The sequence below is a fragment of the Mustela putorius genome, unplaced genomic scaffold (genome assembly GCF_011764305.1).
Source record: "Mustela putorius furo isolate JIRA1106 unplaced genomic scaffold, ASM1176430v1.1 tig00000695_pilon_pilon_pilon, whole genome shotgun sequence".
Taxonomy (NCBI): domain Eukaryota; kingdom Metazoa; phylum Chordata; class Mammalia; order Carnivora; family Mustelidae; genus Mustela; species Mustela putorius.
Genome location: NW_025421447.1, coordinates 6,752,979 through 6,875,126, shown reverse-complemented (window position 1 = coordinate 6,875,126; position 122,148 = coordinate 6,752,979). Strand labels below are relative to the sequence as shown.

At 61.0% G+C, this 122,148-nt stretch overlaps 16 protein-coding genes and 2 long non-coding RNA genes across 43 annotated transcripts; 5 read left to right on the top strand and 13 right to left on the bottom strand.

The window, feature by feature from the left end:
- Positions 1-767: 767 nt before the first annotated feature.
- On the bottom strand, positions 768-2,258 carry SPEM3 (SPEM family member 3). Its single transcript, XM_004760305.3, has 3 exons — positions 2,033-2,258; positions 1,833-1,890; positions 768-1,735 (listed from the first exon to the last, which is right to left on the bottom strand). Exons 1-3 carry the CDS (start codon positions 2,168-2,170, stop codon positions 852-854), a joined length of 1,080 nt encoding a protein of 359 aa, XP_004760362.2. The 5' UTR covers positions 2,171-2,258; the 3' UTR covers positions 768-851.
- Positions 2,259-2,795: 537 nt separating this feature from the next.
- Positions 2,796-4,838, bottom strand: SPEM2 (SPEM family member 2). The gene is made up of 3 exons (XM_004760306.3): positions 4,594-4,838; positions 4,379-4,436; positions 2,796-4,227 (listed from the first exon to the last, which is right to left on the bottom strand). The coding sequence occupies exons 1-3, from the start codon at positions 4,729-4,731 to the stop codon at positions 2,879-2,881; spliced, it is 1,545 nt and encodes a 514-aa protein (XP_004760363.1). The 5' UTR covers positions 4,732-4,838; the 3' UTR covers positions 2,796-2,878.
- A 1,807-nt stretch (positions 4,839-6,645) lies between these two features.
- On the bottom strand, positions 6,646-8,000 carry SPEM1 (spermatid maturation 1). 2 transcript variants are annotated; one of them, XM_004760308.3, is made up of 3 exons: positions 7,775-8,000; positions 7,608-7,665; positions 6,646-7,413 (listed from the first exon to the last, which is right to left on the bottom strand). In XM_004760308.3, exons 1-3 carry the CDS (start codon positions 7,907-7,909, stop codon positions 6,674-6,676), a joined length of 933 nt encoding a protein of 310 aa, XP_004760365.1. In that variant the 5' UTR covers positions 7,910-8,000; the 3' UTR covers positions 6,646-6,673. The 2 variants fall into 2 exon arrangements, with proteins under 2 accessions (XP_004760365.1, XP_004760364.1); XM_004760307.3 differs by having other exon boundaries at positions 7,766-7,999.
- Positions 8,001-8,434: 434 nt separating this feature from the next.
- On the bottom strand, positions 8,435-23,570 carry NLGN2 (neuroligin 2). 2 transcript variants are annotated; one of them, XM_045083274.1, is made up of 8 exons: positions 22,604-23,569; positions 19,507-20,208; positions 15,992-16,042; positions 13,749-13,898; positions 13,391-13,576; positions 13,072-13,264; positions 12,141-12,737; positions 8,435-11,423 (listed from the first exon to the last, which is right to left on the bottom strand). In XM_045083274.1, exons 2-8 carry the CDS (start codon positions 19,961-19,963, stop codon positions 10,550-10,552), a joined length of 2,508 nt encoding a protein of 835 aa, XP_044939209.1. In that variant the 5' UTR covers positions 19,964-20,208; positions 22,604-23,569; the 3' UTR covers positions 8,435-10,549. The 2 variants fall into 2 exon arrangements, with proteins under 2 accessions (XP_044939209.1, XP_044939210.1); XM_045083275.1 differs by lacking the exon at positions 15,992-16,042 and having other exon boundaries at positions 22,604-23,570.
- A 496-nt stretch (positions 23,571-24,066) lies between these two features.
- On the top strand, positions 24,067-25,195 carry TMEM256 (transmembrane protein 256). The gene is made up of 4 exons (XM_004760309.3): positions 24,067-24,222; positions 24,519-24,550; positions 24,796-24,876; positions 24,975-25,195. The coding sequence occupies exons 1-4, from the start codon at positions 24,138-24,140 to the stop codon at positions 25,116-25,118; spliced, it is 342 nt and encodes a 113-aa protein (XP_004760366.1). The 5' UTR covers positions 24,067-24,137; the 3' UTR covers positions 25,119-25,195.
- A 3,120-nt stretch (positions 25,196-28,315) lies between these two features.
- Positions 28,316-31,055, bottom strand: LOC123392930. Its single transcript, XR_006607648.1, has 2 exons — positions 30,822-31,055; positions 28,316-28,867 (listed from the first exon to the last, which is right to left on the bottom strand). It is a non-coding gene; the product is annotated as an uncharacterized LOC123392930 (long non-coding RNA).
- A 367-nt stretch (positions 31,056-31,422) lies between these two features.
- Positions 31,423-35,837, top strand: PLSCR3 (phospholipid scramblase 3). Of its 3 annotated transcripts, none has more exons than XM_013060363.2 (8): positions 31,423-31,543; positions 31,750-31,926; positions 32,189-32,424; positions 32,520-32,562; positions 32,675-32,895; positions 33,160-33,321; positions 34,884-35,045; positions 35,129-35,837. In XM_013060363.2, the coding sequence occupies exons 2-8, from the start codon at positions 31,920-31,922 to the stop codon at positions 35,183-35,185; spliced, it is 888 nt and encodes a 295-aa protein (XP_012915817.1). In that variant the 5' UTR covers positions 31,423-31,543; positions 31,750-31,919; the 3' UTR covers positions 35,186-35,837. The 3 variants fall into 3 exon arrangements, with proteins under 3 accessions (XP_012915817.1, XP_012915818.1, XP_012915819.1); XM_013060364.2 differs by having other exon boundaries at positions 31,437-31,543; positions 31,746-31,926; XM_013060365.2 differs by having other exon boundaries at positions 31,488-31,926; positions 35,129-35,198; positions 35,487-35,837.
- On the bottom strand, positions 35,792-42,805 carry TNK1 (tyrosine kinase non receptor 1). Of its 3 annotated transcripts, XM_004760310.3 has the most exons (13): positions 42,732-42,805; positions 41,297-41,497; positions 41,088-41,158; positions 40,769-40,960; positions 40,426-40,581; positions 40,017-40,300; positions 39,557-39,830; positions 38,310-38,404; positions 37,842-38,006; positions 37,491-37,576; positions 36,871-37,169; positions 36,693-36,788; positions 36,312-36,556 (listed from the first exon to the last, which is right to left on the bottom strand). In XM_004760310.3, the coding sequence occupies exons 2-13, from the start codon at positions 41,472-41,474 to the stop codon at positions 36,443-36,445; spliced, it is 2,010 nt and encodes a 669-aa protein (XP_004760367.1). In that variant the 5' UTR covers positions 41,475-41,497; positions 42,732-42,805; the 3' UTR covers positions 36,312-36,442. The 3 variants fall into 3 exon arrangements, with proteins under 3 accessions (XP_012915815.1, XP_004760367.1, XP_012915816.1); XM_013060361.2 differs by lacking the exon at positions 36,871-37,169 and having other exon boundaries at positions 35,792-36,556; XM_013060362.2 differs by lacking the exon at positions 40,769-40,960.
- Positions 42,806-51,503: 8,698 nt separating this feature from the next.
- TMEM95 (transmembrane protein 95) lies at positions 51,504-53,598 on the bottom strand. 5 transcript variants are annotated; one of them, XM_013060428.2, is made up of 7 exons: positions 53,281-53,598; positions 53,061-53,117; positions 52,789-52,869; positions 52,667-52,687; positions 52,429-52,509; positions 52,206-52,293; positions 51,752-52,071 (listed from the first exon to the last, which is right to left on the bottom strand). In XM_013060428.2, exons 1-7 carry the CDS (start codon positions 53,447-53,449, stop codon positions 51,897-51,899), a joined length of 672 nt encoding a protein of 223 aa, XP_012915882.1. In that variant the 5' UTR covers positions 53,450-53,598; the 3' UTR covers positions 51,752-51,896. The 5 variants fall into 5 exon arrangements, 4 of the variants coding, with proteins under 4 accessions (XP_012915881.1, XP_012915882.1, XP_012915884.1 ...); XR_001180802.2 differs by having other exon boundaries at positions 51,933-52,071; positions 52,395-52,509; XM_013060431.2 differs by having other exon boundaries at positions 51,939-52,071; positions 52,190-52,293.
- Positions 53,599-53,729: 131 nt separating this feature from the next.
- KCTD11 (potassium channel tetramerization domain containing 11) lies at positions 53,730-55,739 on the bottom strand. The gene has a single exon (XM_045083271.1). It carries the CDS (start codon positions 55,696-55,698, stop codon positions 55,000-55,002), a length of 699 nt encoding a protein of 232 aa, XP_044939206.1. The 5' UTR covers positions 55,699-55,739; the 3' UTR covers positions 53,730-54,999.
- Positions 55,740-57,149: 1,410 nt separating this feature from the next.
- On the bottom strand, positions 57,150-68,845 carry ACAP1 (ArfGAP with coiled-coil, ankyrin repeat and PH domains 1). Of its 3 annotated transcripts, XM_045083265.1 has the most exons (23): positions 68,214-68,252; positions 67,600-67,657; positions 64,861-65,073; positions 63,866-63,985; positions 63,629-63,682; positions 63,476-63,534; positions 63,054-63,237; positions 62,870-62,914; positions 62,653-62,748; positions 62,430-62,504; positions 62,239-62,348; positions 61,233-61,284; positions 61,037-61,137; positions 60,625-60,748; positions 60,310-60,521; positions 59,784-59,853; positions 59,565-59,659; positions 59,296-59,465; positions 58,597-58,769; positions 58,086-58,195; positions 57,889-57,999; positions 57,525-57,574; positions 57,150-57,333 (listed from the first exon to the last, which is right to left on the bottom strand). In XM_045083265.1, exons 4-23 carry the CDS (start codon positions 63,872-63,874, stop codon positions 57,233-57,235), a joined length of 2,001 nt encoding a protein of 666 aa, XP_044939200.1. In that variant the 5' UTR covers positions 63,875-63,985; positions 64,861-65,073; positions 67,600-67,657; positions 68,214-68,252; the 3' UTR covers positions 57,150-57,232. The 3 variants fall into 3 exon arrangements, 2 of the variants coding, with proteins under 2 accessions (XP_044939200.1, XP_004760382.1); XR_001180770.2 differs by lacking the exon at positions 64,861-65,073 and having other exon boundaries at positions 57,663-57,999; positions 68,214-68,845; XM_004760325.3 differs by lacking the exon at positions 64,861-65,073 and having other exon boundaries at positions 68,214-68,845.
- Positions 68,846-68,957: 112 nt separating this feature from the next.
- On the bottom strand, positions 68,958-73,091 carry LOC101691438. 8 transcript variants are annotated; one of them, XM_045083267.1, is made up of 10 exons: positions 72,947-73,091; positions 71,870-72,050; positions 71,400-71,507; positions 71,192-71,263; positions 70,878-70,966; positions 70,542-70,781; positions 69,856-70,101; positions 69,636-69,764; positions 69,244-69,387; positions 68,958-69,094 (listed from the first exon to the last, which is right to left on the bottom strand). In XM_045083267.1, the coding sequence occupies exons 2-10, from the start codon at positions 71,893-71,895 to the stop codon at positions 69,045-69,047; spliced, it is 1,104 nt and encodes a 367-aa protein (XP_044939202.1). In that variant the 5' UTR covers positions 71,896-72,050; positions 72,947-73,091; the 3' UTR covers positions 68,958-69,044. The 8 variants fall into 8 exon arrangements, with proteins under 8 accessions (XP_044939202.1, XP_012915781.1, XP_044939203.1 ...); XM_013060327.2 differs by lacking the exon at positions 72,947-73,091 and adding an exon at positions 72,574-72,776 and having other exon boundaries at positions 71,870-72,046; XM_045083268.1 differs by lacking the exon at positions 72,947-73,091 and adding an exon at positions 72,574-72,643.
- Positions 73,092-73,301: 210 nt separating this feature from the next.
- NEURL4 (neuralized E3 ubiquitin protein ligase 4) lies at positions 73,302-84,468 on the top strand. 6 transcript variants are annotated; one of them, XM_045083261.1, is made up of 29 exons: positions 73,302-73,790; positions 74,544-74,988; positions 75,225-75,290; positions 75,443-75,741; positions 75,906-76,017; positions 76,101-76,189; positions 76,697-76,769; positions 76,883-77,147; positions 77,416-77,597; positions 77,913-77,998; positions 78,121-78,283; positions 78,373-78,571; positions 78,665-78,741; positions 78,832-78,910; positions 79,204-79,373; positions 79,467-79,598; positions 79,968-80,113; positions 80,202-80,426; positions 80,518-80,616; positions 80,704-80,865; positions 81,040-81,204; positions 81,696-81,854; positions 82,168-82,347; positions 82,426-82,513; positions 82,596-82,703; positions 82,856-83,000; positions 83,132-83,244; positions 83,321-83,486; positions 83,823-84,468. In XM_045083261.1, exons 1-29 carry the CDS (start codon positions 73,509-73,511, stop codon positions 84,025-84,027), a joined length of 4,680 nt encoding a protein of 1,559 aa, XP_044939196.1. In that variant the 5' UTR covers positions 73,302-73,508; the 3' UTR covers positions 84,028-84,468. The 6 variants fall into 6 exon arrangements, with proteins under 6 accessions (XP_044939196.1, XP_044939195.1, XP_044939194.1 ...); XM_045083260.1 differs by having other exon boundaries at positions 79,204-79,379; XM_045083259.1 differs by having other exon boundaries at positions 78,105-78,279.
- A 111-nt stretch (positions 84,469-84,579) lies between these two features.
- On the top strand, positions 84,580-87,318 carry GPS2 (G protein pathway suppressor 2). The gene is made up of 11 exons (XM_045083269.1): positions 84,580-84,723; positions 84,920-85,082; positions 85,428-85,537; positions 85,617-85,729; positions 85,864-85,943; positions 86,034-86,116; positions 86,317-86,470; positions 86,552-86,641; positions 86,739-86,818; positions 86,907-87,002; positions 87,145-87,318. The coding sequence occupies exons 2-11, from the start codon at positions 84,989-84,991 to the stop codon at positions 87,226-87,228; spliced, it is 984 nt and encodes a 327-aa protein (XP_044939204.1). The 5' UTR covers positions 84,580-84,723; positions 84,920-84,988; the 3' UTR covers positions 87,229-87,318.
- A 196-nt stretch (positions 87,319-87,514) lies between these two features.
- On the bottom strand, positions 87,515-92,333 carry EIF5A (eukaryotic translation initiation factor 5A). Of its 2 annotated transcripts, none has more exons than XM_013060359.2 (6): positions 92,134-92,333; positions 90,068-90,253; positions 88,827-88,931; positions 88,495-88,626; positions 88,336-88,409; positions 87,515-88,176 (listed from the first exon to the last, which is right to left on the bottom strand). In XM_013060359.2, the coding sequence occupies exons 2-5, from the start codon at positions 90,230-90,232 to the stop codon at positions 88,347-88,349; spliced, it is 465 nt and encodes a 154-aa protein (XP_012915813.1). In that variant the 5' UTR covers positions 90,233-90,253; positions 92,134-92,333; the 3' UTR covers positions 87,515-88,176; positions 88,336-88,346. The 2 variants fall into 2 exon arrangements, with proteins under 2 accessions (XP_012915813.1, XP_044939208.1); XM_045083273.1 differs by lacking the exon at positions 92,134-92,333 and adding an exon at positions 91,767-91,888.
- A 3,606-nt stretch (positions 92,334-95,939) lies between these two features.
- LOC106006610 lies at positions 95,940-106,777 on the bottom strand. The gene is made up of 3 exons (XR_006607647.1): positions 106,438-106,777; positions 104,291-104,593; positions 95,940-96,194 (listed from the first exon to the last, which is right to left on the bottom strand). It is a non-coding gene; the product is annotated as an uncharacterized LOC106006610 (long non-coding RNA).
- A 1,181-nt stretch (positions 106,778-107,958) lies between these two features.
- Positions 107,959-113,629, top strand: YBX2 (Y-box binding protein 2). The gene is made up of 9 exons (XM_045083257.1): positions 107,959-108,298; positions 108,890-108,953; positions 110,394-110,427; positions 111,265-111,354; positions 111,809-112,093; positions 112,242-112,342; positions 112,599-112,776; positions 113,071-113,155; positions 113,253-113,629. The coding sequence occupies exons 1-8, from the start codon at positions 108,022-108,024 to the stop codon at positions 113,119-113,121; spliced, it is 1,080 nt and encodes a 359-aa protein (XP_044939192.1). The 5' UTR covers positions 107,959-108,021; the 3' UTR covers positions 113,122-113,155; positions 113,253-113,629.
- A 545-nt stretch (positions 113,630-114,174) lies between these two features.
- Positions 114,175-119,880, bottom strand: SLC2A4 (solute carrier family 2 member 4). The gene is made up of 11 exons (XM_004760345.3): positions 119,587-119,880; positions 118,144-118,260; positions 117,848-118,020; positions 117,634-117,758; positions 117,406-117,521; positions 117,141-117,303; positions 116,853-117,040; positions 116,569-116,673; positions 116,327-116,428; positions 115,649-115,852; positions 114,175-115,174 (listed from the first exon to the last, which is right to left on the bottom strand). Exons 1-11 carry the CDS (start codon positions 119,617-119,619, stop codon positions 114,971-114,973), a joined length of 1,530 nt encoding a protein of 509 aa, XP_004760402.1. The 5' UTR covers positions 119,620-119,880; the 3' UTR covers positions 114,175-114,970.
- Between the last annotated feature and the right edge of the window lie 2,268 nt (positions 119,881-122,148).

Sequence of the window (122,148 nt, the reverse complement as noted above, 5' to 3'; positions counted from 1 at the left end):
CAGTGGAGAGGTCTTGGCCAAAGGCAGTCAGGGTAGACGGAATAGGAGTTAGGATGGGGGTACGGGTGGTGACAGAGACTGGAGTGGGAACAGGAGTGGTCGTCAGGGTCATGACCAGAGTTGGGCCAGGCGCTGGGAGAGGGGCTGCGACAAGGGTCGTTGGGGGAGGGGCTGAGGCAGAGGCGGGAGAGGGCACCAGGGGGTGAGGTGCATGGGTGTGGGTTAGATGAGCATGGGCTGGAGTGCAGGCTGGGCTGTGGGCTATTACATGCTCAGGGGTGTGACCCAGGGGATGGGCTGAGGGGTGCTCAGGGTTCTGGGCCTGGGCAGGAGTGGGCTGAGTGTGCTCAGGGGTAAAGCCTGGGGAGTAGGTATGGGCCTGGACTGCGGTGTGCTCGGGGCCATGGACTGGGGCTGGGGTGTGTTCAGCGGCATGGGCTTGGGGGGTGATGTGCTCAGGGGTGAGGGCTACGGAGTAGGTATGGGCCTGAAGGGAGTGGTATTCAGGGGCTTGGGCCGGGGAATGGATCTGGGCCTGCGGCAGGTTATACTCAAGGGTGTGAGCTGGGTCGGCCTGGGGGGTGGTGTGCTCAGGGGTGTGAGTTGGGAAGGAGGTCTGTGCCTGGGGGGTGTGGTCAGGGGCGTGGACTAGGGAGGAGGAGTGGGCCCCAGGGGTGGTGTGCTCAGGGGTGTGGGCTGGGAAGGAGGTCTGGGCCTGGGGGATGTTGTGTTCAGAGGCATGGGCTAAGGAGGGGGTGTGGGCCTGGACTGGGAAGTAAGTGTGGGCCTGGGGGGTGGTGTGCTCAGGGGTGTGGGCTGGGAAGGAGGTCTGGGCCCTGGGGGTGGTGTGCTCAGGTCCATGGGCTTGGAGGGTCTGGGCCTGGGGGGGTGGTGTGCTCGGGGGCACGGGCTAAGGAGGAGGCACGGGCCTTGGGGGTGGTGTGCTCCAGGGTGTGGGCTGGGAAGGAGGCCTGGGCCCTGGGGGTGGTGTGCTCAGGTCTATGGGCTGGGAAGGTCTGGGCCTGGGGGGTGGTGTGCTCAGGTCCATGGGCTGGGAAGGTCTGGGCCCTGGGGGTGGTGTGCTCAGGTCTATGGGCTGGGAAGGTCTGGGCCTGGGGGGTGGTGTGCTCAGGTCCATGGGCTTGGAGGGTCTGGGCCTGGGGGGTGGTGTGCTCGGGGGCACGGGCTAAGGAGGAGGCACGGGCCCTGGGGGTGGTGTGCTCAGGTCCATGGGCGGGGGAGGAGGTCTGGGTCTGGGCTGTGGTGTGCTCAGGGGTATGGGGTGGGGAGTGGGTGTGGGTCTGGGCGGGGACACGGGGTGGGTCATAGTCTGGCGTGTTGGTCTTGCTCTCATGGGGCAAGAGGAGGGGAACCACGTCCACCGTGCTCATCCTGGGGAACTGGGAAGGTGTCTGGTGCCTGGAGATAAAGGGGGCCTGGGCCTTTAAGGCTGTGACCTGGGAGGCTTCCCCAGCTCCCATCACCCCCTCCTTCCACGGTCCCCAGGGAGCGTCCACAGGAGCCCCGGTGTGTCCACATGGAGGCGGCACCCAGCAGCACCCAGAAGCTTTCTCGTCGTTCATGTCTGGAATCCAGGAGTTGAGATGGTTAGGGTGCCTGGCCAGGAAGCCGGGGCGACGGTGGAAGCGGGAGGAGACTCTCGAGCACAGGTTCTTGGGGTCCATGGAGCAGCGGGTACACATGGGATGGCCACCTGCACAGCTGGGATGCTTGTCTGTGGGCACAGTGGGGAGGGGGCAAGGCCAGGGCTCCTGAGGGGCTGAGAGAGGGGACGGGCCCACATCCTTGAGGCCCTGCTGAGGTCCACTCACCTTTGGGGAAAAAATGATGGAAAAGGATCCGCAGAGAGCTCTTCAGATGCCTCCAGAGCTGAGGGGAGCAGGGGAGGGGGGAGCCCGGACGTGCGGTGAGCCCTGCCGCCCAGCCCGTGCTCAGCCCCATCCCGGCAGCCCACCCACCTCGGCCCCTTCCCACCACGGGGCTCCCCCAACCCTGTTGCCCCCGCCCTGACCAGAGTCACCACGTTGATCCCCACGTTGAGCAAAATGACACTGCCCAGAATCAGAAGAATAGAGTCTCCAAGGTCCTGGCACTTCCTGGGGTTGGTGCCAGAGCACACTTGAGCTCCGTGGTGGGCTCGCTCACCCATGGCCGGGGGTCCCAGGACTACCTGGGCCCCCCCGTGGCCCCCACATACTCACTAGGAGCCAGACTCCTGTCTTGGGGGAGGGGGTGAGGGACTGGGTCACAATGGGGCAGGTGTTGGGTCACAATGAGGGAGGGGAGGAAATGGAGGGCCTAGGACGGCCTGCTCTGGTACCAGGTTCTCCTCACCTGAGTCCCCAAAGTCCAGCGGGACTGAAAGCCAGCGCCCTGCCCTGGGGCCCTCATTCCTCCTCTGTTCCCTCACTGCCCTACCTTGCTCCCTCGAACACTCATGCAGTCTGTCCCCTTTGCCACTCCCGAGGCTGGGAAGACCTTGGCCTCAGAGCCTTGGCCTTCTCCCTGCCCTCCATGGGGCAGTGGCCCTGGATCTAAGCGGACGTAGGACGCACGGGCCTGGAATCTGACCTTCACCATGTCGTGTGGGGCTGAGCCGCAGAGCCCACTTACGGACCAGGGAGAGCAGCCGCCCAGAGCTGGTGGAGGTCTCCCAGTCTCCTGGCTGCAAGGGCCCCATAGGGCAGCACGGAGTGGAACCAGGGTCCTGCCAGGGGGGACGGAGGCCACAGCCACGGGGACGCAGGCTGACAGGAGGAGGGACCCTTCCCAGCCGCAGAACACACCACAGTGCTTTCCGAACTCTGTTGCTCTTTATTCCTGCCTCTCTGTGTGGCACCCCCCCTGTTGCCGCGGGTCAGTGAAGCTTCCCGGTCCGGCTCCGGTGCAGCGATGGCCTTGAGGCCGAGGCGGAGGGCGGGGGCAGCGAGTTGGCCCGCACTCGGCTCTCCTGCACCTGCCGCTTTAGCTCCAGGCTGTCGTAGACCTGGCAGCTGGCAGTGCCCCCCGGGTTCCTGCTGAGCGGCAGGAAGGTGGGCTGGGGCTGGGGGGGCTCGGGGACCTGGGCTTCAGGCAGGGGCTGGGAGGAATGGGGGAGGAGGGCCGAGCAGGGGGCTGGGGCCCGTTGGTAGGTGGTCTCGCCCAGCATGGTGAGGGAGGTGGAAGTCGTCAGAGGGTGCCGAGCCGGCAGTGCCTCAGCCCACTCGGCCGCCCGGCGCCGGACCTCGTGGGGCTCGCGGGCATTGTAGCTCAGGTGGCCCGTGGACGGGTGCGGGCTGCGGCTGGGCTGGCTGTAAGTGTGGCCGGGGACGCTCCGCCGGTGCACCTGGGGGGAGCAGTGCTCGCGGGCCTCGGGCCGGGAGCCCCGGGGCACCAGGGTGGGCGGGGGCTCAGAGCCCTCCAGACCCCGCCGCCGCTGGTCCCAGGAGTCATAGAGGAGCTGGCCGCTCGAGGGGTAAGGGCTGAACCCCGCGGGGACCCAGGAGGGATTGGGGGGCAGCCGGCGGAGGGGCGGTGGAGGTGAGGCCCACTGCTCTACCTCCATGCTGCCCCAGACTCGGGACTGGGAGCAGTGGGGCCCGCAGGACTGCAGCCGCAGCTCCGACTTGGCCTCCACACGCTTAGGCATGCGGCGCAGCTCGGGCGAGAGGTAGAGGGAGGGTGGGGGCAGACTGGCCAGGATCCCGCCCCGGCGGCCCCACAGCCCCACGTTGGAGGGCAGGCCCCTCTGCGGGTAAAGCCCTCCCCAGCCGCCCCGTGGGTACTTGGGGTGTGGGAAGGCCAGGTCCTCCTCCTCCAGGTAGGAGTCCAGGTCGCCCCCGAAGGAGGGCACCACCCGCAGCTGGGACATCTTGCGGCCTTGATGGTGGCTGCGGAAGGCTGAGCGGTTGTGGCATAAATGCTTCTGGTTCTTCAGCCCCCACTGGTGGCTGCAAGAGTCGTGGTGGTGGTGGTGGTGGTGGTGGTGGCGGTGACCGTGGCCGTGGCGTTGGCGAGGGCCACGGCTTCGGGGACGGTGGCGGTGGCGGCGGGGGCGGCGGTGGCGGCAGGAGCGGGAGCTGCGGAGATGGTGGTAAGAGGAGGACGGGTAGCACACGGGCCGGGCCAGCTTCACTTCCATGGGCTCCAGGGTGCAGTGGACATGGACGTCTTGGGGCTTGGCAGGGGGATCCTTGGTGGGACTTTCACAAGGCTGGGAGGTTTCATCTGGGGGTGACAAGAGTCCGTGAGGTCGGGACGACTGTCAAAAGAGCTCGGGGTTGGGAACAGGACGGCATAGGTTTCTCGGGTTGTGCTGGTGACGATGGGGTGGGAGGAAGGGGGCCATGTCCCCGACCTCTCTTACTGCCATACTTACTTTTCTGATTAGTCCAAGAGATCATCTTGTCTAAGACGTTCTGGAGTCCATGCCACATCTGGGGGTGGGGAGAGGGTGGGAGTGAGGACCGAGCGTCTCTCTACCCGCACCCCGCCCCGCCACACTCCTACCTGGCTCCCAGCCAAGAGCACACTCCTGCAGGTGCAGGTGCCCCCCCCCCTTGCCTGTGGGGGCGGCCTGCCGCCAGCACTGACCATGGTCACCACGTTGATCGCAATGTTCACCAGGATGACGAGGCCCACCAGCAGAAGCAGCACATCTTCGGGATCTTGCGGATGTTCTTGATACTGATTACAGCACCCCACGTTGTCATACCAGAGCTGGTTTTCCATGGTGGGGGGGCCCTAGGGCCACCTGGGCCACCGCCCCCCCCCAGGCCCCAACCACACTGTACTCATGCTGGGACCTGGGGACAGCTACCAGCTGGTGAGGGGTCTGGGTCATAATGAGGCACATTGTGGGGAGTCACAATGCAGAGGTGGCCACTTTTATCCACGCGGCTCGCCCTTAGATGGCCATGGCCGCCCTTGGTTGCCACTTGATGGGGTCCCCGTCCCCGGATATCCCAGAGCTCAGTCTGTCTCTGTCTCCCACAGGGGCCTGCTTAAGTCGCCACCGGATTCGTGAGTTGAAAATAGGGTCGCTATAGTTGTAAGACGGTTTTCACAGGGCTCGAACGGTCCATAAAGAATTTCCTCCAAGTCGTTGTCCTCATGAGACATCATGGCAGCTTGTGGAGTTTGTCCCCTCGACCCATGCTTACTTGGCGCTAGCAGCTAGGGTGACAGCAAGGGTCCCCCCGGGGTCACCCCACTGTGCTGTTCCCTCCCCGTCCTTCCTGTTTCACTGCGATGATTCTAGCACCTACCCTCCCCCACCTCTTCTGGCCAAGGATTGCAGCCAACACAGTGTGGTCACCAAGCCCACTGGTCCCCTCGCTTCGGAGCAAGACTGACTTCCCACACGCCCCGGTTGCTTTCATCTGCCAGGGACCACCCCCCGACCATGCTCTTTTTGCTTCCTAACCAATTGCCCTCCCACTGACCTAGACCTCCCAGCGGGAGAACTGTTAGATGCCCCCTTAAGAAAACCTCCCAAAATTCACAAAGCACAAAGAGATGTCATTGTTGACAAAGGAGACTTGTTCAGAAGCAGGTTCATGACTGGGGCCCCTGGAAGTGGCGCCCTCGGGTCCTTGAGTCATTTGTCTGCACGATGGGTGAATAACTCGACCGGAATAAGGCAACATCCAGTGGGCGTTCCCCTTCGAGCCCCTAAACACGTAGTGGGTGCTCGATACTCACTGAACGGGATCAAAGTGATCAATGATGTCGGCTGAAAGCGAACAGAGCAACAGGCCCGTTGCTCTGTTGCTCTGTTGCTCAGAAGGCCTGTCTGTCCACATTCCGCGCACACATCTGCTACGGAAGGTGGGGTCCGCGGCCTTTGGCAGGGGAGCACTCACATGGCTTCGGTTCCCAGGCGCACCGGCGGCCATGTGCGTGTCCGCATGTCTGTGCATGCGTGTGCATGTGTGTGTGCAACGCGGGCCATCTAGGAGCAGGGCAGGGCCTGCGTTTCCCTGCTGCGTGTGGTTGGGATGCTCTGACGAGTTCCTGTGGTCGACTGAGGCAGGTGGGAGCCTGAGGGGCCAGGCTGACTCTGTGTGACCGTGAATAAGTCACTTTTCCTCCCTGAGGCTCGGTCTCCTCTTTGGTGACAGGCAGGTGCTAACCGCAGTAGTGAGGTCTCAGAGGGCAGCCCTCAAGAATGTCCCCTGTGTGTGGTCCTCGGCTCCAAGCCTGCTCGCGGCTACAGGAGCTTCCGGTCCTGACTGGGGCGTGGGGAGGCCTGGATGCCCTCCTTCCCAGCAGCCCCGCTCAAAGAAACTAGGGCTTGGGGTGGGGGCACACATCACACCTGGGGGCTACAGCCCAGCCCTGGCTCCGGCCGAAACCAGGCCGCTGAGGGGCTAGGGCCACAGGGATGGGGGTCTCTCCTCTAGTGCAGGTCAGTTTAAGGATCTGGGCCGGGACCTGGGGGGCTGCTCTGGGCATGAAAGAAAACAGGGGAGTGGCAGGTGGGAACCTGCCTCATCAGGGGCTAGGAGAGAGCTGCGGGCAGGGCCCAGGGAAGCTAGGAGGTTGACGAGGGTCCTTGGGGCTTGTGAGGCCCCTGTGGCCAGGGAGACCCTTCTCTGAGTCACCACAGGGGCCCTGGCTTCCCCAACACCACCGCGGACCACCTCCTCTTTTCCTTTTATTTTTGTCCCAGTCACCCCTCTGTCACAGAACGGTATACCCAGCCCTTGTTTGTCCCCTCCACGGCGTTGCTGGACGGGGAGCCCAGGGGGTAGCAGTGGGACAGGGCCTCCACCTCACGGGTCAGCTCCCGGAGCCGCCGCCGCACGTCTCGGGCGTCATATACTACGCGGCCCGAGGAGCGGCACCGGGGGATGTCGGGGACGTGGGCAGGGCCCAGGACTGGCGGTGGGGCCGCAGGGGCAGGGGCACAGGGCTCCGGCTCAGCCTGGGCCCCTGGCCCCACCCCGCTGTTCCTGTGGCTCAGGGCCTGTGGGCTGGGGGGCGGGGGGTTCACCGGGTACACGTACGCCTCAAGGCCTAGCTCTGAGCGCATCTCCGCTTTGAGCGGCCCGCCTTCCACGGCCTGCTGGAAGCGAATGGTCTGGGGAGGGGGCTCCGCGGCATCCTGGGGCCAGGGAGCCCAGAACCCCTGCGTGGACTGAAAGCCCTGCCAGTCTGCGGGCTGATCCCAGTGGTGGGAGCAGACTGCTGGGTGCTGGTGTGGGGGCTTCTCCTCGTCGTCCGTGTCGGGGACCCAGGCTGCCGGGCGGTGGGTACGGCGGCCTGAAGAGCGGCGGTGGCGGTGGCGGCGACTGGGCGGGGGGGTCACGGTCATTTTCACAGGGTCCATGGTACATCGGAGGTGGATTGCAGGGGCGCTCTGCTTCGGAGGCTGGGGCGGCTTCCCTGGGGAGGATGGCTTAGAAGCTTCTGTAGATCAAGGAGAGGCGGGAGGCTGGTGGAGAGGCTGGCGGGTATGCTGGAGCAGGGGGGAGGCTCCACCGCTGAGAGGGGAGAGTGGGAGGGGAAGGGGCCGGCTCTAGCTCAGGGCTGGCTCACCAGGTTCCTGCCTCTCCTGTGCCCCCCACCCCTCCCCCGTCCCCAACCCCCGGCCCCCCGCTTACCTTTCTCATAAACAATATGGAACACTTGGTGTAAGAAGCCACGGAGTCTTCGCCAGAGCTGGGTGAGGGAGGACACAATGACCCCGGGCGGGCCCTGGCCACCAGGCCTCCCGCCGCTGCCCTCCTGCCAGTGCCCACCCGCCTGGCCCCACCCTGACCAGCGTCACCATGTTGATGCTAATGTTAATGCAGATGACGAGACCCAGTAGCAACAGGATGGAGTTGCCCAGGTCCTGACAGTTGTTGCTGTTGGAGCTGTGATACGACGCCCACCCGGGCCGTGGCCGCTCAGCCATGGCCATGGGGGTCCCTAGGGCCACCGGGGCCCCTAGGCCCCCAGCCCACTGTGCCCACAGTAGCCACCAGCCTGCATGCCTGCCCCAGGGGCTCCTGGGGGCAAGCGGGTCACAATGATGCCGGGGCACTCCCTCACAATGTGCCAAGAGGCAGTCTTGGGCTCGTGGGTGGCCCTCCAGCCTGGGCCCAGGCCTTGGCAGTAGCCGAACCCTTCACCTGGCATGCCTGTCGCCTGGACCAGCCCGTGTGCCCCCTGGCCTGTCTGGGTCTGCCCCCACGACCCCAGACCCTTTCTTCTCTATACCTGCCTCAGGCCTCTGCACACACCTGGGCCTGGATCGGAACTCCCCGCACAACCCCACTACCATGGCAACCGTACCCCAGCACCCACTCCCCCCTTTCTGCGCTCTGAGCTGCTCCCGGAAATGGGCTGTGGGCTCAGACCACCTCCTTCTCCCTCACCGGCAAGTGGAAGCCCTGAGGCTTAGCTCCTCGAAGTACACCCCCGCCCCACCACAGCAGGCACAACCAACAGTTAAATTTTTATATTTACAATATTCTCTTCATCTTTTGCCAGGTTTAAAAATGTGTACAGAGCCGCAAAGGGTTGGGGCAGGGATGTGGGATTGTCTGGGGGTTGTTCTGGGGAGAGGGGCTGGGCATTGGAGTCCGTGGCTGAATCATGGGGTCCCCCAGCCCCCCTCCCATGCCCCAGTCTGGGGGGGGCATCTGTCTACAAGGTTCAGGGCCCAGGTCCCTAGCATTTAGAGGGCATGGCCATTTGGAGAGGAGCTAGACCAGGCAAGGGGAGGGGTCAGAAAAGAACTAAGTTTCCATGGCGGGAGGTGGGAGAAGGGACAGTCAGGAGGCAGAGTTCTGGGGAGCCAAGACCAGGGATTCCGGATTTGAGTGTCAGTGGAAGACAGCCCCCCACCTCTTATTCAAGTTTGGCACTAACGACCCCGCCCCCAGCAGACAAGGACTTTCCTCCACTGGTGTCCCTTAAAACCCTACTTGACACCATTCTTCTCTCCCAGAGGCCCAAACCCTTTCTCCCCAGGCAGTTCCTCTCCGGGGCGGCCACTGCACACGACCTTTCAGATTCGCCCTGCTGCTATCTGCCCAAGCCCTGTCCCCCATGGCCCCCTCCATCTGTTCTCAGCACTGCTGACCTCATTCTCTCCCCAGCCTGTCCCATGAAGCCTTTCCCCCTGCGCCCTCTTCCCGCGGCTCCTTTCCTTCAGCCCCGGCTGAGGGAAGGGGGCCTCGTCAAAGAAGGGGGTGGGCGGCTGAGGGGAGAAGGTGTTCTGACACTGACACTGGGTGGCTTCAAGGAGGGAGACAGAGAAGGGAGGAGGGACACTGAGGCAGAGAGGGAGGGATGACACAGGAAAGGAGGAGAGACACAGGCAAGACCCCTTTCGCTGCCACTTCCGTCCCCCATATCCCATTTGTCCCCAAATTTACCTGCCCTGGCCCAGGCCTGGGGAATCCTTGGAACATTTTGGGGGTCTCCCCCCCACAAACCCACCTAATCCAGTTTGGCACGGATGAGCAGTGGTCTGAGAACTGAGGGAAAGGCTGTTCTCAGACCCCAGTGAGGGCTTTGGTCAAACATGCATGGCCTCCGTGGGTGGCATGCCACCCCCCCACCCCGACTTGGCAGCTCTTGGGTGGGGGAGACAGGCCGTGGTCTGCCCCCAGGATTTGTACGGCCTCCACACTCCACTTCCGTCAGTCTGAAGTCTGTTCCCACCTACTGGGGGGGGGGGAGCTAAGTGCTAGGCCTCAGGTCTGGGGGGCCGCGGGGGGGAAAGCTGGCGGGAAAGGGGCTGTCTGCATGGGAAAACACACATCCACATGCAAGAACATGTTTCCACTCAGAGAGATGCGTCCTGGACCCGTGGGAAAAGTTCCCAGGCAGCCCAGGGACAACGGATCTCCTCCCTTCCCCCCGCAGGGAATCCCACCAGAGCACGGTCTTCATCTGACATCGGCCACGGGGGATAAACATGCTTCGCTGGGGTGGGTGGGGGGGGCACACAGTGGGAGTTGGGGGGGGAACGACTTGATTTCCTCGGTTCCTTCCCAAGGGTCACTGTCCGGGAACACACCACTTCCAGGGTCTCCATTGGGTAGGGAGGTGGGGTGGGGGGGAGAAGGCAGGAGGGAATGGGATTCTGGGGTACAAATCCCCGCAGAAATTCTTTTGAGGGGGCCAACATGTGTCCAGGGCGGCAAAAAAAAACACCTCACCCTGCACATGGGAAAACACACCCCCTCGTGAGAAAGCACGCCTCCACGTGGGAAAACATGTCCACGTTTCCACACAACCAAGACTGGTGTCCCAATGGAGGGGCCGGAACTCCCCGGCTGTTCCGAGGCCCTGGTCCAGAGAAGAGGACGGGCCTCTCGGCATGGGAAAGACACGCACCCCGGTGCGGAAACCCATGTCCACCTGGCGCTCCCGCCGCGGGGCATCTCCGGCGCGCGAGAAGCCTGTGGCCAGTCCTCTTCCCTGCCTTCTGGCCGCATTGCCCCCCTGACGGCGGCGGCCATGGCCACGGCCACGGCGGCGCTGGCGGCGCTGGCAGCAGCGGCGGCGGGGAGGGCTAGGGAGGGGGGCCTCCCCCGCCAGCCTCCCCCTATACCCGAGTGGTGGAGTGGGGGTGTGGTAGCGTGTTGTTGTGGCTGGTAGCGGTGGGGGGCGGCGGGGGGAAGGGCCCGAAGGGGTGCAGGGACGGGGGCGGCGGGGGCGGCGGGGGCCCCAGGCCGCTGGGCAGCAGGGTCAGGGCCCCGGGGGCCAGCAGAGGTACGTCGTCCGGGGCCCGTCGCAGGGCTAGGGTGTAGTCGGGCGGGCAGGCGGGGCGCAGGGCCTCGGCGGGGTCCGCCCCGACGCCCCCGGCCCGCTTCAGCTGCAGGGACACCAGCTCCTCCTCGGGCGGCAGCTCACGGCCGGCGGCGGGGAGCAGGGGGCCCCCGCCCGGTACCCCAGAGCCCGAGCCGCCGGGGGGGCTGAGCCGCCGGCACCGCAGCTCCTGCCGCCGGTCCCGCTTGTAGTAGAGCGCGGCGAAGGCCAGGATGTTGAGGAAGAGGAGCGAGGCGCCCACGGCCACCGTGACGCTGAGCTCGGTGGAGTAGTCTCGGGAGTCCCCAGGGAAGCGGTCGTAGGCGCGGGGGCCCGGCTCAGGCTCAGGCTCGGGCGGCAGCGTGGCGGGCGGCGGCGGGCGGCGCGTGCCCGGGGCGCCGGGGGGCGGGCGCGGCGGCCAGCGCGTGGCGTAGGGGGGCAGGCGCGTGGTGGTGGTGAAGAGCTCCGTGTGCAGGTTGTGCAGGTGCGGCACGAGCTCCAGCCAGAAGGCCACCTTGTTGGCGCGGTAGTTGTCGCGCACGCGCGGCTTCAGGCCGATGTGCAGGTACTGCTTCTCCTTGCTGTTGAACTTGCTCCACACCACCTCCTCGAAGCGGTTGGGCTTGGTGTGGATGAACTTGGTGTCCTGCGGCACAGGCTGGTTGGGGTCGCTGCGGGCACAGGAGGGCAGGGCGAAGGAGGAGTGAGGGGGAGGCCCGGGCGCACCTATGGGGGAGGGGTGGGCAGGGAGACCCACAGAGACGAGGGGGGGGCAAGAGGGCCCTGAGACAGAAGGAAAGGCTAAGAAGCAAGAAGCCAGAGGCAGAAGAGAGAGAAACTGCCAGAGACAGGCAGAGGTGAGGTGGGAGGGGCAGACCGGCAGAGGTGAGGTGAGAGGGGCAGAGACAGGCAGAGATGAGGTTGGAGGGGCAGAGACAGAGATGAGGTTGGAGGGGCAGAGGCGGGCAGAGATGAGAACGGAGGGCCAGAGACGGGCAGGGAGTTAGCTGGCGAGAGAGGCAGAATCTGAGACTGAGGGAGAGAGACACAGTTAGGAATGGGGATACAGAGGCAGGGGACAGCCCGCCAGGATGAGAGCAGCAAGCAAAAAGCTTGAGTCAGTGGATTCAAAGAGAGAGAGAGGTAGATAGTGTCAGACACAAACTCTCACACAGAGACACAAGCCCGGGCATCAGAAGGAGAGCAGAATGCCCGGAGAGGGAGGAAGAGGCCCAGAGAGACAAACCCGGAGCCGAAGCCAGCAAGGAAGCCCAGGCAATGATGGAGGAATGACCGTGTATGGAGTTGGGGGGCGGGACGCTAAGGATGGCAGGGGTGTGTGTGAGCCTTGGCCTGCAGGGGGGCCCCCCAGCCCCACTGGCCCTCACCCAGTCTTGGCGAAGTTGGTCCAGTAGGTCATGACCACAGCGCTGAGCATGACGTCATTCTTGGAGAAGTTGCAGGGGAAGAGGTCGGTGGCACCCACCATGGGCACGCCAAAGACGTAGGGCAGCTCATCCCCATGCGCTGCATCTGCCCACTCGGGCCGGCCCTCGGCCTGGCAGTGGTGGTAGAACGTATAAAAGTAGACAGGGGACTGGTAGTCAGCATGTAGCTTGGCGGTGGCCACTGCCGGTGCCACCCACTGGTGGTCTGTAAAGAGCGCCAGCAGGGTCTTTCTCCGCATCTCGCCATTGTCCCGGTCGGCCCAGTCCGTGTACATGAACTTGATGGTCTCCCGAAGCACGTCCTTGCCCTCCGGGTAGCCGTACAGGTTGTCCACAAAGTTGGAGACGGTGAAGTCAAAGGCGCTGGCAGACACGCCGTCCTCACTCTCTGCGGAGTCCTCTACGAACTTGAGACCCTCTCCTTGGTTGACGCCAATGAGCATGTCGTAGTTGAGGAACTCCCCCTGCTGCATGAGGATCTCAGGGTCATCGGGGACGACGTCACCGTCCACCACGGGCCCAAAGGCGATGTGGTAGCTGGGGAGAAGCGGTCAGGGTCTCATCACCTGCTCCCTGGCCTCCTCTCAGCTCCTAGCCTGCCGAGCCTTTCTTTCTGCCTCGGGTGAAATCTCCTGAGTCCTTCGGGGCACGTGGCCTCTCGGGGAGTCTTCCCTGATGCGCCTCATGGCCCCTCATGCACCCTCTCTCTGTTTGGGCGCCTGCATTCAGGGCGGGCTCCTGAGGGAAGTAGGCTGGGCTGGCAGAGGGGCCTGAAGCCGATCCGAACGCCCGCGGGCACCTCTCACCCACAAGGTCCTGGGAACCAGCAAGGAAAACGGAGGCCCAGCCCTGCCCGCTCCCACCCCCATACCGGGCGGGCTGCACGTCCTGGTCCACCAGCTCCCTTGAGGGCTTCCGGCGCAGGCACTCCACAGCCTCCGCGCTGTCCTCCCGGTCGCAGCCCACTTTGGCCGCCAGCAGCCGCGTGTACTTGAGCGGCTGGTAGTTGACCGACCAGCTGGAGATGGCCGTGCCGCTCTGGGCGATGGCCTTCTGGAACAACCCTGGCAGGACAGGGCGGGCTTCAGGCTGGGCTGCCTCTGCCGAGGGTGGGAAGGGGGAACCTGGTGGGGTGGGTGTGTGGGAATGGGGATGGGAGGGGCAGGCCACAGTAGTGGGGGGCTGCGTACCTTCTGAATGGTGAGACAGGATCAGAAGGTTGACACAGGAGGCCCCTGCCCCTGATCCGAAGATGGTGATGCGCTCAGGGTCACCCCCAAAGTGGGCGATGTTCTCACTGAGCCAGCGTAGGGCCTGGATCTGGTCCAGGAGTCCGTAGTTGCCTTTGGCCGCCTGGTCCCCGGTGCTGAGAAAGCCTGGAAGCACAGGAGGAAAGGGGCTTCCTGGGGGTGTCAGAGCACCCTTGCCCCCTTTCTAGGCAGCTCGGTCCAGCCCAGAAGCCATTCTGCTTCCACCAGGTCTAGAGGAACACCGCCCACCCCCGCCCCACCCAGACTCCAGGCCCTCGAGTGGGCTGCCCGCCCTCACCGAGCACCCCAAGCCGGTAGTTGAGTGTGGCTACAATGACGTTGCCGTAGGCGGCCAGGACGGAGCCGTCGAACATGTTCCCGGTCCCCTCCATGTAGGAGCCACCATGCAGAAACAGCATCACCGGCTTCTTCCCGGAGTCCCGGATATCTGCGTGGGGAGGGGGCGGGCAGTGGTGGGCCAGGGTTGGGGGACAAGAATACAGTCAGACCGGCCCCAGCACTACCCAGCTCCTGGGCCTGCAGAGGACCAGCCCGGAGCTCAGGGGACATGTCTCTCCAGTCCCTGCGGGGGGGCGGGGGGCAAGACCGGATTCCCCTCCCTCCCTCCCCAGGAGCCCTGGCCTAAGGTCCCACCCCACCTCCTGCCCGCCTGCCCCATGGCACTTCTCCGAATGCCAGACAGACCTTCCAAGAAGCCTAAGAGGTGGTGGGGGGGATCCTCCCCAGGGCATCTGCTGGATGCAGGGGACCCCCTCCCCACACACACACAGCAAATCTCCTTCCTGCTCTGAGGAAGAACAAAAACTCCCGAGACTGACTCTAGCGCTAGAGATGCTGGGAGGGTCCCGGCGGTTCCTCTGACTCAGGCCTTGGGTCTCAGGTCCACGTGGCAGCCCGGTCTGTGGGTGAGGGGTGCCAGCCTAGGGTCCCTGGGGGCCTGGTCTCCTCCCTGCCCTAATTCCTTTCTAGGTCACCTCCCCAGTTACCATGGCAACCCCCAGCCTAATTACTGTGGCAGGAGGAGGCAGGGTGGGAAAAAGCCTGCTTGATAAAGCCAGGGTACAGCTCTTTAGTCCCCCCCCCAACACTGCCTGACCCTGGCTTCTGCACTGGACGCCCCTCTTGCCCTGTCCCTAAAGGATCCCATGAATCACTGGGCTGAGGCATGACGGATTCCAGAAGAGGGGGAGTCTGGGAGGGCTTGCCACGGCCCCCAAGGCAACACCAAGTACCCTTCTTAGCGGCCCCCCATGATTCCACCACAGCACCCATGGCCCACAGACCCTCCTCCCTCGTGACACTCTCAATCCCTGACTAGCCCGGGCCTCCAAGTCCCCAGCAGCTCTGCTCGCCTCCGTCCTCCTGTTAGAAACTTTCTCCTGCCAGAAGGTGAGCCCACAGGACACTGAGAGGTTCCCCCCACCCCTGCAGACAGCTGGTGGCCTCCAGTCTCTTAAGACCTTCTCTGCCACCTCCCTCTACCTGGTGGGCTCTGCCCTCTCCGTGTCCTCCCCAAACCCTGCTCTTGCCCTCCTTCTGGAACCTTCAGTGACTTTCCAGCCAGACTCAGGCGGGAGCCTCCTCCCTGAAAGGCCCTTTCTCTTCAAGTTCCCCCCCTCCTCCCCACCCTGCACCTCCACTCCCAGTGTGGGGGGAGGAGGGGGTCGGAAAGGGAAGGAGCAGGGAGGGGGGCCGGGGCAACAAGAAATTCAAAACCAACAACAAAAAAACAGGATCAAGAAAGAAGAAAGAAAAAAACAACAACAACCAAAAAGCGAGAAGCTCTCGGGGGGGCAGATTCAACAAGAAAAGAAAAAAAAACCAAAACCAAAAAACCAAAACCAAAAAACCAAAAAGATCCACTTTTTTTTTTTTTTTGGAAAAAAAGAAAAAAAGAAAAAAGTTCTTTGCATTTTTTTTTTCAAAATTTTGTGGTGAAACTTCAAGATATTGGGCCCTGTTTTCAAAAATTTCCAGATTCTTTAATGCGCTTCAAATGTTTGCGTTTTCTGCATCTGACAGGCTTTTGAAAATTTTAGGTTTGTTTCTTACGTTTCAGTTGTGCCATCAATTTGCCAACTTAATTTTTTTTTCAAATGTAGTTTTACTCCAAATTAAAGTTGGTTTTGTTTTGTTTTTTCTAATGTTACATGTCGCAAATTTCCAAACAGTCCGAATTGCTGCCGAAATCTAAACGTTTTATCCAATTCTTTGGTGGGTTTTTTTTTTCCCCCTCTGACATTCCAATTTCTTTTTTCACTTAAATTTTGGCCGTGTTTGGCTTTGCTTGCAGGTTCACTAGTGGGTCCAACATTGTTCAAATTTCGTTTGAAGTTTTCGTAATTCTTTTTTCCAATTATTACAAATTTTTCTTTTCTTTTCTTTTTCGTTTTTAGTTGGGAGAAACGACTTGGGGGGGCCTTGAGGGCCGCGGGGGTGGGAGGGGCATTTAGTTAGGGGCGGGGCCTTGAGCGTCCTCTAATCAGCAACCACATGCAGCAGCGGGGTTTTTAAATCTACCTGTGTCTGGCGGATTGAGCGTCGCCTCGTCACGTTTTTTTGTGAGCGGACCTAAGACCGGGAACACAAAACAGAGAAAAAAGGACAATTTTGTGGGGAAAGATGGGGGTCGGGGGGAGGTGGTGGATGGGGAGGGGAGGACAGAAAGCAGAAAAGGGGAGGGTGGAGGGCAGAAAAAATAAGCCAAAAAAAGCAAAATTCGTTTGCAAGAAAAAGAAACCAAGAAAAGAGAAAAACGTTTTCTACAACCCAAATTTGTTTCCCCTCCCCGGAAAAAGTCATGCCCCAAAGAAAAGGCTGGGTTTGGGGGGTGGGGTGGGCTGCCTGAGTGGGCTGAGGCCTGTTTTAAGACATAGCGACTTGGCTTGGAGACGTGTTTGCTAATTGCTGGAAACGAAACGGTGTTAGAGGTGGGGGTGGGGTGGGGAGGGGAGGCCCGCCCCAAGCCCCAAGCCCCAAGCCCCAAGCGGGGGAGGCCATGGCCAGCTTTGCCACCAGCGCCTCCACTCATGCCGCTGGGCCCTCTCCAGGGCCAGCCCAGCACCTGCCTGCTCCCCCAGGCTGCGAGGGAGGGGCGGCAGCAGAAAGGGCCCATCTGGAAGATCTGGAAGGCAGAGCCTAGGGTGGGACTGGGGGCCGCCTGCCCCTGCAGCTCACAGCCCTTCAAGCCCTCAGCTTCCCACTGGAGTGCTGGGGCCAGGTCAGCAAGGGCTGCCTGTCTGCCTGCGCAGCCTCTCACCTGGCCAGCATTCCTCTCCCATCCGCACTCGGGGATCTGGCTTCTCACCCCACCTCCCCGATGTGTGGCAAAGCAGGGAAAGGGGTCATCAGGTCTTGCCCTCCTCTCCACCTCTACCCTCTGCACCCCACAACCGCACCCCTCACCCAGGCCTATTCTCCCCCCACCGAGAACAGTCAACTCCCCACCGGGGACAGGAGCACCTCCTGCCCCCCCCCGGCCCACCCAGCCCCCGGCCCATCACTGCTCTAATGCCAGAAAGCCCCCCTCCCCAATTCGGGGTTCAGTCCACAAATAGGGGACAGGAAACACAGCACCCTGAGCCACCCTGACACATAGGGGCCAGGAGGTGCTGGGAGGTATGAAGTATGCCCCTGGTCACGGAAAGACCCTAGGCGGGGCTCAGAGTTTGGTTCCAGGCTCCTTGCAGGAGGGGGAATTGGTTGGGGCAAAAAGCTGGGAGCCAGAAAGCAGAGGGGGTTCCCCTCGCTGATTGGCTTCTCCTCATTGGCATGGGGAGGGATGGGTCAGTGAGGTCCAGGCCAGCCTCTGGAAGGCTTCTCTCAACTGGTGATGAGGGCCCCATAGGGACCCATTAGGGTTGGGGTCTGTTCTCTACAACAGGATGGGGATGGGGATGAAGTCAGCAGGGCATGTGTGAGCATGAGATTAATGTGTGAGAGTGTGTGTGTGTGTGTGTGTGTACGCGCGCGCGCGCGCACTCATGCCTGAGTCAACCTCTTCCTTGCAGAGCTGGTGTGAAGATTCAGTGAGATCACCTGCATGTGTCAGGACCCAGGCAGGTCTGTGATAAGCGATGGTTAAAAATACAGAAGGTGTGGGCATAGGTGGTGTGGGGGCAGAGTGGACATTTTGTCTGGAGGTGCTGGGCTGGACAGCCCATTGGTGGGAAGTCTGGGCTGGATGGTCCGTGTGAGGGGCGAGGGGATAGCCCACGGAGGGGGACACAGGCATGGACAGCCTATGAGGAGGCAGGAGCGGGGTGGGGAGAGCCCTCGAGTGGAGAGCACGGAGATGGACAGGCTGTGCGGAGGTCCTGGGGCAAATGATTCAGAGGCCATTGTGGAGGGCAGGCTGCTGGGGCAGGGGGCCCACGAGAGGGCAGGGGGATGTGGAGTGGATGGCTCTCCCGTGGAGGGCATGATGGTGTTGGAGAGGGCGTCTGGAGTGTATTGGGATGAAGAGTGGATCAGGGTGCCTGGAATGGGGACGGGGTTGGAGCAGGGGGTTCCTTGTGTGTATTGCAGGCCTGGGTTGTGGAGGCATGGTTACCACGGGAGGGGTGGAATTGGGTTAGGGTGCACGGTTGATAGGGGGAACAGGGGGTGGATAGCGATACCCCAGGAGCTGGGAGTGAGGTGTTTGAGTGCTCGATCTGCGGGAAGGGTGTAAGCTTGCTGGGCATGCTATCCCAGCCCGAGCTGGGACACAGGGGGTCTCTAGGCAGAGCTGGGGTAAACGATGCTTAGGAAGTGTTGAGGGCTTTGGGGGCTGTGGTTTGAGTGGCCACATGGAAGGTTACTAGGGCCAAGGTCTCTGTAGGGGTGTTACAAGGACACATGACCTGTATCGGGGGATACTGGTGAGCACGGGTCTAAACGGGCAATAGGGTCCACAGCTTCCGAGAGGCGCTGGGGTGTGTGCTGCGTGCGGGCACTGCGCATCTGGCTACGTGGGCGTTGGAGCATGTGGTAAGTGTGCAGGCTGGTGGGGTTCCTGATCCCATGTGCTGACGAGTTGCGGTTCCCAGGGTATTGTGGTATGTGCGCACCTGACATGCGGATAGTGGGGGCCTATGGTGTCCGTACAGGGGTTCCTGGGTAATCAGGCCTGTGTGTACATATAGTTGGCAGAAAATGGCCTGCGGGGGATGCTGTAGGAATGGGGGGTCCCTGTGGCGGTGCTGGGGTGTTCTGGAGTAGTGATACAGAGAGTCGGAAGGATAACATGGGACTGTTCATGAGGCTCGGCTTGGGGCCGGCTGAAGTCGGGCTGAGCACCTTGGCAGGAGACAGGCAGGTACTGTGAGATACAGTCCCGGGGCTGAAGGTTGGCTGGTGGACGACCTTCAAGGATGTTGTGCTGGGGGCTGGGAGCACTGAGGGGGCAGGGGGTGAATGGGACAGCTCCTTTCCCAGGAGAGGTGGTCGGTTGGAGTGGGGGGCGCCCGGAGGGAAAGATGCTCTCATGAGGATGGGTGGGCTGTGCTGTGAATGAGGGGGGTGCGTAGGGATCAGGGGACAGAGCTTTGGAAGGAAAGGGGACTAAGCTCCCTGTGGCGCTGGGCGTGCAATGGTGCAACATACGGAAGGGTGCCTGTGCACCTGGGGAGGAAAAAGGAGACTCTCTGAGCTGTAGAAGGAACCAAAGGGGGTACTGCTCAGGGACAAGCCCAGACCTGGGGTGGGAGGTGGGGCAGTGGCCAAAGTGGGCGACTAGGCAGGGTGAGATGCTTCCAATGCCCGCTTCCGTGGAGAGACAGTGTGTGTGTGCCTTGGTGGGGATGGGGTCTTTAAGCCCAGCTTGGTACCTGCGGATCGCCCTGCAGGCACCAGGACCTTCCAGGGTGGCTGTCTGCGGGAGAGTTCCTGCGACTGCCCGGCAGGCCCCCATCCCACCCTGGGAGGGCCCGCGCAGCCTGCAGGGACCTGAGGCCTCTCGCACGGACTCGGCCAGTGGCACGAGGCTGGGGGGTCTGCGTGTATGCGTGTGGGCTGCGTCCGCGGGGTGCCCAGCCTGGTTCCTGCGCCCTTACCGTCCTCGGTGGGCACGTAGAGGTTGAGGTACAGGCAGTCTTCGCTCTGGTTCTGCACGTAGGTGGCGGCCGCCTCCAAGTTGTCGGTGAACCACACGGGCAGCATGATGGCGGGCAGCGCCCCGTGCAGGTTCTGCGGGCAGGCGGGCGGCAGGGTGGTGGCGTTGCGCACGCCGGGCCACGAGGCGGGGGCCTCGGGCGGCTGGAAGCGGCGGGCACCCAGGGGTGGTGTGGCGTAGGGCACGCCCAAAAACTGCACGACGGGGCCCAGGATCTCGTTGTTGAGCTCGCGCCGCACACCGCGCACTCGCCCATAGGCTGTGTTCACCACTGGGAAGCGCTCCTCCCCGAGGCTGCTGAGGCCCAGGCCTGGGCTGCCTGGGGAGCCGCTGCTGGGACCCCCTCCCCCCCGTTGAGCCCCTGCCAGCCCCACCAGACACAGCGCCAGGAGCCACATGCTGATCGGGGGACCCCCCCTCCCTCCCCGGGACCCCCCCCCTCGGAGAGAGAGAGAAGGGGGGGGAGAGGGAGGGAGGCCCCCCCTCGCCCCAGTAGGGAGGAGGGGGCGGGGGAAAGGAGGGAGGAGGGGGGTGGGGAGGGACCTGGGTTAGACTGGACAGAGAAAGGGTCTGTTCCTCTCCATGGAGGGGGCAAGGGGTGGGGAAGGGGAAGGAAGTGGGAGAAGGTGAAGGCAGGCCCCGACTGCAGGGCGGAGGGACGGGGTGTGCAAGAGACAGACAGACAGACAGACAGAAAAATACAGAGAAGTGGAAGAAGGGAAGGGAAATCGGACAGGGCAGACAGAAGGGAACAGGGAGACAAGAGACAAGTGGTTAGTGACTTGGAATTCAGACCAAGTTGCCCCCCTTCTGCCACCCTCAGGTCCCCTGCCACACCCACCAACCCCAGCAACCCCCATCCCCAAAGCAGGGACCCAGATAGAAAAGTCTAAGGCTGGGGATGGGGTCAGGATGTGATAGATGCCCAGGACAGAACCAGAGGAGGAGGAGGGCCAGCTCCCTGGACCCCGCACGCCCTCCCCCCCTTTTCCAGCTGCTTTATCCCTCCCAGGCAGGCTCTCCTCGGGGACTCAGGAGTCCCAGTTCCCACCTCCCTGGGAGGGATTAGATAGACAAGGAAGAGAAAATAAAAATACCAAGTCATTAATTAGCAGGAAGTAGCGGGTTTGTTTATATGTGTTAATTACTCCTGAGCTGTAATTTCAGGGCACTGAACTCCCACTCCAGGCCATTCTTGGGGCCACACAGTCCCAGAACCTTCTCCTCCCTTCAACAGCCCCGTTCCCTAAGGATCTGTGCACCAGAGGAGGGGACGGATCCCTTTCCCCCCAGGTCTTCCTCATTTCTTCCATCAGAAGTTAAGGTGCCTGGAGGCAGGGGCTGGAGCAGGGAGGGGATGCTGCTGGAGGGGCAAATCCAGGGACAGATGCGTGATCCTGCAGCCGGTTGCTGGGCGACGGGATGCTGCCCCGCAATGTTACCTCGGCAACCGGCTGCAGCTTTAACCCTGGAGGGGGGTCTGGAGGAAGAGGGGAAGGGGCTGGCTTGGTTATGGGGTCCGTTCAGGGCAGGAGGGCAGAGGCGTGAGTAAGAATGCTAGAGTTTTCCCCAACCTTAGCAGAGAGAAAGAAGTGTATATGTTCAGGGGAGCGGGAGATTGGGGCATAGAGAACGCTAAAGACCCGCCTCTTGCCCCTTGTCGGCCAATCAGAGCCTAGCCCTAGTGACCAGGCCTCTGGCTGGGGAGAAGGGGTGCTGAGGTGGGTTTGGAGGGCATCAGATGCAGCCACCGACCCCCCTCCCCCCCCCCGGCCACAGTCTCGAACAGCTCTGGAGCCCAGATGCCTCTTCCACGCATGGCATTCTGACCCACGTCCTGGGGGCAAACCTCGGCTTTCTTCTCGTCCCATCCCAGCTCTTTACCTCCCCTTCCCCTTGCCGGCCCCCCCACAGTTGCTGTTCTGATGCCTGGATGCTCAGGACAGCAGGGGCAGGAAGAGAGACAAGATCCCACCGAAGGGGCAGACTCCCAGGTCATTTCAGCAAGCCCCCCCCCCCCCCCCCCCCCCGCAGCCGCCAGAGCTGTTTGCTGACGCGGGCTTTTCGGAGCCAGGCTCTCTGCAGGTGTCAATTTATTCCAGGGATGAGGACACAGGGATCCTTACCACACACACCCAGTCATGCCCTCCCCCTCTCCAGGTCCTCTTAAGCTCCTGTCTCCCATCAGCAGGAGGGGGCTTGGGGCTGGCTCCCTCAGGATCTCGTCTGACCGTGCAGGGCTGGGTTCTGCTTCCATAGCCCTACCCTCCCACCCCCTCCTACTAACACGGTCTGACTCTGTGTCCCCCCCCACCACTTCAGGTACTTTGGGCCCCGGGCCTCTTGGCTTCCAGCTTCTTTCCCTTCTTCCCTCCCACTGGAGCCCTCCCCCCATCGCTCTCCCCTCCATAGCGCTCCCTGAGAGCATCTTTCCCGGCCTCTTCCAGCTTGCTCTGGCTTCTCCCTTCAGTCTTTTTCCATCTCTCTCCTCTACATCTCCCTCCTCGCCCGTTTCTCATCTCTCTCCTTCAAACCTCTTCCCCACGTTTCTCCCTGAAGCCCCTTCTCTCTCTCCCTCTCCCCTCTTTCCTACCTCTGTCTCCCCCATTTTCTCTCCCCATCTCTGTCTGCCACATCTTACTCCCCCTCCTTCTCCCTATCCCTCTCTGCCTCGCTCTCTCCATTCCTGCCCGGGCCTGACTCCCCCAGCCAGGCAGAATTGAGGGAGGGGGGGCTCAGGCCGCAGCCCCCCCCCTCCTGCAGTGGGGAAAATGGCTTGGCCGGGAAGGGGAGAAGGAGGGGGAGGGGGAGATGGGAACACACGGGGTCTGTGGGCCCATTCAAAGGATCATTCATGGGCTGGAGAGAGGCAGAGACAAAGAGACCGAGACGCAGAGACACGGCGAGAGCATCCCTAGGCGGAGACACGCAGACAGAGCAGGCTGGGGGGAAACCAGGCGCAGGGAGAGAGATGGGGAAAAGGAGACCCCAGTGGACCGCCACGCATCCCCCTCCTCCCGGCCCGGCTTAGCTCCTACCTGGCTCAGCCCTGGGGCCGTGGTGCCTCCATCCAGGGCTCCGAGTAGGGGGCGGACGGGCTTCAGGAGGGGGGCGGCGGCCTCTGAGCCCCCGCGGCCCCGCAGGCCCAGCCCCCGCCCGCAGCGCCTCACCGGGCGGGGGAGGGGGATCGCCCCAGCCCCGGGGGGCGGGGCCGGGATCCAGTCGATCCCCGGGGAAAGGAGAGGTAGGGGATGGGGTCAGGAGGAACCTGAGAACAGGGAACCCCGCAGTGGGGCCGGAGGAGCGAAGAAGGGGCAACAAGAAAGGACTGGATTGGGGATCCACTGGCTCCGTGGGCCGTCTTCGAGGGACCAGAAGGTGGTACAGGCGGAAGATCCAAAGGGATCGGGTGCGGGAGGAGGTGTCCACGGCAATCCCCAGGGGCCCGGAACCCGGGAGCTCAGGATCTGCGGTGCAGGGGCCGGGATCCAGCCGGAATCCTCGGGGAGGGGGAGGGATCTAGTCGATCCCGAGGGCGGGCGGGAGGGGGAGGTCCAGGGAGTCAGAGGAGGGCGGGAGTCGAGTCTGAAGCCCCAGGGTGGGGGTCGACAGGGCTCCTAGGAAGGGAAGCGGGGGTAAGGGGGAGGCTTCGGGGGACGCTCAGCAGCCAGGAGGCCCGGACTCCTGGCTCCGCGCGCCAGGGCCCACCCGCCCCGCGTCCATCCCAGCCCGAGAGTGATGATCCGCCGGCGGAGCAGCCGCAGCAGCCCCGCGCGTCACCGCGCGGCCGCCTCCCCCGCCCCCTGCGGAGAGAGCGGCGCACACCCCTCGCTCGCACCCGCCTGCCCGCCCGCCCGCCTTCCAGAGTGTGGGGGGATTGGAGACGGTGGAAGGGGGCGGGAGCGGACAGACCGACGGATGGACGAAACGGGCCAGGGCAGGGTGGAGACATCCCCCCTCCCTAGGTCTCCCACCCTCGAGGCTCTGGGGGTTGGTGGGCTGGGGACGCGGGGGTGGGGAGGTAGACTATAGGGGGCGGAGCATCATGTGAAGAAGGCGGAGCCTTGCATCTGTGGGAGGAACCATCTCGACAGTGGGCGGGGTTTGACGGCGATGGGTGGGGCTTGGCTATCCGAGCCACCGCCTCTTTTTGGGAGTGGGTCTGGTTTAAAGCTGGAAAGGAGGAGCCAGTGGGGAAAGGGGCGGAACTTTGCGTGGGGACCGGGATCTTTGGAAATTGGCCGGAGGTTGGGGGGTAGATGTTAGAAGAAGCGATCAACTTTGAAAGTGGGCCAATCCGTGACGCAAATCCTCTAGTCCCGCCTTCCAGCCCCGCCCCTCAGCGCTCGGCTCCTCCGCCGCTAATTGGTTCCCGTTTCTCCGCCCGCCAGACGGCTTCGCCACTCAGCAGAGGTTTTACAAAGGCGCAAGTACCCGGGTGAGGACCCGGGCGCTGAAATGAACACGGCCTGGATTGGGCACTTATGGACCTCATTTGCATGGGAGACCGGGATTGGCTGGCATCTCGGGTGGCCTGGGCGGTGTTCGTCCGGCGCGTGACCGTCCACTGCCATGGCCTGGCCGGGTGTTGCTTTCCGCCGCTTGGGCGCCTTGTCCGGAGCCGGGGCCTTGGGCTTGGCCTCCTACGGGGCGCACGGTCAGGGGCTGGGGACGCAGCACACACTGTGACGCCCGTTGCGGGGGGGGGGTGTGGAGGCGTCTAGTGCAGGGGAGGGGCCTGGGGGAATTGCCAGACAGCCCTCGGAGCCCCGACCCTTTTACAGCCCCTCCAGCCGGGTCCGGTTTGGTTCCCAGCAGTGCCCGTGCGTGCTTCCACCAATCAGAGGCGTCCTGGAGACACTCCTTGTCGCCAGGGTACCCCTGGGTCCTGCCGGGAGCTGGGGCGGGCGAGGCCGGCGCTCCGACGGGTAACCTCTGCCTCTCTCTCTACAGGCGCCCAGTTTCCGGATGCCTACGGAAAGGAGGTGAAGCACCCGCGCTAGGACTCCCCGCCTCCGGGTCTCCGGGCGCCCAGAGTCGGGGGGTCGCCGCGGGGGGCCGCGGAGGGGCGGGGCGCGGGGTCCCGGAGCGCAGAGGGCGGCCGGCCTGAGCCGTGGGTGCCTGCGCGGGAGGCCAGCCCGACTCGAGTTGGGGGCCGAATGGGATCCAGGCTCCCGCGTTGCTGGGGAAATGGCACCCACCCCCAACCACCTTTCTCTTTTCCTTACAGCTGTTTGACAAGGCCAACAAACACCACTTCATACACAGCCTGGCCCTGTTAGGGGTGCCCCACTGCAGAAAACCCCTCTGGGTAATCTGACCCCGCGCCTAACCTCGACCAAACCCCACCCTCTCCCGCTCGGTCTGACCATCTCTTACTGGCCTGTGTTCTTCTTTTATCTCCTTCAGGCCGGGTTACTGCTGGCCTCGGGAACCGCCTTATTCTGCACCAGCTTTTACTACCAGGCCCTGAGTGGAGACCCCGGCATCCAGACTTTGGCCCCGGTGGGAGGGAGCCTGCTTATCTTGGGCTGGCTTGCCTTGGCTCTTTGAGTTTCCGTGTGCTTGCTTTCTGGGTCCTTCTCTGAGAGTTGGAGTAGGGAGGGGATTAAAAGAGAAAGGCAAATAAAGTCACTTGCGTCTTGGTTCATCTTGGAGGAAGAAGGGTAGGGATTGTCGGCCTCTGGACTCCCTCCCTTTCCTAAGACTGAGTCTTGGGTCTGGGGCTTCTGTTCAATTCAAGTTGACTTGTTACAAGGTTCTTAGACCGGAGGGCATCGGAGCTGTAAAGTGCTAGAAGCTATGCAGAGTCTTACTGGAGTGTTCTCTGGCACCTGGGATTCTGTGTTCTGATAAGCTCATCCTGTGGTATCGATGCTCACGGGAACTTGAAGATGACTTTAGGGTGGTGGTTTTCAGCCCTGGCAGCCCACAGATTTATGGAGCCCTCACTCTAGCAGTCAGGACACAGAGGTGGACGGCCATTAGTTATAAAATACTTTGGGGTTCACCACAGGGGCAGATCATCATGTCTGGGGGGGCAGTCGGGAAATGCTTCACGGTGCCCAAGAAGAGGTGGGGAAGGGAAGAGTAACGAGCTTCTCCGCTCTCATTGTGGGTGGGCGGAATTTCTGAGGCAGGAGAGTGAGAAAAGGTGGCCAGGCAGGCTGTCGCGGCACCCACGGTAGGTAGGGAACCGGAAGAGATGTAGGGGGCAGCCAGGGCCTGTGAATTAGTCATCATGTGTCAGACACACATTACAAGGAAATTTAAGTCTGAACAAGATAGATGCCATCGTTTCCCCATGGAGTTGCCTGGCTAAGAGTAGAAATGGGTCATTGTGAGTTGTGCTGTGTGCTTGAAGGAAAAGAACAGGGAGGCTGGGGGACGGTGGGGTAGTGGAGTAGGGAAGGGGAGTAGGGGGCTGGGAAACTGTCACACAGGAAGTCCACTGAAGCGGGAGCTAATCAAGTACAAAGTTGGATGGGAAGCATATATATATGTATTTTTTAAAAAGATTTTATTTATTTATTTGACAGAGGGAACACAAGCAGGGGGAGTGGGAGAAGGAGAAGCTGGCTTCCCGCTAAGCAGAGAGCACAGTGCTGCGGGGCTCAGTCCCAGGTCCCTGGGGTCATGACCTGAGCCCAAGGCTACTGTTCAACAACTGAGCCACCCAGGTGCCCCTAGGGGAAGCATATTCTAGACAGGAAGAGTAACCTTCAGAACTGACTGCAAAGAAGCCGTTCAAAATCCTTGAGGCAGAAGAAAATCAGGTGCACTGAGAAGGGGCAAAACCAGTGTGGCTGATGGGTAGTGGCGAGGGCCCCAGATCCCAGATGCCCATGCGGGCCTTGCCGGGAGTGGTAAGGCACTTGGAATTCATTTGTAATGCAGCAGTAAATGGTTGAAAGGTTTGAAGTCAGAGAATGCTAGGATCTGATGTCTACATTTAGAAGACCTGGAGAACCCATCGGAGGAAGGCGGGAGAGGAGGCCCAGGTATGAGATGATGGTGGTGGCTTGTCTTAGGGTGGAAGAGATGGTCAGAAGGGCCTGGGTCAGATGCATTTCGAAGGTGGTGCCGATGGGACCCGCTGATGGACTGGATATAAGGGCTGAATGAGTGGGAGCCTTCTGGGTTATACACCTGCTGGAGGTGCTGTTACTCGGATGAGAAAAACAGGCAGATCGCAGGAGGCAGGTTGGCATGTGTTGGATGGGCTTCTTCTGAAATGCCTGGTTCACATCCAAGCAGGTAGTTGGGGAGCTCAGGGAAGTTCTGGACTTCAGGCTTATGCATCACCTGCTGACCCCGGCTGGTCTCCCATCCCATCTCTTGCCCATAAATGCCCTTGGAAGGATCCTGTGACTCGTTAGGACCTCTGGTTGTGCGATCCAGCGGATGGCTTTCAATCTTGTCATCTTCGGCCTCTGTAGCATGGGACACAGTTGGCCACACGGTCCTCGGAACATGACCTTTTTTTTTTTTTAAAGATTTTATTTATTTATTTGGCAAAGAGAGACACAGCAAGAGAGGGAACACAAGCAGGTGAGGGAGAGAGGGGGAAGCAGGCTTCCCGCCGAGCAGGGAGCCCAATGCGGGGCTCGATCCCAGGACCCTGGGATCATGCCCTGAGCTGAAGGCAGACGTTAACGACTGAGCCCCTCAGGCGCCCCGACAACCTGTTGCTTCTCTGTCACTATTCCCGCTTTTCCCTCTCGCTGTGGCTGACCTACCAGCTTCCCCTTCGCCACCCAGTTTAGATCCATGGTTTTCAAATTTCAATGGAGAGTTAGAACACCTGTGTGTATGTATTTAACATCAGCTTTGTTACTTTCCATGTTTGTGTGTTTCATTGAGTGCATATCTGTGTGGTGTGTTGGAGGCATGTGCTTAGTTTTTCCAAAGGTGTGCATTCAGAAACAGTACAGGCCGTTTCTCTAAATGGAGGATTTTGGGGTAATCTCTGTGAGCCCCCATCTTCAGTTATAATCGGAATACTTTTTTTTTAAAGATTTTATTTATTTATTTGACAGAGAGAGATCACAAGTAGGCAGAGAGAGAGGGGGAAGCAGGCTCCCTGCCGAGTGGAGAGCCCGATGTGGGCCTCAATTCCAGGACCCTGAGATCATAACCTGAGCCGAAGTCAGAGGCTTTGACCCACCCAGGCGCCCCAATCGGAATACTTTTAAACCTAGGATTTCTGTCTTCCGCCCTAGTCCCTTCTGAGCTCCGGACTCCTGTAGCAGCTGCAGTGTGCAAAAACGTTCCGTAGGGACCTGAAGAACACAGTGAGGGGGCGGGGGTGTGTTCCAGACCGGGGTAGGAGTTTTTGAGGCAGCCCTGAAGCAGACAAGAGCCCAGTAGACTTGTGACCTGAAAGAATTCCTGGTGACCAGGTGTGCCCGGGTGGCTCAGTCGGTTAAGCCTCTGCCTTCAGTTCTGATCAATGATCCCTGGGTCCTGGGTTTGAGCCCTGTGTCAGCGGAGAGTCTGCCTCTCCCTCTCTATCTGACTGCAATCCCTCCTGCTTGTGCTCTCTCTCTGTCAAATAAATAAAATCTTTAAAAAAGAAAAAAAAAGAATTTTTGGTGAATGGCTTGAAGACCAGGAGAGGGTCGTAGTGAAAAATGTGGATACCGGGGGCCAAAGGGTGGGGAGCCTCGGGCTGAGAAGTCAGGCTCTTCTGAGGGCAGTGGGGAGCCATAGAAGCATTTATATCCAGGGAGGAGGCATGAGTTGAGGTGTATTAGTACAAGATCACAATATTTCTTTATTTTAGTGAGGACGAAAATGCAGCCTCAGAGGGACCCCCCAGAGAGGCCCAGAGTGCCAGTGGCGGAGCCATCCCAGGATCCCCAGGCTCCAAGCATCCAGTCCAGGGCTCCTGCTGCATTTCCATCCTTCACCCCAGGCAGCACGGGGGCCGTGGGGGACTTCCACGTGGAGGAGACCCCAACATCAGGAATGGCAAGCTTCCCTGTACTGTGATCTTTAACACCTGAGCTTTGACCCTGCCAGTGTGGGAGGGGGGCCCTTGAGGAACCAAGATAAAGCCGGCTTAGTAATTGGTCCCTGTTATCAGAGCACTGTGGTTTCCAGTTCTTGCGGGTCGGTTTCCAGTTCTTGCGGGTCGTACAAGGCAGCGGGAAGTGAAGCTAGCGGAGGGGAAGCAGGTTGTCCATATCACAGCCGGGTGTAAGCCAGGATCCAAACTCCCTTCTGTCCAGCTCCCCGTGATAAGTCCTTTCCTTCTTATACATGCCAAGACATTCAGACTTCAGCAGTGTAGACAGAACCTAGCAAAAGCAATTTGTTCCAGCGTGATCGGTGTTACATGTAGGTACTGAGGAGGGCTCCTTTTGCTTTGGGGGACTGGTAAGGCTTCTGCCCACCTGCGGGGCAGCAGCATGAATAGTTCACCAGAAGAAAAGGGACAAACCACACTGGGGACAAGTCAGGAGGGAGAGCTGGAGTTTCTGGAGCGCAGGATGGAGTAGGCAGGCAGGAAATGACCAAGCAGGAGGAGCACAGCCCCGTGAGGAAGAGCCTCCTGGGCCCAGCCCCAGTCAACTTTGCTTGCCCGTTTTCTCACATTCTGTACCCAAGCAAGCCATCAAGTCTAGTTGGCTTAAATGCAAACCCGGAATCTCACCACCTGCTCCTCACCTACCACTCCGGCCCCTGGTCCAAGCCCCCATCACATCCCACCTAGTTCTTCCAAGAACTTCTAGTTCTAGTTCCCTTGCCTGCCTATTCCAGACAGAACAGCCTGAGAGAGAGACACCCTGTGACATCGGGGTCCTCAGCCTTTAGCTGCACATTAAAATCTTAAGAAATTCTCAAAAAGGTCTCCTGTCTACATTGACCCCAGATATTCTAATTGAGTTGATAGGACCCGGGGCCCACGAAGAGGTATTTTGTGAAGCTCCCAGAAGATTCTCTCTTGTGGCCAGAGTTGAGGACCCCTGATTGAGTGTCAGTCCAGTCTCTGTCCAAACCCTGCAACCCTTCCCATCTCATTCAGTCCAATCCAGTGGTCTGCAGGGCTGTATGTGGTTCGGGCTTCTGTGACCTCTCTTACTTCTCCCTAGTTCCTTCCACTCCGTCCGCACTGGCCTCCTTTCTGTCTGTTGAACAGGTAAGGCAGGCTTCTCCCTTAGAGCTTTTGCCTTCGGCGTTCCCTTCTTCGGCAGAAGTCGGCCTAGCTTGATCCTTGACCTCTAGGTTTTTGTTCAACTCCCACCTCCTTAGTGGCACCTTCCTTGCCCATCCCCTTTGGTAGCGCCACTCCTGCCCACCACCCTGTATTCTCCTTACCTTGGCCCGTTTTTTTCAGAGCACTGGTCACATCTGCCCTCTAGAATATTTTACATTTTTTGTCTCTTCTCTGCTAGAATGCAAGCCACAGGACATCAGCAATTTTTAATGTCTCTTTTAACTGCTGTAGATTCCTGGGCGCCCAGGTGGCTCAGTCAGTGAAGCATCTGCCTTGGGCTCAGGTCAGGATCCCAGGGTCCTGGGATCGAGCCCCGTATGGGCTCTCCCTGCTCAGTGGGGAGCCTGCTTCTCCCCTCTCCCTCTGTTCCTCCCCCTGCTCGTGCTCTCTCTCTAATAAATAAAAAACTTAAGAAAACAAACAAAAACCCTCTGTGTGTTCCTATCAATGCTGTCTGACATAGAGTAGATGCTCAGAGTCTTTGTTGAGTAACTGAATTTCCGTATGTTTATATGGTTCCCGCCAAGTCGAATCTGAGGTACTAAGGGATACCAAGGGAGAGGTCAGGCACTTGGGTCTGAAGTTCACCATGACGAAAGCTGTGGCAGCAGCTGACCAGTCCAGAGAAACATGGACATAGGGGCAAAGGAGCCCCACCGTCACCCACAAACCTGCTTCTTCCTGTGTCCCTCTGGAGGGGTGACCCCAAGGGGTGACCTGGTCACCAGACAGGGACTGAACTCCTCACCTCCACATCTCACCCCTCCAACAAGTTCTATGTTACCGTCTAAGTGTCCCCCAAGTCTGCCACGTCTATCTGTCCGCACTAACACAGCATCCTCTCCCCCAGCGACTGTCCCGGGTGCCTGCACGGTCCACCTTCCGGTGTAAGTGGTTTCTCTAAAACACAGAATTGACCTTCTCCTTGGGTCTGAAAGTGTTGCGGTGGGCTCCGTGCGGTCCCCGGGGCCAAGTCCCAGTCCCAGCAGGCCCGTACACGTGCGCTGGCCTCGCTGTGTAAGCTCCTGTCTTACCGCTCGGCCCGTGGGGCCCCAGGCCCAGGGCTTCCTCGCAACTGCGCGCCTCTACTCAGGACGCAGGAGAGGCCACTCTTCTCCGGAGGCTTTCCTGCCAACCGCGCTGCCTCCGCCCCCCTCCCTGCGCCGCATGGTCACCGCTGACACCGCTGGGCGGCCTGTCACCACGTGGTCTAGGGTTCCTGCAGGCACTATTGTAGTTGCAAGGTGTCTGAGTGGGTGACTGCGGCGTCACGGAGAGGAGCCCGCGAGGCAGCCCCCGGGAGGCCGAAAGGGAGCGGGGGACCAGCCCTGGAAGCCAATGAGGGAGTGTGAGGGTGTTCCGCTGCGTCAGCGGGGCCCGAACCGCCCTTGGGAGGAGGAGCCTGGGGTCTAGCGCCGCGCAAGCTGCCCTCGCTTCCCACCCAGGGACACGGAGCCCTCCGCGCCCGCAGACCTGGCGGGGTCGCAGGGCTAGGTCTCCGCCGGCAGCCCTCCCCAGGCGAACGACCTCTGGCCTGGGGCTCCGGAGCGGAGGAGGAGGGGACGCCGACCGCCCCGCGCAGCCGGTGGTCCACAGCCAGCGGAGAGCCGGCCTCCTTTGTGCGCAGGCGCGCCGCCCAGGCCGGGAGGGGCGGGGCCTGGACGGGTCGAGGGGCGGGGTCAGATCTCGGGCCCGCCTCTCCGAGCTCCTGTGAGCGACCGGGAGCTGGGCAACCCAGCTCTTCCAGGGGCTTCAGGTGAGCAGGGGGCACCGAAGGGTCAGGACGCCTCCAGGTCGGGCGTTGGTCGGGCCGCGGGTCCATCTGTCCTGCCGTCTGCCAACAGCGGTCTCCGCGGAGAATGGGAGAACAAAGGAGGGGGCGGTTCTGGGGCCCCCGAGGGAATGAAGGGTCGCAGGTACCCCGCCCTGCCCGCTGACAGTTTCGATTTCTCCCTGAGTCAGAGGCGCCGCCCTAGAGACCCTGGGCTGGCGGCGGGCGCAGCAGCCTGTCCGCGTTTGCTTGTCCGTCTTTGTGTCTGTCTCTGGGTCTGTTTGGCTGTGCCCGAACTTGCCTCCGCCGCTCAGACTGAGCCTCCCGGACACCCCAGTATCCCGCCAACTACCCCTCTCCCATGGCAGGTAAGTGGGCGCCGGGTGGAGGGTCTCCGTTATCCCCCCACGGACTCGGGAGCCGGGCGTCGAACCCATCCTCCCGGAATGTGCTCCGACTGGCTGCGTGGGCCCCTCCCTTCCTCCGGGAGCCGCCGCCCTGCTCCCCCGCCGCATCTTTCTCCGCCTCTTCCCATCACACTCCCCCCTCCGCAGCCTCGCGGCCGGGCTCCTGGGGGAAGTGGGTGAGGCCGCGGGTCCCCTTCTAATCCACCCCTGTCTCCCTCGACAGGCTACTTGCCCCACAAAGGGCACGCCCCTTCACCCCCACCACCCTACCCTGTGACCGCGGGGTACCCGGAGCCGGCCCTGCACCCTGGGCCCGGGCCGGCGCCAGTGCCCGCCCACGTACCTGCCCCTGCGCCCGGCTTCTCTGTCTTCCCCTCGCCCGGCCCTGGAGCCCCAGGGCCTGCCGCCCCCTTCTTGCCACTGCCGGGGGTGCCTTCCGGCCTCGAATTCCTGGTGCAGGTGAGTGGGAGGGAGGAGGAGTGGCGGTATGAGGCGGGGAGCCTGGCGTTCAGGCCAACCCGCTGACATCGCCGCCCACCCCACTCTCTTTCCAGATCGATCAGATCTTGATTCACCAGAAGGCTGAGCGCGTGGAAGGTGAGTGGAAGGGGGAGTAGGTTGGGCCTCATGGTGCGGAGGGGGGGGGGCACGGAGAGGGTGCACTCTCAGGGGTGCCAGTGCCTGAGCCTCTGCCTGTCCCCCGTGGCAGCGTTCCTAGGCTGGGAGACCTGTAACCGGTATGAACTGCGCTCGGGGGCCGGCCAGCCCCTGGGTCAGGCGGCTGAGGAGAGCAGCTGCTGCGCGCGTCTGTGTTGTGGCGCCCGCCGGCCCCTGCGTGTCCGCGTGGTGGACCCCGGTGACCGCGAGGTGCTCCGCCTGCTCCGCCCCCTCCACTGTGGCTGTGGCTGCTGCCCTTGCGGCCTCCAGGAGGTGGGCCCGGAGGGCGGGGCCGAGGAGGGGTTCGGGCAGGGGTGGGGCCAGGCCATGGTGGGGAGGACCACTGACTGAGCACGGTCCACTCGCAACGAGGCATGGGCTCAGGCCGGTGAGATGGGCAGCCGTGAGGGTGGTGACAAGTGGTCTAGCGAAGGGGGCGGGAGGTCTTGTGCGGGGAGACGGATGACGGAGCCCGACCTGTGAGAGCTTGGGCCGGGGTGCCCTGGCTCTGCTGATCCTGTCTGCCTCCCACTCCAGATGGAAGTCCAGGCTCCCCCCGGCACCACCATTGGCCACGTGCTACAGACCTGGCACCCCTTCCTCCCCAAGTTCTCCATCCAGGATGCCGATCGCCGCACCATCCTGCGTGTGGTGGGGCCCTGCTGGACCTGTGGCTGCGGCACAGACACCAACTTTGAGGTACCGGGAGTAAGGGGAGAGTCCTGGGACCTCCGTAAAGCCAGATGGCAGCTTCTGTGAGGTGGGTTGGCCAACACGAAGGTCAAGACCCTGAGCTCTAACATCCAAACCCACTGTGACTCATACCACACTTCCAGGGTTCCTCCACTCAGGAAGGGATGTCCCTGTGGTCCTGAGAAATGAAAGCTTGGCAAAGAAGTGTCTTCTTAGGGACCAGTGCTGATGGTCACTGGCAGCCCTATGTGGAAGGGGAAAGAGTCTAAAGCCAGGCCCCATTTAGGGCAAGTCTGCTGTGGGCTGGACCCATGTGGCTCCTTTGCAGGAGTCTGAGCCCTGACCCAGGAGCAAGCACCAGACTTGCTAAGATCCTGCTGCTTGCCCCGCCAACCTAGAAGTCCAAACAGCCCCTCCAACTGGGAATCTGGGTGATCTATATCCCTGTCATCATGCATTTCTGTCATCCGCCGGGAGAGCCCAAGTGCTGATACTCTCAGGGGAAGGTTTCTAGAAGACAGGTATCTCACAGACACTTGAGTTCCCTCAGGGATAATCACCCGTACAGATAAGGAAGGGATAACAGGTAGATGCCCACAGACTTCCCAAGGCTGTTGATGAGGTGTCTGGCCTAAGCCTGCTTTTAAAATCAAGTCACCTTGGTGTGTGGGTGGAGGTTCCATGATCGATGGAACCAGTGATCGACGGATCACTGGTGAGCTCTGGATGGGAACAGGGAGACCTCAGGGCCCTCACAGGGCCAGTCTCCCTTTTACCTAATTGTGAAGGATCCCTATTTGGGGCTGCAGTTGGGACCCCAGGGCTGGCAGGGAGAAGCCCTTCCTCATCTTGAGACTGGTCTGCAGGAGTGCCCCAGCTCTGGGAGGCAGTGGGGGAAGGTGACGGGATGGGCATTGTTCCAGTCATGAAGACTAAGCCTAGGAAAAGGACCGGGGGATCACTGTGAGTTCCCACCCACAGTGGCAGGAGCTCTTGCTGCTGGGCCCAGGGAGGCCCGTGAAAATCTGGGTCCTCACAGGCCACATACTGCTGCCCCCATAGAAGCAGGTGGACGAAGCTGCTAATGGTGGACAGGATCTGTCCTACTTTGCAGATTCGAGGAAAACCACACCTTCGGACAGCCACAGCCTTCCAGAAGCCTGGGGGGCTCCTAGAGCTCAGCCTGCCCAGCCCCACTTGAGCAGACTACTGTGTTCAGGGCATCCAGGGCACCCACCATGGGTGCCAGGTACTTTGGTAACCAGAACAAACCCAGCGGGCAGCCCTGTGCTGAGATGAGCCCATCACACTTACACGTGTCCCACCGCTGATGTTCTGTTCTCACATGAGGCCTTTTAAGAGCCACACATCAGAGCCCGAATTCTGATTTTTGCTATACACATGCAGCATGACCTAGGCTGACTCAGTTTCCCCCAATGTCACGTGGAAACCTGGGGCTGTCGGAAGGATTCCCGGAGTGGAGGGCCTGCATGGTTCGTGCGGGGTGATGGTGGGAGGTCAGTCGCATCCTTCCCAGTTGGGTTCTGCCCCCCATCCCCCACCCCCAGGTGAAGACCCCGGATGAGTCCCGCAGTGTGGGCCGCATCAGCAAGCAGTGGGGGGGGCTGCTCCGAGAGGCCCTCACGGATGCAGATGACTTTGGCCTGCAGTTCCCGCTGGATCTGGATGTGAGGGTGAAGGCTGTGCTGCTGGGAGCCACATTCCTCATCGTGAGTTGGCCGCCCCGCCTCCCCTCCTGTCCCTCTGCTCTCACGCCAGGCTTTGAGCTCTGGTGACAGTGCCCTCCCCTCAGGACTACATGTTCTTCGAGAAGCGAGGAGGCACTGGGCCTTCGGCCATCACCAGTTAGAGGCCACGTCAGGGTGAGGAGACCATCACCTCAACGGGGATCCAAGATGGCGGCCTGCCCCAGCCCCTCCTCAGAGGCAGCCCCTTCCCTTAAAGCACATGACAGGGGACAGACAGGGATGCCTGAGAGTCTAGGGGCCACGTGGCCCTACCCCTACCCTCATTCCCCGGCCTCCTTCGCCTCGGCCCCCAGAGAAGAGTATTTAGGAGAGCCCTGCCCCTGCGACCTCCCACCACTGTCTCTGGCGAGCCCCCAGCGCGCAGGCATATTCGCTTTCAGACTCTCCCTCACCCCCTACCAGGCCTCTGCTCCATGTGTGGTCTGTGGAATCCAGAGCCCTGGGGTTTTCTGACAGAGCTGAGGCTGGGGCCCTGCAGCACCAAAGACGGCAGCAAAGGCTGCTCTCCCCCCGCACTGGCGTGGCCAGCGAGTCCAGCCTGAGACTGTGGGCCTCTGAGGGGGGATCCCCGCCTCCCCGTCAACAGCTGTAGGGCCTGCCCTCCGGTGCCAACGTCCTTCCCCCTTGGGCCCTGCCCGCAGTCAGCGCTTAGCAGCTCCCGTGCCTTACACAAGCATCCCGTCCTTTCCTCACCCGGGGAAGGAGGCTGCACCTTTGTATGTTATATTCATATAAAGTTTGTAACTTTTTGGATACTGGGAGATGTATGTCATGGGACAATAGAAGCATGGGTGTGGGAAGAAACCCAGGGAAATAGGTGGGCCTTTGGCGGTCGGGGGGGTGGGGCTGGCCCGTTTCGCCATCCAGGCTGCCCAGGTCCAGTGTCCTTGAGTTCAAGAAGACAACGCCATCCTCCATCATGGCCCCGGACCGAGCCAAGCAGTTTGGGCCATGTACCCCGAATCCAGAGGGAGGCGTCTGCCATCTGGGATGGCTGCGCACATAGAGTCTGGCGTGGTGGGGCCCGGCCACTCCGGATGGCTGTTCCCAAGGTCCTCCTGAGCAAGCGTGTGATGGGGGACAGCTCTGTCTCTCCAAGTTCTTTTAGTTGGGAATACGGTAGGCAGACCAGACTAGATCCTTCTATGAACTAGCCAAGGAGGCTGGAGCCTTCGGAGGCCAACGGGTACGGGAAGAGATGCTCGCCCATGCCCGGCCCCAGCTCCTGCTGCAGCTGCCTCTGGCACAGTCTCCCCGTGGAGGAAGTTCTGCCCTGGTGGGATCCGTTCTGGTTCCGCTTGGTCCCACACGGCCAGGCCGTCCATCCAGGCCGGTATCCGTGCCCAAGGGGGCAGCGCTCAGGGCCGAGCCAGGACATAGCGACTGGCCGCGGAGAGATCCCACTGGTAATGCTCCAGGATGCGTCGGCAGTCGGCTCTGGACCGGCTGCTCAGATGGTAGAGCTGCTCCACCTGCGGGGTGGCAGGGGGGACAGTGAGTGCCAGGTGGGGGGAGATAGTGAGTGCTGGGCAGGGGGGACAGTGAGTGTTGGGCGATTGGTGGGGGCCGCGGGAGCTGCAAGAACCAGAGAGCAGCATCCGGCTTTACCTTGAGGTTCCGGATGGCAGAAACCACGTCTCCCCCAGTGGCCCTCAGTGCTGCCTGGCACTCCTGGTGGGTGACTCCGTGCACGCTCAGCTCCACCTGCGGGGCACAAAGCCTCGCTCAGGCCGCTGCCCCAGCCTAGAGCCCCCTCCGGACACCAGCCACATCAGGGAGAGCTCACCTCCATGACCCTCCTCTGTAGCTCGGGGTCTGGCAAGAGGCCTCCAGAGGGGATGGTGGCTTTGCCAGTGGCACGTGCTCCTGAGGGCTGGCTGTGGGGGGGTTCCCTTTTGGGCCAGGGAGGCCGCTCCCTGGGGGGCTGGCTGGGCTGAGAAGGGCTAGAGGCAAAGGGAGTCCGGGATGGCAGGCCTGGGGGTCCCTGGGGCACGGCTCTGGCATGACGAAGTTCAGGGGGGCTCGAACCACCCCCTGTGGGGCGGGGGCCCAGGGACAGAACAGACTCCAGACTCTTGGAAAGGACTGTACATTGAGAAAAAAAAATAAAGCTTGAGAGGGAGCACAGGCGCAGGGCCCTGCCTTCTCCCCACTCTGTGCCCTGCTCTTGGGGTGACCCTCAGCTAGGGGTGCAGTAGGGTATGCCCAGCAGACACCCAAGTTGAGGCAGGGGAGGCCCCAAAAGGCCGAGGTGGCAGGAGCTGAAAGTGGGGTGGGCAGTCCCTCAAGTCCAGCCGGGCTGTCCAGTCAAGTGCGCCAAGTTCGGTACTCCAGGCAGGAGGATACTCAGAGAATCGCTCTTGATCTCGAGACCCCAGAGGCCAGGTCCCCATCAGCCATGCCTACCTTTCATCCTCTGCAGGGGCACATTCCTGTTCCTTCTCTGGGCCCGTGCAGGAGGTAAATCCTGAAGCTTTGCCTTCCCTCTGTCCCTGTGAGAGACAGGGATCCCATTCACTCCACACCCTCACCCCTGACCCACCTAGCCGTGTCCCCTACCCCAGAAATGTTGGGGGGCTCTCCCAGGCAGGCGGAGACTCAGAGGGGACCCTCCAGCTGGGAGCCGAGCCCAGCCTTCCCTCCAGCCTCACCCGGGCCCCCTCCCCAAGCTTCCTTTCCAGAGAAGTTGCAGGACATGGTTCCCCCAGCCCAGCTGTGTCCCCCCACACACCCCACCCCACTGTTTCAGGTGCCTACCCATTTCCGCTTCCCTGCTGTCGCTCTCCCTGGGCAGGGGAGACCCTCTGGACCAGACGGGTGGCTGGCGGCCCCCCCCCGTCTGCCAACGTCACCGCCGAGGCTGGGAAGCTGCCCACTTTGAGTGTCCGGCCATTCTGGCCCTTCCAGGTCGCAGAGTCGGGGCTGTGGGAAGAGGCACTGGTGAAGGCGCCGGGCGGGGGCTGGGCCCGAGCCCACATTCAGCTCGCAAGCATCTGCCTGGAGGAAGGGAAGCTTTTTTCTCCGGAACACAAAAGGGCTCTATGGGCTTGGTGGCTCCAGCCGGAGGCCACCACAATGGTAGTGCAGCTCTCGGGGCCCAGTGGGGTAGAGGGGAGGCAGAGGAGCCGGGTTCAAGATGCTGAGGAGCAGCAGGTCGGACCCGCATCAGGAAGGTGGGCTGTGAGTCCTCCTCCTGGGGACATGTGGGTGGCATGAGGCTCTCACCTGCCCTCGATGATGGTGATGAGGTCACCAGTCTGCATCATTAGGGCGCCTGGCTCCATGACATCCTGGACACAACGTCCCTCAGGAGGCCAGGCCTGCAGAGACAGGAGGAGAGGGTATCAGGGGGTGTGGCCTGAGTCCAAAGGGTAATTTCCTGGGAGCAGGGAAGAAAGGAGACTCCTCTCTGTTCTTGCCCCCAACAATGAAACCTGTTCCAGCTATGTCCTCGGTCCTGGGCCCAGGGTGGGACTGTCCCCGTCCCCCAGTTGTCATCCAGGAGGGGAGGCAGGCCTGGAGTCCATGCCAAGCTGGGCACAGCCCAGGAGTCAGCAAGCAAAAAAGGGGGGCCCTGTCTCTACCTAGGGGAACCAAGGCGAATGTCCCCTACCCTGCTTTTACTCCACACATAGTTCTGCCTCCCGGGGCCTCCAGAAATTTTCCATTTCTTTCCGGTCCCACTGCCTTGACTGTGAACCAGACATCGGCATCATTTCATTCCTGCTTCGGAGCCCATCACCTACCTGCTCTTCCCATGTTCAGTGTCCTGCCTCCTATCCCTTCTTGCACCAAGCCAGAGCGACAGAGCACATAACGTGGGCTTGTGACCCACTCCTGCTCAAAACCCTTCCATGGCTCCCAGGTGCCATCGGAGTAATGACTGAACTTCAACAACAGAGTTCAGTGATTTGGGTCATTTCACTGGTTTAACTGACCTAAGACTGCTCCTCTGCTTACTCTGTGAATTTAGGCAAAGCCCTTCAATGTCAATGCCATAACTGCCCCATTCGTAAAGGCCACGAAACAGTGGCCTTCCTGGATGGTGAGAATGAAGTAGTGGTGCAGGAAGATAGTCTAAGTGTCTTAGTGTGGTACCTTCCACAGATCAAGTGCCCTGCAATAGCTCTGGTTATCTATGGCTCCTTCCTCATCCCTGCACAGCGCCCCTGAGGTCACCTCGCTGTCTTCCCTGGGTTGCCGGCTGAACTGCTTTAACCTCTGCCTGGAGACACCCACAGCAGCCCGCTGCTCTGAGCGCCCCCTTTTCTGGCCCAGCCCGCAGCCCTTGAGCCCGCATCTGTGTAGGCCAAACTGCCTCCCCAGGGCTCCGAGCACCCTGCAGGTAGAGCCCGAATCTGCTGGTCTGTCCCAGACCCCAGCCCGGGGAATTATGTTAGTCTTGTGCGTGCAACTCTGGGAGAAAACGGGGAGGTGAAACGGGGTGTGTGGGGGGAGGTAGGGGCTCCCACCTCTTGGAGCAGCCCCTCCAGGTAAGAAAAGCTAGGCCGGTCGGCGGGGTGGAGGGCCCAGCAGCGCAAGGCGACGGCGTAGAGCGCCCTGGAGCAGAGGGGAGGCCGAGGCAGCCGGGCCCGGTCCTGCTCCAGCCGCTGCAGGATGAGGTACGGCGGGACCCCGGCCCAGGGCTCCTTGCCCCGGGAGAACATCTCCCACAATGTCACCCCAAACATCCACACGTCGGACGCAGAAGAGAAGGCCCCCTGGCGCAGGCTCTCCGGCGCGCACCTGCGGAAACTCTGCTGAACCAGGCCGCCGAGGGGGCGGGGCGCGTTTCCCCCACGAGCGACCTACACGGCGCCACCACCACCCTCTGTGATCTCCTTCCCAAACCCTTCCGAATCCTCGTCCCGGCCTACTCTGGGGGCCTGGCGTGCCCACGCCGCCCGGATCAGCGCCCCCTCGGCCCCTCACCAGGCGTAGGGGATGGGGCGGGGCCCGCCCATGACGTAGCGGCCCCGGGCGCCGCGCAGCGGCCGCACCAGCCCGAAGTCCGCCACCTTGACCGTGCGCGGGGAAGCCAGCAGCAGGTTGCGCGTGGCGAGGTCTCGGTGCACCAGCCCGCGGGCCCCCAGGTACGCCATGGCCCCTGCCAGCTGCCTCAGAAAGAGGCACAGCAGGGCCACGGGCAGCGGGGGTGTCGGGGCCGGGGCGGTCAGGCGCGCGTGCAGGGAGCCCAGCGGCGCCAGCTCCATCACCTGCCGGAGCGCGGCGCCGCGTGAGCAGAGGTCTGCCCCCCTCCCCGCCGCCCACCCCGGCCTCTGGCCTCCTCCCTCCCTCCCATCGCGCCCCTGCCCTGGGAGCTGCTGTCCGGCCAGCTCACCATCTGCAGAGGCTGGCCCAGTACGAGGCCGTGCAGACGCAGCACGTGTGGGTGCTCCAAGTTCATCATGACGGACACCTCTCGAAGGAAGTCCCCCAGCTCTGTGCCCACGGGGCCTTCAGGACCCACCCGGAGGGACTTGACAGCTACTGGGACCTGGGGCGTCACAGGGAAAGGACATTGGCACCCAGAGCAGAGAGGGCATGCAGGGCAGAGGGGAAGCCAAAATTAAAAAAGGAAGGAAAGAAAGAAAAGAAAAGAAAAGAAAAGAAAAGAAAAGAAGCAAAGACCAGACCGGCGGCTGGCCCCAGCACCCAGAATGAAGGAGGCTCCCCGGACTCACACTCTGGCCACCAGGCAGTGTCCACAGCCCTCGGTGCACCACGCCAAAGCAGCCAGAGCCCAGCAGCTCCCCTCTGCACACAGCACCGTCCGGGATCAGACACTTGAGTCCCCCCTCGGGCTCAGGGAGGGACAGGGGGCTGTCAGGATCTGAGGTGGTGTCCTTCTGCTCAGGTGCTAAGCCCCCAAGGATCTGAAGCAGGGGTGGGAATTAAGTGTGTGGAACCCTGTACCACTCCTCCCTGACACTCGGCCCGCCCCAGTTCCGGGCCTACGCTGACCCTTTAAGCCTGTTGCCCCCCCCACCCCAAAACACACACCTTGTAGACCCAGTTCTTTGACTTGAGCCCCGAACGGTGCTTCTTCAGAGCCTCAGTGAGTCTGCGCTGGGCTGGGGAAGGTCAGAATCAGGGCACGTGGGTGTTACGTGATGGGCTGTGGGGGTTAGGTCAGGACGCAGGAGGATTTACAGGGCAGAGGAGGGCTGGTGGGGGGCAGGCTGAGAAAGAAGAGACCAGGGGCCCCTTACCAGGCCGGCCCATTCCAATGCCATCCAGGTCCTCGGGCCTGACAAAGTCAAAGTGCTCCGGCCGGGTCACAGTAAGCTCCTCGAGGATGGGTCGGTAGAACTGGGCCAGCTGGATGTCCCGGAGCAGCCTCAGCAGCCACATTGAACTCGCCTCGGGGACCATGTCTGGAGAAGGCATCCCGGAGGTCCATGCATCCAGCTCTAGACACAAAGCCAATGGGACTCCCAGACAGCAGAAATGGGGCCTCGAGATCCACCCCCACCCCCAACCCCATCAGACACACTCAGGTGCAGAGGGAGGGATGCATCAAAGAATGGCAGGAATCGGGCCACTCCCACAAACCCCAGGAAAAACCCTAGGTGTGGCCTACCTAGGGTCCCCACCTCACACTTGAGATCCCAGAGCTCTGCAGACCTGACATATGTTCCTCTTCCCACTCTTGAGATAGGACGGCACCCTACTCCTGGACCCCTAGGACACCCAGGTACCACATCCCTGCCAGGGATGCCCAGATATGCTAACTACACAGTGCCTCCGCCCTGCCGATGCGCGTGCCCAGACACACAGGAACCTGCCTCCACACTGGAAACACTGCTACACACACACACACACACACACACACACAGAGACCTACAGACATGCTGCAAAAGAGGGCTAAGCCACCCAGACACATGGCCTTTCAAGTCCGAGACGTTCCAGTAACGCTGCGGTGAACCATGCCTGCACGCCTACCGGTGACACTGAGGTTCACGGCCTCTGAGATACACCGCCCCACGTGTCGGAGACATCAAGGTCCACAGAAACACACAGCACACGAGACGACCAGGGCCCGTGCGCACACATTCCTCAACTACGCGGGCATACGGCCCCTCAGCTCCGAGATGCCCAGGCTCACCGCCTGGTCGGCACCCGAGACAGCCACGCCTGAAATCACTGGGTATTTGTGACCGGCGGTCAGGTGCAGGCTGAGCTAAGCTCGGGCACTGCCCACGGAGCCAGGTGCTGCCGGGTGCACAGTCCCTTCCACACCCACCTGCACTCAGCTGCAGGAGCCCTGCCCGCACACCTGAGTCACTCAATCCAACCGGGCTTCCAGGCAACTCCCCCAGTCTGAGCTAACCAAGGCCGGGAGCTGTGGGCGCTGCCTGCACCGCGCTCTCCCTTACACGCACCTGGACGCCCCCCTCCACCTTTAGTTAAACCCTGACGAAGGGCTGAACTAGGGACCGGGCGCACGGAGAAGCGAGGAGGGAGGAGGCCGGGACCCAGGGAGACCGCCAGCAAGGTGAGGTGGGGACAGTACCCGAAGGGGGACGGGAGGAAAGGCGGCCGCGGAAGGGAGGGGAGGCGAACAGGGCATCCGCGGACGCACCCCAAGCGACGGCCGCTCCTGCGGCCCCTGTGCCCCGCGTCCCCGCCCCGCGGGACCCTCACCTGGCGAAGGCGGAAGCGGCGGCAGCGGAACCACCCTGGCCACCAGCACTAAATCCCGGGGGGGCGGGACCACAGCCTCGGGGGCGGGGCCGCAGGCCGTAGGGGCGGGGCCTGGCGTCGCGCTGGGGAGCCCTACCACGCCCCTCGCCCCCAACCCGGGAAGGCCTGAGGCGGGGAGGCGGGGAGGCGGGGAGGCGGGGGGGGGGGGGGGGGGCGCCTCCTCCTCCGGGCCAGACCCGGAGAAACCATTCTCCAGTCTTTTCCCTCTCTCACCCTCTACATCCTCTTTCCCGCCTCTTCCAAAGAACTTTTCATCCCTCCCAGGCTTCCTGGGACCGTGGGGTCCTGTCCCCCGTGTCCCCTCTCCCCAAATCTTTCACCTCTCCCGGCCAGAGCCCCACCCCTTATGCAGATCAGCGCCAGATGGAGAAATGTTGCCCAGACCCTGGGAATGTGAGGCTAAACAGGACCTTGTCCCTGCCCCCTAGCAGGGGAGAGGGCGTCCTAGCCCCCATATGGGGGGAGGCAGGGTGCTCTGAAATGGAACCAGGGCGGACAGGTGTTGCTGGTGCAGGAAGTCAGCCCTCAGCCCACGTGGTCTAAGTAAGGTTGGGACCGTTGTCCCTGGCCCAGCTCTGAATATTGGTCCAATGTGCTGCCCCGAAAAGGAACCTTTTGGGAGCAACCCAGGACAGAACACGCGGGAGGTCTTGTGTGTGAGTGGGCTCCTGCCCCCCATACCGGCTTAGTACCTGGTCTGGGTGGCCAAGGGCAGCACCCCATGCTTTAGGGCACCCCTCCCCATAACTGGCACTTAACTGGCCACGTTCTGGCTCAACCCTCCTTCTCCCACATAGTCTCCGTACACTGGCTGTGGGGATGGGGGCCACAGGTCAAAGTCCAGAACCTCCAAAAAGGCTCTGAGGTCCAGAACCTCCAAAAAGGCTCTGAGGAGGAGCATTCCTCTCCTTTTCTCTCAGGGGTCCCAGAGAGGAAGTCACCAGTCTCAGGACGTCTCGTGTGTCTCCTTCTGTCCCAAGGAAGGATGTGCAAGCTGTCCCCAAAGTCCCTTGGGGGGAACACACCCCCCATCCTGGTAAGCATACAGGATATTCCAACACTGATGGGAAAATTTTTATAGTTTACAGTTCAACCTGCTTGGTTTCCTTGCCTTCTCTTGACCTCCAGCGAGGCCAGCTTATCACACTGTAATAGCTCCCTCTGCATCTGATGTCCCGGCTATACTGTGGGATCCGCATGGTAGGGGCTGGATCTGTCTTGTCTATCCTTGTGTTTTGTTTTGTTTTGTTTATATTTTATTTATTTATTAGAGAGAGTGAGAGAGAACGCACAAGCAGGGGGGTGGGAGAGAGAGAAGCAGGATCTCCACCAGCAGGAAGCCTGACGCTGGGCTTGATCCAAGGGCCACAGGATCATGACTTGAGCCAAAGGCAGATGCCCAGCCACTGAGCCACCCAGGCTCCCCTCATCCTCTGTTCCTACTCTTAGTATTTGGGACAGTGTAGGCATGTAACAGGTACAGTGCATATTGTTTGAGAAGAAGTCTGCTCAGTCTGTCATTCCTCTGTCCTTTCTCCCTGCTTTTAAGACATCATTGGTATTTTGTAGTTCTATTAAAAAATATCTAGGTATGGATTATTTTTTACTCATTCTGATCAGTGTATTCTATTTCCTGTATCTATGAATTCATATCTTTCATTGGTTTTGGAAAATTCTCAGCTAGTATTTCCTCAAACATTATTTTTCCTCCATTCTTTGGCTCTCCCCTTTGGGGACTCTGATTAGTATTATGCTAGATCTTTTCATTCCATCCCTCATGTTGTTTAAACTCTCTTCTATATCTTTCAATCTTTGGGTCACTGTGATGCCATCCAGGTCTGTCTTCCAGTTCACCAATTCTCTCTTTGGTTATGTCTGATGTGCTGTTTAATCCATAGTCTGAAGGATTTTTGTCATTGATACGAACACTGGCAACTTTGTATGCTGACAGTACTTTATTGAGGTATGACACATTTAGGAACATGCCCAGATTTAACTGTGTAGCTCAATGCATTTCTTCTTCTTCTTTTTTTTTTTTTTAAAGATTTTTATTTATTTAAGAGAGAGAGATAGTGCATGAGCAGGGGGAGGGGGAGAAGCAGAGGGACAAGACTCTCTGCTGAGGAGGTAACCCTGAAGCAAGGCCAAGTCTCAAGACCCAAGACCATGACCTCAGCTGAAGTCAGGTATCTAACTAACTGAGCCCTCCAGGCTCCCCAGCTCAATACATTTCAACCAATGTACATGTGTATTGATGCTGATAAAGACCCAGAACATTCCAGTGATCTTGGAAACTTGCCTTGTGTCCATTGCTAGTCAATTCCAGTGACCATTCTCATGTCTAAAACCCATAGATCACTTTTTCCCCCAAAGATTTTATTTATTTATTTGACAGAGAGGATCACAAGTAGGCAGAGAGGCAGGCAGAGAGAGAGGGAAGCAGGCTCCTGTCGAGCAGAGAGCCCCTTGTGGGGCTCGATCCCAGGACCCTGAGATCATGACCCTCTGAAGGCAGAGGCTTAACCCACTGAGCCACCCAGGCGCCCCCATAGATCACTTTTTCTTGCTCCCGACCTTCTTATTGATGGAGTCATAGGCTGTAATTGCATTTGGCTTCTTGGACTCAACACGTTTTTTGAGACTTATCTTGATGTTGTCCGAGTTCTTGATGGGGATCACGTGGTTCCCTGAGCTTTTGGGGAGAAGAATGCATAACAACTGATTTTCCTCCAAATGTCCAGCATCTTCACAGATCTGGGAGCATCAGAGGTCTTCTAGGAGTTGAACACATACATGTGGAGGACATGGGGATACAGGAAGCAGCTGCTGCCAGAGAGGCCGGCAGGAGCCAAGTCAGGCACTATGTCATCCTTCAGCAAGCTCTCGCTGTGTCAGGTTCTAGGGAACAAGCAGACACGATCCCTGGCCTGGTGGGGTTCACTCTACAGGGCCTTGGAGAACACAGTCAGGAGCTTGGGCCTTACCTGAGGGCTCTGATAACGGCTGGACGTTTTTAGGAGAGGAATGAGAGAACCAGGCGGCTGCGTAAGCAACTGGGAAAAAGAGAGAGAGGAAGGACAGGGAGCTCTGGGAAGAGGTTCTCGCCGGTTCAGGGGAGAGAGGTTGGCCCTGCTGAGACCTTGGCAATGGGATGGAGAGGAGGTGAAGGTAGGGGCCTCCGCGACTGGACTCTGGGCCTAAGTCCTGTGCTCCAGCAGGAAACCAGACCATTTTTCCAGCAGGAAACCGGACACGGAGGCTCAGCCCCACCTTTGCCTTTAGCTTGGAAAAAACCCAGGGAATGAGAAGCCTCTTTTTTCCTCCCCTTCTCCCTCTTCCCATCTGACTTCTGGAGTTAAGCTTCTCTCGTCCCTACCTGCGTGGGAAGTACTGCCTGACCACTCTCGGGTGGCACCCCTTCTAAGCTGAGATGGGGCGTCCTGCTAAGCTTGGAGGCCTGGGTCGGGCACCAGTCCCACTCAGTCTGCCTTTCCCCAACCCCAGCCCTGCCCCACGGGCTCTGCATCCGAGAAAGATGAGCACACGCACACCCCCGGCCAAGTCTTTGCCCAGAAGGCAGGGAACCAGAAGGGTAAGCAGAGAGGCCCTCTGGTATCTTCCCCACCTACTGCCTTGGGTTTGGGTGGAGGGTAGGGCCCATCCTTCTGCGGAAAACTCTCCTCTCCTACTGGGAGCCGCATCAGCGCCCCCGTAGCCCCTCCCTTCCTGCTCTGCTCCCTGAGATCACGGGCCTGTCCCTTGCCACCTTACCTATGCCAACCTCTCAACAGGGGAAAATCCCTCTCTCTCTTTTGGGCCTTTGTGGGGCTGTTCCCATCTGGCTAAGGGCAGGAGGCCTGAACCCCAACAACATCCCTGCTTCCCGTTATTGCACTCATTGCTGTTCCGACCTTGCCAGTAACTTGTCTGTCTCCCGCTGCTCGATTCCAAGCTCCAGGCAGAAAAAGACTTGATCTTGTCTGAGTTTTGCTGTGTCCCTCCTGCCCAGTCCAGGGTCTAGCTCACAGGGTAGGTGCTCAGTAAACTTTTATGAACAAATGGGTGAGATGCCGTCATCTGGGTCGAGAGAAGCCAAGGAGACTTTTTGACATCAGGAGCTCCTTTGCTGGGAGTGATGCTGATGGGAGAGCCCGAACCGCCCCCATCAGCATTCCCTGGTGAACTTGTCCCTGCCCCTCTCCTCATTTGCCACCCACCCCCCGTACTTGGCTCTTCCTATACCCTGGGGTGAAACCCTTCCATTCCATCACCCCATCTCCATCCCCCGGCTCCTGGAGGCCCGTCGCTTCCCAGTTTGGATTTGCCTCGCTAGAGTTTCCAGGCAGCCCACCACGCTGTATGTCCCTGCTGGTTTGCTTTCCTAAGTGGGAAGTGCCCTAAATCCACCCTATTCCTCCAAGGTCACCAAGGAGCACAGCATAGAGCACCCCCCCCCCGGGTCTAATCACCAGCGTTGGAGTCCCTACCCTGTCGCTTGCCATCGGTGACTCTGAGCAAGTTACTTCCTGTTTCTGTGCTCCTGTGTCCACGTGTACGGCAGCCAGAGTGGAGGCCAGTGACCCCCCCATCCGCATTAATGTTGTACACAGCGCCCTCCTGGGGGAGCAGGGCTGATCTGGGGCATCAGAGGGATAGTGCAGAAAGGATGGGCCCATCCAAGACAGTGTGCCTTCCACCCTCCTCTCTCAAGCCTCTCCCTCTGGGGAGGTCTGGTCACTGGGTCATGAAGAGGCACGAGCGGTCCCAGGGAGAGGCTCCCCACGCCAAGAGACAGAGGCCTCTTGCCCACAGCCAACACCAACCTGTCAGGCATGCAAGTGAGCCAGCTTCAACATGATCCTCTTGCCCTGGTCAAACCTCGGATTTCCGTGACCCTGACCGACATCCGGACAGCGCTGTCCTGGGAAGCTGCAAGCCAGAACCACACAGCAAAGCTGCTCCTGAATTTCTGATCCTCAGAAACTCTGAGATCAGGTTTATTGTTTTAGGCCATTAAGCTTTGGAACAATTTGTTACGCGGCTGTAGGTGACTAATACAGAGCATGAAATGCTTGGAATCACGTCGGATGCATCGTCGCCCTCCGGGGTGGCCTGCGTTCACGTTCATTTTACAGGGACCAGATGGAGTCTGTGGCTGGCGAGTGACTCGTAGCTGGAAGGGCGTGGCGAGTTATGTCGTGAACACAGGGCCCATTGGTGCCAGGTCCTCAGCTCCTTTATCTGCCCCCATGGTTGCAGCGATCTGCTGCCGAGCCGTAAGGCCTGGAGGCACGGGTCAACTCTCTGATCATGCTCCTGGGGTCTGAGAATTTGGAGTTCCACCAGGACAGGGTGGGGATGGGTTTTCTCTGCTCGAGTGGGTCTGGCCGTTGACAGCTGGGGCCTGTCTTATCCTCCCACGGGGATAGTAGATGCTGCCTTTTGACCCAACTCCTCAGTGTGGACCCTCCACGGGGCTCCTCACCGCATGGTGACTGGGTTTCTGAGCAGATATCCCAGGAGACAGAAGGCAGAGGTCGCCAGTTTCTTTAGGACATGGCCCAGGAAGTGGCCCAGTGTCACTCCTGGCACATTCAGCTGGCCAGCGATAGAGGAAGGCATGCACAGACCCTGCCTGTCCACAGGAGATGTGTCAAAGAATTTAGGGGCCATTGTTTGAAATGGCCAGTCTCTGTTCTTAGGAGAGGGGCTCAGGGAAGATTTTTTAAAAATATATATTTTATTTATTTATTTGACACAGAAAGAGAGCACAAGCAGGGGGAGTGGCAGGCAGAGGGAGAAGGAGCAGCAGGCTCCCCGACCAGCAAGGAGCCCAATGCAGGACTTGACCCCGGACCCTGAGATCGTGACCCTGACCGGACGGCAGACGCTTCACCAACTGAGCCACCCAGGCACCCCTAGAGGGAAGGTTTCTAAGGAAACACCACCAATCTGATGTAACAGGTGCCACAGGAGAGACACGTCTAGGGAAGGGACACTCTGCTCTGCTTGAGGAGCTCCGAGCAGGCTTCTCGGAAGAGGTGATGTTGGAGGCAAGGGCATTCGGGTATGCAGACGAGCCCAGGCAAAGGCAAGAAGCCGGGCGCAAACAAAGGGTTTGGGCAACTACCAGTGATGCAGTGTGGCTCTGGGGTGGGCAGAGCTGCGGAGATGCAGAACCCCAGGGGACCAGACTGCAGAGGACACTCACTGCTGAGAAGTACACACATGCATGAGAGCCAGGGACAGTCCATCAGACGCTTAGCGCTGCTGTTAACCTTGAGGGAGATGCCAAAGAGGAGGGGGCGGGTCTGGGAGGGAAATGGTTTTGGACCGGGAGACTCCGAAAGGCCTTTGGGGCATTCAGGTAGAGATCCCACTTCGACCTGGGTTTGGTCAGCTCTGGGATGAGGACCCCTTAAGACGTGGGGAACCTTGAATGTCAGGGTCAACGTCCAGGTCTGTATTCCATAGGTGGAAAAGAGCTAGGGAAGGACTTCAGTAAGAGATCGCAACAGCTAATGCTTAGCGAGGGCCCAGCACATGTGGGCGCCGTCCCAAGCATTGTCCCTGAACTTATCTGAACCTCGCAGTAATCCTGTGAGGGTCAAATGCTGGCAGAGTTCCCCGTAGTGAAGAGATCACCGCTGGTGATATAGAACATCATGGCACGACGTGTCTTCGAGGGCTGAGCTGATAAAATGTAAACAGAATAAAAACAGAAAAAGCCATCGAATCAATGAACTGCGTGATTTGCCTTTCAAGGAATGGAGAAGTTACAATAGCTTGCCCGAGGTCCGGTGAGACACAGAGCCAGGATCTGAAACCGTGGCAGCCCGACTATGAAGCCCGAGTTCTGAACCATCTTTTGACGCTGGACAGGAGGCCATCCACAGTGTGGCGCTTCGAGAAGACCCATGTGGCCACGGAGGGTGCGGCGGCAGAGAGCGGAGTGGGCTGTCAGATGGCACCCTTGGGAGAATGGAGTCTGCAGTCAGAGGGGTCTAGAGTGGGGCCACAGGACAGGAGGAGGGCACAGACAGGGTAGAGGTCCTTCAAGAAAGGGCAGAATCGGTTGACCCACTGGGCGCTGAGTGTGAAAACAAGGACTACTCCCACATGTGGAGCCTGGAAAATGGGTACAGTGTTGGGGGGTACGAGGCAGCTGGCGCAGACCAGCAGGAAGCCGTGGGGCCAGGGTGGCCAGCAGCCTCGGCTTCTCATCCTGGCTGGGGCGCTCACTAGGCGTCTGTCAAAGGAATGGATGAACGAGCTATATGATCTTGGGCAAGTTGTAGGAATTTTATATATGATCTCTGGGTCTCTCTTTTTTTGGGTGCAAAATAACAGATTGGACTAGAATGTGTGAAATAAAATGGAAGGTACTTTCCTAGAAGAGGTAGGCATTCCTCTCTCCATGCGGTGTGCTACATGGGCACCCCGAAACAGGGGTTCTAGCCTTGGCTAGCTGTAAGATGAACCGAGGTCCCATTCAACACCACTAAATCCAATATTTCTGGATATAAAGCCCAGGGATGGATAATTGGTGGGTTGTTTTTTAAATGTTTTTTGTTTAGATATTATTTGACAGAGAGATCACAAGTAGGCAGAGTGGCAGGCAGAGAGAGAGGAGGAAGCAGGCTCCCTGCTGAGCAGACAGCCCGATGGGCTCAATCCCAGAACCCTGGGATCATGACCTGAGCCGAAGGCAGAGGCTTTAACCCACTGAGTGGTGGGTTGTTTTTGTTGTTGTTTTTTTTTTTTTTAATTTAATTTTATTTATTTGAGAGATAGAGAGTGAGAGAGAGCATGAACCATGGGGAGGGGCAGAGGGAGAGGGAGAAGCCGCCTTCCCCTGAGCAGGGAGCCGTACATGGGGCTCCATCCCAGGACTCAGAGATCATGACCTGAGCTGGAGTCATGCCCAAATGACTGATCCCCCCAGGCACCCCAGGACGGGTAGTTTTTGAAGCTGCCCAGATGACTACAATGGGTGGCTGGATGATGGCTTTTACCCTGGAGCCTCCAGGTACCCAGTTTGAAAACCATTGGTCTAGGTGCAGACTGGGATCCCTTCCAGGCCCAGGCCCTCAGACTGAGACTTGTGGCTGAGAACGGGCTAACTCTTTCTACGTTTCATCTTCCACCCACCAACCGAAACCTTCTGACAGCTGGGGGGGCAATGCCAGGGTTTCTCCAGCACATACAACTGAGGTCCTGGGACAGGAGAATCGTTGGAGACTCCCCTGTGCGTTGTGGAGCCCAGCACCCCCCGCTTGCACCCCCGGCTTGCACCCACTGGATGCCAGGAGCACATCCCCTGATTGAAAACGTCCCCAGAGGGCGCCTGGGTGGCTCAGTGGGTTGGGCCTCTGCCTTCGGCTCAGGTCATGATCTCAGGGTCCTGGGATCGAGTCCCGCATCGGGCTCTCTGCTCGGCAGGGAGCCTGCTTCCCTCTCTCTCTCTCTGCCTGCCTCTCCATCTACTTGTGATTTCTCTCTGTCAGATAAATAAATAAAATCTTTAAAAAAAAAAAAAAAAAAAAAAAAAAAAAAAAAAGAAAACGTCCCCAGATGTTGTCAAAGGTCTCTTGGGGCAGAACCCACCCCCCACCCCCACTGCCACCGTCCTTCAGACGAGAACCACTGTGCCACCCTGAGTCTCCCGTCCCCCTCTGCCCTCCCCAGATGCAGACAGAGGCCAGGCAGGGGTGGAGGCCATCTGACAACAGGTTTACTTGGCCTTGGCAGGAGGGACGCCTCCGCGGGAGGCCACGGCTTCACAATGTTAAATGGAGGGAGAGCCTGTCAGCAGGATGACTGATGTGGTCTCAGCTCTAAAGGGAGGGAGTTTTCCAAAATACTCATTCCCGGATTCCCAATCAGTCACAAGAGGGCCAGGAGGAGCTTCTGGGGCAGGCGGCCCCTGCTTTCCGAGAACAGGCGGGAGGGGGCGTGGGAGGGGTGGCGAGGAGGGGATTCTTTCCTTCTGTAGATAATTTCCTGGAACCAGCAGCTGGCTGCTCCTGTCTGATTAGTTGAGGGCTGGAGGGAGGAGATTTCCAGTGGGGTGCCTGGGTCCCAGGAGGCCCTCTGACACTGGGATCAAGGGGACATCTGGGTTTCCGGGTCTGGAAGACTGAACCTCTGGGAGTGGAACTCAGGGGCTGGCTGATCCCCTTGGAGGGAAGTGGAAGTTGTGGGTTCATGGTCTTTAGAACTGGAGGCTGGGAGGCTGTGGAAACCTTCACTCGTCCTTTTTTCTTCCAAGTAACTGGACCTGAGGGCAGACAGAGAGTGGGAGACCTGGGATGGGCAGGGCAGGGTGGAGCTGGGGGAGGGACGGTGGGGGAAGGTACTGGGGGGCTCAGAAGTGACGAGGCCCCTGCCGCCCTTACCCCGCCCCCGACTCACTCCACCAGGAGGCTCAGAACACCCAGCAGGAAGGCAGCCACCAGGAGAGCGAGGAGCAGAACCCTAGCTTCCCAGAGATCGTGACTTCCTGCAGGGAACCCAGGAAGCAATAAGGGACCCGGCGACCTCTCCAGCCGTCGCAGTGTGGGCGGGGTGGGGGGGAGGGTTGGTGGCCGAGAGCTCGGAGACCTGAGCCAGGGGAGGCCGGGCGGAGGGGTAGAACCTGGGAGGCAGCGCTTTCGGGGCCAGCAGCAGACGTCGAGTTCCTGGCAGGTGGAGCAGTTGTACACGACGGTGCTGCCCCCTGCAGGACACAGCGGGAACGAGCTGGGGCGGGGGAAGCCCCGGCTCTGCCTCCCAGAGTTCCCCCCGCCCCCGCCCCGGTTTCCGCCACAACAGCCAGGCTCTCCTCGAGCACCCCAGATGCCCGCGTCCTCACTACTCTTTCCTTTTCTACTCACGGCAGGCAGGCGCGCAGAGAGCTGAAAGCAAAGACAAGGAGGGGTAGGGGGAGGGGAGCCGCTCGGCCACGCCCCCCCTTTTCCCAGCGCCCGGGCGCCCCCATCCCTGGCGGCATCAGTACCTTCCCTGCTGTAGGCGGGGAGCTTGGTGTTTTGCAGCCAATGCCGATACAAAGGGAGAGAGGAGAGAGACCCTTTGATCTCTGGGGAGAGAGGGCCGCAGTGTCTCCCGGTGCCTTGCCAGGGCGGGCTCACCTCCACCCTTCCCAAGCAGCACCTCCCCGATCGCGGATCACACCTTCCCGGCTCCACCTGGCCGCCCTGCCCCTGCCTCCCCGCCCCCTCGCAGCTGCCCCTCCAGGGCCCTGGGTCGTGCGTTGCCCCTTGGCCTCACCCATGACCCTCAGGACTCTGTGAGTCTTCTCTATGACATTGTTCATGGACGTCTCATCTGTGGAGACAGGCGGGAACCTGTGATTCTCTCCGCGGGGGAAGAGGCCAGAGTGTCTAAAGAGGGCTGTGGTCTGAGGGGGCAGCTGAGGGGCCCAGCTGGGAAGCCACAGACTGCGCCACTGGGGGTGTGGTGGTCCCGGTCCCTGGATGTCTGAGCTTACCTAAGGCAAAGGCAGGGAAGCTCCAGGAGGCCCTACAGTCCTTCCACCGAGTCTCTACTCGGCTGCAGAGTTTAGCCAGGCGGCCCGCCAAGTCACGGTCTGGGAGGTGGCAGAGGACACAGGCCTGGGCGGTCGCCAGGAAAACTCCACCTAAGGCCAGCATCCACATGAGGCCTGCTGGTGGGTGGCAGACGGGTGCCCGCCCCACTGAGGCCGAGAAGGCCTCTGAATCCTATAATCCTAGTTCCAACTCTGCCTGGAGATTGGAGCATGTTCCAGAACAGCTGGGGATTCTAGAACATTATGGAATGGCACCCAAGTTCCATCTCTGGCTGGGGCAAAGGTGGGGCCCAAGGAACTCAGGACCTGAAGACCAGGGCAGAGAAAGCAGGGCTTCTGCTGCGAAGGGGACAGTGCCCCCCAACCTGGTCCTTAGCACTCTTGACAAGTTTGAGGTTCCACAAAGCAATTTTATTTTTCTTCTTGTAAATCATGACCAGCGATAAATAATGAGCGAGTGCTTCCCCCAGTGAAGAAGCTGTGCATGAGTCTCCCATTCATGGGGGAACCAGAAATCCCACCCCTTTCCCTGTCCTCCCCCCACTCTCCCCACCTCTTCTGTTCATCTCCCCTCTGCCCTGGGCAGCCTGGGCCTTCCCAGCCATCTCCTAGCAACGTGCCCATAGTTGCCTTAGCAACGGAGAGTTCTGCACGGGCCTCCTAGGCCTGGCTGGGCCCAGGGACTTCTCTTATCTTCCACCCGGAAGATCCTGGTGGCTGAGACCTCCACCGGCCTGTCCTGCCTCCATGTGCACAGTCTACATGCGTCCTACATGTCCTATATGCATGTGCACAGTCCCCCCCCCCCTTTCTGATGAAACTCCTCACTCTCGATTTACTTGAAAGAGTCACCGGGCAACCCCAAACCGGCCTAGGCACGCAGAGCCCACGGATACCGTTTCCGGCAATGCAGACAGGAGCCGGGACGGCAGAGACCCACACATCGATCAGACACACTGGCTGGCACATGTGAGCACGTGAACAAAGCAAGCCCAGGACCCAAGCAGATGCCACCCTCGTCCCTGTGGCCAGCTCCAGCAATATAGGGCCCTAGAAAACACTTGGGTATCTAGAGTATGGGCATTCTCTCCAGTTCCCTAAGCCGACCTAGGGTAGGGTGTAGCCTTTCTGTCTCCCTTAGTAGGTGACCTGGGACATGGCAAAGAATCCCCCTTCCCATATTCTAGAGTGTTCCGGCCTCTCTTTGGTCAGGCCAGAGCAGGCCCATTCAGCAGCAGGAGAATCCACGGTCCAGGAGACCACATCACACCTACCCGAAGTCCTTCTCCCACACTCCAGTGTCCCTCCAGAGTCCTGCTAGGCTGAGCCTGGGCAGAGAGGTGTCCGGACTTTTCTAGAACCTTGAATACTGAGCTCCACCAAGGAGACGCTAGAGGCCGCCAGTCTCCGGCAGGGACAAGCCTGGGAACCTTCCCCACCCATCCCAGATTGAGCACCAGTCCAGATCCTTCCCGTGGCTGTGAGCCTTCAGCGCGCTTAGACTTGGGAGCTGCTGCCCATGCCTGGGCTCCAGTCAGGTGCAGCGGGAGCCCTGACTCTCATGGCTCCAGAGGCAGAGCTAAGAGGCTTCAGGGGGGGCTTCGTTCCCTTTGCTGTCCACCCTCTCCCCCACCCAGCCCAGATGGGAAGGCGGCGGGTTCAGTGCCGCACAAAGCGCAGAGATCGCGAGTTGAGCAGGTCTTCGGGGTCAGGGAAGACGGAGTCTAGACGGAAACCGTGCTCCAGAGCCACCCGCAGCACCTCCTCCAGGAAGCCGGGTGCACCCACCACCTCCCGTAGCTCTCCTGGCCCCCCAGTCCACAGAGGCTGCAGACCCAGTCTCCTATACTCTGCCTCGGGGAGTTCTGCGGGACAGGGGGCCCACTCCAGACGAAAGTGCGGGCCTCCCTCTGCCCTGCCCTCACTGGCCACCCCAAATCTGGCCCGCATGGCCCCCAGGCACTCGGAGTCTGTGCAGAAAATGTTGGCTCGGAAGGTATCCACCTGTGCGGAGCTCAGCTCGTAGTGGTGCGGGCCCCGGCGCGCGGAGAAATGCACCAGGCGGGGGCTGGCATCTACATCTGCGTGGAGCAGGGCAGCTGTGGGTACAGGGGCCCCCCGAGAGGCCTCCAGTTCCCGCAGGGCATCCAGGAGGGGCTGGATCTGGTAGAAGTCAGCCTCTGCCCTTAGAAGGGCTGTCTCCCCATACCCGTGGGGCAGGTCCAGGCGGCCCAGCCGCAGGAAATTGAGGATGTGCCGGAAGGCCTTGCCATCTCTGTCAATGAAGTAGTGGCCGCCTCCCTGGGGGTTGAGGTTGGGGGGTATGGGGGTGCCCGCCCTAAACATGGCCCCCAGCATGGAGTCTGGGAAGCGAGTCAGGGTCTCCAAAGTGGTGGAATAGAGTGTGCCCCCCACATTCAGGGTCACAGGGCCCCCAAAAGAGGGGGGCGAAGAGGGCACAGGAGGCGGCGAAATTTTGGGGGAGTACAGGAGACACCGAAAGAGAAGAAAAGGCGGAACTCCCTGGGTGTGGGCAGAACTGGGTCATAAAGTTCAGACTGTCTCAGGGTTGGATGCACAGGTTGGAGCACAAGGCGGTAAGATCTGGGGTTCACCCCAGCTACCTTGGTAGTGGGGGAGACGGTTTCCGGGCACAGACACGGCGGAAAGCTTGCGAGTACGCTTGAAAAGCGCGGAAGCCAGAGAGGGAAGAGAGACTTCGGTCCAGACGCATTCGACTCTGGGCGGAGAGTCAGCAGCTGGGCTCTGAGGGCTTCAGACAGCGAGTTTCCGGAATCCAACCAGCAGGTGACGGTGGCGAGCACAGGCCGACCCTCGGAAGTACCCAGCTTCCGAGTTCTCGGGCAGATCGTCGTCTCCGCGGGCGAGTGCACGCAGGGCCCCGGGAGCCCGTCGCAGGCCTGGCCTGACCCGGCTCCGGCGCGGGTCTCGGGAGGCAGAGGCGGGGCTGACGGGAGCGGGCGCGGAGGTGCCTCTCTAGCGGCCGGGGGTCGGGAATGCGCGTTCAGCGCGAGCCAGGACCACCGAAGGACTCTGATGGGAGCAGCCGGGAGTCTCGGGACCCGGGCTCCGTCGCCTCCCCGGCTGTCGCCGCCGCCTCCCCGGCTGTCACCGCAGCCGCCGCAGTCCTCTCCGCCCCCAGGAAGTGGCCTAAGGGCAGCGACTGGGGCCCTTTAAGAGACAGCCCCGCCTCCCTGGCGCCCCGCCCCCCGCCCCCGCGGGGCTCGCGCGCGGCCGGGGTGGAGGTGGGAGCCGAGAGTCAGGAACCGGAGAGACTGGGCGGACGAGCAGGGCGGGCGCACGCGGGCGGGGGTGGGATCCCCATAGTGATTCAGGCACGTCGCTCCGGATGTGGCCGCGACCGCCCCGCGGGCCCCCAGATGTGCCCGACCTCACGTCTGCGGCCCAGCGAGTGGCCAGAGGCCCGGCCGTCCCGGGTCTGGGGGCGGTGTCCGCCCGGTCGCTCCCATCGGGAATTCCCGAGGGGGCGGGTGCTGAGCCGCCGCATTCCGGGGATGCCTGTCGGCCGGGGTGGCCGCACCCCGCCTCTTAGTCCCGGCCCGACGCCAGCTGCCCCCTCCGGGAGGCCGGCCCTCCAGCCCACGCGGGCGGCCTCTCCCCGGCCGGATGCGTCTGGCCATGTCGCCAGAGGCCGAGAGCCCCGCCCCAGACCCGCCCGGCGCCAGGCCGCGTCCACATCGCCGGCTAGAGCTCGCAGACCCCTTGCACGCCCGCCGCCCGGCCTGGCCCGAGGGAGGCGCCCTGCAGGGGAAGCAAGACGCGAGGCGCACAGCACGGAGGCTTTAATGGCCCAGGGGCGGCGGGGTCGGGGGAGACAGGGTCGGAGGCGCGGGCGCGCGAGGGCCGGGGATCAAAGCGTGTGGAGGTCGTGACTGCGGCGGCTCAGCTTCTCCGGGTCGTCCGACGCCATGAGGGAGAAGTCGCGGAAGATGTCCAGATACGTCTCATCCCCTGAGGGGAGGGAGGCCGGGCTGGGCGGGCGCTAGGCGGCGTCGCGGGGACGTGCGCCCTCCCGTGCGCCCTCCCGCGCGCCGGGTGTGAGTCTGTGGACTCGGCCGTGGAAGTAACGAGGGCGGCCCGGCGGGCCTTCAGGGCCCAGAAGCCCAGAACTGCAGTGTGGGGCGGGGCGGGAGGCTCTTTACCTGCCTGGCCCTGGGCCGCTTCCACCTCTCTCATCTTCGCCAAGCGGAGCCTGGAGGGGAGGAATTACGGCCCAGGGACTCTCTCGTGGCGGCCCCACTCCCAGGTGCCCACCCTCGGAGCTCCGGTGGTAAAGTCACCTGCTCCCCCGAGGCCAGTGCTTGCAGACGCTTGGGGCCACGAAGCCCCTCACGCGGGCGGACCTCACCATCCGTGGACCCTATCCGCCCCCCTTACTGCTCCACGCCCCAGTCTACACTCGCTACAGCCTCTCCCAGGCCGGGTCCGGGATCCCGCCCGCTCCCGGCGTTAGCCCCGCCCCATATGGGTGGGGCAAGCTCTAGCCCCGCCCCTGGATCTCTTTACAAGGTGACAATGTCAGCGTTGGCCGTTTCCATGGCGATGGTCAGAGGGTCTTTGCCTTCTGAGTCCCGAGCTCCCAGATCGGCCCCCCGTTTCAGGAACAGACAGGCCAGCCTGGAAAGGATAGCGAGGTTCAGCCGGCCACTCACCCCATCTGCGCGCCCTTCCTTCCCGCAGCCGGGGTCCCTGCCCGCTCCTACCCCGTGTGGCCCAGAATGGTTGCATGGTGCAGCGGCCCCCGGCCATGGTTGTCCACTTGGTTCACGTTCGCCCCGTTCTGGAGGAGAAATTCACAGGCCAGAAGAGAATTCTGCACAGAAGGGTTGAGAAGGAAGAGAAGGTAGCATCTTTATAAGCTGACCCAAGATGTTTTAGGATGGGGTCTGTCCAGGGGCTGGGATATGGTGCGTCCGGCTCTGCTCTACCTCTTTAGCTGTACTGACCTGTGAAGTCCACAGTACAATCTCATGAGGTGTGTGGCCTTATTTTACAGATGAGCGAACTGAGGCACACAGAGCTTCACAACTGTGAGCGGTGGGAGCTCAGATTCAAACCCAGGTGATCTGCTCCCAGACCACACACACCCCTAGCAACCAGTGTCTCTCGGTCATCATTCCTTATGGTGTCGGAGGAAGGGTGAGAGGTGGGCCCCAAATCAGAGAGGGATCAGAGGGAAGGAGCCTAAGGGACGGGGAGGTCAGTGAGACTCACAGCAGCTGTGGCCTGGATCAAGGGAGTGGCATTCTCTTGGCCAGCGTTCACCCAGTTCACATCAGCTCCATGGGCCAGGGCGTCAGCCATGGTGGGGAGGGAGGGAGGGTTCCCAGCAGCTCGAAACAGCAGGGCCCCAGGGTGGAGGCTGCCCAGGTCCTCGGACGGGGGCTCTGGTGGAGGGAATCGGCTGTGAGTCTGGTACAAAATTCTCAGCACAGTCCCCAGATGCTCTACAGGGAGGCCTTCGGGACTCCCAGGACTGCAGTGGGAGGGAGAGGATTGGGGTGTGTGCCAGGCATGGGGCAGGGACAGCATCATTCCTTAACCTCTTCCTGTTCAACTACTGGGCAGCCCAGACCTCTCCAGTGAGCACTCAGCCTCCACGCCCCGTTCCCTGCACTCTGGCCAAGCACACGCCCTCCACCCACCTCTGGGACCCCCAGCGGGCTCCTTCTCACTCCCTGATTTTTCTCATGCAGTTGAGACCCTCGCTACCTGTGTCTAGCCCTACACTCCCTCCCGTCCTTCACTTAACCCCTGAAACTCTTGCCTTGTGAAAAAAGAACCCATGCTGGTGTGGGCCACCCCGCAACCCCCAGCCCTGGCAAGGGGAAGGCCAGGGCCTCATGCTCTGTGCCTCCTGGCAGAGTGCTGGGCACACAGCCGGGCTCCATAAATGTCTGAGCAAGGCTATACCTGGCCTGGATCTGAGGCTCCCTGGCCGGGGCCTGACGGAAGGCTTGGGGGGCAGAGGAGGCTGCCCCTTGGGGGGCCCCCGGCCACCTCTTCGCCCCCGAATCTCAGGAAGCTTGGTCAGGAACTTCTTCTCCACGTACTTGGCATGAATCCAGGCCTCCTTCTCCTGCCTGGCAGAGCATGGTGGGGAAGAGGGGGCCCGTCTCCCCTCCTCCAGTCCCAGACCCTCTTCCTCCCCGTAAGCAGCTCCACCCCACCCCCACCCTCACCGGGAGCAGCTAGGCCCTGGCTTCTTCACGGCCAAGGCCTCCACGCGGGCCTCATAGATCTGGTTGATGACGACATTCCCCAGCTCACACATAAGCTTCCGGAGGTGCAGGCAGAGGCAGAGACAGACAGGTGGGAGGGAGGTGAGTGTCTGAGCCCTGGGGGCATGCAGCTCGGAACTCACCCCGCCCCCCCTTTCTCATCGCAGCTCCCCAAGTCACCTTCACCAGCTCTGGCTCCCACGAGTCAAGGGTCAGAGACCGGACTTTGGAGAAATGAACCCCGAGGCTCCTGGAAGGCCAGAGTGGAGATCAGGCCTGCTGTGGGGCCGCAGGCGCTGACCAGGAGGCCACAGGGCTGGGGGCCGCCCGGCCTGGCTCTGCCTACTGCTTCCTCTTCTCCCTTCTCCTCCAGGTCAGTTTTCAGGCCTCATCATTTCCAGCCACCTCCCTTCTCTCACCCTGTGGATCCCCCTGCACCCCCGACCCCCGCTTCGGCCAGACTCGCAGAGGCCTTGAGGCCTCTCCTCTCTCTCTGCTCTTCGTGGGTTCCCCAGCCCTCAAGAGCCCTGACCCCACACCCCAGTCAAGCCAATAAACTCCTCGGGCAGGACCAGGACACGGTGCCCTGTGTGAGCCAGGGCAGGGTGGGAGGGAGGGTGGAGCCTGCACGCTGGGCTTCAGCTGGCCCTCTCCCCCTCCCCCAGCAGGAAGGAGTGGGGCCCCCACGGGGGTGACGGGGAGTGACCTGTGGATGCCAGAGCACTCGATGCAGAGGGTGACGCCCAGGTTGATGCTGGCCCACTCTGGGGCTGGCTCGCGGCAGTCGCAGCACTGGGCATTGCCGTCCACGCCCTGCACCTGGGCGGCCACGTGCCCCCCTCCACCGGGCTCCCTGCCCCGGGCCATCCCGCCACAGCCCAGGGTAGCTGAGGAGCCCGAAGCCAGGTATCCCGAGCCCTGGGGGAGACAAAGGAAGAGAGACTGGCCCTGGGGCCTGGGGAAGGGGTGGACCTCCCCTCCCCGGGGACCCCCGTTCCCTGCACCGTCCGCGGGAAGGCACCTGGCCAGGCCCCCGGGGGCTGTCATCCAGGCGGGCCTGGCTGAAGGCCGAGGCTATGCTGCTCTGCACGGCGCTGACCCACCGGTGCAAGAGGCGCTCGGAGTCTGCCTGCAGGAGGCAGGACCTGCAGGAGTGGGGAGCAGAGGGGGCAGTCTGAGGCCCGGGGAGCCACGTGCCAGGGTCGGCTGGCTGACATGCTACTCGATGGGGCCCAGTCGTCCCAACATGCAAAACACCAGCCGAACAGAGATTTGGGACTACATGGTCCATTCTTTCTAAATATACCTCATCGCCCCATCCCTCCCTCCAGGACACCCCCAGATGGCCTCCCCCCAATCCAGCCACCGAAGGGTTAATGCCTGCTGCTGGATGGGGACCTCCAAGATGTCTCTGCCATGGGCCCTACACTCACTTGCTGGGGGACACGACCTCAAAGCAGAACCGCCTCTCCGAGTCCGGGCAGAGCTTCACCGTGCAGAGGCGAAGGTCGTCCACCACCACAGTCACGGGGTCCTGGAAGGGGAAGGTGACCAGGGGCAGCCAGCCAGCCAGCTGTATCGAGGGCTGAGGGTCCCTGGGCCCCGGCGTCCGGGACGCCACCTGCCTACCTTGTACTTCTTCTGGTAAACCAGTTGGTTGCTCTGGATAGTGAACCAGCGTCTGGAGGAGGCAGAAAGAGAGTCGTGGGCGTGGGGGGCATCGGGACGAGCTCGGGACAGGGACACTGGACAGGCTGTGCCCTCTGCCCCATAAGGGTGGCGGTGAGAGCCGGGCAGACCCTCCCATCCCGTTGGGAGGACACAGGGCTGTGCCAGTGTGCACAGAAGCTGCTCACACCCCAGACAACCGAGGTTTGAGCAATTGTGAAGACAACGTTCCAGTAGATGGCAGTAAAATGCTTTTTCCCAATAAAATTAGGCTCCTGCTATAATACTTTTTTTGAAGTATTCACCACACCTACGTGGGGCCCGAACCCACTGCCCCAAAATCTAGAGTCCCAGCCTCCACCGACTGAGCCTGCCAGAGGCCCTGAGTCGCTTGCCAGTTTCTTTGACAGATGGAAGTATCTTAGGGAAGGGGTTCGGTTTTCCAATTTGCGCAAATATCCTCTATGGGAAGGAGCCAAGTCAGAGCAGGTGACCCCCCACACCCCTGCAGTGGTTCCTAAGTCCCCAGGGAAGCCCGCAAAGCCCTCTCGGTGGCTCCGGCTACATCTCCCCCTCCCTGCGCCCTCCTCCCTCTCTCTGTCCACACCCTTGTGCCCCTCTCTGTCCCTCTGACCCTCCTGGGTTCAGTGCTGGCTCCTCCCCCTGCCTAGAACCTTCTCCCCCCAGGTGTCCTTCAGGTCTTCCCTGGGATGCCATCACCTTACTATGAAGCCGGAAGCCGGCCCGACCACATTCTCTAGAATGGCAGCCCCTCACCAGCTCTCTGCACCCCTACTTTCTCACATTTCCAACCTAACAGGATTGACTGGACAGCTTTGCTGCTGGGGATGGATGGTCTGTGGGGGCATCAGGTTTTGCCTGTTTTCTCACCACTTAGTACCCTGTCACCATTCAAAAAACGCTGAATGGAGCTGGTTTGGGCAATTGGGGTCCCCCCGCCCCTCACCTGCTCCAGGTCTTGAAGGCGTTGCTGGCGCGCTTGAAGAGGTGGCCCTCCATGAGGAGCCCACTGGGCCCTTCCTTGAGGCTTGGCTCTGGCTCCTCCCCTCCAAGCTCCTGGGGGAACAAGGGGGTCAAAAGGCAGCTGAAGTGGGCAGAGGGGCCTGAGCCAGGCCCCACCGCACCCGGAGGCCTCACCTTCTGCTTCAGCAGCACGTGCCTCTGCTCCATGTCCCTCCTCTCGCGCGCCGAATTCAGGACCAGCTGGTGCAACTGGGCGGAAGGAGGGACATTTCAGGTATCCTCCGACCTCCCCCAACCAGGACCGGACAGCCTCTCAGAGCCCCCTTTCTCCCTCCACCACCAGCCTGCCCACCCTGGTGCTCACCACCGCCCGTCCCACCGCCCACCAGGGCCTCACCTGGGCGCCCAGCTCCCTGCGATACCGGGCCAGCCGGCCCAGCTCCTCGTGGCCCTGCTGGAAATGGGTAGCCTGGGCCTCCACCAGACGCAGCACCTGGGCGACAAGGCGGGCAGGGTGCAGAGCTGACAGGGGAACCTTCTGGCTTTCCCTCTCCCCTCCCGGCCCCCATCAGCAGGCTCCTCCCCACCCTGCCCTCGTGGACACCGAAACTCACAAACTCCATGATGTCAAACTTCCTCTTGTCCTCAATCACGTTGATCTGAGGGTCCCCAAAAAACCTCAGGTCAGTCTTGAAAACACAGTGCCCTTTCCCAATGCACGGGGACCTTGACAGCCTTGAGGGGCCAGAGGCCCTGGGATCCCGGGGGACGGGGAGGGAGACAGGTGGCAGCAGGTACCTGGAGGGCATAATCCAGTGCTCGCCCCTGGTACCCGGCCCTGGCGGTCTTCAAGGCAGCTCCCGCCTCTTCTGCCTCCTGGGCCCGGCGCCTGGGGACCTCAGCGTTGTGGATGAGAGCAGCCTCCAGGCTCTCGGCCCCCCTCCAGAAATCCCGGCGAGCCTCTCGGAACCCCCGGAGACCCCTGTGGTGGAGGGAAGGGGTAACGTGCAGAACAAGGTACCCACCCCCACCAGCCCCCGCAGAGAAGTCCCAGGTGGGCGGCCCATGTATGGCCTTCCAGTCCGGACTCCAAGGGGGTGTGGGGATGGGGGACAGCAGTCGGGCCATCAGAAACCCCCAACCTCACAGCTCCTCCATTCAGGGGGGCCCTTAAGGTGGCGGGAAGAGGGACAGAAGACTGGTTTCCCCTCCCAACTCACTCCTTGACCAGGGTCTGGATTTGCTGCTGCAGTGTGTGCTGGGTGGCATCTAGAAGCTCCTGTGGGGGTGCGGGGAACAGAAATGGGCAGGGGAGGGTCAGGCCACAGAGAGCACTGCTCCCCACCACCAGTCCCTCCTGTGCCCCCCCTTACCGCGTGGCTGTCCAGTTTGTGGTTAAGGCTCTCGGTGAATTTGTCCAGACACTCCTGGGCACGGAGAGGCAGAGACAGAGTACCAGGCGTGGGCCGGCAGGCTGTCTGCACCCAGCCTGCCAGGGCTGTCTCAGGCCACAGCCCCAGCCCTACTCCGGCCTGGCACCCCGACACCCCAGGCCCTCCCTCCCCCTCCAGAGGATCTCTGCACTGCAGACCCCAGCCGGCTCGACATACCGCCATCATGGGCTCTGGGGGACCCAGGCGGGCCAGGTCACAAATGCCCGCGACGAAGGTACGGCCAGCGGCAAGGTAATGGCGCCCACTTTCCAGAAGGCCATTCCCCAGCTTGAGGAGCTAAGAAGCAACGGGGTTAAGGGGGAGTTATGCCATGTGCCCCCATACTGGGCACCCCTCCTCTCCCTTTGGCAGGAAGGGAGATTTCTCAGTCTGCGTCTTGGCTCCCACCGCTCTGTGCCCAGCTAAAAACCTCTCCCAGCCTCTCACCAAAGCTAGTGTCGCCTCCTCTCCACCCCCAAATGTCTTCCTCTGTCCCCTGCCCTGTCTCCCATCCTGCCCCCAATTGCCTGGGTGCAGCACTCCCCGGAAACCCCAGCCTCGGTCAGTGTCCGGCTTGCGGGATAAATGGCCACCCGGCTGGGGGTAGCCCTTCCCTGTCTGGAGTCATCCCACCCCGTGCTCACTGAGCATCCCCCTTATTAAGATGAATTAGCCATCCGGCCACCGGGCTAGAGCAAACATGGCACCTTAGGGTGCTCCAGGGGCCCATTGCATCTGGCCTGAGGAGGGTCCCTCTGGAAGAGCCAGGCGCTGGAGTGAGGTCTCCTGATCTCGGGCCCTGGTTTGGGAACCACGGTCCCCGAGGGGACACCGCTTGGCTCTGACCTGAGTCAACACAGCTGGGATAGAGTGAGTGTCTAAGGAGCCCTTCAGCTCAGCCCAGGGGGCAGGAGACCAGGGAAGTTGTGTAGGGAAATCCCGGGGCAGCGGGGTCTCGGAGAGTTGGGGCCCTGGGTCATCAGTGAAATTTGGTTGAACTGATAGACACTTTCGAGGGCTGACAAAGGCTGCAGGGAAGAAATGGACCTGAAAGTAGCCGACAGGGTGAGTCATGGTCAGGAGACCAGCCACGATCCGACCAGCTACGACCCGACCTAATCAGGTACCACCGTCAGCTGTCTGTGGTCAGGCGCAAGGACCCAGATGCTCACAGTGTCACTGGCTGCAGCTGGGATCCTGAGTGGCTGTTTCTTCCCTACCCACCATCCTTTCCCCAAAAATGAGACTTCCCGAGACAGAACTGGGGATAAACTTGTCCATCCGTGCCAACGAAAGAGTGCTCAGCAACACAAAGGCACGGACTATCCACACAGGAACTCCTTGTGCTGAAACGTAACAACCTGAGTGGACTTCAAGGGCATACTCTGAGAGAAGAAAAAGAGAGAAGCCACATAATGGACGGTTGCACTTATGGAACATTCTAGAAATGGCAAAAGTCTGGAGAAGAACAGTTGAGAGCTTGCTGCGGGTGACAGAAGGCAGGGGAGGGAAGCTGGACAAAGGGCTGCACCGAATGGTTCCTTCTGGTGGTAGAGTTTTGTGCCCTTTTCCCCTCCTTCCCTTCCTGCCTTCCTTCCTTCCTTGAGAGAGAAAGACAGAGAGAGAGCACATGAGGGGTGGAGGGGCAGAGGCAGAGGGAGGGAGAGGATCCTAAGCAGACACCACACTCTGCCCAGAGGTAGATGTGAGGCTCAATCCCAGGACCCTAAGATCATGACCTGAGCTGAAGGCAGACGCTTAACCTACCGAGCTACCCAGGCGCTCCGATGTTTGTGTTTTGAATGTGATTCTGGTTATAAGAACATATGCACATGATTAAATGCCATTGAATTACAAAGACTTTTTGAAAGAAAGAGCACAATCGATCTTGAACATGGGTTTGAACTGCACTGGTCCACTTCTAAGTGAACTTTTTTGGATAAACACAGTACAGTCCTGCACATGTATTTTTCTTCCTTATGGCTCATTGTTTTGAAAATTTTGTTTATTATTTTTTTTAAGTAAGCTCTACATCCAACATGTTTTTTTTTTAATTTTTAAAGATTTTATTTATTTATTTGAGAGAGGGAAGGAACACGAGCGGGGCTGAGAGGAGAGGCAGAGGGAGAAGCAAATTCTCCTCTGAGCAGGGTGCCCTATGCGGGACTCGATCCGGGGACCTGGGATCATGACCTGACGCTTCACTGACTGAGCCACCCAGGCACCCCACCCAACATGTGGCTTGAATTCATGACCCGGAGATCCAGGGTTGCACGCTCTCTGGACTGACCCCACCAGGTACCCCTCTTCCTTCTGACTTTCTAACGCTTTCCTCTAGCTCCCTTTATTGTAAAAACAGTATACGTTACATATGATACACACGAAATACATGTTCATAGACTGTTTCCATTATTGATCAATGTGGGCTATCAGTAAAGTTTTTGGGGAATGAGGAATTATATTTTAAATTTTTGACAGTATGGAGAGTCAGCGCCTCTAACCCTCAGGTTGTTCAAAGGTCAACTGTACATGCAAAATGGGTAGAATCCAAGTAAGTTCTCTAGGCTGTTCCTTGTGTCATGCCCTCATCACTTTCCTGGTTTGGTAACATACTAGCCTTATACAAGAGGCCAGCACTGGGGGAAGCTGGGTGATGGGTAAGTGGGACCTCCCCGTGCTATCTTTGCAACTTCTTGCAAGTCTGTAATTAACTGAGAAAGGCTTAGCGGCTCCTAGGTGGCTCAGTCACTTAAGCCTGTGATTCTTGATTTCGGCTCAGGTCATGATCTCAGGGTTGAGAGATGGAGTCCCATGTAGGTGGGGAGGGGGAGGGGAGAGGGTCCACATTCAGCGGGGAGTCGGCCTGAGAGTCTCTCCCACTCCCCTGCTCATAGGCACTCTTGCTAAAATAAATAAATCTGTAAAAAAATATTTAAAAATTATATATAAAAATATGTTATCTATTAATTGATGGTTGGCTAACTTTCAGACTGTGGGATAGGCACTGAGGACTGAGCAAACACAGAACATAAAAGTCCTTCATGGCATTTACGTTCTAGTGAGGGAAAACAAGAACACATATTGGCAGGCGCCTGAGTAGGTCAGTGGGTTAAGCAACTGCCTTTGGCTCAGGTCGTGATCCTGGGGTCCTGTGACTGACTCCCGTATCAGGCTCCCTGCTTGGCGGGGAGTCGGCTTCTCCCTCTGACCCTTCTTCTTTTCATGCTCGCTCACTCTCGCTCTTTCTCTCACACAAATAAATACAAAAAATCTTAAAAAAAAAAAAAAAGAATGCAAATTGGCAAGTGTGACAGACATGCTCTCAGGTGACCCTGGATGGTCCCCTCCCTTGCATCACCCCCCCACCAGCGTGAGACACGCGACTTGATCCTGCCCCAACGGAATATGGCCAAGGGCACAAGACAGCGCTCCCATGATCGGGTCATGCCATGTGGCAGAGGGAGGGGACAGCCACCCGCGGCTCCTGTGGCTGCATTTCCATCCAAATTGATGTCACCTTGTCAGCACACATGTGCCCATTTTATGAAAAGTGGCCCGGGATGGCCTTCCTGTCTGAGGTTTAAGTGTCTCACTCAACTGGTTTATCTCCCCAAGGCCATCTGTGGGCTGCCCGGGGGCAAACATCTTGCCGTCCCTGTGTCTGGAGGCCCAGGGCCCAGGGGAAGGCTGGGCTTGCAGCTGACCCAGGAAGCCCACAGGGAGTCTGGTCTTCCAAGACCCTGTGCTCCTTGGGGGTACATAGCCCCCACCTCCTTCTCTGTGACCCCCATAGTATTTAGCCCACATGGTTAGTATTCAACAACGCTCGGAACTATTTGAGGTTCTCCACTTTTCTCCCCAGCCCGCCCCTCTCATCTTAATGCCATCCTGGGTTGCCTCTCCCCCATCACCTTTTCCAGCCGGGTCTCCAGTTCTGACACCTCGGCTTCCACCAGCTCGATGGAGGCTCTGGGAAGAGAGGCACAGGGTCACCGGAACAGAGTCTGGGTGCATTGGGTCCGGGCCCCCCAGGAAGGTTGGCGTTGGGGTTAGTGTGTAATGGGACAGACAGAAAAACTGATCGGTGAAGGGGCTTGACCACCCACCCTCTTGGGCTCCCTTCCTCTGTGTAGTGTGGGAGCTCGTGGGGCCCAGGCTGAGCAGGAAGGGTAATGGGAGGGTGGATGTGGCCCAGGCAGGAAGTTGCTAACCGCCCCAGCAGGTGCTGGGGGAGGGGCAGGGGTCCCCAAGACGGGAGGAGAGAGTGTCAGCTCTGGGGGGGAAGACGGGCTGGAGCGGCCCCCTCTGCCCAGAAAGGGGGTGCAGAGTATCAGAGCCCAGGGTCGCCTAGTGGAGGTGCTACTCTGGCCCTCGAGTTTGATCTTGTCCCTTTATGAACTTGTCCCCTAGAAGGACATCTGGCCTGGGGAAGGCTGTGTGCTATGTGCGTGGTGGCTGTGTGTGTGTGTGTTTTAGGGGGGTTGGACCTCACCCCCCTGTGTCCCCCAGACCTGTGCACACTTACCGGAAACGGGGTGAGTCCTTGAGACACTCCTCGAAATCCAGCTTGACAGTCATCTCCGCTTGTCTTGTCTTGGGACTGACGGGCAGGGGTACACGGTGGAGATGCTCCCTGCCCCCGGAGGGGTTGATGAGGAAGGAGGAGGGGGTCCTTTCCTGGGGAAGAGCCTGTGGGGGGGTGCCCAATTCCTTCTCCAAGGGTAAGGGGTGTCCAAGGAGGACCTCTCACTTCACACTTGCTGGCTGCGCAAGGGAGGGGCAGAGGCGGGGCCAGGCGGAGAAGCCGTAGCCCCGCCCACTGAGACTTGGCTGTCCCCTTCCTCCTGGGAGCCCTGGGCCCTCTGACTTTCTCCTTGGGGGACACAGCGATTGGGGGGGCTGGCAGATGTAGGCTCAAGTCCTGATTCTGTTTCTCGGAGGGACCCTGGGCAAGCTCATTGATTCCTCAGGTTAGCTCATCTGGAAGGTGGGGATGATGGCCCTCCCCAGCCCCCAGGCTTGTTGGAAGAACTAAAGATGCGAACATGGTACATATAAGGTTGGTTGAGCCACACCAAGCGCCGGCCCCCTGCTGCAGCCCTGCTTCTGGGCCTCGAAAGCCCTTGCTGAGTTCAGTCCGCCAGGCTGCTCCCAGCTTTCTTCTCTGCTCTGCTCACTGTGGTTTCCTGTGTGTGGAGGTCCCTCCCTCCTCCCCTGTCCTCGGTGACTGAGCAGGCCCATCCAACGTGAACAAGTCACAGCACCCAGGCTCCTGCACTTCTCTTTATTGTCCACCTGGAAGGGGTGAGGCCTGGGAGACGCTGGCCCCCATCTCACCCCAGGCTGGCTACAGTTTTTATTGTCTGCTTTCCTCCTCCTGTGTCCATCGAATCTGCAGGGTTTCATCTGGACGGAGAAAGGAATGGGTCACTGGCTGTCTTGTAACAGGTGGGAGATCTGGCCCCTGCCTCCCTGAAACTCTGTAGAAGCTACCCACTCAGGCCCTCTCCCTCCTTGGCCAGCGCAGGCAGCCCCTCACCCCTGCCCAGGCTCACATCTGCACTGGTTTTGGTGTGTAGAGTGTGGGCTGCTTCCAAGTTCCTTCTCCAAGCTTTCTGGGTTTCGCCAGTCGAGCCCCTTGGATATCACCCACTGACACCAGCCTGACTCTGCTCTGTCTTTGGAGGATAGGGCAGACCCTGCAATGTGGGGAGTGGCAGAGAGGAGTCAGGGAGGAGGCATGGGGCCAGCGGGTAGTCCCAAGCTAGAGGGGGTTCCCGTCCCTTCTGAGCCTCCCCGGTTCCTCTCTGTACAACTTGGGCCTTGCACACCAGGATGCTTGAGGCCGCTCTTGGCATCTGTTGCGATCTACCCTGGTATGCAAAGAAGGGCGGTTGGGGGGATGGGAGCTGGCCAAGAGCCAAGCCTTGTGGCCCAGTGCCCTCACCAGGCTGCGATGTCCCTGCCAGGGACTCCTCGGAGGCCTGGGGATCCTGAACGGGGCTTTCTGTGTGCTCCAGTAGACGGATCTCAGTGCCTGTGGGACTCTCAATCACCCAGTTAAAATCTGCAGAGCCTGGCAGGATCAGGGGGTCAAGGTTGGGGCACCCCTCAAGTCTGTTGGTTGTTGGCACCCCCTGCCCCGGGCTGACCCCGCCGGCTCTCACTGTCCCGCTGCTCGGGCTCGTCTTCTGTGTCCTCCTCAAGCTCTGGGTGGGGAGAGCATCTGAGGTACCTTCCCTTGCTATAATACTCCTTGCGCTGCTGATCAACGTCCTGGTCCCACACGACGGTGGCTGAAGGCAGGGATGGGTTTCTGAAGGTAGGGGGATCTGAGGAGTCATCCCAATCACGCTGAGTCTTCCAGCTGCCTGGGGCATCCAGGGATCCACAGGTGTCCATAAGAGCCCCCCCTGCACAGGGGAGAAGCTCAGGCCCTGGGTTCTCATCTCCATTCTATGCCCTTCTCCCATGTTAGGAAACCCCAGCGAGCTCTCCGTCCCCCACACCTTTCTCGGGCTTCCTGAAGGTCGTGCTGAGGACCCCACCCCAGTTGCTTGCTTTCTTTCTTTTTTTTATTTAAAGATTTTATTTATTAAAAAAAAGATTTTATTTATTTATTGGACAGACAGAGATCACAAGTAGGCAGAGAGGCAGGCAGAGAGAGAGGAAGGAAAGCAGGCTCCCTGCCGAGCAGAGAGCCCGATGTAGGGCTTGATCCCAGAACCCTGAGACCATGACCTGAGCCAAAGGCAGAGGTTTTAACCCACTGAGTCACCCAGACGCCCCCAGCTGCTTTCTGTCTTCCCTGGGCTTGCCTCCCATCACCTCCCTCTCAAGACCCAGGGCTAACCCTTGACTTCTGGGATGTGGTTCCTGGTCACCAGACAAATCTCATCTTGGACTTCTCCGGTCAGTCCTCCCATCCGGCCTCTCTCCACAGGCCTGGGCTCCATGACCTGACTACCGCTGCCCAGACTGGAGCGAGCCCCATGGCAGGGCTTGTTTTTACTGAAGGGAAGGCTTTTCTGAGCCTTGAGGAACTTTCCCTCATCATAGTGCGACTTTCGGTGCTTGTCAAAATCACTGGAGTCTGTGGGCCATGGTAAGAGCTGGGCTTTCCTGCCAGGCTCCTGCCGAGGGTTCACTCTGCCTCCCCTTTCCACTCAGCCCCGACCCCTCATCTCACGTGTCTTGGAAAAGATGTCTGAAGACTCTGAGCTTCTCTTATTACGGTACCGCAGGACCTTGGGGTAGAAATTGTCCATTGTTGCAAACCTGAAGGGGAAGGAGACTAGTTGGCACCCAAGGGGAGAGGACAAGGGGGGCAGGTGGTAGATGAGGACTCGCTGCCTTGCTCTCTCCCACCTTGGCCTTGGTCAGTCCTGATAGGAATTGAAGTTCTTCCCATTCTGGTGGCCAAAAAGCAGAGGGGGCTCTGACCCCAGGGGTGGAGGAAGGAAGAGGCCCCACATCCCTACTGATATCTGGTGGGCCTCTCACCTTTCAGCCAGCGCCTGGGGAGTCACTGTGTGAGAGACCGCCCCAGGCATGTCCTCATCGCTGTCCTGCAGCCTGCAGCGGAGGGAAGGAGCAGGGCTGAGAGGGGGGGCACCAGGCAGTATCCAGTCCCTGAGACCTCTCTGCCTCCCCAAACCCCCTTTGAATAGTGAAGGGTCTGGGCTGAAGGCTAGGGCTGCGGGCTCCACACCTGTGGTAGGGGGTGCTGGGCTCATCCACCTTCATAAACCCATAATCCTTGTCAGCGGGGTGGTAGGTGGCCAGGATGTTCATTTCATCCCACCGCTGGGCCTTTTTCCTGGAGTAGGGGAAAGACACAAGAAATGGGGAGGAAACTTCCCGGCGGCCTCCTCCTTACAGCCCTCCCTCATTCCTTCATTCAAAACCTTTTCCTTGTACCCTCTCGTCGTGTCCGAGGCAGAGGAGCCTGGGGATCGGGATTACACCCAATGATCTGCACGCACCGTGTAGCCAGCGTGGACGGGGCACTCGCTGCTCTCCGCAAGGCCCGGGACCTCGGGTTTCCCACCCAGTGGCCCTGTGCCGTCCCGGCTTCCAGGTTGTCGGGACTCCACCCCCTCCCCGAGCTCCGCCCCCGCCAGTGTCCGGCACCCCTCCCTCGGGGCTCCGCGCCGGGAGCCGCCGAGCTGGATTCCGTACTTGTCAGCGCTAAGGGATTTCTGCATCAGGATGGTGGTGCTGGTCTTTAGGATGCTGCGGGGCCAGTCCTCACAAGGTTTGTGGAGGTTCAAGCAGGTTGACCCGGAGCGCGATGGACTGCATTCCCAGCTGTACACCCCAGAGCCCCCCGACCCGGGGCTGCAGGTCCCGCACACACTGGCTTCAGGGAAGGGGGCAGGTAATCCGTCAGGGTGTGCCCCGGACCCGGCGCTGAGGCTCGCAACCTCCCCCGGGGGCCAGTGGGGCCCCGAACCGAGGACAGCTACCCCCCCGGTGGGCCGGCTAGAACCAGAAGCGCAAGTTACGATTTCCCCGGAGTGCGGGGAGGGCCCAGAACCCTGAGACGGGACCACCCCGGACGGCGGCCCGGCGTCGGCCGCCTCCGCTCCGACTCTTTCTGGCACACCCTTGGGTGCCGCTCCCGGGGATTCCCCGCGGAGGCCGCCAGCAGCCCCCGGAGCCTCCCGCCTCTCCATGGCCCCACCCGGGGACCGCTGTCAGCGGCCCCGCCCCGCCTCCCGGTTCAACTTGGCCCCGCCCCGAGGCCCCGCCCCCACCGCAGCGGGCTGGGGACCATCGGGCCGAAGCCCGGGTATCCGTCCGCTCTGCTCCCTAAAGCCGCGGCCCCGGAATCAAGCTTTATAGAGGGACCTCGGGCCGGGGCCCCTCCCTTTGTGTCCCACCCAAAGGCCTTCTTTCTTTGTCTCTGGGATTTGTTCCCGCCCTTCTTCCCCATCACCGCCTTCATCCGCATTATCCAATCACAATCAGGGTCCTTGTTCGGGGCGGAGAAGCCTGGTTGTGACGTCACAGCCCTCCCACCTCCGCGCGAGCTCGGGGTCGGGCCGGGAGCTAGCTCGAGAGCTGGGGTTTGGGGGCAGACCATCAGCCGTCGCAGGAGACCGCCGCGGCCAGGGTTTTGCTGGACTCTGTCCGCGGCCTTAGGACTTAAGGGTTTGGCTGGATGGGAGTTCAAGGTGGGCTTCCTTAGAAATGCCGCGGGCCTTGTATCCCCCCTAAGCCAGCCGGCTTTGCCTCTCACGGGAGGGGAGATACCAAGTGGAGGCGTGGCAACACTGTCGCGAAACGTGCGCTCTCGAGGTGCGGGGGGCCGAGGTTTTCATGCGTTAACTACAGGGTCTCTTCTCCGAATCCCACGGACGCCACGCTCCCGCCCGCAGTAGGCGCAGCGGAGGGGACACTTGCTCCCGCCTCGCCGGAAAACGACCATCTCTAGGAATCGCCTGCCTCGGCGAGGGCGGGGCCGGCGGGGCCGCTGTCGCAAAGCTGAAGGGGGGGGCAGCATCCCCTGCGTCGTAAAGACGCCTGCGGCCGTCGTTTCTACCGCTGTCGCAAAAGCTCCCTGCCCCGTCTGCACGGCTGTCGGGCCCACTCCGTCACCTCGTTGTGCCGTAAAGCAAGCCCGCCCGACCCCGTCGTCCTTCCGTTCCCACCGCGGCGGTCATTAATTCCCCAGCCGGGGATGCGCCGTCGCCCGGCAGTGCCGTAAAGCATTCCCGGCCCCAGCCCCGAGTCCTGTTCCCTCCGGGTGTCTGTGCACCGCGGTTGCCACGGTGCCGCCAAGCGCGGCTGTCGCGCGGCCCCGGTGTCAGCGGCAATGGCGGCGGGGTCGGGTGGGAGTGGGGGCTCTGGGGGAGGCCCCGGGCCGGGGCCGGGTGGGGGTGGGGGCCCCGGCGGGAGCGGCGCAGGGCCGGGGTCTGGCGGGGGTCTGGGCAGCGGCGGGGAGCTGCACCCGCGCACTGGGCGCCTGGTGAGCCTGTCGGCCTGTGGGCGTACAGCGCGGCGGCAGCAGCCGGGCCAGGAGTTTAACCACGGGCTGGTGTTGAGCCGGGAGCCCTTGCGCGATGGACGCGTCTTCACCGTCCGCATCGACCGCAAGGTGCGGAGCGGGGCCGGCGGAACCGAGATAGGGGGAGGCTGGTGGGAGGGGAGAGCGGCAGACACGGGGCCGGACAGTCAGGCTGGCTCGCATCGACGGCTGCCGAGAGGGCACCGACCTGCGGGGCACTGGGCACCAGGCGACGGGCGGGAGGGGAGCACGGAGAAGAAACGTTCGCTCTCACGGGAAAAGGGACGAGGACAGCTGGCGTTTCCTCAAGACCCAGGGGCAGGGCAGGGACGCCGGGCTTCGTCCCCAGGAACGGTTAGGGACCAGATCTCCCGGATCGTCCCAGGAGGTGGAGGATGGAGGGATGTCAGGGATGTGATGGGAAGGGAGGAGAGAAGCAGGGAAGGACCAACCACTGGCGGATACGCTCCCGGGGAAGGATGGGTGAAGAGAGACACGGGGAGAGGGAGGTGTGCGCGCGCTGTGTGTGCCTTGGTGAAGAGGCCAGGTGCGCAGAGGTGCGATGGGGAAGAGGTGGACTGTGAATGCAGCGCGAGCCTAGGAGAGACTCGGCGGGCTGAGGGGAGTGGGACCCCAGAGCAGGGAGTGTGGGCGTGGAGAGCTGGGAATCCGGTGGCTGAGGAGTCACAGAGATCACTGCTTCACGTCTCCAGAGAGAAAAGCCAGTTAGTTGCCCAGAGATGTGGGAAGAGGGGGACACAGTGGTCTGGGACATGTGGGTTCCTAGTGGTGGGAGACCTATGGGGGCCCATCCTGAGCCTCTGTCCACCGCCCTTATCACAGGTCAACTCCTGGAGTGGCTCCATCGAGATCGGGGTGACGGCACTGGACCCCAGCGTGCTGGACTTCCCCAGCAGCGCCACAGGACTAAAGGGGGGCTCATGGGTGGTGTCAGGCTGCTCGGTGTTGAGGGACGGACGTTCTGTGCTGGAGGAGTATGGGCAGGACCTGGACCAGCTTGGGGAAGGGGACCGTGTGGGCGTGGAGCGCACAGCTGCTGGGGAGCTGCGGCTCTGGGTGAACGGGCGGGATTGCGGAGTGGCCGCCACGGGCCTTCCCGCTCGTGTCTGGGCCGTCGTGGACCTTTATGGCAAGTGCACCCAGATCACCGTGCTGCCCCCTGAGCCAGGTTTCAGCCCCCCTACTCCCATCCCCGCACCTCCCCTCGAGCCTTCCACACCCCCCGAAGATTCCGCCTTGACGGAACAGGGGACCTCCGGGGATGAAGGTGAGAATACAGGGCAGTGGTGGAGGGGTGGGGCAGAGGGAATGGCTGAAGGAACGGGAGAGACATAGTGGCAAATGAGGCTGGGTGTGAGCAGGGTCACTCAGACATCCCCCCCCTCCCGCCCCAGTCTGTTGAAGGGGAAAGCAGGGGCTAGAGAGAGGAGAGGGGTCTCCTGGCTGTGGGCCCTGCAGCAGGGGCTGAACCCTTATTCCCCTCCCATCCCTCCTGGTCCCCAGCCTTCATGGTGTCCCCAGCGCAGGCCCGGCCGGAGACGTTTCCTAACAGCCTTGAGTCGCATAATGGTGAGGGCTTCTGGGAGGCTTCGGGCAGGGGAGCGGGAAGTGAGGTGGACGAGGCGAGGGGAGGGGCCTCAGGAGAAGGCTAGGGGGAGAGTGGCGAGCCTGAGGAGGTAGCGCCTCATTCCAGCTCCCCCCCCCCCATCCCACTGCCGCAGACTTTGCCAGCATGGAGCTCTCCGAGGTGGTGGGCAACGCCATCCTGTCTGCCTACAACGGGGGGCTCCTAAATGTGAACCTGAGCTCCCCGCCGGCAGGGGAAGGACTGGGGTCTGGCGGTGCCGCCACCTCGCCCGTCCTCACTTCCAACGATGCCCTGCTCTTTCACGAGAAGTGCGGGACGCTCATCAAACTAAGCAACAACAATAAGACCGCCGAGCGCCGCCGGCCCCTGGATGAGTTCAACAACGGGGTGGTCATGACCAACCGTCCCCTGCGGGACAACGAGATGTTCGAGGTGTGCGAGCTGCTGGGTGCTGGCTGGCACCCCGCCCTCTGGGACCCAAAGACAGGCTTGATCCTTGATGGGGGCAGGGTGGGGGCGGGCAGAGAACAGTCTGAGGGTCTCTTCTCGGCATTTACCCTCCGCATCTCCCCCTTCCTGCTGTCACTCCCCCCAAGATTCGCATCGACAAGCTCGTAGACAAGTGGTCGGGCTCCATTGAGATCGGTGTCACCACCCACAACCCCAACAACCTTGAGTACCCAGCTACCATGACCAACCTGCAGTCAGGTACCAGCCCCCCACAGGGCGGAGGCCCCTTCCTCGGGTGAGGGCCGCCGGGGCTCTAGCTGGGCTGTCCCCCCTTCCTCTAGGCACCATCATGATGAGCGGCTGCGGGATCTTGACCAACGGCAAGGGCACTCGCCGGGAGTACTGTGAGTTCAGTCTGGATGAGCTGCAGGTGAGGGGGGGCAGGGTGCAGCGTGGGGGCCCCCTCTCTGGGGCTGCCTCATCCCCCACTTCCCTGCCCAGGCTGCATGGTCTCTGCTGTGGCCTAGAGCAAGGCCTCTCCCCTCTCACCTGAAGTTTCTTTTTGAGAAGGTGGGGTTGTCCGATGGTTAGGTTTGCAGATCTGGGGAGTCAGGGGGTCACACTCTCTCACCGTGTGGCTGTGGGGCAGTGACCCGAGGTGAGAAGCTCGAGGGTTGTCGCTGGTACGGTGTATTTTTTTTTCCTATATTCTTCTAATGTCTCAGCTGAGCCCGTTAGCGTTTTGTAAACTGTTTGGAGAGGTGGACGAGGTGACGTTTATTTATAAGGTGGCTTCACCGGGCGGGAGTCGGGAGCGTTCTGGGGGCTCGGGACTGCGGCATCTTTGCAGCCGTTCCCCTGCGGCCTGGGGGGCAGGACAAGCCTGGAGCCTGAAGGGGGAATGCATACGAGACCTTTGTTTTTCTCCTTTGGCTAGGAAGGTGACCACATTGGCCTCACGAGGAAGTCCAACTCTGCCCTACACTTCTTCATTAACGGCATTGACCAGGGTGAGGGGACGCCCAGAGCCGGCCACCGGCCCTGGCTTTTGGGGGCGGGGACTCCGGACCTCCTCGTTCTGCCTCTCTTTGATGTTGTTCCCCCCTCTTTCCCCCCCACCCAGGCGTGGCTACCCCACTGACGCCCCCAGTGGTGTACGGTGTGGTGGACTTGTACGGGATGGCCGTGAAGGTGACCATCGTCCATAACAACAACCACAGCGACCGCCTGCGCCGGAACAATGCCATCCTGCGGGCACTGTCTCCAGAGGGTGCCCTCCGCCGCGCCGCCCCCACCGCCCAGGCTGAGCCGGAGCGCCTGCTTTTCCACCCCAACTGCGGGCAGAAGGCAGCTATCACCCACGAGGGACGCACTGCCCTGAGGCCCCAGTATGGCCCATGGGGTGGGGAGAAGCCTGCAGAAGGGGCTCTGTTGGGATTGGGGGGCGGGGGGTGGAGAAACAAGAGGCGGAGGGATTCTGACCTGGGGAGCTCGGGCCGGCGAGCTGGGAGCCTCGCACCAGCGAGCAGGGAGCCTTGCGGAGAGTGGAGTTTCTCTGGTTGACTTCAAGCAGTGAGCATCAGGCAGGCATCGCTGGCTAAGTTGGGCATGCTCAGAGAGCGGGTTCATACCTGAGTCCCCGTTCGCTGTCCTCAGTGCCACCGATGACTTCAACCACGGCGTGGTGCTGAGCAGTCGGGCCCTGCGGGATGGAGAGGTGTTCCAGGTGCGCATAGACAAGATGGTGGACAAGTGGGCTGGCTCCATTGAGATTGGGGTCACCACCCACAACCCCGCCTACCTCCAGCTGCCCTCCACCATGACCAACCTGCGCTCTGGTGAGCTCCCAGGAAGGGCAGGGCCAGGAGAGGGTCCCAGGGAGGGAGCTGTCCCCAGAGCCCTGACACTGGGTCCCCAGCTGGGTCGTTCCTGATCCTACTGGTGACTACTGTTTTAGGGGCGGAGCGCTGCCATGTGGACTGGGCCTGTGGGGTACAGGGACGTGCATTTTTCTTGCCCGGCCCTGGGAAGAGAGCTGACCTCACACAGGGCAGGCTGGGCCAGCAGCCTTGAGGAGAGACATGGGGACTGCTGTGCAGCATAGTGGAGCCCTGGTTCCCGCTCATGTCCTCTACCACTCCTTGTCGCCCTAGGGACGTGGATGATGACCGGGAACGGGGTGATGCACAACGGGACGACCATCTTAGACGAATATGGGCACAACCTGGACCGCCTCAAGGTGGGAGAGTGGGGGCACCGCCGGGGTGCGGCGCGCAGGGAGTGGGGCAGGCGGGGCTGCCGTCGGACCAGCCCCCCCCGGAACTCTGCCTGACTCCTCACTCCAGCCCCCCTTCTTCCAAGGCAGGGGACACGGTGGGCGTGGTGCGGCGGGAGGATGGGACTCTGCACTTCTTTGTCAACGGGATGACTCAGGGCCCTGCAGCCTGGAACGTGCCCCCGGGCGTCTACGCTGTCGTGGACCTGTATGGCCAGGCAGCCCAGGCCACCATTGTGGACGACGTGGGTGAGGGCCAGGGCCGGGGCCGGGCGGGGGGTGGCCTCAGGGGGCCTCAGAGACCACTGCAGCCTCACGTGCTCCATCTCCTCTCCCAGAAGTGCCCCCCGTGCCTGAGCCGCTCCCTGAAGGGAACAACCAGGTGTCCCCCAGCTCCCCATCGTCAGGCGCCGGGGGCTCCGACCTGCGCTTCCACCAGCTGCACGGCAGTAACGCCGTCATCACCAATGGGGGCCGCACAGCACTCCGCCACAACTGCCGCAGCGAGTTCAACGATGCCATTGTCATCTCCAACCGGTCAGTGTCAGTGCTGGCTCGGCCCCCGCCTCCCGCTGCCTGGCCTCGGCCACCCGCGCGGGGCCCGTCTGATGGCCACCGTGTCCCTGGCAGGGCCCTGCGGGACGGAGAGCTGTTCGAGATTGTCATTCAGAAGATGGTGGACCGCTGGTCAGGCTCCATTGAGGCTGGTGAGAGGCACGGGCATGTGTGTGTGCCAGAGTGGGGCGGGCTGCCTGTTGCCGGGGGCTTGGCTCTGACCCCCGCCGGCCTCCTCCTAGGGGTGACTGCTATTCGGCCGGAGGACCTCGAGTTTCCCAACACCATGACAGACATCGACTACGACACCTGGATGCTGAGGTTTGGCTCCTGAGCTCAGGGGCGGCCGGGCAGGCTGGGTGGCGCCGGTGAGGGCACAGGGGGCCAGGTGTGGGGCCTGCGGTGGCCGCAGACGAGGACAAGCCTGTGGGGGTGGCTGCCCCCGCCCCTTGCCGCTGGCCAGCCCTCCCGCCTCCGCTCGTGTGCTCCGGCGGCACCCCTGCGGGGGGATCCCAGAGGGCTGGGACGCAGGACTGGGTCTCCAACCCCAAGCTGAGGTCCCAGTCCGAGGCCCGGAGTGGGGCGCTCAGCGGCCCGTGCGTTTCACCCCGCAGCGGCACGGCCATCATGCAGGACGGGAACACCATGCGCAACAACTACGGCTGCGACTTGGACGCACTGGGCACGGGCGCGCGCATCGGCATGATGCGCACGGCCAAGGGTGACCTGCACTACTTCATCAACGGCCAGGACCAGGGCGCCGCCTGCTCAGGCTTGCCCCCGGGTAAAGGTGACTGCTCGGTGGCGCTTGGCCTGTCAGCCTCCTGCCGGCCCCGCCCGGGCCAGCTGGCCCCTGACCCTTTCCTCCTCCACCCAGACGTGTACGCAGTGGTGGATCTCTATGGCCAGTGTGTCCAGGTGTCCATCACCAACGCCACCGGCCCCATGGACAACAGCCTGGCGACCAGCAACACCGCCACCGAGAAGTCCTTCCCCCTGCACTCCCCAGGTTCAGCTGGCGGGGAGGGCAGACGGGTGGGCTCTGCTTCCCCGGTGGGGGTGGAGGGGGGCGGCCAGCAGCAGCAGACTGGGCAGGGAACAAGGGCAGGGAGGGAGGGAGCCAGGGTGGGACGCCCCCAGGAAGTAGGGAGGGGCTGGAGCGTGGACTGGGCACCTCCCCCGCCCCCCACCCTGCACCCAACAATGGGACCCGTCTGCTTTGGAAACGGGTCTCCCTTCAGGGAGAGGCGTCCAAGAAGCCACAGCCAAGGGGGCCTTTTAGGGCAACTTCCTGTTTCACCTGAAAGCCCTGTGCCCGGTCCTTTCTGGAGCCTGCAGCCCCCATGCTGCCCCTTCCGGGGATCCCGTCTTTCCGCAGTGGCCGGTGTGGCTCACCGCTTCCACAGCTCTTGTGGCAAGAATGTCACTCTGGAGGAGGACGGCACGAGGGCGGTGCGCGCGGCCGGCTACGCTCACGGCCTTGTCTTCAGCACCAAGGAGCTCAAGACGGAGGAGGTCTTCGAGGTGGGTGGTGGGCTTGCTGCCGCAGGGCCAGGCTGCTGCTGCTGCCTGTCACTGCACCTGTGGCAGCCCCGTGCTCTCTGTCCATCAGGTGAAGGTGGAGGAGCTGGACGAGAAGTGGGCGGGCTCCCTCCGCCTGGGGCTGACCACACTAGCACCGGGGGAGACAGGGCCTGGCACAGCCGGCGGCCCAGGGCTGCCTCCCTCTCTGCCTGAGCTGCGGTCAAAGACCACCTGGATGGTGACCAGCTGTGAAGTGAGGCGCGACGGGCAGCTCCAGAGGATGAACTATGGCCGGAACCTCGAGAGGCTGGGGGTGAGGCAGCCGGCTCCCGGCGGGGGCAGGGGCGGGGGTGTCGGAGGGGGCTGTGGGCCGAGCCTCTGGGCTCATCTGCTCTGGGTCCCAGGTGGGGAGCCGTGTGGGCATCCGTCGGGGTGCCGACGACACAATGCACATCCTGGTGGACGGAGAGGACATGGGGCCTGCGGCCACTGGCATCGCTAAGGTCAGTCTGAGCTGTTTCTTGGTTTTGCGGAGCAGGCTTGAGGCCCCCCACGGGGGTCTGACTCCCCTGTCGTGTGCGTGTCCCCAGAACGTGTGGGCCGTGCTGGATCTCTACGGGCCGGTACGGAGCGTGTCTGTCGTGAGCTCCACGCGGCTGGAGGAGCCAGAGGGCACCCAGCCGCCTTCTCCCAGTTCGGACACTGGCAGCGAAGGCGAGGAGGACGGCGACGGGGAGGAGCACGGCCTGCAGGTGAGAGACCGCGGCGGGGCGTAGGGAGCCGGGAGACACCAGGGTGCTCTGGGGTTCTCTGATTCCACCCTGGTGGGCAGAGGCATAGACGCCAGCCCTGTGTAAATGCCTGTGGTGGGGTGGCTCGGGCCTGGCATGGGTGGCCCTGGCAGCGCCATCTCTCCTCTGCACCAGGGCCAGAATCAAGTGGTCGTTATGCCCATGGCCCTCGAGTTTTTGGAAAACCACGGGAAGAACATCCTCCTGTCCAATGGGAACCGCACGGCCACGCGGGTGGCCAGCTACAACCAGGGCGTTGTCGTCATCGGCCAGCCCCTGGTTCCCCAGCTGTTGGTCCAGGTGGGCTCCTCTTGCCCAGGGTCCCTGGGGACCAGCCCTCCTGGAGAAAGCCCCCCCATTTGAGGACAGAGTGGAGGCAAGACCCCCAGAGGAGCTTCCGGGGCTTTGGTCCGAACCCCGCAGTGGGATCTGTAGAGCGATTCTCAGGAAGTCCCCCTCCCTGTGACTGGTGAGGGGAGCAGTAGTGAGGGACTGGGAGAGTCCCGAGAAAGACGCGCGGCCCTGCACGTGCATGCCGGGAGGGCTTTGCCTAGGGAGGGGGCTTTTCTGCTACAGATGAAAAGATTTAGTCCGCTGAAGGCAGCCCCTGGGGACAGGCACCCTTGCCCGGGCAACAGCATCAAGGCTGACACAGAGAAGGAAACCAGTGAATTTGCAGTTTGCAGTTCCTCCGGCCTCAGAAGGGACAGCACCCCTCCCTGCCCGGGGCCGCTGGGTGGCTTCTTTGCAGGGGGCCGTGACTGGGGAGTAGTAGTCACCTTGTCCCCCAGGTGCGGATAGACTCCCTGAACCGACAGTGGACATCTTCGCTAGTCCTGGGCGTCATCACGTGCCCGCCGGAGAGGCTCAACTTCCCCGCGTCAGCCTGTGGCCTCAAGCGGGCGGCCTGGCTGCTGCGAGGCCGTGGCATCTTCCACAACGGTCTCAAGGTGGCTGGGGGGTGGCAGGAGGGCCCTGGTGGGCGGGGTCACAGCTATCGGGAGTGCTGTGTGGGGAAACCCTCTAGTGGGTAAGCAAGAGCATGTCATCATCTAGACTCAGGCTTGTCAAGGCCACCTGTGTCCTTGCCGTTGGGAGCGTGGCTGTGGGGGGCCGGCGGTTGGCGGGTAGAGCCTGGGCAGGGGGTGAGCATGGAGGCAAGGCCCAGGCACCGGCAGCCGGAAGTGGAGCGGAACCTAGGGGTGGCCACCACCTGTGGTCTGAGCTCTGGGAAGACAGTAGGTCTCCCTCCCCGCCCCCCAGATCTGTGAGAAGTTCGGGCCCAATCTGGACACGTGTCCTGAGGGCACCATCCTGGGCCTGCGGCTGGATGGCTCTGGAGGGCTGCACCTGCACGTGAACGGGATAGACCAGGGCGTGGCTGTGCCAGACGTGCCCCAGCCCTGCCACGCGCTTGTGGACCTCTACGGGCAGTGTGAGCAGGTGAGCAGGCTGCCGGCAGGGTGGAGGCGGCGCCAGGTTGCGCAGGTGTGGGTCTCCCTCATCACGCCTCCCCTGCAGGTGACAATCGTGAGTCCCGAGCCGGGAGCTACCAGTGGGAAGAGTGCTGGTACCCAGGGAGACATGGAGAAGGCGGACATGGTGGACGGTGAGGCAGCCCCCAGATCCCCAGGTGCGTGGCCCCGCTGCCCCCGCTACCCCTGCAACCCTGCCCCCTTCCGCCCTCTCAGGCATCAAGGAGAGTGTGTGCTGGGGCCCTCTGCCCGCCACTGGCCCTCTGAAGAGCTGCGAGTACCATGCCCTTTGCTCCCGCTTCCAAGAACTGCTATTGCTTCCCGGTGAGTCCCCGGTCCCCCAGAACCCGCCGCATTCCCTGCTGCCAGGGTGGGGCCGTGCCAGGAGCCCAAGGAACCGGCGGGAGAGGAGGGGATGCTGTGTGCTGGAGACCCGGGATGGGAGCCACAGCCGACTGCCTCTCCCTTTCCTGCAGAGGATTATTTCATCCCTCCTCCGAAGCGGAGCCTGTGCTACTGTGAGTCTTGCCGGAAGCTTCGAGGGGACGAGGCCCACAGGCGCCGTGGGGAGCCCCCCCGGGAGTACGCGCTGCCCTTTGGCTGGTGCAGGTTCAACCTCAGGTACTCTCAGGCCAGGATTGCGTGTCTCCCTTAGCACTCGCTCCGCCAGTGATGAGGGAGGCTCCCATGGGACAGAGGATGGTGTCCGTGAGTCAGCTGCTTGTGTCCAGTGTCCCCTGGGTCCATCCTAGGGTGAATCCGCGCTTGGAAGCTGGGACGCTGACCAAGAAGTGGCACATGGCGTATCATGGGAGCAACGTGGCAGCGGTCAGGAGGGTGCTGGACCGAGGGGAGCTGGGAGCAGGTATCCGGGGACCAGCAGAGGCAGGGCGGGCCGGGCCCAGGTCCCCAGGCATGTTCCTGACCTGGCTTCCCTACAGGCACCGCCTCCATCCTGAGCTGCCGGCCCTTGAAAGGCGAGCCCGGGGTAGGGTTTGAGGAGCCTGGGGAGAACTGCGCACCCCCACGGGAGGAGCAGCCCCCTCCGGTGCTGCTTTCCCCCTCCCTCCAGTATGCTGGGGCTGAGACCCTGGCATCCAAAGTGCAGTGAGTACAGGGGGGCGGGGTCTCCACAGCTTGCCCTCTGCCTTCCCACCGGGACACTCTAGAATGGTTAGCTTTGAAGGTGACTAGCACTACGGGAGTAAAACAGTGAATGCAGTGGGCCCCCCTCAGCTGTTGGAGCACGGTCAGGGCCACCTCAAGAAGAAGCTTTGAGCAGAGGCCTAGAGAAGGGGGCCAGCGGGCGGGCGGGTGGGGAGACGGCGGCCAGAGCCCAGCCACCGGTGGCAGGCGGGTGTGACCCCGAGGCACAGTGCAGGTCACAGGGGGAGGAGGAAGCCCGAGTTCCTCACGGCCAGCTTTCTGCTCCTTGCCCAACAGATTCCGGGACCCCAAGTCCCAGCGGACGCACCAGGCCCAGGTGGCGTTCCAGGTGTGCGTGCGCCCCGGCTCCTACACTCCCGGGCCCCCTTCGGCCGCCCTCCGAGAACCTCCCGACCCGCACTTCAGCCCCGCCGAACTCGAGTGGGTGACCAAGGAGAAGGGGGCCACGCTCCTGTATGCCCTGCTGGTGCGGGTGGAGTGAGGGCCGGCCTCTCGACAAGCACAGTGGGGCCCCGGCCCGCGGACTCTGAGTGCCGCTGGCCCGACTCCACACCCCGGCCCGACTTCCCGGCGGACGCGCCCGGAGCCTGGCCGACACGCGCTGGAAGGGGAGCGCGTCTCCGCGTGCAGGGCGCACGCCCCCCGCGGGGCTGGGGGCCCGGCAGCGCCCCTCATGCACTGTCTTGGGGAACACGACTCCCCGGACTCCCTCCCCCGTGTCACTTAATTTATTTCCGTTTTCGTTCCTGTTACTGTGAATCCCGAGGAGCACCCCACCCCCGGACCCCGCGCCCCGCCCCGGAGCCGCCGCCGCTTCCCAGGCCGCCGGGCGGAGAGGGGAGGGCGGGCGCGGGGAAGGTGGGCCTCTGTACAGTTGTTACGGACGCGGAGTTCCAAGGAGCCAATAAACGCCGTCCCGGTGCGCGTGCCTCAGCCTCTCTCTCGCGCCGCCCCTCCCCACCCCCGCGCCGAGCCCTGGGTCCGCCCAGCTGGGGGCGCCGGACGCACCGACGGGGTTTGGCCTCCCCCGGCACCCGTCGCGGCCGCTTCCGCCCTTCCCTGCGCCCGAGCCGCGAGGCCGCTGGCCGGCCCTGCTCCGGAAGGAGTCGGCCCGACGGCCGGAAGTGACGCGCGGCCCAAGCGCGCAGGAGCCGCGGGGAAAGCGCAGCGAAGGCGGGTAGGGAGGGGCCGGTGGGGCGGGGGGCGGGTAGCGCCGAGGCCGGAGACCCCTGCCCGCCGGCGCACGCGGGACACCCGGGGTCGGCGGGGGGAGAGGGAGCGGGCGCTGGGCGCGTGATCCCCCGGGGCGGCGGCGGCGGGCTTCCTCCTCGGCCCGCCCGGCGCGACCCTCCTGAGCGCCCGCGTCCCGGCAGGCCCCGTCCGAGGTCTGGCAGTCCGTGACAGAGCCGGGCGCCCACGGCCCGAGCGCCCCCGGCAGCACCATGCCGGCGCTCCTGGAGCGCCCCAAGCTTTCCAACGCCATGGCCCGGGCGTTGCACCGGCACATCATGATGGAGCGGGAGCGCAAGCGGCAGGGTGAGCCGAGCGGGAGGACACACGGCCCAGGGCGGCAGCGCTCCGCCGGGGCCGGCCCCAACCACGGGCGGAGCAGTGCGCTGGGGCCGCGCGGAGGAGAGATGGGACGGGACGGCCCCTCCGGTGGTGGGAGCTGAAGGCCGGGTCTGAGGTCCAGAACCCTTGGGTCGGGAAGGACCTTGGAGAGCACCGAACAAAGCCTCCCTCCCCTTCCCCTCCCGACGGAAGGAGCCATTGCCGAGGGGGCAGAGGGGGCACTGTGATAACCGCGTTTGCAGGAGCCCCGTCTCTGACGTGCCGGTACTCTAACCACCCTGTCGTCCTCCCATTCTGCCTCTTCTTCAGAGGAGGAAGAAGTGGACAAGATGATGGAACAGAAGATGAAGGAAGAGCAGGAGAGAAGGAAGAAGAAAGAGATGGAGGAACGAATGTCACTAGAGGAGACCAAGGAACAAGTAAGCGACCCCTCAATCTGTCCCAGCTCTTTCCTCCTCTGGTCCTCCTGTCTCCAGCCTCTCTCCCCTCCCTCCGCAGATCCTGAAGTTGCAGGAGAAGCTGTTGGCCCTACAGGAAGAAAAGCACCAGCTCTTCCTGCAGCTCAAGAAAGTTTTACATGAGGAGGAGAAACGGAGGCGAAAGGAGCAGAGGTGGGACTGGAGAGCTAAAAATAAAATCAGAGCAGAGTGTAACTAGATCGGGTAACACCAGATCCGTGTTTAATGGCAGAAGAGGGGGCACTCGTCCTTGTCCTTGATTTTGACCTGCCCGCCTTTCACCGCAGCGACCTGACTACTCTGACGTCAGCCGCGTACCCGCAGAGCCTGACGGTTCACACAGGCACGCACCTCCTCAGCATGCAGGGTGAGGAATGAAGACCCCTGTGTTAGAACGCGCCCTCCTGGGGGTTGCAGCCACCCACTTCAGCCTCACGAAGTCCTTCTCCCTGTCTAGGGAGCCCTGGAGGACACAGCCGCCCGGGCACCCTTATGGCAGCCGACAGGGCCAAACAGATGTTCGGACCCCAAGTGCTGACAGTAAGGAGGACTGGGTGTGGCGCGCACTGGTTTCCCGGCTACTTGCACGCAGACCCAGGCGCCTTCGTGCAACTTGCATCCCAGTCGTGAGCGTTGGGTGGCACTTTACCACATAGCGGACGCGGGGCACATGCAGGGCGTTCGGGGCGCTGCTCTGGGGCAGTTTCCCGCAGGAGTCAGCACTCCTCTTCCCTCCGCAGACCCGGCACTACGTGGGCTCGGCAGCAGCTTTCGCGGGGACCCCAGAGCACGGTCAGTTCCAGGGCAGCCCTGGTGGGGCTTATGGGACCGCTCAGGCCCCACCGCACTATGGACCCACACAGCCAGCGTACAGCCCCAGTCAGCAGCTCAGAGGTGAGTAGTGGGAAGAGGGAGGAGCTGGCTCCCCCAGCTGCGGGAAGGAGGCCCAACAGCCAGTGCCCCTGCCTCCCTCAGCGCCTTCGGCGTTCCCGGCAGTGCAGTACCTGTCTCAGCCGCAGCCCCAGCCCTACGCGGTACACGGCCACTTCCAGCCCACCCAGACAGGTGAGGCCGCCCCCGCCCCCGTCCTGGCCCCAAGCATCCACCAGGCTTCCCTTTCCCGTGCTCTACTCAGGCTGCACATGTCCCCTTCCCCTCCTAGGCTTCCTCCAGCCTGGCGGTGCCCTGTCCTTACAGAAGCAGATGGAACACGCCAACCAGCAGACCGGTTTCTCAGACTCTGTGAGTATGGCGTCTTGGGAGGTCAGGGGCAGCACTCTGCCAAGGGGCGCCCCCAGGCTGCCTCAGGTCCTGACTCTCTTCTCCATAGTCCTCCCTGCGCCCCATGCACCCCCAAGCTCTGCATCCAGCCCCGGGACTCCTTGCCTCTCCCCAGCTCCCTGTGCAGATGCAACCGGCAGGGAAGGTAAGGACGGGAATCCCACTTGAGCGAAGCCCTGTGCTTCCGGGGAAAGGACTGGGTAGGAAGAGCGGCCCCCACCCCTCCTTTTCCCTCTCCCTGGGGAGGGGGGCGCACACCGACAGAGCCCCCCTTCCCCCACCACCAGTCGGGCTTTGCAGCTACCAGCCAGCCTGGCCCTCGGCTCCCCTTCATCCAGCACAGCCAGAACCCGAGATTCTACCACAAGTGATCTTCAGACTGTCTTCTCGCTAACCACCCCCGCTATGGGTGAGGGTCCCTGGTGTGTCCCAGCCCAATAAAATCCACCTCACCACCCCTGGCTGCCGTCTTGTGTTGCCTCCCTGCCCAGGCCAGGGCTGTACAGATGGGGAGGGGTGGCAGGCAGGTCACAGGAGGACAGGGGGTGGGTAATGAACTCAGCTGCCAAGTTCAGTGTCCAGGGCCTGTAGTTTCTAACTCTTATGTTCTGATCAGTAAACACCCATTTAATTCAAAAAAGCAACCGAGTTGGGGCCTTCATATTAAACTTGTAGTTTTATTCAGGTTTGATTTTAACAAATGTGTCGGGGAGAGAGCCCATAGGAAAGGGTGAAGCCCATGGGGGCAGGGCCCTCCCAGATGCCTGAGGAGGGGGCAGGTCCCCTCCCCTTTCCTCTTCTTCCCTCCCCAGCTAACGGGATTTGGGGAGAGACAAAGGCAGGGAAGGGGGCTGGTCCCCCATCTGTGGGGTGGTGCTTGGGGTAAAGGGCCATGGGGAAACAAGGGACTAGAGCAGGGCTGAGTGGGGGGAGGGCACAAGGATCATTTTTGCCAGAATCCACAGCTTTCTGATTCCAGATTGAATTAAAAAAAGGGGGGGGGGGGACAAAAAACAAAACAAAAATCCCACTAAACCACAAGCAGCACCCGCCCCCTCTCCCTGACCAGGGCTGTAGTGCGAGGGGAGAAGAGGAGGGCAGCTTCACCAAGGCCAAGGATCACTCACTCCTGGCCGAGGGAGCAGGATGAAGGGCAGGGGCTCCCCGACAGATTGAGAGGGGTGTGGGGGAAACCAAAATAAAACGTCAAATAAATTGTGTAGGAGGAGTCGTCCAGCCAAGGGCCAGGCCAGAGCTGGGCCAGGCTGGGGGAGGGGGCCTCTGCAGGCTTGAGGATCACTGCTGCCACCACTGCCACCCTGGGGAGGAGAGAGACCAGGTGAGGCAGGAGATCACCACACCCAGGAAGGGTGAGGATCCCTCAGGGGGCCGGGAAGGAAGTCTGGAACGATGAGGGACAAGAGCGCAGGTTTTCGGTGGGGACAAGACGTGGGCTGGGGGGAGTGCGTCACATTCACCTGGGAGCCGGTTATTTTGCCATGGCCTTGATTGCAACAGCTGCCTCCTCTGTCATGGCAGACAGCACCGTGATCTGGGGGTGCAAAGGGGAGAGTCAGAAGGGAGCTCAGAGGAAGAGGCAAAATGCAGTGAGGCAGACAGCGGGGGGGGCACCCTACCAGGATCTCTTCTCCACAGTCGTACTTCTGCTCAATCTCCTTGCCGAGGTCTCCCTCGGGCAGGCGAAGGTCCTCTCGCACCTCCCCACTGTCCTGGAGCAGTGATAGATACCCGTCCTGGATGCCGATCAGCTGGGGGCAGAGAGGGGAGCAAGCTGAACTCAGCCTGAACAGGCAGAGGATAAAGGGTCTGAATACAAACAAGGGCTGTAAACTGCTGACAGCCAACTCCCCGCTGTCCTGATGCCCCCCCCCCGCCACAGCACAGAGCTCCTCTAGCCCATGTTACCCCCCCTGTTACCCCCCCCAAAACCACGAACCCACCCGTGTACCTGGAAGTCATTCCTTTTGATGTTGGGGACATCCATATTATGAGTGGACGGGCAGATATCTTCGTATTTCTTGCCAGTAAAGATATCAATTCCGACCAGGTGGACCTGCATGTACGCATCACATGAAAGAGAAACCCAGCCGGGTCCAGGGCGGAAAGAGGAAGGCACGGTGCCCTGACAGGCAGGAAGTCAGACTAGGCTGTCGGGGCAAGATCGGGGGAGGCGGAACCAAGCAAACTGACTCAAGAAATAAGGTGTCCAGCAAGAACCAGAGGCAGACAGACCCCATTCAGGTTGGGGGTGACTGACAAGGGAAACCGTAGGGCACACTTGGGGCCACCAGTTACCATGAGCTACAAGAACACTGACTGAGGAGCCCCAGGAATGGGAGACTAGGTAAAACCTTTGAAAGAGCATCCGGACACTGGAATAAAAGGCACAGAACTAGGGACGACAAAAAGGAATGAGAAAGGAAGAAAGCAGAGAGGATGAATTCAGGGAGAACAAACTGCCCCAGGGAGAAAGAAAACGCAGACAAGGATCTAGACATGAACAAGGAAACCCAGGATGAATGCCAGGCCAAGCCAAGACAGACCAACTAGGGAAAAAAATCCTAAGAAATCCAACAAGGATGGACCAAGTGAAGTTTTCGAGGGGAGGGCACAGTAGGCTGAGCCTATGCCTTCGGCTCGGGTCATGATCTTAAGGTCCTGGGATCAATACTAGCATCGGGCTCTCTGCTCAGCGGGGAGCCTGCTTCTCTACCTACTTGTGATCTGTCAAAATAAATAAATAAATAAAAGCTTCCCAGGGTAGAAAAAAGTCTTAACTGACATGGAAGCACTAGCCAGAATGCCAGGATCCAAGAACTTGAGGGGGCGGCTCAGGGGACTCAAGGGGAGGGGGCAGGCAGAGACTTCGCAGACAGGACATCAGAGATCCAAAGGGAAAGCTGGTGTGGACTGTGGTACAGCAAGATGACTTAGAGATTCGGAGGTATCCTGGTGCTCTCCAGGAAAGGCTGCTTCCAACATTAGGCCTGGAGAAACCCTTGGAACATAGACTCAGGGGAAAAGAGGCAGAAAGTGAAAGCCTGGAGGAAGAAGCAAGCAGCTGAACAGAGCACCCAGAAGAAGCCAGAGACTCCACGCAGAGTGGAGAAAGGTAAAGGTGGAAAGTATCCAGGGCTGAGTGCTGGGCAAGTGTGGGGAAGGCAAGATGCAGAGAGGTCAAGTTCTAACCTTGGCATGGCCATGCTTGCCCGTCTTGGAGGTAGACATCTCCACGATCTTACATGGCCGGCCTTTGAGCACCACGAAGCCGTTCTTACGTAATGCTGAGCACTGCATCGGAAAGGTGGCTGAGGCCCCCGCATCTCCTGTCTCGAAGTCCAAATCATCTGCCATTTTAAGAGGCTTCGATTCCAACTAGAGTCAGAAAGAGAACCCAAGTCAGTCAGGGTGGAGGCCAACAGAGCTCTACCGCACTCCTCTCTGGACACATGGCTTCACCGCCCCCCCCTAAGCCCTTTCCTTCCACCACCACCTAAAGGAGAGTCACCAGGCCCAGATTAAATACTGACTGAAACCTCAAGTACCTAAGACCTGCTGCGTGTCTGGGAATGGTGGGGGACTGAGGCTGGACCCGAAGCCCAAATGTACACTAAAGGGGAGGCTGGGGAAAGGCAGGCCGCAGGGAGTCAGGATGTGCAATCCCGGAGATGGGCAAAGGCTGACTCCGGGGACGGGGAAGACTCAGGTGTTACTTGCCACTGAAACCAACCACCCCTCTTCCCCACACACAACCAGGGCTATAATTAGGTGAGCAGCCATGAGCCAGCAGAAGGGCGGGGCTATCGTGGGGCGGGGGGAGAGGGGAGGGTGGAGACCGGAGGACAGGGCCCCACCCGGCTCTGTTACACCCCCCACCCTATCCCCACACAGGCCAGTCACTGGCACAGGAAACCACAAGGCCTCTTAGGGGGATTCCCGCCTCTCCAGCACACATTTGCACACACAGCCGAGGGGGGGGGGAAGCAGAGTTGTTTTCGAACTTCTCCCCCTGCCAAACACCTCCATCTCGTTTCCCAAAGGGAACCCAGGAACCCGGCCTCTCCGCGAGGGCCCTCCCACTTTTCCCAGGATGCACTGGCGCTGTCGGCTTTCGGGCCGGGCCTGCGGGCTCCGTGCGGAGCAGCCGAGGAGTGGGGAGTGGTGAATGACAATAAAATGAAAGCAAAAGGCTGCTGCTAGTGAGTAGTGGAAGTTCTGCCGGGCAGACGGCGCCGGCGCTCCCCGGCCCGACGCAGCGGCGCGGGCAGTGAAAAGGTGAAGCGCACCCGGCGCGGCGCGGAGCTCTGCGCCCGGGACCCGACGGCGCTGTCGGCTCGGCCCGCAGGAGTTGGGCTGCCGTCCAATCGCCGGGGTCTCCCCGGTTCTCCGGTCACCCGGAACGGGAGCGCGCGCGCTACTTACACCTGCGGACCGCCTCACTTCACAGCGGAGTTGGGGGGAGAGCTGCGGGGGCCCATGGGGCGGGGAAGCGCTAACATATGCCCGCAGCGGGCTCTCCCGGGTGATCAGGATCCGGGCCTCGGGCTTCCCCCCTCTCCAAAATTCCAGGCTCCCTTGGGCGCTCGCGAGGACTCGTTCTCCTCGCGCTGGGGGTTGCCGGCTCCCGCCCACCATGTGGCCTCCCGGGGCTTCCGGTGGCCGGGATCTGGGGGGGAGGGGTCCCCGCGCTGCCATGCGGCCCCCGTCCACATTCGGCCATGCGGCCTCCGACCCCGAGGGCAGCCTCCGGTAGGGGACACTTCCGGTGCCGCCGGCACCCCCTCCTCAAAGGCCGCGCCAGGCCGGAGCCACGCCGCCTCCCCTCCCCCCGGCCGGCCGCCAACCCCCCCCCCAACATGCCCTCTCACCGAATAGCCCCCTCCCCCACCTCACGTGGCCGCGCGGCGCCCGGTTATCAACGGCCCAGGTCCCCTTGCCCCGGCGGGCCGATCTGGTCCCCGACCCTCGCCCCGGCGTGGCCGCCCGGCGGCCTCTCCCGCGTGGCGGCCTCGCGGCTCGCCGTCCCCCGCCCTGCGTCGCTCCAACGTCACCCAGCCGGCCCCAACCGTCACCCCGCGCGCCAACCGGGGCGCGCGCCCGCGCCTCTCCGCACCTCGCGCGGCTCGCGGGCCGAACCCTGTGCCGCGGCGGTCGCCGCCGCTCCCCTCTGCCCCCTCCCCGACCCTCGCGCACTTCCATCTCCACTCCCAGGCCCAAGCCAGGGTTCCGCGCACGCGCGGCCTGCCCGCTCTCACCTCGCGCGAACGCACTGACTCGACCCCGTCCGCTCGCCGCGAGCCCAACCGCTGCCTCCGAGCCCGCTGCCGCCGCCGCCGCCGCCGCCGCCTCTACCGCCGCCGCCGCTGCTGCACACGGGTCTTAGTACGCAGGCGCCGACTCCCCACTGACCAACCAAGCAGCCCTGTGACAGCCGCGCAAGCGTGCTATCTATCCCCTCCGCCCTCCACCCCCGCACTGCGCAAGCGCAAAGACCCTCCCCGAGCTCCACCCTCCCTCCCACCTACCCGTCCAATGACGCGTTTGCGTGACCCCGCCCCTCACAAACCCCGAACTCTTCCCACAAGTAGGCAGTGCGCAGGCGCACCCGGTTTTTCAAGCCCTTCAACCTCCTCTTCCCTTCCCGTGATAGACCACTAGCCCTACCGGACAGGACCTGCGCCTGCGCAAAGAGGAGCCCTGCACTCCACACCCTCTGAAGGGAACGCCTCGGCCTCCAGGCGCATGCGTATTGGGAATCCGGACCGCCCCTTCCACCTCAGACGTCGTCTGTACGCCGGGCGTTGAAATGACCACGCCACTGTATTGCTGGTCTCGGCGAGGACGCATGCGTCTGGGGAACGCCCCACCTCGGCTTTCGCTGGAGTTAAACGACTCACACGTTTCAGAAAACTTGCACTGCGGGGTGGGCCCCTGGTCTCGAAGCCCATCCCCCCCTTCCCGCACATGCGCGGGAGGGCTCTTTCCGCACACAACTTCCTAACGCTCTGTTGTGGTCGGGTTACCGCCCAGCTCAGCTTCACCGCCCTGCACGGCTGGTCTCGGCTCGGCCATAGAGTTCCAGCCGCGGGCTAGAGCGGCCGCCTGGCGGCCACCATCTTGTGGGAGCGCGGAGTCCGGCTGGCCGCCGTGGGCGGCCGGAGGGGCGGCGTGCGCCTGGGCCCCGGGGAAACTCCCGGGGCCTTTCTCCCCTTCTCTGCCCCAGGTGCTCCCTGCCGTGTCCGAAACCGTCGTCTGCGAGCGCCCTTAGAAAACCGAAGGCGGCGCGCTCCGTTCCACTGCCCTCTCCGGAGTCGCGGCGAAGGACCGTGAAGCGGGAGGCAGCCTGTCCCTCGGACTGTACTCCCCCCGCCCCCCCCCCGGCCCTCCTCGTGGGGAAGGAAGCTGCCCGCTGGCCCGGCACTTTGTATTCTCCCCCGCCCGGTTCCAGGCTTCCGGCGGCGCGGTGGAGAACCCGAGCCGCCAGCCGCTCGCGACCCGGTCGGTGTCTCTGCGACACCCGCTTGAGTGAAGGGCGGGCCACGGAGCTGCCGTCACTCCCGAGTCCCTCCTCGCCACGGTCCACAGCACCTCCCCTTCGCTTGAACACGAGACCCCCCAGCTGCCTGGGCGCATCGCGGAACCCCACGCGCGCTCTTCTCCCAGACGCTATTGTCCCGGCGACCCAGCAGTTCCCGTCCTGGGCACGTGCCCCGCGTCACAGACGGGGGCTCCGACCGCCGCAGGCGAGCACGGGCCGCGACGCTGTGTGCGTCCGCCAAACACCCGTCCGCGGGGGCATCCGGCGCGGTGTGTGTCCGCCGCGGAATATTATTCAACCACGAAAAAGGGACGTCATCTTCCCTTCCGCTGAGTGACCTTCAGAAACAGCTCGCTCAGGGAAAGACAGCAGACTCTAAAGGTCATAGCCCACGATCTGAAGGACACGAAATGACCAGAATCGGTGAATCCGTCGAAGCAGGCAGTAGATGGGAGCTGCCGGATGCTGGGATGGATGAGGGGAATGAATGGCCAATGGGGTTAACGGACATGGGGTTTTACTTTAGAGTGATGAGATGTTTGGAAATTCAATAAAGATGGCTGCAGAACCATGGGTGAATGCGCCAAATGGCACTGAATTGTTGGTGTAAAAGGTTTTACATTATGTGATTTTCCCCCTCAATTTACAAAACTTCAGGAGTCTTCAAACAGCCTTATACATAGTAGCCCAAGAACAGAAGCTACCCCAATGTCCACCACCTGAGGAAAGGATAAATAAAATAGGGGGTATCCACACAATGAAATATTATTCGGCAACATAAAGGATAAACTTCGAAACACTATGCTCAGTGAAAGTCACAAAAGACCACAGTATATAATTCCATTTATATGAAAAGTCCAGGATAGGCAAATCTGTGGAGACAACATAGATCAGCAGTTGCCTAGTGTTGAGAGGTTGGAGGGAAATGGGGAGACCGAGTGGCTGCTGATGGCTACAGGCAAAGTGACTAAGGGTGATGAAAATGTTCCAATGTCGATTGCAGCGATGGCTGCATTCTTCAGATGTTAAAACAGTGAATTATATGCCTTAAATAGTGGAATTGTATGGGATGTTAATTATATCTCAATAAAGCTCTTACTTAAAGTACTGTCAGGTTCGTACAGGAACATCTCGTGTGCTTAATGGCACCGTCTTCATCGGTTCGTTTCCGGGAGGCATTGGCAAAGCGTCCTAGCTGACCCAAGGCACAAGTTCTACGATATTGCGTGGACACCGGGTGACGACAACCCTTAAGAATTTCCATTCAAGGGGCGCCTAGGTAGCTCAGTGGGTTAAAGCCTTTGCCTTCAGCTCAGGTCATGATCCTGAGGTCCTGGTGATGAAGTTCTAGAACCTAGGTGAGGTTTGGTGGGCTGAGGTCTGGAGCCGACGACCAAGAAAGAATTCTTGAGACATCTTTGGTGCAAAATGGTGGTTTATTAAAGCACGGGGACAGGACCCGTGGGCAGGAAGAGCTGCTGCCCCGGGTTGTGAGGGATGGCAGGTTATGTACCCTGCTGTTGGGGGAAGGTGAGGGGAAGGGAGGTTTCAGTGGAGTTTCATATGCTAAAGAGGGCCTACAAGGTGCCAGGATGTTCCAGGCCTGCCGGAGGCCTTGCCCTTGCTGCTGGATCAGTGTTGTCTTCAGACCGGCCATTAACATTAAGATAGTTGGGAGACTTTTTGGTGGGGTGTCACTTATGGAGGGGAAAGGGTGCAAGGCGCCAGCTTTTGCTTTGTCCTCAGCCAGCCTCCTGCTCCCTCATCACTGGGATCGATCCCTGCATCAGGCTCTCTGCTCATCGGGGAGCCTGCTTCCTCCTCTCTCTGTCTCTGCCTGCCTCTCTGCCTACTTGTGATCTCTATCTGTCAAATAAATAATTTTTTTAAAAATTTCCATTCAAATTAAAAAGGCACAAATCATCTTAATAGAAGACTGAGTTCTACACATTCAGAGAAAGAAAAAGGCAAAATACCGTACAGTATTATAGAGAGATGAGACGATTCGTACCTGGAAGAACCTTCCTTGCCTTCCATGTGTGGAGTCCCCACCGTCCAGGGCACGGTCCTCTGCTCTGTGAGCCCTCACATTTTCTGCGGCCAGTCTGAGTCCTTTCTCGAGGGAAACCTTTCCTGACCTACAAGACTTGGTCACCTTCTCACATTCTGTGTTCTCATAACAAACATGACAGCCTCTGCCACACACTGTTCACATCCATTTATTTGTGTGATGGCCGTCCCCATTAGAATAGAGCCTGTATAATAAGGCTGGGAATCTGTCTGTTCTGTTCATTACTGTGTTCGCAGCTCCTAAAATTGTACCTGGCAGGGGTACCTGGATGGCTCAGTTGATTAAGCGACTGCGTTTGGCTCCGGTCTTGATCCCAGAGTCCTGGGATAGTGTCCCACCTCGGGATCCTTGCTCAGAGGGGAGTCTGCGTCCCCCCTCCCCCCCTCCCCCCTCCCCATGCTGGTGATCCCTCTCTCGCTGTGTGTCTCGATGTCGAATAAATAAATAACATCTTTTAAAAAAAAAGTGTCTCTCTTGAGAACTGATTTGAATACAATTGATCAGATCGTACCTTAATGGCAAGTCACATTTCTTTCCCACCTTCTGGGATTACACCCACTCCCCAAGATCAAAATTCAGACATTCGGGTAGAACTCTCCAGAGACCCTGCTGTAGACTTTCCATGGCTTTGGAGGCTGTCCTGTGATTCAGCTCATTGTTTTCTCATTTCTTTCTCAGAGGGTCATCATTCGGAGGGCACCAATGTTCTGCTGAGAAAGAAGTTTGCCAGATGAGTTTATATCTACTCTGGGAGACTTTGTAAACCTTCTATTTCCAAGTAATTTTAAATCTACAGGAGGGTCACAACAGTCATATGAGGAACACTTTAAGGAACACTGGGGAAGTCTTGAATGGGAGCCCATGGTGTGGGGGAGGCTGCTTGTATAGGTTTAAGAACCAATTGTATGCATCTCTCCCTTTTTTAAAAAAAGATTTAATATATCTATTTTACAGAGAGAAAGAGAGCGCATGCACAAGCAGGCAGGGCAGGAGGCGGAGGGAGAGGGAGAAGCAGCACCCTGCTGAGCAGAGAGCCCAACTTGGGGCTCAATCCCAGGACCCCGGAAGACAGACGCTGAACCAGCTGAGCCACCTAAGTGCCCCATGCATAGCTCTTCCTGACTAATATCTCTTCCTAACTACATGTTCAATACTGTCTTGCTGGTAGCTTGAAATTGGCCATGATGCAAGTATTTCCAACCACAGAAACTGGCAGGTGCTGTGTGCTGACCCAGGGGTCCCTCTGTCCAGAGCTGGTTGTTAACGACTCTGCAGCACAGCAGTGATGGATAGGGAAGGTGGTTCTGATGTACACAGAGTAGTGTTAGGTCAAGATAGACCAGGATATAGAGAGATGGGTTGAAGGAGTGAGGGACGAGAGATAAGGAGCTCATGAAGCTGTCATGTGGTTCAGGGTTTGGTCTAGGAGTTCCCTCAGAAAGCAGCGTTTTAGTAACTGGACCTTAAAGCATGGGTGAAATCTGGGGCGGGGGGAGGCAGAAATAAGAGTCAAGAGGATTCCTGGGGTGCCTGGGTGGCTCAGGTGGTTAAGCATCTCATCTGCCTTCAGCTCAGGTCAGAGGAGCCATAAGGTAAACCGTGGGCTCTAGGTGATCACGACATGTCAATGTCAAGGTAGATCCATCAGCTGCAACAAATGTCCCACTCTGGTGGGGGATGTTGATAGAGGCGGGAGCTGTGCGTGTGTGGGGACAGGAGGTGTGCGGGAAACATCGAGGTCCCTGCGCTCCATTCGGCTGTGCATCCAAAACTGTTCTGAAAAATCAACTTCTTCTATAGGGGAGGGGGGGGGATGGAGCTGGGCTGGGGGCAAGAGACCAGTGGAGATCCTCAACCAGGTAAGCAAGAATGAAGACCTAAATCAAGACCCTGGAGGTGAGGTCGGGAGGAGGAGTGGAGCGCCAGAGACGTCTTGGAGAGCTAATTGATAGAATTTAGTGGTTAACTGAATGAAGAAGGTGAGATCGAGATGTAGGTCAACGGTGCCTTCAGTCGATGTGTCTGGGGACAGACCATATCGTCACACAGTCAATCCTGCAGGGAAATACTGTTACAATTCTGGGATCCTAGAGTGCCTGGCGGGGGGGGGGGGGGCTCAGTCGTTAAGTGTCTGCTTTCAGTCATGATCACAGGGTCCTGGGATTGAGTCCTGCCTCAGGCTTCCTGCTTAGCAGGGAGTCTGCTTCTCTCTCTCTCTCTCTCTCTCTCTCCACTGCTCCCCCTGCTCATATGCGCGCTCTCTCCCTCTCAAATAAATAAAATCTTAAGAAAAAAAGATTCTGGGATCCCAAGGTTCTCGGAAGCCAGCTCTGATGGGATGTGCATGTTAGTCTCAAGCCAAGTTGAGCTTGGGAAAGTGGGCAGGGCTGGGGGTGAGGACAAACCCTCTGTTTTCAGTGGGACTTGTCCCTCACAGAAAGGGAAGGAGCTCCAGGTGTGTCAGGAGAATGATGCAAAGGATTATGTCAAATTTTATTATGGAAAACAGAACTCTTTTGTTAAAACATTTTGGAAATAAGAAACAGATAAGCCATAAACCCAATGCCCAGAGGCGACTGCTATTAACGTTTTACCACATTTTCCTACAAACTTTTTGCTGTGCCTTTTAAAAGATACATCTGAGATCACCGAGAGCAGATTCCCTGTTGCAGGAGAGGGTAAATTAAGTCAATGAACAGAAGTAATCCCCGGACAGAAAGAAAACAGGAGAGGGTAGGGGTGGGGTCCCCTGGGGGTATAAATATCTCACAATGAGAATTTATTCCTGTCAGCAGATCTGGGCAAGGACTATTGAATTCTTCTGTCTACCCTCAAGGGCTTGCATAAAAGTCAAACACTCCAAATGAACCTTGAGAACGGGTGAATGGGAAACCCTTTGGGCCAGGGACTCTCACAGCCTCCAGCTGCTGCGGTCCCAGCCAGCTGCTGCAGTCCCAGCCGAAACTCTGAACAGACTTACTCACCCGTTCTTGCGATGAACATCTACTGAGTCTGCTAGGGATATCAGCTACTTGAGACACGGTGGCATCCATACTTCCCGGCATGGGCCCTTTCCGCACAGCAGGGAGGGGGACACTATCAGATAATCAACAAACACACAGCCTGGGCCTGGGTGCTGAGTACCTAGTGTCCAGCCCTGGTGAGTGATGGGTTAATGAATGGGAGCTGGTGTGAGAGTAGGAGGAGCTCTGGGAAGATGCCTGGGGGATCTTTGTGACAACGACCTGGACTCCTTGGAGGCTAAGAAAAAGAAGGTGGAGGGAGGGCCGGAGAATGAGGTAGGTTTGGTTCTGGGCCTAGAGCAAAAGCCCTACATAAAAGTCCTGGCCTTGCTGAGTCTGGTGCTCGAGAACAGAGTCAGCAAGGTTTGTAGAAACCAGACCAAGAATGTAGGGTCTGGGGCTGAGGACAGAACATAGACCCTGGCTGCAGAGAAAGGAAGCTCAAGAAACCAGAGGCAAATGACTGCAGAGTTTTCCCAGTTCTCATTCTCTTTCTCTGGGTGGCAGCAGAAGTCTTGCTCGGTGCCGGGCCCTGTGGACAGGCCAGGGAATTCAAAGGGGCCAGGTGACAGCAGAGCAGAGAGATACGGCCCCGTGCAGGGACAGCGGTGGCTCAGTGAGTGCCAGGACAGGGCCCAACACAGCTGGGCAGCCTGGCAGTTCTCTGGCCGCGGGAGACCTCAGAGCAGAGGGCCCTGCAGAAGCTCGGACCCTCCATAGGATGAGGGAGGGTCCAGGAATACTGTGTACGGGGCATGAAGAAATGTCAGCCAGTGCCAACCCTTTGGAGCTGGTCCAGACCCAGGAAAAGAGCATCTCAGATGGAAGAGAGGAAGTAAGGAGAAGACGGCGTCTGTAAAGGGCAGACAGGGCCTCTGGTCCGGCATCTCCAGTCCCTGGGCCACTCACCGGTGCTCGATCCCAATCCTAACCCCATTCCAGTAGACCCCGCCATGGCCAGGGCAGGGGTCTGGCTTGGCCTCCTGGTCTTGCCCAGGCCGCCTTAGATGGCATCGTCTGTGCTTCGTCCCCTCCAGACTCACCCCTCCCTCCCCAGCTCTAGACCACGTGGCCCTCTACCTCTACCCGGGCCTCCGCCTCCCCAGCGCCCACTACGGGGCTGGGGCATGTGCCCGGCTCTGGATGTTCGCAGAAGGAGCAGATGGGGTGGGTGGGGAGAGGGTGCCAAGTAGGAGAAACGTCCCGAAGCCCGGAGGGAATCCAGAAGGAAGGGGGGTGGTAAGCAGCTCAGAGATGAGCAGGATCCCCCAAATCCTAAACTTTCCAAAGGGGAAAGCAGCCACAAAGGTGGGACTTTGACAAGAAAGAAGGTTGCCCTGTTTGGGCCCAAGCCTCCTACCCGTTTGGAGGGGAGGGGAGGTCCCTCCTACTCCCTTCTCCGGAGGAAGAGGACATCCCCCAGGTCGCCCTTCTGCACAGGTGAGCCAGCCCGGCCGTCTCAGGGGCTACCTTGGTGGCTCTGACTGAGCTGTGATCTCAGAGTTTGACCTGAAAGCCCCAAAGGCCAGTCCGCCCAGAAAAACATCTCTCCACCCTCACTGCCTCCTGGAGCCTGCCTGGGAAGCCTTGTTCCACCCCTGGTGTCAGGGCTGTGGGGCCATCCGATGCCACCGAGGAACCCAGGAAAGGGCTTTGGACAATCACTCAGGGGCCAACTCAGCTGAGGACAAGTTTCCCCCTGGATTCGTGGCCTCCCCACCCCCTGTTGGTCTCCAGAGCCCCCGCGGGCCTCCAGCACTTGCAAAACCCTGTCAGGCCTTTCCCAGGCCTGAGTCCCTCACTGCCTGACTTTGGCCCCATCACTCAGCCTCTCTGGTTCTGCTTCCCGAACTGGGAGAATAGAGAGAGCCACTCCCTGCTTCCTAGAGCCCTCACCCCACCCTCTGGGGCACAGGCGCTGGCTTTGTCCCGAGGCAGACACATCTCCAGCCCCCAGCGTGAGCTCTCCTCGCCCATGTTTCAAGCAAGACCCACGCCAAGCACCTGACGAGATCCCTCATCTAGGGTTTGTCAGAAAAATAAGGGGCATCACCACCCGCCCAGCCCCAGACCCCTCGGCCCCGTCCAGCCCACCACCAAGCCCCGCAGATACGATTTCCGAAGCATATTTCAAAGCAGTCCGTTTTCTCCATCCCCACTGCCCCCACCCGAATCCGTGCCGCCTGCCTTGGGTTTCTCTCCCGCAGGGCCACCCAGGGAGGTGTTACTAGCAGATGGAGCTGGGGAAGTTGTGTGGGGGGGACGGAGGGGTGTAGGAGAATCTCTAGATTCTCCACTCAGTGTTGCTGTGAACCCAAGTGCTTTGATAAGTCAAGTTTGTATGACTGGGCGCCCAGTTCACCTGGTCAGTGGAGCATGTGATGGGTGATCTCGGGCCCAGGAGTTTGGGCCCCACATTGGGTGTCAAGATTATGCAGAAATCTAATCCTTAAAAAATGAAGCTTCTTTAAAATTAATAAATGGTCGGGGCGCCTGGGTGGCTCATTGGGTTAAGCCTCTGGCCTTTGGCTCAGGTCGTGATCTCAGGGTCCTGGGGTCGAGTCCCAGATCAGGCTCTCTGCTCAGTGCGGAGCCTGCTTCCTCCACTCTGCCTGCCTCTCTGCCCACTTGTGATCTATCACATAAATAAATAAAACCTTAAAAAAATGAATAAATGGAACAGGTCATCGGATTCACGCCTCCTTTTAAAACTCTCAGAGCATCCCTGTCGCTACCGGAACAAAATCCAGACTCCACGGCGTTGGTTCCTTGGGCTTTGCCTTCCCCAGCGTCCTCCAGGTTCACTGAACTTTTTTTCTCCCATAGGCTCAAGGCTTTTCTGCCTCAGGCCCTTTGCACCAGCTACTTCAAGCAGCTACTTCAAGTGCCTCTTTTCCTCCTTCAGGTCAAAGCATAAACTGTGACATCCCTCCCAGCCCTGTCTTCCTGAGCACTAGTGGGAGGGGCAGAGGGAGAGGCAGGGGCAGAGGCAGAGGGAGAAGAAGAGGGAGAGGGATTCCCCAACCGACTCTGTGCTGAGCACAGAGCCTGACTAGGAGCTTGATCTCAAGACCCTGAGATCAGGATCTGAGCTGAAAACTGGGAGTCCGATGCTAAACCGATTCTGCCATCCAGGCACCCCAACCTGAAATATTCTTATTCTTTTTTAAGATTTATTTATTTGAGAAAGAGAGAGAGCACACAAGCAAGGCAAGCAGCAGAGGGGTCAGCAGACTCCCCGCTGAGCAGGGAGCCCGATATGGGGCTTGACCCCGGGACCCTGAGATCACCACCTGAACTGAAGGCAGACGCTTCACTGATTGAGCCCCCCAGGCGCCCCTGGAATATTCTTAGAAGACTTGCAGAGGTGCCAACAGGGACTGTGGTCGTCATCACAGCTCCAGGTGCCCTCGTCTTTGTCCCTCCATGGCCAGAGGAAGGTTCCAGCAAATGTCAGGGAAACTACTTCAAAGGGGGATTCCCTGCACCTGGAGGGCAGGTGGGGCATGATGGAGGCTGAGCTTTCAAGAGATGGTTGTGCAGCAACAGCGTCTTCTAGAACTCTCCATGAGGACAAAAATGTCCCATGTCTGTGTTCGAACCTCAACCGCTATCCACGGCTGGGTTTTGTATTTCATTTTAATTGAACTTCAGTAGCTAGTGGCTGCTCTACCGGGCAATTTGGACCGGGGTCCGAAGACCCGTCGAGAGGGAGTGCTTGGGGGCTGGATGGGCAGGGCCTTGGCAGCCAGGACAAGAGACAGGGCCGGCCGGATCTCAGGTCTTTAGAGCTAATTTAGTCTTGGGTCTTTGACTTTTACCTACCAGTGTTTCCTGGGAAGTCACAGAAACATTTCAAGCAGAACAGAGTGTTTCATTCATTCAATCCTAAATTTGCTTAATTGGTTCATCTTGTTTGTTGATCTCTCACCCCATTTCTATCCCTTCCCTCGTACAGGCAATTGTGCTATTGTGTATCTTTCCATCTTTATGGATTCTGACGAGCTTGGGATGCTGGGTGTGCTGGGTGTGCTGGGTGTGCTGGGTGTGCTGGGTGTGCTGGGAGGCAGGAGGGACTCAGGACGGACACTCAGGGCAGGCAGTGATTTGTTGTCTGTGGGACGGGGTCTCCTAAGTGAGCGAGACTGTGGTACATCTCTTTCGGTTTCCTATTCTTTTTCTCTAAGTGCTGTGTGGCCATAGAGCATCGGACCTGTCAGCTCTTTCTTTGAGAGAGACAGAGGATGAGCCGGCAGGGAGGGGACGAGGCAGAGGGGGGAGCAGGCACCCACTGAGCAGGGAGCCCGATGCGGGGCTCCATCCTGAGATGCTGAGATTGTGACCTGAGCTGAAGCCAGACGGTTCATGGGCTGAGCCAGCCACATGGACACCTTCCACTGTCCTCAGCACACCCCCAGGCAGGACACTGCCTCTAACTGCCCACCTCCCCATTCCCATGACCGGCTCCTTGCAAGCCTTTTATAAAAGAGCCTCTCTGGGTCATGTGCCCAGTGGATGGACCACAGGCCATAGGGAATGAGCTGGGCATGGCGCCTGGTGGCACAGTCCGTGAGGTGTCTGACTCTGGGTTTCAGCCAGATCCTGTCCTCAGGGTCATGAGATCGAGCCCTGTGCCGGGCTCTGCGCTGGGTGCAGAGTCTACTTGAGATTCCCTCTCCCTCTGCGTCTGCCTCTCCCATCCGTGCTCACTTGCTCTCTCTCTCTCTCAAATAAATAGATTAATCCTTGAAGGTGCCTAAGTATTGGGAGGGAAAAAAACTGCATTTCAGAAAGATGTTTCTGGCTGTCTTCATTACTTCATTTACAAACCTTCACTGGTCCCCTACTAGAGCTTGGGTACAGCTTTCGGCACTGAGACAGATAAGATTTTAAGCTCGTACATCATAAACAAGAAAATAAGGGAGCCCGGGGGCTCAGTCATTAGGTGTCTCCCTTCAGCTCAGGTCATGATGCCAGGGTTCTGGGATCGAGCCCTGCGTCAGGCTCCCTGCTCTGTGGGAAGCCTGCTTCTCCCTCTCCCACTTCCCCTACTTGTGTTCCCTCTCTAGCTGTCTCTTTTTTTGTCAAATAAATAAAATAAAATCTTTTCTAAAAAGCAACAACAAAAAAACCCAAGAAAATATGAATAGGGAAATAGCAGGTACGTGTGATTACTATAGAAGAAATCAAGCAGGACGGTAGGACAGGGTGTCTGGTAGGCTACTTGGTGGGCAAAATCCTGGGGTACCTCTTGCAAAATGGACTGGAAGGGGGCAGTCCCAAGAGGGGAGGGCAAGTCGGCAGGAGCTGCTGAAGGTGTGGACTGAGTGGGGAGGGTGGGACCCATATCTCTGGGTCTGGATATAGTGGAGCCCTTTATCAGGACAGGGGACCCTGGGGATTTGCGGCTGGCAGCTGGCCATCCCAGGTCTGGAGCTCAGGTGGCCCAGGATGGAGGCACAGACTGGGCAGTCATCTGGGTTTGAGCTGGCTCTGGGTTCTGGGGCTGCCGTATTGAAGAACCACAAGCTTGGTGTTTAAAAAGAGAAATTTCTGGGCACCTGGGTGGCTCTGTTGGTTAAGTGACTGCCTTCCGCTCAGGTCATGATGCCAGGGTTCTGGGATCGAGCCCTGCGTCAGGCTCCCTGCTCTGTGGGAAGCCTGCTTCTCCCTCTGCCTGCCACTCTCCCCTGCTTGTGCTCTCTCTCTCTCTCTCTCTCTGTGTCAAGTAAATAAAATCTTAAATTTTTTAAATTTAAGAGACAGAAATTTGTGCTTACGGTTCTGTAGGAGGGAAGTCTGAAATCCAGATGTCAGCAAGGCTGTCCTCTCTCCGAAGAAGCCACTTCCGTCTTCCAGCTGCTGATGGCCCCAGGTGCTCCTTGCAGCTTGTGGCACCGGGGCGTTGGCCCGTCCTCATGGTGCACCCTCCCTCCGCGGCTGCCTCTACATGGAAGTTTCCAGTCACACTGGGTGAGGGGCCACCCTAGTGACACCCCCTGAACTTGATCACGCCTGCCAACCCTATTTCCAAACACGGTCGCAATTCACAGGTGTGGGGATTAAGACTGCAACGTAGGTTCCTAAGGGGACACAAAAGAAAGGTCATAGCATCAGAGCGAGAGAAGAACTGGGGGCTCTGAACTTTAGGAAGGCTGGTGAGCCCGTTGAGAAATCTGAGAATGAAATGGTCTCCAGGTGCACCTGCCCCATAGACCGAGGTAGAGAAACAAGGGCAAAAAGGTGTCTGTTGAACTAGGTGGGATGGCAGGTGTCAGTGTCTTTCCTGGATGCCAGGTCAAGGGAAGAAGCAGAGCCCGGGTAATACAGACAGGTTTTCAAGAAATTTGGTTTGGAAGGAAAAGTGTGACATATGGAAAGAACTAGAAAGGATGGAAAAGTATGGTCATAGCACAGCAGAAGGAAGCTGGCGACTCAGAAGTTATGCCCTGCCTTTGAAGCCCCACTGGCTTGTTCTGCGGCTGTGTGGTCTTGGGCTGGTTGCTTAACCCCACTAAGCCTGTTTCCTTATCTGGAGAATGGGGATACGGATGGCACTCCCTTCCCAAGATTGTCATAAAGAATTAACGATTGAGGGTATCTAAAATCCTTAGCTTGGGGTGTGGTGCACAGGAAATACTGAATCAATATTAACTCATATTACGAACAGAACAAGACAAGGAGGAGGTTTCCAGAAGGAGGAGGTAAGCAAAGTCAGAGGCAGAGGAAAGGTCAAGGATCTGGCAGTGCTTGCTGAGCGTGGAAGAGGGGACTGGGAGCAGAGGCACTTGAGGTTGTAGGTCTGGAACAGCTGAGAAAAGTGAGAGGAGGTGCGGGCCCCGAGAAGTTGTATGTGTTTGGGCAGGGAGTCGCTGGGAGCATCTGGGACGAGGGGCACAGCCAGCACCAGCTTCTCGATCATTCATTCAGTGTCTTGGTTTGATGCCAGCATCTTCACCTCCACCGTGCTACACCGGGGCGGCTGAAGGAAACTTCTCCAGGTGAGAGGTGGACACCGCAGAATGACTGTGGGTACGTGGTCATGTCAGCAAGGAGCAGTGGGTGGAGGGGGAGGAAAAAGGGGGCTTATAGGCGGGTTCTTCAGTTTCGGGATCCTGGAGGCAACTGGCTGGAGAGAGCCGGCTGGGTCTGCTGGGAGGCGGGAGGGGCTCAGGGATGGACGCGCAGGCTGCAGAGGTGACAGGTGGTCGCCAAAACCGATTAGGAAGGGCTTGGGGACCGTTGCTGAAGACATCTCAGGGAGGGCAGGGAGAAACCAGATTTGGTAGGGAGGGAAGGAAATACAAGGAAGCAGAGGCCATGAAGACTGCTTCGCCTGGTGTTTCTTTGATGGGGCTGCGAAGGGTGAGGACTGCTAAGGAGATGGGTGTGGGGGTGGGGGGAGTTGCTTTCATTTTGATAACACAGTGAACAAGACAAGGCAAGATGTTGAACTTGAGGTGGACAGAAGTGAATGGAGAGAGAGTGGCAGAGGAGGAAGGCTTTGGGCTATAATGTCTGGAGTCCTTCCTAGCTCTGGTTGGTAAACATACTTAAATCACCGCAAGAAATCGCACGGGGAAACCCTTCAACAGAACAGGGAAATTAACTGCTTATCTCTGTGGCATCTGCTAATTCCTGTCTGCGGAGATAAAGAGTGTCAGTGTTTATGAACAAGAGTTCTTAACTGCCCTCACCCGGGGAACCCCTAACACTTTCTTAACCTTACCGCAGGCAGGGCTCCCCCTTCCTCTGAGCTTCCCCTCGTCTCATAGTGCAGCGAACCAGCCCACACCAGAACTCCCTCGGCACCTTCCCTGCGCTCCCTCTGCTCCCGGGGCCACCCTGTGCGGTCTCTTGCTTCCCTTGTCCCAGCCCTGGCCCTCCTGCTTCTGCATTCTTCCAGGCAGGGGCTGAACACAGGTACCTCGGTCCTAAACAGCCCGTGGGAGGGCGGTCATTTCTGCATCCTTCCCGGCCTTGCCTCGTGATTCTCACTTTCCCCCCCTTTTCTGTCCGCGTTGAGACAGAACCGTCGCCTCGGGAAGGGTCGCAGGGTGGGGCGGACCGGGGAGCAGGTGTCCCGGACTGCGAGGAAGCCGGCGCCTCCGGGAGCGGCCGGCAGAGGGCGCGCCGGCACCGGGATTGGCCGCGGCTGGAGCGCGGACCCGGGGACAGGGGACGTGCACGTGGGGCCCGCGGCGCCTGCCGGCACGAGGCCCGCCCGGGAGCAACGTCCCGGCTAAAAATACGCTGCGCCCAGGTCGCGAGGTGGGGCGGCCCCGGAGGGAGCGACTTCTGGAGCCGGACCAGGCCGGGAGCGACACTGCAGCTGGCGGCGAGCGCCAGGGCCCCCTTGAAACCCGGGCGGGCGTCGCGCGGGGACCCCCGTCTTTTCACATGCGGGGCGGGGACCGCGCAGCTTTCAAGAAGCAGCGAGCGGCGCTGCCGGCTCCAGCACTTCGAGTTCTTGCGCCGTGCGGTTCACGGCCAGCTGGCCGGACCGGGGCCGAGACAGGCGCGCCCGGGGAAGCATGAGGGTGTGCCCGTGAGGTCGCGCCGAAGGTCCCCGACGCGCGCAGGTGGAGGAGCCCGCGCGAAGGCCTCGAGGCCGCAGGGAAAGGAAGAAGGCGGACGGAGCGGCCCGGGAGCTGGTTGGGCGGCCGCGGCGCGCGGGACCCCGAATCGGCGGGGAACCTGCGGGTGCCCAGGGGCGGCTTGCGGGAACCGGCTCCCTCGGGCGAGGTCGCACAGCAGTGGCCAGGGTGAGAGCCGCACGGAAACGGAGCGCCGCGGTCTGCTCTGCGGCTTCTACCTCGACAGCGAGACTGAGCGCGACTGCGAGCGGAAAGTCGTCGCTCCATGGCGCGGGCAGGCACCGGCCCCGGGCGTGCGGGGCGTCCCCCGGGGACGGGCGGAGTGCAGACACCCGCTGTCTCGAGGGCGGAGGGGAGCGGTGCCGCCCCCAGCCCGTGCGGAGGCTGCCGGCGCCGGGCCCAGCCCCCCACCCGGGTCGTCAGGGGCAACCCCGGAGCAGCGCCCCCCGCCCCGCCCGGCGCGCAGAGGCCAGGTGGCCGTTGGGGCGCGACCAGCCCGTTTGATTTCCCGCGGCCGGTGGAGAGGGGCGGAGGGGGAGGGGAAAGGGGCGGACGGCCAATCGGCTGGGCTGGCGGCGGTCATGTGACGGGTGCGGGGTGGGGCCCAGGTGTACTTACGGGGCTGCGAGCCGGGGCCTCGGCCTCCGCGCGAAGTCAGGGAGGCGTGGCCGGGGTGCGGGCCGGGGGAGCGCTGCTCCTCTCCGATTGGCCTGTGGCCGGGAGGCGGGGCCTGCGCGCGCCGCGGCTGCGGGCTGCGATTGGCCTCGGCCCGGGGCCCGCTGCCGGCGTGCGGGCGAGGCTCAGGGCGCGAGGACCGAGCGGGGCGGCGGGTTCGCGAGCCGGGGGGAGGGGCCGGGGCGGTGGCGGCGGCGGAGGAGGTGGCGGCGGCGGGGGCCGGTACCGGACCCGGCGGGATGAGTGAGGCGGAGGCGGCAGCGGTGGCGACAGCGGCCCCCGCGGCGACGGTGCCCGCGACGGCGGCAGGGGTGGTAGCGGTGGTGGTACCGGTGCCCGCGGGGGAGCCACAGAAAGCAGGCGGCGGGGCGGGCGGCGGCGGAGTCGGAGCCGCCTCGGGCCCCGCCACCGGGACCCCCTCGGCGCCGGGTCCCCGCACCCCTGGCAACCCGACGACGGCAGCGTCGGGGACCCCCGCGCCCCCGGCCCGGAGTCAGGCGGACAAGCCGGTGCTGGGTGAGGGGCGGGCGCGTGCCAGAGCCGCTCTGCGGGGTCGACGGGCTGGGGGAGGGGCATTGTGGAGCCCACGCGGTCCCCAGAGCCCAAGGCCGGCCTGGCCCCGCGGCTCCAAGGACTCGCTGGGCTGGGGGCAGCTGAGCTGAGTGAGTTCCGCTGGCGCCAAATCCCGCTGTGCCTTCCCCGCTGGTGGGGGCGTGGTGGGCGGGTCCCGCTGGGGCCCCTTGGCTGGACCCTGGGCCTAGTCCTAGCCGAATTTCAGCCAGGGAAGCAGGTGTTCTGGGAGCCCTTTCACTGGGAGGGCCCGACTTGGTGGGCCCTGCAGGTACCTGGTTCTGGGTGCGGGGCGTGGATTTGTAGCCCACGAGGAGCCTGACTTCGAGTTGGAAGGGTCTTGGGAGCCCGGGCCCCCCTGTGTGGGCACGTCCATTTCGTGGATGTGGGATCAGAAAGCAAGCCTTGGAGCTCCTGGGAGAAACCGGTGGCTTGAAGTTACCCGTAATCGGTAAAGGGGAGGCAGGATTTGCGGAATCTCCAAACTGAGCCCAGCTCGTCTCTTACTTCCTGTCCCGCTGCATCTCTGCCTGCCAGCAATCCAAGTCCTGGGCACTGTGAAATGGTTCAACGTCCGGAATGGCTACGGATTCATCAACAGGTATCTGAGAAACGCGGGAAGGGGGAGAAAGGGGCGTTTTTCTGAACTGGCCGGTGGGACTGGACACCCTCCCGACTCCTCTCTCCCGGCTGCTGAGGCACATGGTTGCCGAGTCCAGCTGACGCTGATTGAAAGTCTTTAGCCGCGGTGCAGACGTGGGTGAGATGAAGGCGCCTGCGCACCTCCAAGGGCAGCCGAGAGTTAATGACTTAGGAACCTAGCAAACCTGGCTCTGCGCTGCCGGCTCGCTCGCGTCTGGCTCACCTTGCGGTTTAGTTTGCCTCGCCTTTGGGGCAGAATGTACCTGCTGTCTTCGCCTCGGGGCTCCAGGCTGGAATTCTCACTCATTTCCTGTTTCGGGCGCTGGAGGAGCCCTCCCCTGACTCATGTCCCATAGAGGGCTGCTGGCTCATCTGCATCCCCCCCACCTGACCCTGACCGGGCAGAGACTGGGGAGGGCCCGGCAGGCGGCTGGCTGGGGAAGGAAGCCAGCCTTGGTACAGGCTGCTGCTTTCCTTCATTTGGGCATCTCTAACCCTCCCGTCTGGGGGAGGGGCTACAGTGGCAGATTCTGAGCTGAGCCAGGTCTCCCCCAGTGGGCCCTTCCCCAGCCCGGGCACCCTGCCCAGCCCAGCCCTCCCAGGAGGCCCTAGTTCCCTCTTAGCAGGCTGACCTTTGTGCAGATCCAAGTGCCTTAAAGCCAGCACATTTGATCTAGGGAAGGATTCCTCTCTAATTCTGGAAACCGAGGGCTCCTGGGAAGTTCTGGAGAAAAATCTCTCCATTCCCCTCTGCCCCACCATGGGGTGCTAGGATAAGCTGGGGTATTAGGCAAGTCGTGATCGAGAATGGTCAAAAACACTCTTTCCCACCCTTGGTCCCTCGGTATTTTGGGGTGGCGGTGGCTGATCTGGGGTTCACCCCTGGGCTGAGGGTGAGAATAAAGTATCGGGGATGTTTAGAGCAGCCCCTGGGAACACTGTCCTTTTTTCAGACTCGTTCTGCACCTCGACCCCCCACCCCCATCCACACTTTCTCCCTCCTTCTAGACTGTAGAAGGGAAGACCTGGAGAGGAATTTTCCAGCTGTGATAGGGGCTGGGGCGGGGGTGTTGGCCAGAGGTAGTTGCTCGGCACTGCCAGGTTCTAAGGTGCCCCTGGGGCAGAGAAGTGAGTCCTCCACAGGTAAAGAGCTGGCCCAGCGTCTTCAAGGTGACTTTGCCACCCCCTCCACCCTTAGGAAGTTCAGGGTTTTCACTGAGGTTTTTGCTATCCTTCCCTTCATACCAACTCCTGGCTCTTATCACTTCCTGGGCCCGTCTACCCTCCATCCTCTCGGGGAGCCCAGGGTGGTGGGCGAGGGTGGGCCTGCTCCTTTGGGGTCTGGCCACCTGGGGAGGCCTCCCTGAGGCCCCTCCCAACAACCCCTCCCGTTCTGCAGGAATGACACCAAGGAGGATGTCTTTGTTCACCAGGTAAGAGCTGGGGGGGCGGGGAGTGGGGAAGAACGCACCCCCTCCCGGAAGGCCTTTGCCATCATCTGCCTGCTTTCCCCTCGAAACAGCATGCCCGCCAGGAAGTGGTCCCCTCCTCCCCCTCGCCTCAGGTGCCTGTATTAACCGCCATTGGCCCCACGTGTGTCACGCGGTCTGCGTGAGAAATGTGCTTGTTGCCCCCTGGCTGTGGCATGCTCACTCCCCACGTTGGGACCTGTTACTCAAGAATGAACCCTAGGCCGTGTTCTGAGGGAAAGGACACAGGCTGGAGCTACTTGCGGTGGTTCTCAAAGTGTGGTCCCCAAGGCAGCAGCATCATGGGCCCTGGGAACCCTCGCCCAACCCAGGGCTGCTGCAGCGGTCAAGCTTGTGGGAGGGGCCGCCGCCCGTCTGAAGGGGTCTCCAGGTGATGCTGGTGCGGCCACAGCTTGAGAACCACCTCTCTGGGGGCAGGAGCTCTCGGGTAAGAAGCACAGGGCACTTTGCCCGCTCTGCAACTTAGGACGGTGTCTGCCTCTGGTTATGCTTTGAGTTCCTGCTTCTGGCCTCCCTTTGGGAAATCCCTGAAGGCTGAAGGGAGGGGGGAGCGTGTCCCAGGGACAGTGCTGAGGGAGCAGGCGCTGGGAGGCGTCTGGTTTGCCTCTGGTTTGCGGCTTCTCCCCCACTGAACTTGGCCTGCCTCCGCGCTCCGCCCTCCGGCCCAGCTGCACCCGTGATGGATGGTGAACAGAAGGAAATGGGGTGGCGGACCCAGCAGGGGTGAGGGAGACTCCGGGCCTGCTGCCCTCACCTTTCTCATGGCCTTTCCTCTGCCAGACGGCCATTAAAAGGAACAACCCCAGGAAGTTCCTACGCAGCGTTGGAGACGGGGAGACCGTGGAGTTCGATGTCGTGGAGGGAGAGAAGGTTCGGGCTGGGGCGAGGCTGGGGCGACCCTCCCGAGGGCCCCCTTCCTCGGGCCAGTTAGCCCAGGCTGTGGAGTGGAGTGGGACAGTGCTGTCCCCAGGATGGCTGGGGCCTTCGCCAGACGTCCTAGAGCCCTTCATGACTTCCAGGCTTCTTTGTCACGCACCAAGCACTTCTAGTGGCTTCTACAGGAGTCTGGAGCCTGCCCTCTTCCTCCCCAACCCCAGACTGCAGGGTCCAATAGCAGCTACCTGGGAAGGGCGAGTTAGAGAGGGGCCCTTCCTTGAAGCGTCCACAGGCAGACCCAGGCCATTGGAGGAGGGCAGGAGACCGCAGCCTGGGGGTGCTGCAGGGCAGATGGGGGGGGGGTTTACCTGGGAGGAGGGGAAGTGAGTTTGGGGGCATTGGGTGTGCAGCTGGGGTGAGCTTTGCGGTGCTCCCCGCCTCTCCCCAGGGTGCCGAAGCTGCCAATGTGACTGGGCCCGGGGGCGTGCCAGTGAAGGGCAGCCGCTACGCCCCCAATCGGCGCAGGTTCCGCAGGTTCATCCCCCGGCCTCGCCCGGCCGCCCCCCCACCCATGGTGGCAGAGGCTCCGTCTGGTGGGGCGGAACCGGGCAGCGAAGGCGAACGAGTTGAGGACTCAGGGCAGAGGCCCAGGCGGCGGCGCCCACCTCCCTTCTTCTACCGACGGCGCTTTGTGCGAGGCCCTCGGCCCCCCAGCCAGCAGCAGCCTATAGAGGTGGGGGTCCCGGGCATGTGGAGGCTGCTGCCGCACCCGGGGGAGGGGTGGACACAGACCTCTGGGTCTCCAGGGAACGGGTCCCGATGCTTGGGGCCTGGATGCTGTCGCCCCTCCCCCACTCCCCCGGGCCTTTGCGTGCTCCTAGGGCACCGACGGGGTAGAGTCCAAAGAGACAGCCCCATTGGAGGGGGACCAGCAAGGAGATGATCGTGTGCCCCCTCCCAGATTCCGGCCTCGGTACCGCAGGTAAGACTCCCTTTCCCAGGCTGTCTTCCCCTTGCCGTCTGGCATTGGTGGGCGTGGGGTGTGGCGAGCGAGGCTAAGAGGAGCCTGAGGCTGGCGGCAAGGGGCCAGGGCAGCTGAGAGATGGCTGCTTAGGTGCCCGGGGTGGGGGAGGGGGAAGCCGGCTGGTTCCCCTCTTCTGGGGGAGCCCTGGGAGGGAGGGAGACGGAACCCACTGGCTCTCTCTGCCTGCTCCAGGGTCTCCTACTTGTCTCCCCAGGCCTTTCCGCCCCAGGCCACCCCAGCAGCCTACCACAGAAGGTGGGGATGGAGAGACCAAGCCCAACCAAGGCCCCACTGATGGTTCCCGGCCTGAGCCCCAGCGCCAACGAAACCGCCCCTATTTCCAGCGGCGGCGGCAGCAGCCCCCCGGACCCAGGCAGCCTACAGCCCCGGAGGTGAGGACCTGGGCTGCTTGGTGGGGGGCAAAGGGGGTAAGAAAAACAGCCCCAGCCCTTTTCCCTTCCCTTCTCTGCCCCGGCAAAAACCCCCACACACACCATGGAGCCCAGACTGCTGGTGCTGGGTCCTCTACCTTCAGGCAGGTGTCCCCCCAGACCCCCCTCTCACTCTGCTTGGAGCCCCAGCCCCCCTGCTTGTGGGAGGAATGGGAAGAAAAAACGTGGAAGAAGGTTCAAGTTGGGGGCTCTCAAGAGTAAGAGGGTCTCAAATGACCAGCCTGTTCTCTCCAGACCTCAGCCCCCATCAACAGTGGGGACCCCCCACCTACCATACTGGAGTGACTCCAACACGAAGGACCCCCAGAGCTACCATCTGGTGAGCGGCTGCACCCGGGGGGCAGGCCCGGAGATGGGACGCTGGGCCTGAGGAGGGGTCCCCGGTCACAACTTGTCGCTGTCTCTCTCTCATGCAGGTTATCTGCCAGTTTTTCCAACCGTCCTGTACCCCACCCAGCACCCCCTGCCCCCTTCCCAGAATCCATGACATCAAAACACCAGCTTTCCCCTTTTCCTTGAGACTCGGGAGGGCTGAAGCAACAGCCTTTTGCTTTTTCTCTGTCCCTACCAAGGGCTGAAGGAAGGGAGCCATCCTACTGTTAAGAGGCACCACGTCCCTCCCCTAAATCAGGCTGTGAAGGAACCAGCCAGCTTCTACCTCCTCCTGGTTGCTTTTCTCTCCCACCCCAGTTTATTTTTGGTCTCTCCTCTAGCCCCTACCTCTGAAGCCATTTAATGAACTGTCATGTGCCACCCGAGCCTCCAGTAAAAACAAAACCAGGCTTTCCCCGTGGTCTTGGTGTCTGCCTCTTTTCTGTGGACTCGCCGGTACCTCCCTGCCAATGGGGGCGGCAGAGGGTGGGGGGTTGGCCAGTCGGGCGTGAGCCCTCCTCCCTGGTGCAGGTCTGAGGGTGCCTCCCCCCATCCCGGGAGATTTACTTGTCCTGTCCCTACCCTGGGGCTGACCTCTCCCCTGCAGGAATGTTCTGGAAAGTGCCAAAGGCAGCGGCTGCCACCCGGGACTGCAACTTACTGAGCATTTACTGTTCGTAAAAGCAATGACCAGGGGCGCCCAGCTGGCTCAATCAGTAGCACGGGCCACTCTTGATCTTGGGGTCGTGCATTCAGGCCCCATGTTGGGTGTAGAGCTTACTTTAAGGGGGGAAAAAAAAGGCAATGACTAGAAGCAGAAGTAGGGGCAGAGTGATGAGCACAGCCACAGGATTCTTGGGCCTCGAGCTAAGGCAGGGTGGAGAGGGACAGCAGGATGCAGAGGGGGACCAGGGAGCTGCAGTCCCTGTCCAGCCCGTCCCGGGTGCCTCCACGACAGGACGCACGTCGCAAACAGTGACTTTATGTACAGATCTATATATATATATGTATATATATACATTTAGTACAACAGACCTTTGGTTTCTTCTTTCTACCCCTTCTGCAAACATATACAAAAATATCTGAGGGCTCCTCCCACCCCGTGTTTACAGGCAGCCTTTCAAACTTCTCTTGCCCTTAGTTGGTCAGAAGCTTGCGGGGAGAACATCCTTGAAGGCCAAGGAGAAGGGAGTGGGGGGCAGTCCCTCTCACCACACATGGGCACACGGCCCTCTTGCCCTGGAAGGTTGAGCGAGAGAGCAGAGCCTGCCAGGAGAGATGAGCTTGGGAGGGCGCTTCCTCGTCTGGGAGGGGTCAAGGCGGGACCCCCTTCACCCAGTCTATGAGGCAGGAATTCAGAGAAGGTGCCCATGAGGAGGAGGAGTCCGAGGTAGCAGAAAGCTACCTTATCTGCTCCAGTCCTGCTCCTGCTTCCGTCCAACCCGGGGGCTCTCCTCCCCACAACCCCCTTCTCTAGCAAAGGACAAGAATATTCTGGAAGGGTGGCCAGGTGGGGGTGGGGTGGGCTACGGAGGAGGCGGGGGAGCCCAGAGAATGGCCCACCCTGATGGCCACAGCCTAACCACGACATAAATAATCCAAGAGTCACGCGAGGGGAACGAGGGGGTGCTCAGACCACGGTCCCCGCCAGTTTCCCACTTCTACCAGGCTGCAGGGGTGTCGCCCTGGGAGCAAAGAGGGAGAGCGGGCCGCAGGGCTGCACAGGAGAGGAGGGGTCCCGGAGGGGCGAGAGCACGGCCCCTCAGTCGTTCTCGTCGGGCCCCAAGTACTCGAGCTCTGTGCTGGGTTTCACCTCCTGCTCTAAGAGGGACGGCGTCCGGCGGAAGGTGGCGGAGATCTGGTCAAACGTCCGGCCTCGGGTTTCAGGCACTTTTAAGAAGGTGAAGATGAAGAAGCCAAGCAGGAGGACGGCGAAAAGAAGGAAGACGTAGGGCCCCATAGCCTCCTGGGATGGGTGGAGAAAAGGGTTGGTGGAGGGGAGGGTGGGCGCGCTCTCGGCAGCGCCCAGGGCCCCGGCCGGTGGGGGCGTGATGGGACACGCAGGTGGCTCCCTTGCAGGCCCAGGGAAACCGGGAATGAGTGAAGGAAAGGATCTCCGTCCCCTGCCTCCTAACACCTGTCCCCGTTTCCTGCCCGGAGCACAGTAGCGCTTCGGGGAGCGGATTCCCGACTGCCGGCAGTAGGAGCCCGAAGCCATTGGCTTTACTCTAAGTTGGGCCGCACTTGGTTTTGAAGACCCTTCGCTGTTAGCCCATGCCCCTCAGTTCCCTTCTTTCCTGGGACTGTGGGTGCTTCTCAGGGACCACGTGGTCCACACGAGTAATTCCCAGCCAGGAGGGGGGAAAGCAAGCGGGCTGGCTGTGACGTGCCCCCCCTGACCTAAGGAGCTGGACATAGGGACGAGGTTTAGGGCACCTACCGCCACATACTGGAAACCCATGCCAATGATGAAGTTGCACGTCCAGTTGGAGAAGCCGGCCACGGCCATGGCCGCTGGCCGGGGGCCCTGGCTAAACAGTTCGGCCACGATGAACCAGGGGATGGGGCCGGGGCCGATCTCAAAGAATGCCACAAAGCCAAAGATGGCCACGATGGAGACATAGCTCATGGCAGGAACACGCTCCTGGGGCAGGCGGGGAGGAAAAGGAATTCAGGCTGAGCGGAGACCTGAGGTCCGCCCCTCCAGGCCGCTGATGGACGAGCCCGCCACCCCAGGTGGGCGCAGGCCTCTGAGCCCTGCCGAGCGTCCACACCCAGCCGGGAGTCGCACTGCTGCCCAACGCAGGGGATGCGGACGCCCTCTCGGTCAAGGTGGTCCGTCCTCTTCTCGTTCTGCAGCAGCCCCTGGGGAGTGACAGTTCCTGGAACTGGACAGGGGCTCTCCATCCTGGCCTCCAGCCTTGCACTGGAGCTTCCTCCCAGAGCAGGCGGCAGGGCAGCCTGCGTGCCTCAGGAGCACCCGGTTGCCCCGGGGATCACAGGGAGGTGTTGAGGACTGGCCCTGGCTGAGCGCAGAGCCTCTCAGGGCCATTCCCAGGGGCTGGACCGAGGCTCCCCACCTCCACCCCACCCCTGCCCCAGTTGCCCCCGGCCTCACCAGCAGAAGCAGCGCCAAAGTCATCAGGATGGCACAGCCGCACATTCCTGCCAGGCCCAGGAGGTGCAGGGTCCGGCGACCAGCCCGCTCCACCAGGAATACCTGCCGAGAGCATCAGGGCTCGGTGGGGGGCCTCGGTGGGGGGTCTCTGGAGCACAAGAAGTGTGGGCAGGACCCGGGGGAAGGAAGGCTGGGGCATCTGGGGGACGCGAAGCCAACAGGGAGGTGGCACTGTCCATTACCGAGACCAAGGTGAAGACCGTGTTGACCACCCCGGCCCCTATGGTGGCATAGGCCGGCTGCCCCACCCCCGCCGACTCAAAGATGCTGGTTGAATAATAGAAGACCTGCGAGGAAGGAGAAGGAAGAGGGCTGGCAGTGCGTCCCTCCATCCCTCTTAGCCATGCCATGCTGGGATGGCCCTGCGCTGGATCACTGGATCTCCAGGGTGGGGGAGGGCTGCGGGCTCCCCTTCTCCCAGGCTGCGCCTCCACCCCCGCCCCACCCGAGGCTGCCCACCACCTACGGCATTGATGCCCGACAGCTGCTGGCTCAGCTGCAAAACCACCGCGATGACCAGGGGCTGCCGGTGGGTGCGGCTGGCTAGCAGCTGGAGCAGGGACAGCGGGCGCTCCCGCTCCAGCTTCCGCTTCTCCTCCTTCAGCTCAGCCAGCGCGCCCGACACGTCTGCCCAGCCTGTCAGGCGCTTCAGACCTACAGGTGATGAGGGTTGGGCATGAGTGGATGGGGTGGGGGAGCTCTGCCCCCCGCAGGACAGGTGCTAGAAAGGTGGGGGTAGTGGAGGGAAGCTCACTCTTCCTGGCGGGCCCCTCCAGGTTCCGGATGATGTAAAGGTAGCGTGGGCTTTCCGGGCAGAAGGGCAGGAGGACCAGCTGCAGGAGGGCAGGCAGCACCGTGATGCCCAGGAGCAGGGGCCAGAGGGCGGCGGTGCCCAGCATGGACTCCAAGCCCAGCACCTGGGGGACCGCGCGTGGGAAGGAAAGGGGGCAGGCTGTTCAGCCCAGAGCCCCCACTCAACCCCAGGCCCCCAGCTACCCAGTAAGGCCAGGCCCAGTCACCTGGGCGATCAGAATGCCAATGACGATAGCCAGCTGGTTGAGCGTCCCCAAGGCACCGCGCAGGTGAGTGGGTGCGATCTCTCCCACGTACATGGGCACCAGCCCGGATGTGAGCCCTGGGCACAGGGAAGAAGACAGGGGTGAGGGCACCTGGCCGCTCCCACCCCCAAGCTCAGAGCCAGCGGAGGAGAGCAGGACTCCGGGTGCGGTGTGGGGCGCGGCGGGTACCTGAGTAGGCGCCAATGAGGAAACGTCCCAGAATAAGCATCTCGTATGAGGCCGCGGCTTTAGCCAGGCCCATGAGGGCGCCCCCCAGCACCGCCAGGATGTTGTTGACCAGCATCGCCCTCTTCCTGACAGGCAAGGAGTGGGGCTGAGAGTTGGGGTACCAGGCGGAGGCCCCCTTCCTACCTGCCCCAACCCTCGCCCACCAGCCCCATACCTTCCCAGCCACTGAGAGATGATGCCAATAAGGAAGGAGGAGATCATGCCGCCCACGGAGAAAATGGCCACGGAGAGAGCCCAGAGGGTAGTGAGGGTGCCTGGCGGGATGGAGCCGGGTCCCTCAGGCCCCTGCCTCCCCAGCCACGTCTCATTGTAGCTCTGCTCAATCACCTGGTGTGTGTGGGGGGAGACAACGGAGAAATGATGGCCTGCGGAGACCTCCCCCTCGGCTTCCCATGCTGTCCCCCGCCCCCATGTTCGGACAGCCCACTCTGCCTGCTGCAGGCCCCTCACCTTCTGTGGGGCATTGATGACCCCAATATTGTAGCCGAACTGCAGGGAACCGAGCACAGCAGAGAAGACAGCAAGGACCAGGGTCCCAGTGACTCGCTGCTGGGGGGGTTCCCCGTCCTGGGTGGGCAGAAGCAGAGAGGAGGCGGGTCACACAGAATCATGATTTCTGCCCTTCACCCAGGGGCCTGGGTCCTGTTGGAGCCTGGAGATGCTGGGCTCCATCCAACATGTTGGCTGAGGGAAACTGGGCCATATTAGGAATCGGAAGAGGAACTCAGTGTAAACAGCAGCAGTCACCGGGCATGTCACGGTGCATGAAGGAGAAACGGGATGTCTGAGTCCAGCGAGCTGAGAAATGTTTGAAGATCTTGGCCTCACTGTTTCTCGGTGACCTTGGGGCAGGCTTTGGGCCTTAAGACTGGAGTTCAGATTTGTGTGACCTTGTGCAAGTCACTTTCCCACTCTGAAGCTAAGGTCTCCTCTGGGTCAGGGGCCCTAGGAGTGATGTTGCCTGCTCTGCCTACCTGTCCCTGAAAACGAGAAAATCAAAAATCAAATGCTAAGGGGATTCCTGATGGCGCAGGATTTATAAACCCACAAGGGCCTTATCACCGGCCTCTGTCCTCTTCTGTCCCCTCTGGGGGTGCTCTCAGAGGGCTCCTGGAGGCCCCCAACACGCCCAAGAAGGACAATTCCAAAAAGGACATCGCGGTCATTCCTTCCCGCATATGGCCCTTGGGGTGGCCGTCTCTGTCTCCGCCCCGGGCTCCCCTCCCCCTCTAGGCTCCGCCGCAGGGGGCGGGGGGCCGTGCGGGCTTCTGCCTGGGAGAGCCGCGCCCAGGGGATGGGGGCGGGAAGGTGGTGCGAGGGGCGGTGGCGGCGGTGGCCGCTCGCTGGCGGCACACACTGTCTCCAAGCGGAAACCTGAGCTGGGGGAGGGGGGGCTGACACTCCCCTCAGCCCCTCCACCAGCCATGGGGCCAAGGGAAAGTTCAGCGTCCTGGAGGACGGCCAGGAGTGGGGGTGGGGGCCCACGAGAACCTCTGCTCCTCGAAAAACTTCCCGCGAGCCGGGACACACGGACAGCTCCAGGAGGGCAAGACCAGCCCGGATCTGCTTTCTCGGGCTGGATCTATGGTAGGGTGTCCCCCAATCCCCGCGCGCCCCGCCGCGCCCAGGAGAAGGGGGAGAACCCTGGGCTCGGGAAACCGCGGGGTGGCCCATGCCCCCGGACAGTCCCCCCAGACCCACTCAGCCTCTTGGAAGGACTGGAATCCCACAGTCACGGGTTGTCCCGCTCGGGTATAAATAGCCAGGCCCCCACTTCTCCCACCCCCTGCGCCTGCGCAGGGACCGCCCCCTAGCTGACCCCAACCGCGACCCCAGCCCGAGAAAAGCGGGCTCTGCGCCCCCGTCCCGCCCATGCCGCATGCTGAACCCTACTTCCGAGCCGATCTGTTGGAAGCCCGACGGCATCTTGTTTCAGGAACCCGGGGCGCAGCAGCTTCAGTTAACAGGGAGGCGACTGGGGGTCGGCGGCCCCGGCCCGGCGGGCAGAGGGCGCGGGGGCGACGGGCGTCACGGAGCGGCGTGCGGAGGGCGAGACCGGCAGGACCCACCGCCGCGAGCCACGGACCCAGAGAGCGGCAGGGCTCCCGGGGATCTGGCGGAGCCGGGCTTGGGGGAGAGGCCCGAAGAGCCCCCGCAACCCTCCACGGGCCACGCCCTTCGCATCACCCATTGGCCAGGAGCCCGCCCAGAAGCCCACGCCCCTCCCTAGGCCCGCAGCTCAGAGTCTGGCCCGGCGGCGCGGGTTGGCCGACGAGGCCCCGCCTCCCCAGCGTGCCCGGCAACACGCGCGGGGTGGGTGCCTGCCGGCCTCCCGCGGTGAAGTTTGGGGGGAAAGGGTCCCGGGACAGAGGAGGTCACTCCCCACCTCGCGTGGGGACTCGGCCCAGCAGCCGGGCATGGGGCTGGGGTAGCGCCGGAAAGTGGACGCGGCGGGTGGGGAGCGCGGGGTCGGGGAGGAGGGGATGCGGCAGGCACGCTTGGCCCCGGAGAGAGCTCGGGCGGCCCGGGACCGCGCGCGAGCGGGCGCGCGGGGTGGCTGGGGAGCAATGGCCTGGAGTAACCCACCGCGGCTATTTTTAGCTCCCGCGTTGGGAGACGCCAAATGTCAGGTCCCCGGTGTCCCGGCCGGTCCCCGGCGGGGGAGGGCAGGGAGACGGAGGCTTAAAGGGTCCGAGACGTGCTTCCCACGTGGGGATGGCCCTGGGGCACAGGAAGTTCGGTCCCCAGCGCGTCGGGTGTTGGGGCTTGGCGGTCCTCGTTTCGCGCATCCGCGCTCTGGCCACTGCCTGTCTGGTCCTTCCCCTACCCCGGTTCCCCGCACTAGCTCCCGGAGGCGGCCCGAGGGACAGCTGGTCACACCAACCACGACACCGGCCTGAGGTCCCTGAGCTGCCGCGAATGTGCCCGCCGCGTGGACTACTTAGACACGCTCTCCGGAGGCCGCTCAGGGTGTGAACCCCCCGCGAGGAGGGCGCGACCTGAGAGCTGGCGCGTGCTGACTGGAGCGCGGCGCCCGGCGCAGCGCACGGACCTCGGACGCGCGGGACTGTGGTGCCACCTGGAGGAAGAGCGAGGATCCGCAGCGCGTCCGGGCGGAGCCGTCTGGGGGGCCCCTGGCCGTCGCCGGGCCACCTCTCCAAGGCTTCCTTACGTGCAGCGCAGGCCCCGTTCTGCACCTCGGGATGTGGGGATTCAGCTGCGGCCAGCACGGAGCAGCTCCCATGATCCGCATGTCCCCACCTGCCCTGCCTCCTGACCTCCTCTTCCCAGTGGGTGAGCATCCTGGAGGTCATGTTCCCTTCCTCCCTGCCACAACCCCTCCCCCACCCCCATGCCCTGTCCAGGTAACTAGCTGGACAGGGTGTGGGGGTGGGGGAGGGTGTGTTGACCTCCTAAACGTACATTCGTCTGCTCTTCTCCACCTGGACTGCTGAGGCATCGTCCCGCCACCGTTACCTCTCGCTCCTTACTTTCCTTTATGCGGAGGACAGAGCTCAATATAAAAAAAGCTCAAGTTCATCACTCCCTCCCCAAAAGCCAGTGGTTCTTTATTGTCCCCACTCTCAAGTTCAAACCCCTTTTGAGAGCGGAAAAGACCTCCTGCCTTTCTTGCCCCATTTCTGCCCCACCTTCTAGACTCTATCCTCACGTTCTAGTCAATCCCTAACTCCTTGTACCAGGGCACGCCTTGCCGTTTCTCCCCTGGGTGCCCTTCAGAAAAAATGCTCACCCTCTCTCCGAAACCTTTGCTGGCTTCTGCTGGAAACAAAGAAAGCCTTGTGTCCCCGATGTAGCCGACTGGCATCATTTCTTCGCTGTACTTCAACCTTGAGAGAACGTCACCTTGTGTCCCCAGCTCTGTGTGCCTAGCGCCCAGCCTGGTGGCAGGCACTCATCACCTGTTGAGTATGAATGCATGACGGTCTGGTCCTTCCGGCCAAGAATGCAGCTTGGGGAACAGTCACCAAGGAGGGAACTATTGGCTGAATGGCTACACCTGTCTCACTAAGAGGGTGTTGATGAAGAGCTAAGAGCTGAGCATAGTGGAGTCCCAAAGGAGCAGAAGCCATGGACTGAGGCAGGGAAGGACCAATCTAAAGATAAAGGAAGAACCAACTGCTGGACTCCTACAAGGGGTGGGGGAAGGGCAGGGAGAAGGGAAAAGCCAAGCAAGGTGCCTCAGAGCAAGGAGGGGGTACAGGAGGCACAGGCAGGAGTGAAGGGGTGAGGGGAGGGGGGCAGATGAAAAGTCAGTGTAGCTGGTGAAGTTCACCGTTGGGTTCTCTCCACGGGCGTGCCTGCGCTCATTCAGATGTTTTGTTTCTGATGGGCTTCTCAGTGATGCTTCTAGGGCTTTAAGCCCCTGGGGAAAGCTCACTCAAAGAAATCAAGTCAGAACTAGGTAGAGAAGAGCCTGGAGAGAGGGATGGGGAA

Coding starts and splice junctions, on each gene's coding strand:
- SPEM3 (XM_004760305.3), bottom strand. CDS start 2,170: ATGGGTGAGCGAGCCCACCACGGAGCTCAAGTGTGCTCTGGCACCAAC. Junction 1,891..2,032: donor GGATCAACGTGGTGACTCTG/GTCAGGGCGGGG, acceptor TGCTCCCCTCAG/CTCTGGAGGCATCTGAAGAG. Junction 1,736..1,832: donor CCATCATTTTTTCCCCAAAG/GTGAGTGGACCT, acceptor CTGTGCCCACAG/ACAAGCATCCCAGCTGTGCA.
- SPEM2 (XM_004760306.3), bottom strand. CDS start 4,731: ATGGAAAACCAGCTCTGGTATGACAACGTGGGGTGCTGTAATCAGTAT. Junction 4,437..4,593: donor CGATCAACGTGGTGACCATG/GTCAGTGCTGGC, acceptor CCCCACCCCCAG/ATGTGGCATGGACTCCAGAA. Junction 4,228..4,378: donor CTCTTGGACTAATCAGAAAA/GTAAGTATGGCA, acceptor TGTCACCCCCAG/ATGAAACCTCCCAGCCTTGT.
- SPEM1 (XM_004760307.3), bottom strand. CDS start 7,909: ATGGCCATGGCTGAGCGGCCACGGCCCGGGTGGGCGTCGTATCACAGC. Junction 7,666..7,765: donor GCATCAACATGGTGACGCTG/GTCAGGGTGGGG, acceptor TCCCTCACCCAG/CTCTGGCGAAGACTCCGTGG. Junction 7,414..7,607: donor CCATATTGTTTATGAGAAAG/GTAAGCGGGGGG, acceptor CTTGATCTACAG/AAGCTTCTAAGCCATCCTCC.
- NLGN2 (XM_045083274.1), bottom strand. CDS start 19,963: ATGTGGCTCCTGGCGCTGTGTCTGGTGGGGCTGGCAGGGGCTCAACGG. Junction 12,738..13,071: donor CAGGACGTGCAGCCCGCCCG/GTATGGGGGTGG, acceptor GCTTCTCCCCAG/CTACCACATCGCCTTTGGGC. Junction 11,424..12,140: donor ACCAACTTCGCCAAGACTGG/GTGAGGGCCAGT, acceptor CTGTGCCCGCAG/CGACCCCAACCAGCCTGTGC.
- TMEM256 (XM_004760309.3), top strand. CDS start 24,138: ATGGCCTGGCCGGGTGTTGCTTTCCGCCGCTTGGGCGCCTTGTCCGGA. Junction 24,223..24,518: donor GGCCTCCTACGGGGCGCACG/GTCAGGGGCTGG, acceptor CTCTCTCTACAG/GCGCCCAGTTTCCGGATGCC. Junction 24,877..24,974: donor ACTGCAGAAAACCCCTCTGG/GTAATCTGACCC, acceptor TATCTCCTTCAG/GCCGGGTTACTGCTGGCCTC.
- PLSCR3 (XM_013060363.2), top strand. Junction 32,425..32,519: donor GCCTCGAATTCCTGGTGCAG/GTGAGTGGGAGG, acceptor CTCTCTTTCCAG/ATCGATCAGATCTTGATTCA. Junction 32,896..33,159: donor GCCCTTGCGGCCTCCAGGAG/GTGGGCCCGGAG, acceptor CTCCCACTCCAG/ATGGAAGTCCAGGCTCCCCC.
- TNK1 (XM_004760310.3), bottom strand. CDS start 41,474: ATGCCTTCTCCAGACATGGTCCCCGAGGCGAGTTCAATGTGGCTGCTG. Junction 37,170..37,490: donor GCCCCTGCAGAGGATGAAAG/GTAGGCATGGCT, acceptor CTCAATGTACAG/TCCTTTCCAAGAGTCTGGAG. Junction 36,557..36,692: donor CTGCCATCCGGAACCTCAAG/GTAAAGCCGGAT, acceptor GCCACCCCGCAG/GTGGAGCAGCTCTACCATCT.
- TMEM95 (XM_013060427.2), bottom strand. CDS start 53,449: ATGTGGATGCTGGCCTTAGGTGGAGTTTTCCTGGCGACCGCCCAGGCC. Junction 53,118..53,280: donor CTTCCCTGCCTTTGCCTTAG/GTAAGCTCAGAC, acceptor CTGTCTCCACAG/ATGAGACGTCCATGAACAAT. Junction 52,688..52,788: donor CCCCGCCTACAGCAGGGAAG/GTACTGATGCCG, acceptor CTTTGCTTTCAG/CTCTCTGCGCGCCTGCCTGC.
- KCTD11 (XM_045083271.1), bottom strand. CDS start 55,698: ATGCTGGGGGCCATGTTTAGGGCGGGCACCCCCATACCCCCCAACCTC.
- ACAP1 (XM_004760325.3), bottom strand. CDS start 68,266: ATGACTGTCAAGCTGGATTTCGAGGAGTGTCTCAAGGACTCACCCCGT. Junction 62,505..62,652: donor GCAGGGAGCTGGGCGCCCAG/GTGAGGCCCTGG, acceptor CCTTCCGCCCAG/TTGCACCAGCTGGTCCTGAA. Junction 61,285..62,238: donor GCCTTCAAGACCTGGAGCAG/GTGAGGGGCGGG, acceptor TGCCTCCTCCAG/ACGCTGGTTCACTATCCAGA.
- LOC101691438 (XM_013060324.2), bottom strand. CDS start 72,366: ATGGAGAGGCGGGAGGCTCCGGGGGCTGCTGGCGGCCTCCGCGGGGAA. Junction 71,264..71,399: donor CCCAGCACCCCCTACCACAG/GTGTGGAGCCCG, acceptor CCTCCGCTGCAG/GCTGCAGGACAGCGATGAGG. Junction 69,765..69,855: donor CGAGCCCGAGCAGCGGGACA/GTGAGAGCCGGC, acceptor TGATCCTGCCAG/GCTCTGCAGATTTTAACTGG.
- NEURL4 (XM_045083258.1), top strand. CDS start 73,509: ATGGCGGCGGGGTCGGGTGGGAGTGGGGGCTCTGGGGGAGGCCCCGGG. Junction 82,348..82,425: donor TCTACGGGCAGTGTGAGCAG/GTGAGCAGGCTG, acceptor CCTCCCCTGCAG/GTGACAATCGTGAGTCCCGA. Junction 83,487..83,822: donor ACCCTGGCATCCAAAGTGCA/GTGAGTACAGGG, acceptor CTTGCCCAACAG/ATTCCGGGACCCCAAGTCCC.
- GPS2 (XM_045083269.1), top strand. CDS start 84,989: ATGCCGGCGCTCCTGGAGCGCCCCAAGCTTTCCAACGCCATGGCCCGG. Junction 85,538..85,616: donor TAGAGGAGACCAAGGAACAA/GTAAGCGACCCC, acceptor CTCCCTCCGCAG/ATCCTGAAGTTGCAGGAGAA. Junction 87,003..87,144: donor AGATGCAACCGGCAGGGAAG/GTAAGGACGGGA, acceptor CCCCACCACCAG/TCGGGCTTTGCAGCTACCAG.
- EIF5A (XM_013060359.2), bottom strand. CDS start 90,232: ATGGCAGATGATTTGGACTTCGAGACAGGAGATGCGGGGGCCTCAGCC. Junction 88,932..90,067: donor GCAAGCATGGCCATGCCAAG/GTTAGAACTTGA, acceptor GCGTACATGCAG/GTCCACCTGGTCGGAATTGA. Junction 88,410..88,494: donor ACTGTGGAGAAGAGATCCTG/GTAGGGTGCCCC, acceptor TTGCACCCCCAG/ATCACGGTGCTGTCTGCCAT.
- YBX2 (XM_045083257.1), top strand. CDS start 108,022: ATGAGTGAGGCGGAGGCGGCAGCGGTGGCGACAGCGGCCCCCGCGGCG. Junction 108,299..108,889: donor GGCGGACAAGCCGGTGCTGG/GTGAGGGGCGGG, acceptor TCTGCCTGCCAG/CAATCCAAGTCCTGGGCACT. Junction 112,777..113,070: donor GGCAGCCTACAGCCCCGGAG/GTGAGGACCTGG, acceptor TGTTCTCTCCAG/ACCTCAGCCCCCATCAACAG.
- SLC2A4 (XM_004760345.3), bottom strand. CDS start 119,619: ATGCCGTCGGGCTTCCAACAGATCGGCTCGGAA. Junction 118,261..119,586: donor TCCAACAGATCGGCTCGGAA/GTAGGGTTCAGC, acceptor CTGCCCACCCAG/GACGGGGAACCCCCCCAGCA. Junction 116,429..116,568: donor CGGTCTTCACCTTGGTCTCG/GTAATGGACAGT, acceptor TGCTCTCGGCAG/GTATTCCTGGTGGAGCGGGC.